General features: G+C 37.9%; 5 protein-coding genes across 5 annotated transcripts; 1 reads left to right on the top strand and 4 right to left on the bottom strand.

Annotated features, from left to right (window-relative positions):
* Nucleotides 1-32,629: 32,629 nt before the first annotated feature.
* LOC104119833 (uncharacterized) lies at nucleotides 32,630-36,160 on the bottom strand. The gene is made up of 4 exons (XM_009631426.4): nucleotides 35,555-36,160; nucleotides 34,924-35,180; nucleotides 33,759-34,204; nucleotides 32,630-33,044 (listed from the first exon to the last, which is right to left on the bottom strand). Exons 1-4 carry the CDS (start codon nucleotides 35,668-35,670, stop codon nucleotides 32,775-32,777), a joined length of 1,089 nt encoding a protein of 362 aa, XP_009629721.1. The 5' UTR covers nucleotides 35,671-36,160; the 3' UTR covers nucleotides 32,630-32,774.
* Nucleotides 36,161-44,291: 8,131 nt separating this feature from the next.
* LOC104091371 (uricase-2 isozyme 1) lies at nucleotides 44,292-50,407 on the bottom strand. Its single transcript, XM_009596698.4, has 8 exons — nucleotides 50,017-50,407; nucleotides 49,295-49,387; nucleotides 48,858-48,933; nucleotides 47,281-47,390; nucleotides 46,503-46,594; nucleotides 46,172-46,345; nucleotides 45,931-46,024; nucleotides 44,292-44,695 (listed from the first exon to the last, which is right to left on the bottom strand). Exons 1-8 carry the CDS (start codon nucleotides 50,215-50,217, stop codon nucleotides 44,612-44,614), a joined length of 924 nt encoding a protein of 307 aa, XP_009594993.1. The 5' UTR covers nucleotides 50,218-50,407; the 3' UTR covers nucleotides 44,292-44,611.
* A 3,196-nt stretch (nucleotides 50,408-53,603) lies between these two features.
* On the top strand, nucleotides 53,604-55,671 carry LOC104091370 (uncharacterized). Its single transcript, XM_070175254.1, has one exon. The coding sequence runs from the start codon at nucleotides 53,693-53,695 to the stop codon at nucleotides 55,205-55,207; it is 1,515 nt and encodes a 504-aa protein (XP_070031355.1). The 5' UTR covers nucleotides 53,604-53,692; the 3' UTR covers nucleotides 55,208-55,671.
* A 5,761-nt stretch (nucleotides 55,672-61,432) lies between these two features.
* Nucleotides 61,433-66,791, bottom strand: LOC104087961 (inositol oxygenase 2-like). Its single transcript, XM_009592558.4, has 11 exons — nucleotides 66,650-66,791; nucleotides 66,121-66,256; nucleotides 65,941-66,022; nucleotides 65,642-65,846; nucleotides 65,138-65,197; nucleotides 64,986-65,038; nucleotides 64,744-64,866; nucleotides 64,583-64,652; nucleotides 64,123-64,201; nucleotides 61,673-61,754; nucleotides 61,433-61,600 (listed from the first exon to the last, which is right to left on the bottom strand). The coding sequence occupies exons 1-11, from the start codon at nucleotides 66,678-66,680 to the stop codon at nucleotides 61,574-61,576; spliced, it is 948 nt and encodes a 315-aa protein (XP_009590853.1). The 5' UTR covers nucleotides 66,681-66,791; the 3' UTR covers nucleotides 61,433-61,573.
* A 2,237-nt stretch (nucleotides 66,792-69,028) lies between these two features.
* Nucleotides 69,029-92,156, bottom strand: LOC104098364 (nudix hydrolase 26, chloroplastic). The gene is made up of 7 exons (XM_070175255.1): nucleotides 91,795-92,156; nucleotides 91,631-91,681; nucleotides 79,951-80,043; nucleotides 79,719-79,813; nucleotides 78,548-78,662; nucleotides 78,352-78,453; nucleotides 69,029-69,403 (listed from the first exon to the last, which is right to left on the bottom strand). Exons 1-6 carry the CDS (start codon nucleotides 92,044-92,046, stop codon nucleotides 78,388-78,390), a joined length of 672 nt encoding a protein of 223 aa, XP_070031356.1. The 5' UTR covers nucleotides 92,047-92,156; the 3' UTR covers nucleotides 69,029-69,403; nucleotides 78,352-78,387.
* Nucleotides 92,157-123,060: the final 30,904 nt, after the last annotated feature.

A 123,060-nucleotide genomic window follows, 5' to 3' on the forward strand; every position in this document is an offset into this window, starting at 1 on the left:
GAGAGACACCCTACTCTTTAGTCTATGGGACTGATGCGATAATACCAGTCGAAGTCGGAGATTCCTCCAAGTCGCGCTCTTTTTCCCTCACTTGAGTTTTGTCCCAATTGGGTTTTCTCGAGGAGGTTTTTAATGAGGCGACAAGGGGGATACTTCCAAGTCGAAATACGAACGGAAAGAGACACCAGACAGTTAGTTCATTTCCCAACCTCTCAACACGTCTCCAGGTCACCCAATGAAGGGACTAGATAGACTGGGACTGGAATGCTAGCCCGAAAAACACAAATGTATGAAGTCCGCCCATGTTTTCTCCAGAACAACATCCCTCAATATCTACTCGGCCCGTGTCCACAATTAAGTAACTCGCATTCGACCTCGTTCGAATCAACTCACATTCCACCTCGTTCGAATCAACTCACATTCAACCTCGCTCGAATTAACTCACATTCGACCTCGTTCGAATCAACTCACATTCGACCTCACTCGAATTAACTCACATTCGACCTCACTAGAATTAACTCACATTTGACCTCGTTCGAATCAACTCACATTCTACCTCGCTCGAATCAACTCACATTCGACCTCGTTCGAATCAACTCACATTCGACCTCGCTTGAACCAACTCAATACAGATTACATTCGACCTCGTTCGAATTAACACCTACTAATCCTGACCATGACCAAAACCAAATTTTTATGGTTAAAATGACAAAACAAAAAAAAGAAGCGTGCAGGCCCAAACAAAAAGAAAAGAATTATATACGAAACAGCAAAAACGACATTTCTTACTTCAAATATATTCCTTACAAAGGCTAAAACAGATACCAGCAAAAGTATGTACAAGAACTACAAGCAAAAGAAAGAAAAGCAACTACGCGCTACCTAACTCAGCAGCACCATCTCCACCCGTCTCTCCACCATCGTCGTTGTCGCCGGGATACTCATCTTCATACGAGGCATCCTTCTCATCCCTTCCACGTCTTCCTCAGCATCACCAGCTTGTGGTGTAGCGGGGTCATAGCCACAAGCAAACCGAGCTTCACGTGCCTTAGCACGTGCATTCTCTAAGTCGACTTTCGAAATAGCCCCCGTCCCCGTAAGATCCATGAATATATCCAGCTGGGCCTCGGTGTGAATCCATTCCTCATACAGATCTCGAGGAACATTGGGAAAACAGTACGGGATGAGGACGGCTGTGCCAATAACTGTTCCTTTTCGGCCTCAAGGGCAACAACTCAATCACTAAGGTCTGCAACCTCTTTTTCTAACTCCCCAATCCGCTCATCGAGCCTCTCCTCTCTGAGCCTAGCCGTCTCCATGGCGCAATCCCGTTCAGAATGAATAACACGGATCGTATCCTCTAAAGTTGCAGCTTTACGCGCAACTGATAACTGGACTGACTCCGCCTTCTCCAAATTTGCTACCTTCTCGGCGATCTCGCCACTCAAACGACCGCTTGAAGTTGACACTCCTCCAGCTCGGCACGAAGTGAGACCACTTGGGCCTGAAGGTCGGCGCATTGGGCCTCAACCCCCTTACTCACCTCGAGCTCCTCCTCTTTGTCCTTCAACGCCCCCTCGAGCTCACTAAATTTTCCGATGACCTTCACCAATTCGTCATCCTTCTCCTTTAGCTCGTTTTGGAGGTCCCGGAAGTTGCTACTACCACCAAGTCGCCGACAAAACTCACGGTGCTTATCATGATATTTGCAATATTTCTGCTCCATCTTTTGGAAGATAGCCTTACGCCTCTCCTCTCAACGGGAACATTTTATTTCCAAGATAACAGTCTGAAAAGAAAGCCAAAGCGGGTAAGAACAAAGTCAAAATCAACATAAAAAGAAAAAAAAAAGACGAATATGGAAACAGAATACCAAACATACCATAAGAGCAAGGTCGTCTATGGTCTTCGACTAAGTGGAATCCTTTAGCTTCTCGAGGGTCTTACCCTCCATGTCGGAACATAGTAGACCAAGATAAGGGACCACGTCCTCTGTGTCAACTAATAGATCCCAGTCCAAAAGGATCGCAATAGTCCGCGTGCTCCCTTCCAACCTCACCTCAAGCCGGGTGAGTACTTCCCCCATCATCCTAACCTCCTCGGCATCCATATCGGAGGAAGGGTCCTCAGTAGGTAACGAGGTTGATGTCTCACCCCCTTGTAAGGCTTTAGGGACTCATGCCGATGACCCTTCAAAACCCGTTCTGACCTCAAGGAACAACATACATCCCTCGGCCCTCGACGGTGGCGGGATCGTAGATAGTAGATCGACATCAACTCCGAGATCTATGGTCTCCATTTCTCTGATGACAAAGCCATCCATCACCGAACTTCCCACGCGGACACTTTCCCCGCCGATACCGACGGATCGCCTTTTGCGGGGAAGCAGATTATCATTAGTTGGCGATGATCCTTCCTCATCGTCCTCATCAACTAGATGACGTAGAGGGGAAATGGAAACACCGGCTACAATAGTCGATGACCAAGCAGGTCTCACCATAGCAATGGGAACATAGACGGCCTTCCTCTTACGGAATGCCGGAGCAGGAGCTTTCCGTCTCTTCGAAGACCCTCGGCCTGCAAAAGTGATTAGAACGACGACTCTCAAAGTCATGACGAGCACGCGACCACAAGGTCAGGACGACATATGTAAAAAGTCACTATATGGACGGACAAACTCACCGGTCGCTGAAAGCGTGGGCCCGAACTTCTGGAAAAAGCCCGGCCACCCACGAATCCCCACTGTGTGTGGCTAACCCATTCATGAATATCTGTAACCAAATGAGGGGGCTCGGTCTCAACTGAAGGAGAAAAAGACATAACGGTTAGACTACGACCAAAATGAGTAAAATGAGCACTTAGTGAAAATACTTACGGGCGTAATTCTACGCCTCAGGAAATCCATTTGCGTTCGCCACCACGTCCTCAGTTTTGACGTAGAAGTAATTAAACCAGAATCGATGATTTGCTTTATCGTTCATCTTTACCAACAAGCTTTTATCTCCACGGTGACGAAGGTGCAACATCGTCTCTCTATGGAAACTCGGCGCAAAGAGGTGCATCAGGTAGTAAAGAGCGACCTCGCGGCCAGCCAACTCCGCGTATTTCGTCGGCATAAGGATGAGCTTGTAGATATAAGGAGAAAGTTGAGTCGTGCAGACATCGAACTAGCGGTCGAATTCCTCTGCCAATGGGAGAATGGGAAAAGAGTAGCCCACGTAGAATGGATATGCGTTGAATGGGGAATATCCAGGGCGATGAATCTGCATCATATTACGTCTAGCCGGGACCAGATCGATGTGGACTGGAATTTTGAACTTCGTCCTGAAATTATCAAAGGCATCCGCATCCATCTCAGACTCTACGACCTCAGGGTCATCTATCTTAGACTCCATAGCGTTCTCGCTATGGAGAATTATTTCCTCCACCGTAGGAAAGCTTTCATCTTCTGCAGCAATGTCAGCCCCACCGTCATGGGGAGGCATGCACAATTCCAAAGGAACAGGGTCAAGTATCCTCCCAGAACTGGAAAACACATTAACTATTTTGGTTTATGAATAGAGGGGATGTAAACGCAGAAGAGTCGAGTAGCAGGAACTACCGAAATTAGTGAAGGCATGAGTATGAAGTAAGGTCAAGAAAGCAGAGATTCTAATTGAGGAAGAAGAAGATATGAAAATTCGATTTTTAAAATGTAAAGAATGAATCGAAAGACCGAGTATCCCCATTTATAAGAGTTAGGGCATCAATATCGAGGAAGCAAACAACAGTTGCCCAGCTCAAAAATCAAAATGGTAGAGGCACAGGAAATGATACAAGGTATCGGAAAAATGCGTAATAATGACGTATAATGACATGACGTCACTCTGAAACGACGTGATCCTAGGTTATGGCTCACGGAAGGCCACGTTTCCTTCCCATCCGAAGCGCTACAACTCGACCTGCTCGCATAAAACTTCTCAACCCTAACTGACAGAGTCCGCTCATCAAGGTCACCCAGGGTCGACATTAATAAGCGGAGGGACTAACTGTATGGGTCAAAATCTACGTTAGTAAGATTTAGCATGAAGCGGTATCGTGGAAAGCGATATGGTCGAGGTCGATTAGTAGATAACGGGGTTCGTAGCCGAGTAGTCAATAACGGCCGAGGTCAAGTATCGAGGGCAGTGCTAACGACTAGTTTTTGTAATAGAATATTCTATTGAATATTCTTAGTGTCTGTACTTTTAGGGTTGACTGGGGAATGTTCCATATAAATAGAAAAAGAGATAGAGGGATATGGATAGGTAATATTCTCTGATAAGAACACTCTTTGAAAAAGCAGACTTTCTCTCTAGATAAAAGACAATCACTACCTTTCTAAAGAGATTCGATTGCCTGCTATTCCACACTTTTTTCCATTAGATTCGAGAAGGGTCCCAACATCCTAGTATTTGTCTATCATTCATCATTATCACAAAGAAGAATCATCCACCTCATTCAATAATAAGTTTTCTTATTTACTTTAATGCCATTTATCGTTATTTATTATTTGATATTCCCCCATCATTAATGATCTTGAAATATTAAGTTTACATCACATTTAATCTTCTCTCAACACTGTTCTTGCGTTATTTGTGTCAATCGATTATAGATCTGAAGTTATTATCATTAACTAGATTTAGCCCTTCGTCATACAAAATTAATTAGTTAAATCAAACGTCTTCATTTTTTGGTCAAACGAGTTAAAATCAACAGATTGACCTAAGATGACTTCAATTTTCTTTGAAGTAAGCCAATTCAGTCTTTTTGCGGGCGTCAATCTTGATCCCTTGTGCACAGGAAAATCAACAGCAATTTCAGCAGCTAGCTCCACACCAGTTGGCCCCCCTCCAACTATTAATATCGAGTTAGCAGCCTTTATCTGTGAATAATTTTTTTTTTTAAAAAAAGCGGAGTTAAGCAACAGTTAATTTGTATTACTCAATATTAATACATAATGTGACACATATATGCATGTTGGTATTGACTGGTTTTCTCAGTTTTAGTCCAAGCACCAGTTTGAGTATGACCAGTGCCAACAACAAGATAATCATACGAAATTCGGCTGCCTTGGACTGTCAAAACATCAGTTTCAGTGATGTCAACTGCAGCTGATGTAATGATTTTTGCAATCACTGATCTTTTAGCAAATGAAGGTTCAGCCATAGACCTTAATTAAGCTTGCCCATGTGATCTCAAAGTATTCTTTCCTGTTCATATTTCATGTATCGAGTTAAGTTTGCACATTGGAACAATTGAAAATGAAAGACAAATAGTTTAACTTCTATATACTATCGAATAATTTAATTGCACCAAACACATTCCCATTGTTCAATGAAGTTAAGCATCATGTTCATGTAAGCATTCTTTAACTTGTTCCATATATAACTTCAATGGTGAAAGAATCTTCAACTTCAACTATGGAATTGCTTTAATCCTCCATTTTCTTTTGCTATTTCCATTTGCTTTACCAAACCTAGTACTGACCTTCATGTTCTTACTAATGGAGTTTTTTAAATGAATAAGACTGAAGTCCTATAATTAGTAATGTTCACAACAAGCCAGTAACTGGAGAAGTACTATAAGTTTACTTAATATCGTAGTCTTTCATAATTTAGTTGGTATTTAATGAAGATTCCGGAACCAAAATGTGGTTCTTTTAGACTCAAACAACCGAAATATGTGAAAAAAAAGATGGTAATCAAAACATGTATAACGCCCTTTTAAAGGGCGCTATACCTTAACGACCGTTTGCCCGTTAAGGTATAGCGCCCTTTAAAAGGGCGTTATACGTGGACGGGAGGTATAACGCCGTTTATTAAGGCGCTATACATATTTTGTGGGCCCACCAATAGTTCTTCTGGGCTTAACTGACATAATAATAATTCAAATGGGTATAGCGTCCTTATTTAAAGCACTATACGTAAAACAAAATGTACCCTCAGACTGGTTTTTGCCCTATTTAAGAAGGTTAAGAATTTTCTAAAAATTCATTCATACATATTCTCAAGTCTTCTGAAATATTTATTCGTTAAGTTGTTTTGCATTTTGTCATAATGTCTGAAGAGCGAAAAGTAAGGGTTTTATTATATTAGGGAGGTGAGGTTGTGGTGGCGAATAACTCAATAACCTATAATTTATCTCCATAGTGTCATGTTAAGTTGCCACTTACAATGGAGTACGATACATTGGTATCGTTGTTATGTAAAAAAAATGAGTGTGAGTAAACATTCAGTGAACCTTAAAGTAACCAGAAGATATCCGTATTTTGTCACTCCGCAAGGGGTTTCTTGTTACATCAAGGACGATGAAACTCTGAGAGATTTTTTGAGGACTCCAGATGAATACCGGGAATTTCTTGTGATAAAAATGTTGGAAATGTACGTCAAGGTTGAAGACGTTCGCAATAATGAGGTTGCGCAAAGCAGGGATATCCCTCAGTCATTGGGTGGTTATTTTGGAGCAGTTTTAGCCTAACAGGTTCCGGCTGAAAGAGTTTGGCCTGATCTAAACTTCTCTCCACGGGCGAATGAGGAGCGAGGAAATAATTTCTCTCCTAATTTACATAATCCACAAGACGAGTGGTAAACTTCAATTTTTCTTTGTGTTACGATATTTATTTTTGTTGTATTGAATTTGTATTAACACTCATATATTTCACAGGGGGTACCAGCCAGATATGAATTTTACAAGTTATATACCAACACCCAGTTGGAATATGCCTAGTTCTGGTGTGTAGGATCATGGTGATCCATCCGGAAGTCATCACCAACAGGATAATATCCATCATGGGATGTCAACACATTACGATTTGTAAGTGAACTGATATAGCTATATGTAAAGTATTTATCAATTTGAGTAACTCATTATTTTGTTGGTTGTGCAGTGAAAACGAGCATCCTGAAGGTCTTGTCCTTACTCAATTGCCCGAAGACAACATATTTAATCGGGATGTAGCAGATGCACAGAGTTAGGAAGAGAATAGTGATTATGATAACAATGCCGATGAGTCTGGAGATGACACACCCTTCCCTGATGAGGGTGATGAGGAGGAGGAAGAGAATGCTGGACCTGATTTGACCAAGAGTGTACGAGTCCCACGTGTCGTTTCATTCAAGGGAGATTCCCTACCTTGATCATTTTTCAAGTATGCCGGATGTGGATGCCTTCACAAGGGATATTGACAAAATTCAGACAATAATGTGGGATGAATCTAGAGCAACGGTGCTGTCAAAGGGCATGCTTTTTCCCGATAAAACGCGCCTAACCAGGGCGGTGCTAATGTACAGCGTAAAAGAGTGTCATGAGATCACGGTACGCGAGTCATCTCCAGATGTATACAAGGTAGTCTATCGTAGATGGTTTACGGGTTATAATTGGATGCTGCGTGAGAGGAAGAAGAAAATAAATATGTGGGTTGTGGGTAAATACAGTGGCACCCACAATTGTGAAATGGACACATTCAGTGGGAATCATTTTAACTTGAATGTTGACTTGATTTCTCTTGTCTTGATTCCATACATTGAAGCATCCATAAGGTACAAGATCAAAGAGCGTATAACTTCCGTCCACCAGGAATATGGGTGCATCATTACCAAAAGAAAGGCATTTTTCGGGCACAAACGTGCGTTTGAAATTGTTTATGGTAACTAGGATAAGTTCTTTGCATATCAACCCAGGTACATGGCTGCATTGCAACGCTTTAACCCCGGGACTGTTGTTGAATGGAAGCTTGAGCGGAGTCCGGGAATACCAGAACATACAAATATGTGTTCTGGGCATTTAAACCAGCAATTGATGGCTTTCTGCATTGCCGGCCGGTAATATCCATAGACGACACTCATGTCTATGGAAAGTATGATATTAAGTTGTTGATCGTCGTTGCAGTAGATGATAATGGAAGTATATTTCCCTTAGTTTTTGCTATTTGTGCAAATGAAAGCCAAGAGACATGGACACTATTTTTGAACCACTTGAAAGAGCACGTTATCAAACAGTGTTCAGGTATTTGTCTAATATCTTATCGGCATGGTGGTATTTTAAGTTTTGTACAGAATTTGCATGCACGTCAGGAACCGTATGCCTACCACCGTTACTGTGTGAGGCACCTAAAGGCCAATTTCCAGAAGGCATATCCCAACAAGGATTTGCATGATTTAATGTGGATGGCTGCAACAGATCACTAAGAGTGTAAATTCAGGAGGCGCATGGAATCTATCAGGCATGAAGACGAGGGAGCCTATCGTTGGTTGATACGACATGAGCTTGACAAGTGGACTTTGCATGCTGATGGTGGCAAAAGATGGGGAATTCTGACTACAAATGTGTCAGAGTCTTTCAACGGGTTATTGAAGTCTGCACGGGGATTGTCTGTCACTTTCATGGTGCGGATGTCATTCAAGCAGATGGCGGAGAGGTTTGTTGCAAGGGTTAGAGGTGCATCATCATTGATGGAAATGGGTGTTGAATTTATGCCAATACCAATGAAAACATTTGAGAAATGCAGGAAGCGAGTACATTGGCATTCATTTTTACAGTATTACAATGAGCGAAATATTTTTGAAGTTTGCACCGCTATCCATCACAACCAGGGGAATAATACACACACCGTAAATAAAGCCAGAAGGTTATGCCCTTGTGAAAAATGGTTCATCTACCACATGTCGTGCTCACATGCCATCAAGTGCTTTCAGCATACAGGCTTAGGGGCAACCAACTACGTTGATAAAGAATATAGTATTGTTGCATACTAAACACCTATAGTGGGCAGTTGCAACCAGTGGGTGCTGAGCATTATTGGCCGTCAGAATTATTTAAAATGGTGTGTAACAAGGACTATGTACGTCAATGACAGGTGCAAGCAACAAAACGTGTATACGGAAGAAAATGGATGTTGGTGATACCGCTTATGCGCGCAAATGTGACATATGCTCGCAAACAGGACACGATCATCGTAAATGTCCTTCAGCTGGTTTGGGTGGCGGTGGTAATCCATATCCTGGTGGAAGCTCATCTAATGTGCCCAACTATCAAGGATACACGTAGTGTTTTATTTCTGTAATGTGGTTGTGATAAGTGTATGTACTTGTTTATCTTGCAGAATGTATGAAATACAATTATGTTTCCATTGCTGTTATTGATATTTAACATTAATACTTCAGTACAACAATCTAACATAAACTCATTTAAAAAAAATAATTGTCTTATCGACCTTAAAAAGCTGCTCGCCTGCAAAAGCTATCTTCTGAAAAAATTGTTTTGTACCCGAAAGAATCTTTAACACGCAAAATATAGCGCGGTAAAATACTACGTTATATGAGTTGTCTTGCTTATAAATAACTAGCGCATTTTAGTTATTATCTGCGCTTAACAAAAACACATAGCAAAACTTTCCATAAATTTTTTATTTTTCTTGCATTAACAAATTGTGAGCACCTAATTTTTTACTATATTTGAATTTTTATCACCTTCTATTATGTAAATATTTTCAGAATTTAGTTCAAGAACCTTTTAAGGTTGAACTGTTTAAATCTTGGATCCTCTGAACACAAGACAAAGAAACGTTTGTCTGTACACCTTATGCATTATTAAGTAAATATTGAAGTTCCTACGTTCTATTGTTTTTTTCCATCTAGTTCATAATAATAGAGAAAACAAGCACCAATTACTTAGCTCTTATTTTCACCCAGTTCACATTTGTAGAGAAAATAAACGCCTCTTGATTTCTGGGGCGGATGAAGAGTATCTGTATTATCGGTTCATTCGAACCCAATAACTTTAGCTTAAATTATGTATGTATACTAGCTACGTACTTATTGGACGTACTTGAAAATTATGATCAGGAGATTTCCCAAAATGGAGTTGCCAATCTTTCTGTCAATAGATGATTCAGATTTATCCTGTAAATACAGCATGCTATCTTTCTGTCATATTGATAATTACTTACCATGAATTTATTGTAAGCATGTTCTTACTAAGTGCACATTAAAGAATTCGGAATCAAAATGTGATTCTTTTGGACTCAAAGAACCAAAATATGTGGAAAAAAATATAGTGACCAAAAAAAAAATATATATATATATATATATAACGCCCTTTTAAAGGGCGCTACACTTTAACGGTCGTTTGCCCGTTAAGGTATAACGCCCTTTTAAAAGGCGCTATAGTTGAACTTGAAAAGAGCGAGAAAGTATATCGTCTTTTATTAAAACGCTATACTATAGCATCTTAATAAAATGCGCTATACCCACATAAAAACCTGTCCCCTTCCCTTCCCCACCAAACCAAAAACTCCCCACCCCCCCAAAACAAAAAACAAAAAAACAGCGTCCCTCCCCCCCCCCCCCCATTTTCAACGAAAAAAAGCTCGAGTGGAGACAACCGGTCCCACATCCTTGCTAAGGCGTATTCTAGTAGTGGGTTGATCGTTTCGGCTCCAAATCTTCAACTTTTCAAAAACCTTAAATCAAGGTATTCCGATTTAGTTTTTGTTAAAACTCGTATAAAAAATGCATATTAGTTATTTTTAATGTGCTCTTTGTTATTTTGTGATTGTTTTGCGATTTAACTTATTTGTTGTTTTTTATCCGGATTATAGTATTAGTGTGCTAAAAAAACTTAGTAAAATAGAGAAATTGTTATTAGTTGTTAAAAAAAATATTAATTAGTTACTGTTTACTGTGGTATATGTATTTTCGTGATTGTTTTTTTATTAAAAAATTTTGTTGTTGTTATCCGCTTTAGATTATTTATTTGCTAAAAGACTAGTAAAATAGATAAATTATTAGTTTAGTTCCCTGTAGTGGTATCTTGTAGCCTAATGTAGTGCTCGTATTTGTACTGTAGTGCCCTTTAGCGTAGTATCCTTGTAGTTATTGAAATTAATCATTTAAAATAACAGACATATTGAGTGATAAATCGAGAAAATTTTCTCATCATGAACACAAGAATTCATGATACCTTGGTGCTAGTGGGTCTCAAATATCGAGCCCGGAACCCATATGTAAATATTTAATAATTAAAATCTTATATAATTATAAAAATTAATTATATAATTTTATTATAGTCAAAAATAAATGAGTAACAAACAAACATATAAAATAATTAAACTAATATGTAAAATAATAAAACTAACATATACAATTTTAAACTAACATATAAATAATAAACTAACATATAAATAATAAAACTAACATTTAAAACAACAGGCCTATTGAGTGATAAATCGAAAAACAATTTCTCTTCATGAACACAAGAATTCATGATACCTTGGTGCTACTGGGTCTCAAATATCGAGCTCGGAACCCATATGTGAATATTTAATAATTAAATCTTGTATAATTATGAAAATTAATTATATAATTTTATTATAGTAAAAAATAAGTGAGTAATAAACAAACATATAAAATAATAAAATTAATATGTAAAATAATAAAACTAACATATACAATTTTAAACTAACATATAAATAATAAACTAACATATAAATAATAAAACTAACATTTAAAATAACAAGCCTATTGAGTGATAAATCGGAAAAACAATTTCATCATGAACACAAGAATTCACGATACCTTGGTGCTACTGGGCCTCAAATATTGAGCCCGGAACTCATATGTGAATATTTAATAATTAAATCTTGTATAATTATAAAAATTAATTATATAATTTTATTATAGTAAAAAATAAGTGAATCATAAATAAAAATATATAATAATAAAACTAATATATAAAATAATAAAACTAATATATTAAAGTAAAATAATGTAATTAATATTGGTCAATTTACAATAGCCGACATGGAGGTTCCGCCTTTGCATCCCGGACCTGCCATGCTAGAGCTATTGTTGCTACATGGCGAGCATAGGTCGTCCTACATGTGTGAGGGACAGTAACTGGCCCAGACGTTCCGCGCCAGGAGAGTAGACGATATGTGAAACTTTCTTAGGGCCCACCCTCTCCATCCCCGTATAGTCAGACGCCTCCAGGATACAGATTTTTATAGGATTGTGGAGATCGTCCAGTTGCAGTTGGATTGGTCGTTGATCACGGCCATGATAGAGTGGTGGCGACCGGAGACGCACACATTCCATTTGTCAATTGGCGAGGCCACTATCACGCTTCAGGGCGTGGAGGTCCTGTATGGGCTGCCCGTTGATGGACATCCTGTTGCTTTGCAGAATGCCATTAGAGAGTATACAGGTTTGCAGTACCTGGAGATGCTGCAGCGGCTCACCGTTTTTCAGTCACCGGATGAGACTGCATTGATTGGGGCTAGTCGTCTGCAGTTGACGCCCGTCCAATAGCATTTGGAGGCGATGCACGCTGACATCAGAGATGATACACCGGAGCTTCATATTCACCGGTACACGAGGTTGCTGTTGTTGCTTATGTTTGGAGGGGTTTTGTTCTCGAACACTTCGGGGAACCTAGTTAGCTTGAGATTTATTCATCATCTTGAGCGGCTAGATGATTTACATCATTACAACATGGGTGTTGCTGTTCTCGGTTACTTGTACAGGCAGATATGCCGGGCGAGCATGGGCACCCAGCTAGACGTTGCAGGATTTTTGCCGCTGTTGGAGGTGAAAAAATAGTTGAATACTCTCTTCATTATAACATACCTAATAAAAATATACCTTAAATTTTACATCCACGTTGTATATTAGGTTTGGGCCTGGGAGAGGTTCCTGCAGTTGCAGCCACCTCTACCGCCCTTAGCTCCGGATGCACCACCTCCGTTTCTCCCTTTAGCTGGGAGGTGGGTTGATAGGTGAGGATATGGACGGGAGTAGGAGGCTCGACATAATCTCCCCTATTGTAGGGATTTGTTGGATTTGCTGGAGGGCGCACAGGTATATGTATACCTAAGTTTACTTGGCCTGGCTTTATATGTGTTGCGTATACTCACGTTTCCTGTTTTTACTTAATAGTTCATTTGGAGGCCATACAACGACGAGCTAAAAGCTGGTTTGCCCGATTATTGCTCGACCGACCGAATTATGTGGAGCTCTTCCATCCCGTTGATGTGTCTCGATATTGTCGAGCATCATGCCACCAAGCGGGTACTTCGCCAGTTTGGTCGCCCACAACTTGTACCGCTACCGCCCGCTTGGCATATGACACATTACCAACGGGATGATCGCTCCATGGTTGACTAGACATATGTGGCATGGCTAGAGGTGCAGATCGATATTTGGGACCAGCGGCATGACCTAATTCCGCCACCCCCTCCACCTGACCGTACGGATGGTGAGCATGAGTATATGGGCTGGTACCGCAGCGTTACCCGACTTTTCGTCGGGAATCCCGTTTATCGCGCTGGCAGTCGGTAAGTTCCATACGCCGGGAGGCACGAGGCACTGGTATGTTATTTGGTATACTTACTTATAACATTAACCTAGCATTCCGTAATTTATATTTTACATGTTGTGCATGCTATTGGCGTACATCTGTTCCACCAGTTGGGACTGCAGATGCAGCAGCATATCGGCGAAGGAACAGCCGCTTTGCACGAGTATGGCCGGCAGTTTACCGATCTGGCTTCCCGGACATTGAGGCGAGCCTGAGATGATGAGCGCTTAGGATACGAGGCTGAGTATGTGGCGCCAGAGCAGTAGCATCGTGGGCCACTAGTGGAGCCGGAACGTGGTCGACGTGGCAGGCGTGCCCAGAGAGGTAGGGATGTCCCACGAGGTAAGGGTGTCCCACGAAGTCGTGATGGTCGGTGAGGAGGTGGTCCCTATCAAGGGGGTGTTGAGGCAACTGTTGAGGATGTTGGAGTTGATCAGCCGGGTGACCTCCATGAGCTAGACCACTCTCACAGCAACCTGCCGTCATTCAACCTTCAGCTTCAGCTCACTCCAGGGACTTCCCAGGTGACCCCGTCAGCTCCATTGTTGATCGCGGGAACGACCATTACGCGAGAGGATTGGGATCAGTATTTTCCTAATCTTCCAGGCCCATCGACTGTTGCTGATGATCGGCCGACATGAGATGTGGATAGTGGGCACCGGCTGAGTTATGGCTCATCATCGAGGGATGCTGGGGATCTTTCACAGGCGCAGGTATGTTTGTATTACTATTAAATTTAAATTTGTTTTTATCTCATTGATTAGCCATAAATATCTTTATGTTTTTTTATTAAGGCTTCATCCTCACCCGTCACGGATGCCACTTTATGCGATATTGAACTGGCTGCGACGGATGATTATATTCAGGAGCCCGACGAGACCATGGTAAGACAATTTAAATTTTTGTGACTTAACACGTACATTACTAATATATATTTTATATACTAAAATATCTTATTATTTTGTAGGTTACTGCTGGACCAACGACCCCTTCTACCGAGCTTGCCAGCCCTACTGACGATCATGCTACAGCGCATCCTCCGATAAAGAGGCGACGTGATGAGGATGATCCTGATAGCGTAGCCGGGCGGGATGGGATGCGCCTTAGGCCAACGACTGCATTAAAGCATACATGATGTGGGACACATTGATTATTTTTGTATTTTATGTACATATGACATTTAGAAAATAATAGTAATAATTTTTATTGTTTACATTATATGGGCATTATATTTTTATTTCTCCGGTTCTTCGTTATTTTAATACTACAACACAAACACAAACACAAACATAGCAACTTAATATAATTTAAATTCAGTACAACTAATGAAAATACATGACACGGAAAACATAAAGATAAAATACTACACTCAACACATACATGTGTTTATTTAGTCACTACCGCCTATTATTCTCTACTCCAACCACTTAAATTTATCTTTCATTTTATTTTATTTTTCTTCCGCCTCTTTTAGTTTCTCCTGCAATGCCGCAATTTCTCGTTGCATTTCAGAGATCTGGCGTTGGTATTCACCGTTCATATTCCAAAGATACTGCAAACATGATTTGTAGTATTCCTGGTTAATGGGTTCATCATACCATTCCTCAAACATACAATGATTTTCGTCATTGCGTCCAAACAATTGTTGACACATCCAGTATTTGCGCCCAACATTACCATCGGACCAACATGCCTTCAAAATCGCACGTTTGCCATAATAGCATCTTGGTTGGTCATTGCGTCCAAACATTTGTGTGAGCACCTAATTTTTGACTATATTTAAATTTTTATCACCTTCTACTATGTAAATATTTTTAGAATTTAATATATATATATATATATATATATATATATATATATATATATATAGAGAGAGAGAGAGAGAGAGAGAGAGAAAATTATTAATAATTTAAATTTTAAATTATTACTATTAGTATTATCTTTATTATTATTTTTATCTTTATTTTTAAATAAAATGAATTAAAAACCAAAAATAAATAAAAAATATATTTTTTTAAAAAAAAAAAAACAAATTTCGGATGGGAATTAAAAAATAGTAAAAGTAGAAATATAAAATTAAAAAGTAAAAGTAGGTAGAAATTGTTTAATAAAAAAAGTAAAAGAAAGTGGAAAATTAAAAAAATAAAAGTAAAAGAATGTTGAAATTTAAAAAAATAAAAAGTAAAATAAAGTTGGAATTAAAAAATAAAAGTAAGGGTATCTGATTTTTTGTTTTTTTTAAAAGTAAAAGTAAGTGGGAAATAAAAAAAGAAATTTAAAATAAGTGGGAAATAAAAAAAGAAAAGTAAAAAAGTGGGATTTTAAATATATTAAAAGTAAAAAAAAGTGAGAAATTAAAAATAAAAGTAAAGGAAAGTGGGGAATTATTTTTTGAAAAAGATAAGAAAAATGGGAAGTGAAAATTCTTTTTAATTAAAAAAAAACTGAAAATTTCGAATTTTTTTTCTATAAATAGAAGAGAAATGTGATGAAAAAAAAAGAGAGAGAGAGAGAAAGAAAAAATAGGGAGGAAGGAATTGAGAAAATTTTATTTTTTTTCTTCTAGGATAAGGAAATTCCTACTCGTTTCATTCTTTCTTCGGCTTTCTTTCGAAAAATCCAGCAGCTTCACCAGCCCTTGACCACTTTTGAGCCATCATTAACCCCCCTAAAAAAAAGCTCCAAAAATAGCCACTAAATCGTTAGTTTTGCAAGATCGATTGAGGTTACAAGTTAAGATTTGCCGCTCTAGTTTTCCGTGGTCCGAAGGGTCCAGTTGAGAGCTATCTGATCATTGGGTGGTTGTAATTTAAATCCACAATCATCAATACAAAGGTTCACTTCACTTTCTATTTTGTTTTTTTTTTCTCATTAATGTTTTGGGCCACTCTGTTTTTATTTAACTTTGAGTATGATATGATCGAATTCGCATCTGAGTGTGCTAAGATTAATTTGTTCTCATGTTGAGTATTTGTTAAGATTAATTTATTGTCCTTTTTAGTAGTTTATATGGTTAATTTTATTGATGAATATGTATTAATTCGTACTTTTCTTGTTTATTCAATGAAGTAATGGCTTTCCATTTTAGCATGCTTTAGTTTCATTTTGATCTCATATCTTAGTGACTAAATTGGTCCTGCCTGTATCTATCTTTTCCTGCCATAAATTTAGTCTAATTTCAAATATTGGTTAGCAATAAAATTATAAGAGATTAGGTTGGGCCATGATTGGTGTAAGACTTTAATTGAACTTTCCTAGCATATTTATGGGCTAATTGTTGCACATGACCAAAAACAAATAAACATTCACAAGCTAGCCAACTTTTTCCATAATTAATTTACTTCATTTCCTCCATAACAATATACATACCTCATGACCTTACAATAATGTCAAAATTAGTAATTGAATAATATTCGAACACCGTAGCTTGATTTAAGTGCGATTAATAATAAATCATCGTGACTATGGGTACGGTTCATGTGGCATAGTCATAATACGTAAACCCCAATTCAAGTGCGTGTTTCACGCGACTTGACCATAACTTCAAATAATAATAAAAATAAATATGTTGTAAATCGCGGGTGCGTTTCACGTGACGCGGTTTGTAATGTGTACCAAAACGACAAGTGTGCGACATCGCGACTTGTTCAAATAAATTCCATAAGTATTAAAAGCAGTTAAAAGGAATAAAAATGCTCATATAGGTTTAAAACATGTATTAAATCAGATAATTACGCCAAGTATTAATAGTTGAGCGACCGTGCTAAAACCACAGAACTCGGGAGTGCCTCACACCTTCTCTCGGGTTAACAGAATTCCTTACCCGGTCTTCTGTGTTCGCAGACCATAAATAAGAGTCAAATTTCCTCGATTTGGGATTCTAAAATAAACCGGTGACTTGGGACACCATAAATTATTCCAAGAGGCGACTCTGAATAAATAAATAATCTCATTTCGAATAATATCACTTAAATTAGAAAAACTACCATATCCCTTATCTCCTCGGGAAAAAGGAGGTGTGACAGCTTCCGCATTATTAGAACTGAAAAGGAAAAGAAAAGAAAAATAGCAAAATTAGGATAAAGAAAAAGGAAACATCCATTGATGATGAAATATTGATTTCATTGAATTGAATTGAAGATAAGAGGGTTTACATCGAAATCAAAAGACAATAAAATAAAAACATTCGAGTTACACCCTGACATAACTCGTAATGTAGAAAAGATGGCAAGACTGGACTACCGGGATTCCCGCCTAACAGGGAATGGGGTAGCTTTCCAATTCTGAAGCTTGGCATTTGGCCCCATGTATAACACCTCGGCAGTGCTCGTTCCTTCCCCCGGCTGGACCATGTGGGACTCATACAACATTCGTTTCATGGCTTCACAAATGTCCTCAATCTTTTTAGCCGTGAAGGTCTCTTCTTCTTCTTCTTCTTCTTCTACTACATATTTGGGATCAATAAATGACTTGGTGAGATGCGGAACGGGATGAGGTAGGACCCACCTATTTTTCTTGCGCTCATCAGCCCATTTTCTATCAGCCTCTGTAGCTCGGAAACCTACGCCGAAGAACTTCTCATTGATGGTTGACGTAACGGGCTCTATGATGCCTTGTAGACATACCCCGAGCCCCTTTCCGGGCTTGTACCCATGTTTAATCATTTCAGTGGTGACAATGACCGAGGCATTAGATAAGCAAGGTTGAGGGAACGGGGCCCCTTCTTCGCATTAATTAGCGATCACAATTTCGAAGGCTTGGTAGACAATGTGCTCACTTCCTTCTCTAGCTTCGAGACATGGGACTGAAGGGTCCCTGTAAATGGACTGTTCATCCTCCCCGTGGACAATAATTTCTTGATTTTTATGTTCAAATTTGACCATTTGATGAAGAGTGGAGGGCACAGCTCCTGCAGTGTGAATCCATGGTCTTCCTAGGAGAAAATTATATGAAGTATCCATGTCCAGAACCTGGAAAGTTACCTCGAAATCCACAGGTCCAATGGTCAAAATCAAATGAATTTCCCCTATTGTGTCTCGTTTGACACCATCAAAAGCGCGCACACATACATTGTTTGGTCGGATTCTTTATGTTCCAATTTTCATCCTCTGGAGCGTTGAGAGAGGGCAAATGTCGACCCCAGACCCACCATCTAGCATGACTCTCTTCATATAATAACCTTCGCATTTGACAGTCAAGTGAAGGGCTTTGTTGTGGGTGGATCCCTCTTGGGGAAAATCATCACGGCTGAAGGAAATCCTATTAACTTCAAAGAATTGTTCAGCCATTCTTTCCAGTTGTTCAACTGAATTTTCAACCGGGACATATGCCTCGTTCAATGTTTTCAAGAGTACCTTCTGATGTTCATTTGAGCTAGTAAAAAGAGATAAAAGTGAAACCTGGGAAGGAGTCTTCCTGAGCTGGTCAATTATTGCATATTCTGAAGTTTTCATTTTTCGGAAAAACTCTTTTGCTTCCTCAGAACTCAGAGGCTTCTTAGGCGGAAACCGTTTATCCTTGCTCAGTTTTAACATATTTTGCTCTTCTCGGTTGTGGTACTTCCTAGGTTGGTTCATTTTGTTCACCTCTCCCATAATCTCTTTCTCTTTGTAAGTAACCACTATTTTGCTATAATTCCAGTGGACTGCAGTGGGGTCTCTCATAAGGCTCTGTGGTGCGCGGCTAATAACCACGGGCTTATTCAGCCTTGGTGAAATTATCGGCCCCCGCGCCACATAAGTCCCTTTTGGCACATACAACTTTGGCACATTTAGCGTTACTTTCCTCTGCTCAAATCTTTTGGGAGTGTTTAACATGAGTTGTTCTTTCCTTGGGGCCCTAGGAACATAGAGAATTGCGTCCTTAGCTAGTGCTGCCCCAGTATTTGTTTCTGTAACTTGAGGAGTTAGAGTGATTTTCTTCTCATTTCTGGCTTGTTTCAACGCCGCTTTAGGTCTTGCCTCTGAATCGACAATGACGATGATAGCTTTCAAAGCTGGATCAAACTCTTTATCATCACAAATTATTCCAATGACCGGCCCGTTGTTGTGAGTTTGTAATGGATTGTTAGTCACATTGGGGACTTCCTCGTCCCTCAGCACCACTCATTTTTGTTCTATCAAATTCTCAACGGCTCTCTTGAGAGTCCAACAATCCTCCGTATCATGACCCTCTGCCCCTGAATGATAGGCACACCTAGTACCAGGCCGGTATGATGGAGATTCAGGATTTTGCCGGTTTGGAGGCACAAGTTGCAATAGACCCATCTGGACTAATTTTGGAAACAAGCTAGAGTAGGACTCACCAATAGGGGTGAAGTCGTTTCTCCTAGGATGCTCACGGGGGCGTGTATTATGTTGGTAATTATTTTGTGGGGGACGGGGTTATATGGATCTTGGTAAGGATGGTTATTTCTGGAAGGTGGAGCTCGGTTTTGGTTGTAGTATTGTTGTGGTCGTGCATAAGGTTGGACATTCATCACCGCATAGGGAGGCGGTGCCACGACATATGCTGCATCTTGATGGGGGTAATAGTGTTATGGGGTTCTGGAAGGCATGTAAGAATGATCGCGGGATCGATGGGGGCCTCTCAAACCTGAAGTCATCAAGGCTCCTTTTTCCCTCTTCTTTCGATTTGCTAAACCTCCCGAGCCGTTTTGGATGGCTTGGGAGGTGGCTCTCAAAGCAGATTGACTTATGATTCGGCCAGTTTTCAAGCCATTTTCTACCATTTCTCCGATTTTTATGGCCTCTGCAAAAGGTTTGCCTATTGCAGACATCATGTTTTAAAAGTAATCGGCCTCTTGGGCCTGCAAGAAAACATTTACCATTTCTGCCTCATCCATAGGCGGTTTCACTCTGGATGCTTGCTCACGCCACTTGATAGCATATTCACGGAAGCTTTCCATGGTTTTCTTCTTGAAATTGGCCAGAGAATTCCTATCTGGAGCTATATCAATATTGTATTGAAATTGCCTGACAAAATCTCGGGCCAAGTCATCCCATATATGCCAATGGGAGATGTGCTAATTTATGTACCATTCTGACGCAATTCCCGTCAAGCTCTCCCCGAAATAGGCCATCAAAAGTTCTTCTTTTCCACCTGCCCCTCTCAGCTGATAGCAATATCTTTTCAAATGAGCGATCGGGTCTCCGTGCCCGTCGTATTTTTTGAATTTTGGCGTTTTAAAACCAACGGGCAAATGAACATGAGGAAACATACACAGATCGGAGTAGGAGACACTCTTTTGGCCACTCAGGCCTTGCATGTTCTTCAGACCTTTTTCGAGGCTTTTCATCTTCCGAACCATCTCTTCTTGCTCGGGGTTTCTCATAGCTCTTTCATGTTCCATAGGAGACTCAAACTGCAGGTGTTGAGGGTAAGAGTTTGGGGTAACATGAGCGTTGTCTAGCTGAAATTGTGGGACTTGAAAAGTGAAAGCTGAAGGCTCGAAGCATGGCCTGGGAACTATTGGTTGTGCCGTAGTAGAGACTGGTGGTGCGGTGAATAATGTAGAAGGTACCCCTGAAAACGGTGCCTGGGGGCAAACCTCAAAAGGCATACCGGTGAAATTGGCTGATATAGTGGGGTACCCAAACGGGATGAATGGGTTTGTTACGGGGATGGGGACATTAGAGATTCCACTCGTCCTGGGAAGCAGTTCAGGAAATTTGGGGATTATACTGGGCGGTTCTTTGCCATTAGACCAAGCGTCCCATATTTCTAACATGCGGACGCGCATCCTCCTATTTTCCTCAGTGACTGCGGACTCTGACTGTGGAATAGCCGATACAGGACTATCCTCAGGCTCAATAATTGGTAGATGACTTTCAGAGGCCATAGGAACACTGCCTTTAGATCTCATGAAGTAAGGATGGGAAGCCAGATTGCCACAAAACCAACCACCTAAACAGGACCTTTAATATTTGCACACACAACAGCCTGGTTAGTTTGAGATATTGAACAAATAAGGAATCGCATATTGGGGATGTAATGCACTTAAACAATTAAATATTTCTCAATGTCTTTGCAACAGCTGTATGTTTTATCTCGGCTTTACTATCTTTTTTCTCAAATTTTGAATCCTTATTTCTTTTTCCTTCCCTTATTGTTGTTTTTGCTCTTTTATTTTCAATCTTTTTTCTTTCTTGTTCACTCAATTTTCCTTCTTTCTCTCTCTTTTTCTTTATTTTTCACTCAGATTGTCTATAGCTACGATCGAATCCGATGGGGATTGCCTACGTATCATGACGCCACATGAATCAGATCATTACGTAGTTCAGGAAATAAATGCAGAATAAAAGAAAAGAAAATTTTGGTTTTTGGTTTTTTTTTTTCAAAATTTCATTAAATAATATCTTTTTGGGTTTTTCTATTACAAAGATTTTGGAAATACTGATGATTAAACATACATACTCAAAACAAAAAAAAACAGACTCGAAAAGGTAAAAAATACAGACTCAAAGCCAAAAATAATAAATAAATAAAAAATCAGGAATACATAAGAGCCTCTAATACTACTCCGGGGCCCCGTGGTACATCAGTCGATCTCGACGTGGGCCTGCGTGTAATCTCTTCTTGAAGGTACTCTAAATCATCCATCACATGACGGACAAAAGTCATCACAGAAGTAAAGAACATGGACCTGGTCATATCTTCGCATTCATGGCACTTCATTACGACGTAATCAGCGATTTCTTTAATCCTCATTCTAATGACACCCTTTTCTTGGAGCAAGCGTCCAATTTGCTGAGACCGGGCCTCAAATACTTGTGTGGCCGTATGGTTTTGGTTTTGCAATTGTTGTATGGCTTCTTCCAATCGGGGAATCGATGTATAGCAATGCTCTCTTTCAACTTTGAAATCCTTTGTCTATTGGACCATTTTATTTTCGAGATTAGTCAGCTTTTCCCTTAAGATCGTGACCCCTATATCATACTTTTGCTTTAAATGCTGAACACACCTTGCCCGTTCTTCTGCATTATTCGTCAATTTTGCCCGAGCTTTTGCCAATTCATCCTCGGCCTTTGTCAAATCAAACCCATAATCATGAACTTTCCGTCTCAGATTGCTTATGAGTCTTTCATTTTTTTCGCTTTTTACCGGGTTTTCAGCAACTATTTTCATTTTCTGAATCTGAGCTCGGAGGGCTTCATTTTCTCGGGCCAACCTTTTCTTTTCTCCTTCATCCTCAGCAGCCTGCAAACTACTGTTAAATTTGAGGTTTTTGATTTGATCCTCTAGCTTGCTTATGGTGGTCCGATATTCCTTTTCTTTAGCTAACCAAACCCACTGTTCTCGCGCTCCATCGGTGAATTGTTGGACATGGGGTCTTTTGGCGGGCTGTTCTGTCTCTTGATCTACTCGAACTCTCTTACCATACCAGGCTATGTAGTTAGATTCTACTTCACCCGAGGAACAATCCCGTACTTGAGTCTGTGGCTCTAGAAACCTACATTGGTGCCAAATCTGGCGAACCTTTTCTTCTGGGAATGCGGCTTTTGGGCATAGTTCAATAACCTGTGGACTCAAATCTTCATCATAAGGGACTGTTTGGTATCTTCCTAATTGGCGTAGGACTCGATGTGGAGAATATGGCTGAATACTCCGAAGTCCCATCAATAAAAAAAAGCACACTCCGGCAGACATGTAAATAATCTCGTTGACCGTGAGCCAACTGAAAGTCCACTCAATTTGGTTTGCGGTCAAAAAACCCAAATACGCGAACCAAGCCTCAGTACCCTCCGGTAACTCATGACCGTTTACCCGGTTTTTGTATTCTTCAATGCAATCGATTCCGGTCAGACCGTAGTTCATGTACCTCGGGCGATGGCAAAGATGTTCCACTAGCCACATTTGCAAAAGCACGTTGCAACCCTCAAAGAACTTTGTCCCAGCTCGACAGGCAGTTAGAGCTCGATAGATTTCTGCGAGAATCATCGGTATAAGAGTGTCGTTGGCCTTTTTCACCATAAAGTCTGCCATTACTGCAAGTCCTAGCTTATGTCTGTCACTCCTTGGGCATATCAGAGTGCCTAAAAAGGCAACTACGAAGGCTAAACCTTTGTGTGCTTCCCGTTTGTTTTTATTTCCCTGATGACTCAAACCATTGTCCAGAGCCTCAAATCCTCGGGGATCCCCATACCGGTTGTATAAGAAGTGGAATGTGCAAAATCCTTTGGCCAAATTTCCATCTTTAACCTGACAGCTAATGCTCAGAAGGTCCAAAAACTTATAAGGAGTTACAGGTCTTGGTGCTACTGGATATTGGTGCTTGAGATTCCCGTCAAGACCAACATAACCTGCCATCTCTTATAGCAAAGGGGTCAACTCAAAATCAGAGAAGTGGAAAACATTGTGCGTCGGGTCCCAAAACGGTATCAAAGCTTTAATTATATCAACCCTTGGTTAAATTTTCAGAAGCCCGGTGAGCCCACCTAAAACCTTTGTCACATAAAGCTTGCTGACCTCCCCCAGGTCATTCCACCACATGTGGAGTCCCAGTGGAATCTCATCTACGACTCAAAAAGGTACATTCTCAACGGTGCTCATTCTGCACACAAATTGAGGACAAAAATCAAAACCGACACATTTTCCAAAAACATAAAGTGGTTAATTTTAAAAATCCAAATCAGTAAATTTTGTAACATTTTTTTTTTGGCAAATACGGCCCTTTCAGCACTTGAGGAAAGTTTTTAGGGTTGTTTCTGCCAACTGAGGTTGGTTATAGGAGAAAAGACTGACTTGGGTTTACATTGTGGCTATTCTTGTGAAAACAGATTTTCGGCGTTCCAGGAGAATGTTTTAAGGCTATTTTGACAAGAACGACCCCGGGTGATGATCATGTTTCAAAAGGTTCTTATTTTGGTCAGTTTTGAAAAAATATAGTCGGACCTGATAGGGGTTGTCTACGTATCTCACATCCGGTGAGAATCAGACCCGCGTAGTTCGGTAGGTTTGGAGCAATAGGAAAACACGACTTATTTTGAAAATACCTGGATTTTCAAAATCGGGTAAAAGTTTTTTTTTTTTTACCTCACTCTTTGTTTTTTCTTGGTTCCATTTCCCTATTCTAGAAGCAGGTCAGCATGCAAGCCGAAATAAACATATGCACAAATAGCACATAAAATGCATCAAGATGGTCCAATATATTGGGTACACCTGTCCTAGACGGACCCAACCCCTATGTTGAGTCCCCAAAGTCAAATGCACGTGATGCAAATAAACGTTCCTACTAGGGATCCGGCATAAGGCTATGTTATTCTAGGTTTAGATCCTAGGTGTGTTGTTCTAGACCTGGCTTACCCGAGCAGACAACTCGAGCCGGGGGGGGGGGAGGGGGGCAGCGTACCGGGAATACAGAAGCTTCACCGGCTTTGCAACTTGTCTGAACCTCGTTCTAAAATTAGGGTATGACTCTAATAGAAAAGAAGCCACGCGAAGCGCACGCTTCCCAAAAGATTTAGAAGACTCAGAGAGAAGAGGGTTTCGTAACAGTTTATATACAGTTCAAGCAATATCAAAGCGGTAAAAAGCGGCATTTAGCACATTAGGCTCAAACACGTAAAAATCAGATAATAAATAAAAGCCAAGTATAACAGCTATTCTAAGCTCGAATTCTGAACCCTGAACCAGAGATTCTGGGTTCTTATTCCCCAGCAGAGTCGCTAGAGCTGTCACACCTCCTTTTTCCCGAGGGGATAAGGGATATGAGAGTTTTTCCAATTTAAGTGACATTATTCGAAATGAGATTATTTATTTATTCAGAGTCGCCACTTGGAATAATTTATGGTGTCCCAAGTCACCGGTTTATTTTAGAATCCCAAATCGAGGACATTTGACTCTAATTTATGGTCTGCGAACACAAAAAATCGGGTAAGGAATTCTGTTAACCCAAGAGAAGGTGTGAGGCACTCCCGAGTTTCGTGGTTTTAGCACGGTCGCTCAACTATTAATACTTGGCGTAATTATCTGATTTAATACATGTTTTAAACCTATATGTTCATTTTTATTCCTTTTAACCGCTTTTAATACTTATGAAATTTATTTGAACAAGTCGCGATGTCGCACACTTGTCGTTTTGGTACACATTACAAACCGCGCCACGTGAAACGCACCCGCGATTTACAACATATTTATTTTTATTATTATTTGAAGTTATGGTCAAGTCGCATGAAACACGCACTTGAATTGGGGTTTACGTATCATGACTATGCCACATGAACTGTACTCATAGTCACGATGATTTATTATTAATCGCACTTAAATCAAGCTACGGTGTTCGAATATTATTCAATTACTAATTTTGACATTATTGTAAGGTCATGAGGTATGTATATTGTTATGGAGGAAATGAAGTAAATTAATTATGAAAAAAGTTGGCTAGCTTGTGAATGTTTATTTGTTTTTGGTCATGTGCAACAATTAGCCCATAAATACGCTAGGAAGTTCAATTAAAGTCTTACACCAATCATGGCCCAACCTAATCTCTTATAATTTTATTGCTAACCAATATTTGAAATTAGACTAAATTTATGGCAGGAAAAGATAGATACAGGCAGGACCAATTTAGTCACTAAGATATGAGATCAAAATGAAACTAAAGCATGCTAAAATGGAAAGCCATTACTTCATTGAATAAACAAGAAAAGTACGAATTAATACATATTCATCAATAAAATTAACCATATGAACTACTAAAAAGGACAATAAATTAATCTTAACAAATACTCAACATGAGAACAAATTAATCTTAGCACACTCAGATGCGAACTCGATCATATCATACTCAAAGTTAAATAAAAACAGAGTGGCCCAAAACATTAATGAGAAAAAAAAAACAAAATAGAAAGTGAAGTGAACCTTTGTATTGATGATTGTGGATTTAAATTACAACCACCCAATGATCAGATAGCTCTCAACTGGACCCTTCGGACCACGGAAAACTAGAGCGGCAAATCTCAACTTGTAACCTCAATCGATCTTGCAAAACTAACGATTTAGTGGCTATTTTTGGAGCGTTTTTTTTTAGGGGGGTTAATGATGGCTCAAAAGTGGTCAAGGGCTGGTGGTTTTGAGGTGGTGAAGCTGCTGGATTTCTCAATTCCTTCCTCCCTATTTTTCCTTTCTCTCTCTCTTTTTTTTCATCACATTTCTCTTCTATTTATAGAAAAAAAATTCGAAATTTTTAGATTTATTTTTTATTTATTTTTTAATTAAAAAGAATTTCCACTTCCCATTTTTCTTATCTTTTAAAAAAAATAATTTCCCACTTTCCTTTACTTTTATTTTTTAATTTCTAACTTTTTTTTAGTTTTAATATATTTAAAATCCCACTTTTTTACTTTACTTTTTTTATTTCCCACTTATTTTACTTTTCTTTTTTTATTTCCCACTTACTTTTACTTTTTACAAAAAAAAAATCAGATACACTTACTTTTATTTTTTAATTCCAACTTTATTTTACTTTTTATTTTTTAAAATTTTCACATTCTTTTACTTTTATTTTTTAAATTTTCCACTTTCTTTTACTTTTTTTTATTAAACAATTTCTACCTACTTTTACTTTTACTTTTTAATTTTATATTTTTACTTTTTCTATTTTTTAATTCCCATCCGAAATTTATTTTTAAAAAAAATAAAAAATAAAAAATTATTTATTTTTGGTTTTATATATATATATATATATATATATATATATTATAAGTGTAACAAAGCTAAAAATAATATAAATATTAAATTATGAAAATATTTACATAGTAGAAGGTGATAAAAATTCAAATATAGTCAAAAATTAGGTGCTCACACAAATGTTTGGACGCAATGACCAACCAAGATGCTATTGTGGCAAACGTGCGATTTTGAAGGCATGTTGGTGTGATGGTAATGTTGGGCGCAAATACTAGATGTGTCAACAATTGTTTGGTCGCAATGACGAAAATCATTGTATGTTTGAGAAATGGTATGATGAACCCATTAACCAGGAATACTACAAATCATGTTTGCAGTATCTTTGGAATATGAACGGTGAATACCAACGCCAGATCTCTGAAATGCAACGAGAAATTGCGGCATTACAGGAGAAACTAAAAGAGGCGGAAGAAAAAAAAATAAAATGAAAGATAAATTTAAGTGGTTGGAGTAGAGAATAATAGGCGGTAGTGACTAAATAAACACATGTATGTGTTGAGTGTAGTATTTTATCTTTATGTTTTCCGTGTCATGTATTTTCATTAGTTGTACTGAATTTAAATTATGTTAAGTTGCTATGTTTGTGTTTGTGTTTGTGTTGTAGTATTAAAATAACGAAGAATCGGAGAAATAAAAATATAATGCCCATATAATGTAAACAATAAAAATTATTGCTATTATTTTCTAAATGTCATATGTACATAAAATACGAAAATAATCAATGTGTCCCACATCATGTATGCTTTAATGCAGTTGTTGGCCTGAGGTGCATCCCATCCCGCCCGACTACGCTATCAGGATCATCCTCATCACGTCGCCTCTTTATCGGAGGATGCGCTGCAGCATGATCGTCAGTAGGGCTGGCAAGCTCGGTAGAAGGGGTCGTCGGTCCATCAGTAACCTACAAAATAATAAGATATTTTAGTATATGAAATATATATTAGTAATGTACGGGTTAAGTCACAAAAATTTAAATTGTCTTACCATGGTCTCGTCGGGCTCCTGAATATAATCATCCGTCGCAACCAGTTCAATATCGCACAAAGTGGCCTCTGTGACGGGTGAGGATAAAGCCTTAATAAAAAAACATAAAGATATTTATGGCTAATCAATGAGATAAAAACAAATTTAAATTCAATAGTAATACAAACATACCTACGCCTGTGAAAGATCCCCAGCATCCCTCGATGATGAGCCATAACTCAGCCGGTGCCCACTATCCACATTTCATGTCGGCCGATCATCAGCAACGGTCGATGGGCCTGGAAGATCAGGAAAATACTGATCCCAATCCTCTCGCGTAATGGTCGTGCTCGCGATCAACAATGGAGCTGACGGGGTCGCCTGCGAAGTCCCTGGAGTGAGCTAAAGCTGAAGGTTGAATGACGGCATGCTGCTGTGAGAGTGGTCTAGCTCATGGAGGTCACCCGGCTAATCAACTCCAACATCCTCAATAGGTGCCTCAACACCCCCTTGCTGGGGACCACCTCCTCGCCGACCCTCACGACTTCGTGGGACACCCTTACCTCGTGGGACATCCCTACCTCTCTAGGCATGCCTGCCACGTCGACCACGTTCCGACTCCACTAGTGGCCCACGATGGTACTTCTCTGGCGCCACATACTCAGCCTCGTATCCTAAGCGCTCATCATCTCAGGCTCGCCTCAATGTCCGGGAAGCCAGATCGGTAACCTGCTGGCCATACTCGTGCAAAGCGGCTACTCCCTCGCCGGTATGGTGTTGTATCTGCAGTCCCAACTGGTGGAACAGATGTACGCCAATAGCATGCACAACATGTAAAATATAAATTACGGAACGCTAGGTTAATGTTATAAGTAAGTATACCAAATAACATACCAGTGCCTCGTGCCTCCCGGCGTATGGAACTTACCGACCGCCAGCGCGATAAACGGGATTCCCGACGAAAAGTCGGGTAACGCTAGGGTACCAGCCCATATACTCATGCTCACCATCCGTACGGTCAGGTGGAGGGGGTGGCAGAATCAGGTCATGCCGCTGGTCCGAAATATCGATCTGCACCTCTAGCCATGCCACATATGTCCAGTCAACCATGGAACGATCATCCCGCTGGTAATGTGTCATATGCCAAGCGGGCGGTAGCGGTACAAGTTGTGGGCGACCAAAACGCCCGACACATCTGCCTGTACAAGTAACTGAGAACAGCAGCACCCCTGCTGTAATGATGTAAATCATCTAGCCGCCCAAGATGATGAAAAAATCTCAAGCTAACTAGGTTCCCCGAAGTGTTCGAGAACAAAACCCCTCCAAACATAAGCAACAGCAGCAACCTCGTGTACCGGTGAATATGAAGCTCCGGTGTATCATCTCTTATGTCAGCGTGCATCGCCTCCAAATGCTGCTGGACGGGCGTCAACTGCAGACGACTGGCCATAATCAATGTAGTCTCATCCGGTGACTGGAAAACGGTGAGCCGTTGCAGCATCTCCAGGTACTGCAAACCTGTATACTCTCTAATGGCATTTTACAAAGCAACAGGATGTCCATCAACGTGCAGCCCATACAGGACCTCCACGCCCTGAAGCGTGATAGTGGCCTCGCCAATTGACAAATGGAATGTGTGTGTCTCCGATCGCCACCGCTCTATCAGGGTCGTGATCAACGACCAATCCAACTGCAACTGGACGATCTCCACAATCCTATAAAAACCCGTATCCTGGAGGCGTCTGACTATACGGGAATGGAGAGGGTGGGCCCTAAGAAAGTTCCACATATCGTCTACTCTCATGGCGCGGAACGTCTGGGCCAGTAATTGTCCCTCACATATGTAGGACGACCTATGCTCGCCATGTAGCAACAATAGCTCTAGCATGGCAGGTCCGGGATGCAAAGGCGGAACCTCCATGTCGGCTACTGTAAATTGACCAATATTAATTATATTATTTTACTTTAATATATTAGTTTTATTATTTTATATGTTAGTTTTATTATGATATAATTTTATTTATGATTCACTTAGTTTTTACTATAATAAAATTATATAATTAATTTTTATAATTATACAAGATTTAATTATTAAATATTCACATATGGGTTCCGGGCTCAATATTTGAGGCCCAGTAGCACCAAGGTATCCTGAATTCTTGTGTTCATGATGAAAAAAAATTCCGATTTATCACTCAATAGGCTTGTTATTTTAAATGTTAGTTTTATTATTTATATGTTAGTTTATTATTTATATGTTAGTTTAAAATTGTATATGTTAGTTTTATTATTTTACATATTAGTTTTATTATTTTATATGTTTGTTTGTTACTCACTTATTTTTTACTATAATAAAATTATATAATTAATTTTCATAATTATACAAGATTTAATTATTAAATATTCACATATGGGTTCCGGGCTCGATATTTGAGACCCAGTAGCACCAAGGTATCATGAATTCTTGTGTTCATGATGAGAAAATATTTCCGATTTATCACTCAATAGGCTTGTTGTTTTAAAATGTTAGTTTTATTATTTATATGTTAGTTTTATTATTTATATGTTAATTTAAAATTGTATATGTTAGTTTTATTATTTTACATATTAGTTTAATTATTTTATATGTTTGTTTGTTACTCACTTATTTTTTACTATAATAAAATTATATAATTAATTTTTATAATTATATAAGATTTAATTATTAAATATTCACATATGGGTTCCGAGCTCGATATTTGAGACCCAGTAGCACCAAGGTATCATGAATTCTTGTGTTCATGATGAGAAAATTTTCTCGATTTATCACTCAATATGTCTGTTATTTTAAATGATTAATTTCAATAACTACAAGGATACTACGCTAAAGGGCACTACATTTTACTACGCTAAAGGGCAATATAGTACAAATACGAGCACTACATTAGGCCACAAGATACCACTACAGGGAACTAAACTAACAGTTTATCTATTTTACTAATCTTTTAGCAAATAAATAATCTAAAGCGGATAACAATAATAAATTAATTTAATAAAAAAACAATCACGAAAATACATATAACACAGTAAAAAGTAACTAATTAATTTTTTTTAACAACTAATAATAATTTCTCTATTTTACTAAGTTTTTTAGCACACTAATACTATAATCCGGATAAAAAATAACAAATAAGTTAAATCGCAAAACAATCACAAAATAACATATAGCACATTAAAAATAACTAATATGCATTTTTTATATGAGTTTTAACAAAAACTAAGTCGGAATACCTCGATTTAAGGTTTTTGGAAAGTTGAAGATTTGGAGCCGAAACGAGCAACCCACTACTAGAATATGCCTTAGCAAGGATGTGGGACCGGTGGGCTCCGCTCGAGCTTTTTTTCCCTTAAAAATGGGGGGGGGGAAGTTTCTGGTTTGGTGGGGAAGGGAAGGGGACGGGTTTTTATGTGAGTATAGCGCCTTTTATTAAGATGTTATAGTATAGCGTCTTAATAAAAGGCGCTATACCTTCCCGCTCTTTTCAAGTTCAACTATAACGCCTTTTAAAAGGGCGTTATACCTTAACGGGCAAACGGCCGTTAAAGTGTAGCGCCCTTTAAAAGGGCGTTATATATATATTTTGGTCACTATATTTTTTTTCCACACATTTTGGTTCTTTGAGTCCAAAAGAACCACATTTTGGTTCCGGACTCTTTAATGTACACTTAGTAAGAACATGCTTACAATAAATTCATGGTAAGTAGTTATCAATATGACAGAAAGATATCATGCTGTATTTACAGGATAAATCTGAATCCTCTATTGACAGAAAGATTGGCAACTCCATTTTGGGAAATCTCCTGATCATAATTTTCAAGTACGTCCAATAAGAACGTAGCTAGTATACATACATAATTTAAGCTAAAGCTATTGGGTTCGAATGAACCGATAATACAGATACTCTTCATCCGCCCCAGAAATCAAGAGGCGTTTATTTTCTCTACAAATGTGAACTGGGTGAAAATAAGAGCTAAGTAATTGGTGCTTGTTTTCTCTATTATTATGAACTAGATGGAAAAAAACAATAGAACGTAGGAACTTCAATATTTACTTAATAATGCATAAGGTGCACAGACAAACGTTTCTTTGTCTTGTGTTCAGAGGATCCAAGATTTAAACAGTTCAACCTTAAAAGGTTCTTGGACTAAATTCATTGTATGGAATCATGCGTTCAAAAATTAATGTTTGATAAATTTTAGTGATTTTTCATATTTTTGTCTCGTGCCGAAAATACTAAATTCAGTTGAACTCATTATAAAAAATGCTGCATCCCCTTGACTGTGTTAGAACCTAGAAGTTCAAAAGAGTATGTGCCCACGAAGGTGGATCCAGGATTTGAACTTTATAGGTTCAGAATTTTATTGCATCGCATCTAATTTAATATATTTAATGAATTTTTAAATAAATATATAGGGTTTGAGCGGAAGTTATGAACCCATAGCTTCTATACTAGATACGCCCTTGTGTGCCAACCTGGAAAATGTAAAAATACTACTGAGTTTTTGTGTAGCATGTCAATTTTTGAAGCTACTGCTAAGGAAACTATGTTGCAGCACCAGGATGGAAAGAGAAGAACACTCTTGTATAAGGTTGAAAACCAAAATCAAACGAGATAAGACCAGTTAGAAGAACCATCTAACTTAACAAACAAACAAATATCAAACCATTTAACTTTTACAGCACACATATTTCCAGATATAGGAGACAACTAAACATCAGGCTGTAGACCAAGTCCCTTCCGCGTCTTTCCAACAAAGAGATCCCCAGATTTTATCATGCCTGGAACGCGTCCAGCAATTGACAAACAAGGAAATTGGGCCACTGCTTCTTTTCTCCCTAGAGAAACTATAGCTAATGCCTTAGTGGCTGGCTTATACACAGCCATTTTGTGATCATCTTCTACTCCCTTTATTGACAAGGTGATGTTCTTGGCAACTACCTTTGCATGTTCTTGAGCCAAATATCCTTGTTTAAGTTCCTGAATTTCACCATCACAATGTAAGGATGTCTTGCAGATAAAAATGCATCTTATGGCATAAGAGCTAATACGATCTGTTGGAGCTTTTATTGGTCTAATAGTTATCCAGTTGTATATATAATATTAGCCACGTCTAGTTACTAGCATGGGCTTTTCTATACGAGGAGAAGAAGGAAAAGTAACAATGAACAAATAGCTGCAGCTATATTAGCAAGCAGTTAAAGTTAATACTGAAATGCATCGGAGATGGCGATACTTCCATCATGTTTCCTAAAGTTGCGATTCAAGTACTTAAGTAGCATTAGCAGGTACCATAATAGATTTGACATCTTGTTAGCTCTATAAACACCATATACAAATATAGGTAAGTCGTGTTATGATGACAAAAGTGGACATACAACACTCTTTTTCTTTCTCTTTTTTTTCCTAAAATAAGGGAAAATGGAGATTCAGAATAGAAAGAGCTTACTAGTAATTCATCATTTATTACTGCTACAATCTCAGAAAAAGTAAATCGTTGAAGTTCTAGTGCCAGGCCTTGGCTATGATTATGAAGAAGGGGAATCGGGAACAGAGGATGCATAGACAGAAGTTCTTGAATAGTTGTTGAAGTATACTTTTTCATATTTATCATGGAGAGGGGCACTAACATCTAAAGCTTTACTGGGATGACACCAAGGTTTACAAAGATTATAGAAGGTTTGATCGACTTACCGGAATATCAGTGATGTCCCCAATAGCAAAGATATTGTTGTGACCCTTGATCCTCAAATTTGAATCAACCATTAGCCTTCCGCGACTGTCCAAACTATCCTTCAAGAAAGTTTCTTTTAGCCATGCTGAACCAAATGGTGTACCGATGCAAATAAAATGGCAATCAGCAACTATGGTTTCTCCACCCGATGTTTTGTAAACACCATCTGATGCAGAGTTTACATCGACAGATTGTCCCAAGATGACTTCAACTTTCTTTGAAGTAAGCCAATTCAGTGCCTTTTTGCTGGCGCTTTCTCCAACAAATTCTAACAATCGTGATCCCCTGTGCACCAGAGTCACCTTCTTAGCAGGAAAATCAGCAGCAATTTCAGCAGCCAGCTCCACACCTGTTGGCCCCCCTCCAACTATTAATATGGAGTCAGCAGCCTTTATCTTTTCATACTCTGTAAACCAAGAAATAAGAGTTAAACACAAGTTATATATACCATAAAACATGTGCAGTTTTAGCCTGCTCTACTGAACAATGGAAAGCTTGATTTGTATTACTCAACTCTTCCGTGATAATTCAGTCGTTCATAGGTAAGTATTCATCCTCCTTTCCGGAGCACTATCATTCTCTTTATTTTCTTTTCTTGATAACGTAATACTTTAGTGTTGTGGATTTAAGTCAAGTATACAAGTCGTATACTTGACTTTAAAAAAAAAAGTGGTATACAATATAACATCCAGCCAGCCGTGCTAACACAACGGAGCTAAGAATTTCTTTTAGCCTCTGTAGGCTGATAGGCTCCCAAACAGAAAAACGAAAATTGTGATTCACTTTTCTCTTTGTTCTTTTTTTTTCCCCATATGCCTTAGCCCCCTTCTCAAAGTTCTCTACTATTATATAGTTTTTGAAGTTATGCGAATCTGCTAATAACTTGTTGAAGATAAAATGCACATCTATAATATAGGTAAAATGTCAATCTAAAAGAACGGAATTGCGTATGTTCAAAACTATGATATGGTAAGCAAGACAACTTGTCGGTGAAGTGATGGCAATACATCACCATTTGAGTCTTCAATAACCTATCAGAAAACCCTCGATCTCCTTAAGGTTAGTGTCTTAAGATAAAACTAGTAACACAAAAAGTAACCACATTGAATGAGATTGAACCAATACCTGCTTGGTATTGACTGATCTTCTCAGTTTTCGTCGAAGCACCACCTTGTGTATGACCAGTGGCAACAACAGCATAGTCATACCGAATCCGGCTGCCTTGGGCTGTCAAAACATCAGTTTCTGTGATGTCAACTACAGCTGATGTAATGATTTTGGCATGAGGAAGGTATTCAGAGTGAGAAATCACTGATCTTTTAGCAAATGAAGGTTCAACCATAGACCTTAAGCTTGCCCATGTGATCTCAAAATACTCTTTCCTGCACTCATTTCATGCATTGAGTTAAATTAAACACAACAAATCAACAAGAAACAAATTCAAACAAGTAGTCATGATAAAAATAGGAAGGAGAGCCTTGGCGTAACTGATAAAGTTGATGTCACCTGGTCACGGGTTCGAACCGTGAAAACAGCCTCTTGCAAAAATGCAGGGTAAGACTGCGTAAAATATAACCTTGTGGTCCGGTCCTTCCCGGACCCGCATAACGGGAGCTTAGGGCTGTCCTTAGTCGTGATAAAAATCAAGAATTTTGAAGGAATCAACCACTAAACCACTAACAAAGCTAAAACCTTTGCAAATTCACATTGATTTACAAGCTATGAAAAATCAATAAAGAGTGATAGAAATGCTTACTCATCAATTAATGAAACATTAGCTTCATTTTGAAGGGTTTTAGCAACAAGGGAACCACCAATTCCACCTCCAATCACTACCACATTTGTCTTTTCTTCCCCTTCAGCCATGTTCATATCCAAATTCCAAAGAAAAATCACAACTTTATGAAATAAAATCAAGAAATAGTAGACCCAATTGCCCTTAATACAAATCAAAGCTGTACCCAAATTGTATTACTGAATAATTTGCAATTTAATTTTGTAGGGAGAACAGAACATCAAATACCCTCTTATATAAAAGAAAAATTGGGTGTGAAATAAAAGTGGGGAAACAAAAAAAAAAGGTACCTAGAAGGTCAAGAAATGCAGAAAGTCTAAAACCCGAGTTCTAGAACAAGAAAATGAAGAGGAAGATTCCTGGCTTTCCTCTTGTTAATTTGAAGAAGAATTAACGCCAAACAGAATTCTTTTTAATTTTTTAATGCTAGCTTGTAGGAAGGGAAAGGAAGAGGAAAAGGAGAAATTGTTCTCAATTCTCCGTTCCTTTTTTATATTGTAAAATATAAAACCGACAAGGTAGATGAAGAATTTAAAGAGTTCTTTGTTTCTCTCCTCTCTTTACTTTGTTCCAGGACTAGATTCAGACAGACCAATATAAATACTTTCGACTGAATGTGTTTCTCAATCACGCTGACACAGATGACACGTAAGATGCTGGCCTTTTATTATATGTGAGTGCCACTCTTTTTTTTTTAAGCTCTTTTTCTCAAATTAGTTGTCATATTCGCTTCTGGTCAAAATCATTGACTAATGTTCGAAATTAATTGAATAAGATTAATTTAATATTTTAAAACTAAAATTGTAATATTTAAAAATATACAAAAGTGTTTACCTGAATAATAGGATAGAGTTAAATTTGTATATGGTTCTAAGAATACGTGATATAATTTGATACAAATTGTAGAGTGAAATGTAAATATATCTATTCTTGACAAATGGAATGAAATATAAGACAGAGAAAAGGAAAATGTTGGATGAACAAGGTAACGTGGTCCCACTTAAATGTGTTAACATCCCCTCTTATATTAGAGGAATCTTACTTTATCTATAAAATAAAATAAAATATAGTGGAGTACCCACGATAAATTGTATTTTTTTCGATTTCCGCAAAGATTCTCTCCCAAAGTACAGTTGCAATGGCTCTTGCCTGCGAGCTCGATACTGGCTTGAGCTCGGTATTGGATCGAGCCCTCAGCCTTGGTTCGAGCTCGATTCTAACTTGGGGTCTCGATATTCGGGATGAGTGTTGGTCGGTCTATGCATCTTCGATAATCTCTGCTTTGCCTCGTAGTTCGATTTGGATATGAGCTCGATAATGATACCGAGCTTGTCATTGATCGGTCTTAGATCTCGAAGCTCGACGCCCTTACTTCGGACCTCGACCGAGCTTGTCATGCAGATACCCTTTGATCGAAACATTATCGTCTCGACCAGTCCGTACGACTGACTCAATCGGTTTTGACCGTACACAGATAGTCCCCTCGTTTCTCGGAAAAGGATGTGGCGAGAAACGATATGATTTTCCAACAGCTCGATCAGATATATGTTGACGTTTACATCGATCCCGACCATGACATATGTGGTAGCTGTCTCATCGGTTCGATTTTACCAAGGCATTTGATGTGTGTCAGACGGTGGTTGGCCACCGCTGATATTGAACCATCATTACTTCAATCTATAAATAGCCTTTCCTTCCACCATTCATCACTTTTACGTCTTCAATCTTCCAAATTTTCTAAGTTCCTTTTCATCTTTTCTGAGTTTTCTGCTTGCAAACCTGTGAGTTTTACTGCAAACTCTTTCTTAAAACACCAAATACTCCCGTTCTTTGTTCACGGAATTTTAAATGGCAAAAACGTCTAAAATTGTTCCGTAAAAAAAGATCGTTTCTTCATCTCGACCTGCTGGTGGCGAGGATGTGGAAGAGCCCCGCCCTGAGAAATTCGTTCTGGTAGGGTGTTCAACTGTAGGTGATTTTAAAATTGAAAAAGCCTTCTCCGATACCAGGTCGGTGTAAGCCGATTTCGAGGTACCAATGCTCAATTACCAAAAAAGTTCTCGATAAAGTCATACAAGAATGTAACTGGGATAATAAACTCGTACTAATCCCATCACCTGATGAATCAATTACTACCTACGTCGAAGGGTTCTTAAGTGTTTACACTTATCCTTTCACGTTGGGACCTTTAGACCTGTCATTGTTTCCTTTTGTAAGAGGTACGATGTGACCCTCGGCCAAATCCACCCTTCCTTTTGGAGGATAGTGATTCTTCTTCGATTTTTCTCGAGCAAGGTTGAGGGGCGTATCTTCACCCTTGATCATCTTATGCGCCTTTACAGTCCCTGACTTTATCGAGGAGGGTTGATCAAGCTTGCTCGCCGAGCAACCAAAGCGCCATTCTCGAGCATAGACGAGACTCGGGATCGGGGTTGGATGAGCCGTTTTGTTCGAATCAAAACCTCGGACCTGATCCCTGCCGATGGCTTGCCATTTCCCTAGAAATGGAATATGAGCCGTGAGTAAACGTTTCTCTTTGCCCGTTTTGATTTTGTGATTGCCTTTTATTTTGTTGATCCATTTTTCTTTTCTTGTCACAGCCGTAGCTTGAATGCCGGAACTGATCCCGGATCTTAAACAATGAGTCAAAAGTCTGGTGTTGCAGAGACCGTACTCCAAGTATGCTTGGGTCGAATTATCAAAGGGTAGATGGGAGGCCCGCAGCCATAGTAAATCTTTTTGTCGATTTGTCTCTTCATCGGTTTGTATGGTAAATCTCTATTTTCCCTTTTGTAGTACTCGGGAAAGATGTATCCATGAGGCCCTCATCTGGTGGCGAAGAAGTTCCTGCCCTGAAGCAGGTAAAAGAAAGGAAGAGAAAAGACGTATCGGGATCCTCGAGCTCGAAAAAGAAGAAACCGGCTAAGAGATCTCGAAAGCCGAAAGGGGGCTCTAGTGTTATGTCTTCGGAAGTAGCCCGCCATTTAAGAGACGTGCCCGAAGAAGGAGAGGAGAATTTAGCCTGTGTACGGGCTAATGTTGTGATTCAACAGTCTTCCAATTTGGTGGAAGCAAATCAAGGAACCTTGGCCATAATCCCAGAACAAGAAGAAGCCGAGATCATCCCTTCTCAAGCTAAGATGATTGAAAGGGATACCGAGGGTGGATCTTCTCCGGCAGTAGAAGATATTTCAAGGGATGAGTTTGGGATAGTTGACATTGGCGGATTCCCTCACATTTCGGATGCCATGATTCGAGAGGCCGTCATGTTGGAGGATCGGTCCTATGAGGGTATTCAGGAGTCGGCTGATATCCATGGTTCTCTAGAGGGGCTCGAGTCAGGTGCCTCGGATGAGGTTACCGGTTTTGGTGGAATGTCGGTACCCAAAAAAGCGTCGTGGTCGGGTTCTACCGAGCCTTCATTGATTCATAAACTGGTGGACCAATTTCCGGCCCCGAGTATCGATCCAGATCGAAGGCGGAAGATAGTGCTCTCCGTACCTGCGGATACCCGAATTTTTTCTTCTCCTGTGGGGATTGCCAGTTACCTTCGGTCCTTGGTGACCGAAGAAGATCAATCAGTGATGAATGTTGTGGGGCCCGCCTGTCTCTTCAACGAGGCCCAACATGCTTTGAATCGGGTAACTCTGATGGTGTTTTTGCCGCTTCTTTTACACATAGAGTTGTAGGTAATTCTAATGTTTCTCATTTTGTTTGTAGGCTTCGGTGTTGCATCACGGGGCCTTTCTTCTAATCCGAGAGGAGCATGATGCCGAGGTTCGGAGCCTCACTAAGAAAAGTGACTCGTACAAGCTCCTTAGTGAAAAACTTTGAGCAGATTTGACAGCGGCTCGGGAAGAGCATGAGGAGATGGCTGAGCAGGTATTCTGAATGTTCCATGATAGTGAAGATGAAAAAGAGATAACCACTAACGATCCGATTCTGTAGGTTCGGCAGACGATCGAGCAGATTGGACAGCTTAACTCACAGGTAGATGCGCTACTGGACGAGGCAGAAGAATTTAAAAAGTGTACTGATATCCTTGTCTCGAAAAGGGAAGTTGTTCAAGCTCAGTTGGAGCTGTCTGAGGCCCAGCTTCGATCTGCGAAAGAAAATGCTTCGGGGCTAATCGAAAAGATGAAAGAGCTTCAACATCGGTTGGATTTGGCCACTTCAGATAAAGAAGATTTGGCTAAAGAACTTAAAGGGGCCAGATTGAGATGATCGAGGCCAATAAAAGAGCTGATGCCAAAGTGGCTCAGTTTAGGATCGATGTCGAGGTTAACCAAGCCAAGGCTGAGAGCATGGTCGAACATGCAAAATGGCAATCTCGTAGAGAAGCTCTCTAGGAGGTCAGAGCTCAAGGCTTCGATATTGGGGCCGAGATTGAAGTCGCCAGGGTGGAGGAGAACAAAGCTCGAAGGTTGGCCTTTCATGAGGAGGACTCCGATGACTCAGGGAAGTCTGAAGATGAGAACGATGCCGAGAATACGACCTTTGATGAAGATTGATTCATTTAGGGCCTTAGGTCGTTTGCTGCATTCTTTTGATACCGCTTTCGGTTTTTGTATAAAGAACTTCCTTTTGGGGTAAAATAGCCTTTCAAGCTAAATAGATAGATTGAATTTTAATCTCTATTGCCTTCGGGCCTTGTGGGTAGTCCCCTTTTCTTTATCAGGCTCGAACATCTTTCAGCCTTAGATAGTCAAGTGTTCGTTTGAATTCGAAGAAATGAGTAATCTGTGGGCTTAGTAGTCGAGTGAATAATTCGAACTCGATGTAATGTAGCCCGTAGGCATAATGGTCAAGTGAGTGCTTTCTCGAACTCAAAATAAAAGTAGCATGTAGGCTTAGTAGTCGAGTGAATGATTCGAACTCGATGTAATGTAGCCTGTAGGCATAATGGTCGAGTGAGTGCTTGATCGGACTCGAAATAAAATTAGCTCGTAGGCTTAGCGGTCGAGTAAATAATTCGAAATTGATGTAATGTAGCCCGTAAGCTTAGTAGTCGAGTGAATATTTCGAACTCGATGTAATGTATCCTATAGGCGTAATGGTCGAGTGAGTGCTTGATCGAACTCGAAATAAAAGTAACTCGTAGGCATAATGGTCGAGTGAGTGCTTGTTCGAACTCGAAATAAAAGTAGCCTGTAGGCTTAGCAGTCGAGTGAATGATTCGAACTCGATGTAATGTAGCCCGTAAGCTTAGTAGTCGAGTGAATAATTTGAACTCAATGTAATGTAGCCCGTAGGCTTAGTAGTCGAGTGAATAATTCGAACTCGATGTAATGTAGCCCGTAGGCGTAATGGTCGAGTGAGTGCTTGCTCGAACTCGAAATAAAAGTAGCCCGTAGGCTTAGCGGTCGAGTGAATGATTCAAACTCGATGTAATGTAGCCCTTAGGCGTAATGGTCGAGTGAGTGCTTGCTTGAACTCGAAATAAAAGTAGCCCGTAGGCTTAGCAGCCGAGTGAATGATTCGAACTCGATGTAATGTAGACCGTAGGCGTAATGATCGAGTGAGTGCTTGCTCGAACTCAAAATAAAAGTAGCATGTAGGCTTAGTAGTCGAGTGAATGATTCGAACTCGATGTAATGTAGCCCGTAGGCGTAATGGTCAAGTGAGTGCTTGCTCGAACTCGAAATAAAAGTAGCCCGTAGGCTTAGCGGTCGAGTGAATAATTCGAACTCGATGTAATGTAGCCCGTAGGCGTAATGGTCGAGTGAGTGCTTGCTCGAACTCGAAATAAAAGTAGTCTGTAGGCTTAGTGATCGAGTGAGTGCTTGCTCGAACTCGATCCTGTTTGCATAATAAATCTTGAATATAGGATATCGGTAAAGAAGAGGGATTTCTTTGCAAGCCATTATACATGTGTTCATGTCTTGCGTCAGGGTTCTGGCCAACTACATAAGCATGGTTCGTTTTGACCATTTGGCTCTTGCAACGTTTCCTGTCGAGACATTGTTTGTCATGAAATAACGAAGTAACTTCCTTTGCACCGAACTTGATAATCATCACAGATACGTTTAATGATAAAGCCCCCAGTATACGAGGTTGATTTTAAAGAGGCCTCGGATACTCAACAGTAGCATCGTTTTAGGCGTTATACGTTCCAATTGCTTAGTAGTTGATTGCCATTTTATCAGACCGGGTTTGGAGGATTTCCTTGGTAGTTCTTTTAGTAACGGACCTAGAAATCAACTGGTCATCTTCAACACTTATTTTGGATTGATATCGATTGTGCACATCGGTCCAAGTAATAGATGGGTACTCGATCAGATTTTGCTTCAGCCGTCGTGAAGCCATCGAGCTCCGCTCGTTTAGACCTTGAGTGAAAGCTTGAACATCCCAATCGTATGTGACTGGTGGTAGATCCATTCGTTCCATTTGAAAACGAGATACGAACTCCCTTAGCATCTCGTTATCCTTTTGTATTACCTTGAACAGGTCCGACTTTCTCGTCTCGACCTTTATGGCCCCGGCATGTACTTTTACGAAGCAATCTGCAAGCATAGCAAAAGAATCAATAGAGTTAGATGGTAAATTATTATACCATACCATTGCCCCCTTTGACAGGGTTTCACCGAATTTTTTCAATAATACAGATTCGATCTTATTATCTTCCAAATCATTGCCCTTGATGGCACACGTGTAAAAAGTGACGTGTTCATTGGGGTCGGTCGTTCCGTTATATTTGGGTATTTCAGGCATACAGAATTTTTTGGGGATTGGTTTTGGGGCCGGGCTCGAGGGAAAAGGTTTTTGCACGAATTTTTTGGAATCCAGCCCTTTTATCATTGGTGGATCCCCCGGGATCTGGTCGACCATAGAGTTATATGTTTCTACTTTTTTATCGTTGGCTTCGACTCGCTTTGTGAGTTCCTCGAGCAATTTAGCAATTTCGGGAGTAGTCCCCGATTCTTGCTAAATTGACTTCACTATGGCTGGCTCCGTTCTGTGGGTGATTTCTCGAGGAGGATTGGGCTCCGGTCTGCTTTGTAGCTGCGTTTGGCTTTGCAACTAAGCTATTGCTGTCTGTTGGGCTTGCAACATTTCGAAAATTATACGCAAGCTAACTCCATTTTCCTCGACGTTATGGGTATCTCGAGCTGCAGATCGAGTTCCACCATGAATGCTATTTTCGGGTTCAGCATGTAAATTCGCCTCAATGGCTACATGCGAATTGATATCTATCGGCACTCTGATTCGAGTTCTAATGGCGTTTACAAGTGGTTTTTTGGTACTGGGTATCAAGTTATTGTTTTCATCTTGAAGACCGGCTCCGTTGTCGATTGGTGAAGCCATTTGATTGATAGTTAGTCGTTGTTAATTCGAAATTCAAGATATTTTCGGAAACAAGTGTAGAACACAATGGCGTATATTTTCATATTCGTATCAAATAATCATTGTTATCCTTAGCCTCACGGTGGGGCGCTAAACTGTTTACCCAAAAAATCGGATAGAGATAATTTTTATATGGTTCTAAGGACACGTGATATAACTTGATACAAATTGTAGAGTAAAATGTAAATATCTCTATTCTTGGCAAATGGAATGAAATATAAGACAAAGAAAAGGAAAATATTGATGAACAAGGTAACGTAGTCCCCCTTAAATGTTTTAACATCCCCCTCTTATATTAGAGGCATCCTACTTTATCTATAATAATAAAAATATATAGTGGAGGACCCACGATGAATTATCTTTTCCTCGATTTCCGTCAAGATTCTCTCCTATAGTGCGATTGCAACGACTCTTGTCTGCGAGCTCGATACTGGCTTGAGCTCGGTATTGGATCGAGCCATCGGCCTTGGTTCGAGTTCGATTCTGACTTGGGGTCTCGATATTCGGGGTAAGTGTTGGTCAGTCTATGCATCTTCGATAATCTCTGCTTTGCCTCGTAGTTCGATTTGGATATGAGCTCGATAATGATACCGAACTTGTCATTGATCGGTCTTAGAGCTCGAACCTCGACGCCCTTACTTCGGACTTCGACCGAGCTTGTCATGCAGATACCCTTTGATCGAAACATTATCGTCTCGATCAGTCCGTACGACTGACTCAATCGGTTTTGACCGTACACAAAAAAGTATTATATCAAGTTATAATTTTTTTCCATGTTATATGATTAAAAAAAATACTTCCTCCTTCCCATTTTAACTATCGCTTTAGCTCAAAAAAATTTGTTTATTTTTTTCAACCATACTATTTAGTGGTAAGTTTTTTTAATACTATTTAATTTTCAAAAAACATTGAAAAAAACAACTTAGTAAATTAAACCTTATATTTATTATTTTCTAATTTCCCACCTCATAATTTCCTAATTTCCCCTCCCGCACGCCCGATGTAACAAAAGAAAATTAGAAAAAGAGAAATCTTAGTAGATTAGTTAATATGTAACAAAAAAAAAAATAATCTTAATATCTCAATTGGTTAACTACTACTATTTTACCTTGTTAGTGAGGATTTGATTCCCGTACTTCTTGTGAAAAAAGAATTAAAATATCATAATAAAACATTGCATCGACACAATTTGAATCATTTTGGTAAATAACCTTAATACGCTGAATTGTTCAAGTATAAAATACTTCTCCCTGGTACCAATTTTTTAGAGCAAAGTAGTGTTACATAATCATTTCCAAATTTTTAGAGCAAAGTAGTGTTACATAATCATAATGAAATGCATGACCAACACAACTTAAACAAGAGGTCGAATTATATTAACTAGTTTATCTATATCCAGGTGGGGAGGCTTCTCTTTTAGCCAAATTACCAATTACAATTTACAACATAAAGATAAATCATAAAGTCCAACAACTTGAGAAACAATTATCAAGTATTTATTTTACACGAAGATTCAGAAAATTACACACTCATATTTTACATGTGTACAGCAAATTAGAAGAATCAGAACCATGTAACATTGTTGCTTCTTTCCAGGTTCCCTTAAGTTGCTTTGAGGTGTAACAACTTAAATGTAAGAAATGAGCATCATTGGCACTTTTAATCAGCAGTATTTCACATCTTTGACCGAATACGATTAAGAGTCGCCTGAATTGTTCCATGCGGTTCATCCGTCGGCAAATAAACATCATTATCAAACTGAAAGGTCACCAACGGATTAAATATTAGCCACTGATTCAAGCTCAAAAGAACATGATCAGAGGTATATAGTTCCCAAGAAGATCAACTTATAATGGCATAACTTTATGACTGAATGAATGCAGTGCAGCAATAAAACTTGAAATTTTCAATCAACTGGATAATACATGATTAAAGATATGTAACTCGAGAATCATTTACGCGGGATCGAACTGTACCCACCACTTTAGCTTCTCTTCTTTCAAACTTTTCCAATACATGTTGATATTGTATCACCGCGATTTTGCATGATGCAGTAAGTTATTATTAAACTGAGAATGTGGATTGATAATACTCAGATGAGGAACGTGTGGGAATCACAAGTTACCCTATAGCCGTTAATTCCCAACCCCCAACCCCAACCCATCCCTTTGACAATGTTGGCAAACCACCGCTCTCTTCCTTCTGATTGGGCAAATCCGTGCAGGCCGCTCCTCACGGATTACAGTAGCATTTATCCAAAGCAGGTAAAGAGAACATCCACGTGTTGCTGAAATTTCTTCTTAGCCAGTATAGGCTACTCTAGCTTTTGTGCATCTATTAAGCATCACTGGTGTTGTTCAAATATCTACTTTGAATTTATGTTTAACATGAATAAAAATTGGACCTTATCACTAAGAATCTTCTATCCCAGCTCCACCAATTCTCTTACCATGATCGCTCCCCTTCCTGAGCCCAGCCGTAACTCCTCTACTCATTTACCCCATCAGCTTTGCCTTCCCCTGGCTCTTAGTCCCCCCACCTCCACCACCACCACCAACCCAGTCCATCTTGCCCTCTCCTAAAACAGCTCAGTTTCTCCATTGGTCTTCTTATCTTTCTTTTCTTCCCTTTGGCAAATTTTCTTTCCTTTTAGATTTATAGGTAGCCTGTATATATCATTCAAAGCTGCTTAAAGAATCAACACACGTGAATGACGCCATTTTGGTCGAATTATTCTCAAACTTGACAATGTTCGCTTCTGTTGCTACAGAGGGGAAGCTTAAAGTTTTTCCCAAACTAAGGTTTATTTGGTTTTGCTAAGCTAGAGAGGAGGTTTAAATAATTGAACCATCTTTTCTCATGGTAATCGGCTCAGTTTTGAACAAGATCTTGCCAGATAAATTTCACCTTACATGGTTAGAAAATAACTTGGCTGTCAAATTCACTGCATTTTAGCACACAGCAATCCAGCGAATGAGGGGAGAGAAACTTACCTTCACAATTACTGGATTATCTTTGCTTGACAAATTGACTGGCAAAAAATGGAGATTTGGCATCTTCAACTGAATGAATGAAATGTCGGGAAACCTGAAAGAATAATGCCAAAAAAACCATAAGGATGCATAGCAATTATGAAACTTGAAGAAGCAAATAGTGTCTTAGAGGTTTCATTTCTCTTGTATGTGTGCTAGCCTGCTAGGAAAGCATCTTATGAGTTGAATTCGAGAGAAAGACCTTCCAAGAACAGCCTTTGCCATTTCATAAAGTGTGGCTTGAACAGAAGGGCTGTATACTCCTCCCTTAGACGGGCCGAAGAATGTGTTAAGCAGGACCTCCTTCACATCCATGTATCTCTCTGTGAAATACAGAGGCTTCAAGGGAAGACTTGAGAGAGATTCAAAAGAGTACCTATATGAACCAATTTCAGGTTCACAACACAATCAACAATGGGCAGAAATGAAACATGGTACAACGATGAACAACTAACAAGGGCAAGACTATGATCTCATTCATGTCAGAAAGAGAACTTTAACACGTCATCTCTTTAAAAAAATGGATAATTTACCTCCAAGATGCAGTGACCTCTGTAGCCATCATTCTTTCCTGTGTTTCAGGCAACATAGTGTACTTGTCCCTAATGAATCCTTCAAAACCTGACTGTTTCAATGAGCTATTTGTTATGAAAATGGATAATGCACTTATACAACAACAACAACAAACCCAGTATAATCCCACGAGTGGGGTCTGGGGAGGGTAGTGTGTACCAGACCTTACCCCTACCTTTGAGGGTAGAGAGGTTGTTATAAAGCGCTTATCATGAATGAAATTTCGGAAGCCATTTGTTTAGGGTGGCGTATCAAGTGAGGTGTAATTCAAATTCTTAATCTCGTGTAAAGAAAAAGAATTTGTTCCTAATTCCCATAGGCAGAATTATAGTAGGTACTGAGGCTCTAATTTTAGAGTAAGAAAGAGTAAGGACTTCTGCAGGGCCAAATAGATCTTGTCTGACACACATGTAAACTGGCTATTTCATCATCATTTATAAGAGCACTACCCTTGCTGCCTTGCCCCTGATCCATAGCCCCTCAACTTCACTGCCACCGCCGAGGTGGGGGGAGTCAAAAAGAAAAAACAAACTAAAAAACTATTCCAAGGGAGAGTAACATATATCTTTCTTTCTTAGAGGAGGGTTGCGCATCTTAGTAGGACTACTATAAAAAGCTTTCAGTTAACTGCATAATCCTTTTATTTCTTCTTTTTTGAGGTAAGTAGAACTATAACTTTAACTGAAACAGCTTGAAGAGATAAGCGAGAAATTTAGGCAGATGTGTAACTGAGATTACCTTAGTTGTCTTTAGAACTGATAATCCCTCGATACCAGACGTCATGTGCAATGTTCCCGATTTATCGACCATTACTTCGGTAGTGTGTTTTTCAGAGCCAAGCTTAAAACCTAAGAAAGTTAGAAACGTAGAGCAACAGAATTAATCATAAGGAAAACAATTTTTTTTGATTAATCTCAGTGGATCACTACATCAGAGAGAAATTCAGATCGTATAAATGGAAAACAAAGCTAGGAGGTGCAACGAGAGATATTAAACAAAATTGACATCATGGCTTAAGGCACTTCGGCATCCTAACCTAGACATTTTCCCATGCAATCGACTAAAATCTTCTAAACACATTAAAAACTGGATCACCAATGACTGCTTCATACAATGAGGCCCCTTTTTGAGGTTCCAAATCCCTTTTCAAGGGATCTCATCCAGTGAAAAGTCAACTCCTTGATTAAATCATTTTCCTAGTCAATACAATCAAGAAGTGAGGGGTCCACAAATTGCAGCTCAAGTTTTTGGACTATGTACAGGGAAAATTGTAGCTCCACATAATTCATGATACAGGACCAACTTTAAGGCCTTTTATAGCTAAAAATTGATATGATCAGCTTAAAGGAAGCTGAACAGTTTTTTCAAGAAAGTAGCTTTAACCATGGAATAGCTCTTGGAAGCATTTCACGAAAGAAAAATTGGTCAGATAGAGCTCCATTCTCAGTCCAATATACAACAACCCAGTGAAATCCCACTAGCGGGGTCTGGGAAGGGTAGTGTGTACGCAGATCTTACCCCTAACCCGAGGGAGTAGAGAGGTTGTTTCCGATTTCTCAGTCCAATATGAACCTGCTAATTTTGTCAGATTAGTTGCGCAAAATAATTAGTTGATCATTTCAGGACAACTCTGTCCATTAGTTATTTTTTCCTTGCTGTCTTTTGATAGAAATTAACTGAAAGAAGTCTACTTCTGACAAAAGAGAAAGGAATAACATCATATTGAGCACATTCTAATTTGAACCAAAGGCGAGAAAATACTGATCTAGGAAAATTCATGTGCTGCCAAACAAGGATGACTATGTTAGACTATGTTAGATCAGGCTCGTTATTTGGATGCAAGATTGTCTCAGACTTGACTTTGAATTGCTCAGGCACATGAGCAATTTGGAATTCCAGTCTAATTTGTGGCTTATGAACTTGATCTAGTTTTATCAAATTTGATACCATATTGTTCAGTGAAGCTCAGATGTATTCGATGCTGGCTAAATTTATGATAGAGATGATAACATATGAAAACAATATATAGTGGACATCCCTAACAAAATATCTTATCATAAGCCACAAATCAGACTGGAATTCCAAATTGCTCATGTGCTGTTTAAGAAAATTAATGACTCTGCATGCACTCTAAGGAGATGAAACACAGTCAAGAAAAGGATGAAACCAGTCACACGGCAGAAGAGGAATACTCACTACAATTTCTGAGAATTAGCAGCACAGGGTAACTTAGATCTTCATTTTAACTTCTAAAGGGAGGGGGAAGTTCATTGGGTAAGTAAGTAACACTTTCCGTTGTAAATCAAAAGGTTTACCGTGTTCATGTTGTTGGCCCTTTATGCTAATGCGTTCCCATGGCTTTTCAACTATATCAACAATTGCAGCAGTGACCTACAAGAACAGAACAGGAAAAATAACTTAAGAAGATCTGTGTAAGGTGAGTGGTTCAGTCCTATAATTATATTAAGCAATATCATCTGCAAAGCACAAATCATCCCAAAGTCTGCATACAACAAAAGGCAACAAATATGCAATTGCTTATTCTTCTCTACAGAGCAATTGCCAGATGAGTGGACATAACATAAGATTGATCTGTAAGAAAAATGAGAAGTCTTTTGGAGCATTCTCTACACGTATAGCACAGTTTACAAAACATAGTACCCTTCCGACTATTACTAAATTCAGTGGCTAGAATAACCAAGTAGTCATGGCAGACAACTGACATCATTACATGATAATAGACAAATCGTACCTGCTGATAAAAAGAGGTGAAGTGCTTCGCAAGTATAATGGCAAAATCTTCAGCTGAAAGTTGCTCTGAACATTCCTTAGCTTTGGCATACACCTGTTTCAAGGTCCAATAATCGGAACTTAGAACCAAATGACAGGAAAATCCAGATTATAGGATATAACTACACAATATAATCAGCAGGGTCGGACGTAGAGCACGGATACCAGGTTCATCTGAACCCGGTACTTTTGGTACGGAGTAGAAATTTATGAGTAAATATTTACTAAAATTGCAACAAACAGTACATATAAACCCATAACTTTAAAATAATAATGGGTTCAATACTAGGAATTATAAAGGTTGAACCCATAAAGCTTAAATCCTGGATCCGCCTCTGATAATCAGCTTTAGTTTCCGAAATGTAAAAGCTGAATTTGAGAACTTCTAAAGCAGATTTAGACCTAATGCAGAGAAGAAAAGTGCCAAAAACTCGTGATCAGACAAATAGCTTAAATAATTATATCAATCCTAATGTCTCGTTCATAGCTCAGATCTCTTAGAAAACTATTACAAAAAGCAAAACTCGTCAATTTCATATCAAGTTATTAACACGAAAAATAATCAGTAGTACTATTTAAGTTCGTAGATGATGAAATTGAGCATCAGGTATACATGATCTAACAAAATTCTAAATACATGCATATAAATCAGCTGTTACACAAAGGAAAAAAAGGAGGAATTACAGTATTTTTCATGGTATCGGTGGCGACGATATCGGAATTATCACCGGCGACATAGGCAGGTAAACAATCGGAGAGGAGGCTAATGTTAACACTCCATTCAGCAAAGTGATGCTTCCCGTCGTGACTTTTCCAAACCCTGGCTACTCTCACTCTGGATTTTCCATGCCTCTGCTCCAGTTTCAGTCCACTCACTTCCGCCATTTCCGATCGATTTGTTTCTCTTTTCGTCCCTTTTCACAAATGCTCAGCTTCCTACTCACGGCTCTGTGCGCTGTATGTATGCATATACGTATTAATTAATGTATTGTCGACACGTGTCCATCGTATCTATCGTCGCACATGAAACCACATTGCTTTCCGGCCCCACTAACTATACCATGGGCGTTTTTTTTTAGTAGAAGTGTAGAACTTTAGAAATAAATACCCCTTCGATTCAATTTATATGACAGTAATTTAACTTTATATGACAGTAATTTAACTGAACATTATAAAAGAAAAATTCAAAATTTGTAATTTTAATAATAAACAACAATAAATTTAGTATAATCCTATAAAGTAGAATCTGAGAAGTTATACCTTACTCATATCTTGTAAAGGTAGAAAAACTATTTCCGATAAATTTTCAACTAAAAAAATAATGAAAAAAAAAAGAGTTGCAGCAAGCAGTAGAATAGCCGAAGCAAAAGAAATAAGAGGAAGTAAATGCAAACTATAAATAAGGAAGTACAAGAATAATGTTAGATATAACTAGTACGAAAAAAAATATGTTCAACTGCCTACTAACTTTGTACTCTAATTTTTGACCTCCACACCCTCATGTTAATATACAATAATATTTTTGTAATTATAGAATTTTTAAAAATTTGAGGTTTTAAATTTGATATATTATTTGTATGATTATTCAATCTTTATTAGTAGTAAATTAGGTGAATAAAATAAGTATATACTCCCTTCATCCCAAATTAATTATCCTGGTTTACTTCTCAAGAGTAAATTCATTAATTTCGAAGGAGAAAATCACACTTTCAATTATTCATTTGATCAAATCTCTAACCTCCATTATCTAATTTCGTGCATTATCATGGAACTTTTTAGTTTATCATATACCTAGAAGGAGAAAAAGCCCAAAATAATTCAGTATGTTTGGACTTTAACTCAAATAATTATATTTCTTTCACATGGAACACTAATAATTCACATTCTTTAATAAAGTGGTATATTTTTAGTCACAATATTTGATATAAAAAAAAATATTTCCTAGAAAATGAGTGGTTATCATTTATTTTTTCTTGTTTAGTTGGTGAGTGGCAAATTTTTTTCTAGTGTTTGTCTAGAGAATAAAAAAATATTTTTTAGAAATTTTTTATGCTACTTTTCTTACCTCCTCCCCCTTATCCCAAATTTCCATGTTTCCCGTGCTCCCCTTCCCTCTCCCCTCCTCCCCCCAACTCCAATTACTCAACGTTTTCAATACTCTATTTTTTTCAAGAATTTAATTATTCTTTTAAAATTTTACACAAAACCAATGGGACTAATGTGTTGCTTTACCTTTTCTCGCAAAAACAACGTTGAAATTTGTGTTACACAACAAAAAAAAAATACTCTTTTTTTGGTTGAAAAACAAAGTACTCTTTCTATAACATGAAAAAAGTACTCATTTTATTAAAATGAAAGGAAATACTTTTTGCTACATTATTTTGTTGAAAAAAAAGGAAATACTTTTTGCTACATTATTTTGCTGAAATGAAAGAAAATAATTTTTTCTACATCATAAAAAGAAGAAGAATTAACCCAAATAGCCGCCTACCTAACTGTTTAAACTAAAAATAGCCGGTAGATGTATAATATATGTATAATTTATGTATTATATGTATATAATTATGTATAATAAATGTATAATCTATGTATATGACTAGAAAATGTAAACAGTGAAGAAAAGTTTGAAGAAAAGGGTGTGGAAAGGTTGAAGCAAAGTTTTGAAAAATATTTTTTCTTCTTTTGACATGGAAAATATTTTCGTCCATGAGAAATATTTTCCAAAATATTTAAGCCAACCAAACATGAGAAAATTGAAAAATATTTTTTGAAAAATATTTTTTTTCATATCAAACATGGAGACTAAAAGTGTACCACTTTATTAAAGAATATGAACTATTAGTGCTCATGTGAAAGATATGACTAGTTTGTGTTAAAGTCCAAAGATACTGGACTATTTTGGACTTTTTCTCACCTAGAAGCGCACTGCCACCTTGATCCACTCTTGGTTGTCCGTTTCCTAGGGACAACTTAATACTAAAAAGGCAGAATACATCGACAAACCCTTAAAGTTGTCTATATTTTTCACTTAGACATTCCATCTTAAGTCTGTTCCATTTGAACACTTTAATCGGACATTAACTGTGTCATTTAGACACAATTTGATGTTGTGGCATAGTGTGTGTATTACACCATTTTTCAGAGCGTGAAAGATTTATTTTTCTTTCTAATTTTTTTTCTCTTTCTTTTTCCTCCAATTCTTTCACACACCATGATATGCTTTATTTTTTATTACCGGAATAAGTTTGCCGGACAAATTTCACATTCTTTCTTCTTCGTTTCTATCCTCTTTTCTCAACTCAAATTCAATTTGCAGGTTCGTGACTTCCACACAATTTTAACTATTCTCCTTTCAAATACGAGGTCAATATCTGCAATTTTTTTTTTGAACAACTTCTTCGGATCTGAAACACGTAAGTTCCGGCACCGACAAGCTTGATGGATTAGTGCTTTTACTTTGGGGCATCACTAAAATCTTCATTACAGACCCAATTCGAACGACATGGGTATCTCTGGAAGCTCTAGATTTGGCCATTGGAAACAAATTAAACCACTAATGTTTGTTGCTGGTGGATTCATTTTCAGCAATTTGGGATTAATCTTTCACGATAGGATATTGTTACTAGTTAATTTATAAATAGATGTATAACATATATATTTAAAAAAATAGTCTACTTTAGATGCAAGTATATTTGCATCTCCTCTGAATTGTAAAATTTCTACTGACCTCCCTTTTTGAAAGTACTATGAAAGCAAAGTTAGGAACACAGACAAGGTGATTTTGCCATCAACTACTCCTAAAATATACCACCGCACATAACGCCACTATCTTATTATTAATCGTTTGAAAATGATTTCCTAATAGAATTTTGTTATGAAATAAAAATAATTTAGTAAAACATGAATAAGAAATATTGTTATGAAATAAAAGCAATTTAGTAAAACATGAACAAGAAATGTTGTTATGAAATAAAAATAATTTAGTAAAATATGAACAAGAAATAAAAATAGAGAAGGATGAGATTTTCTTCTTCAATTGTGTGTATTTTACTATCCGAAGAAAAATATGTCATTGAATATGTCATTAAGCATTTAAGACGAAGATCATTCAGTAAGAGTAGACATCCATCGTAATTTAATTTTTCTAATAACAAATTCAAGATTAAAGTTTAGCTCAAAGATTAATCTACGTGATTTATTTTAATATTTTCATTTACTATTCCTTCAATTAAGTTGCCTAAAACGGATGTTATATTGGTATTTCGCGCATAATAATATCTTTAAATCCATCAAGTTGGAGAAGTCTCTGTAATCTTCAAACTAAATTAAGATCCAAATAAGAAAAGCCTCCATTCTGATTATGGATTCAGCCGAAACACCAGATTCCGGCCACCGCCTGCCGCCGCCACCTGACCGGACTCTTCCCTTCACCACAAAACTCAAACCCTTTTATCTGTTATCAACCTTGGTACTCCTTTTAGCAATTTCATTCAGTATTAGCAAAACAGATTACCACAAAAAACTCATCCTCAGATTAACCCTCTCACCACATACCAATTTCCTTAAAAAGCTCCTAACTTTACTTCACCCAACAACCTTAAACACCCAAAAACAAACCTCAAAAAACCCAATTCACACAACCCCATATTGTGTCCTGTGGATGGCTCCATTTCTTTCAGGGGGTGGGTACAGTTCAGAAGCTTGGTCTTACATTTTAGCTTTAAATGAACACTCACTGAAAAAAGATTCTATCTTTAAGTTGAAAATTGAACAACATGGGGATCTTGAAAATCTTGAATTTTGGGAGGGTTTACCTTTAGAAATGAGAAATTTAGCTATTGAGCTTCACCAAACAGAATGTAGGTTAAATGAGACTGTTGTGGTTTGTCATAGCGAACCTGGTGCTTGGTATCCTCCACTTTTTGATACAATTCCATGCCCACCAATAGGTTATAGTGGTCATTTTAAGGCTGTAATTGGTAGGACTATGTTTGAGACTGATAGAGTTAATGCTGAACATGTGAAAAGGTGCAATCTCTTGGATTTTGTTTGGGTTCCTACTGATTTTCATGTGAAAACTTTTACTCAAAGTGGGGTTGATCCATTGAAAATTGTCAAGATTGTTCAGCCTGTTGATCTTGAGTTTTTTTATCCATTAAAGTATGAGCCACTAGAACTTGTGTCAATAGGGAATTTAGTGATGGGGTCATCTTTAACTGGATTAAATTTGGGGAAGCAGTTTGTTTTCTTGAGTATTTTTAAGTGGGAGTATAGAAAAGGATGGGATGTTTTGTTGAGGTCTTATTTGACGGAGTTTTCTGGAGGTGATAATGTTGCTTTGTATCTGTTAACGAATCCGTATCATTCTGATGGAGATTTTAGAAACAAGATTGTTGAATATGTGGAGGATTCGGATTTGGAAGAACCGAAAGATGGTTGGGCTCGAGTATATGTAATCGATGAACACATAGCTCAGGTTGATATGCCTAGGCTATATAAGGCTGCTGATGCGTTTGTATTGCCGTCTAGAGGTGAAGGTTGGGGTAGGCCTATTGTGGAGGCAATGGCAATGGAATTGCCAGTGATTGCTACAAATTGGTCTGGGCCAATTGAATTCATGACAGAAGAGAATAGCTACCAGTTGCCTGTGGATAGAATGAGTGAAGTCAGAGAAGGGCCGTTTAAAGGGCATTTGTGGGCTGAACCTTGTGTCGATAAGCTGCAAATGCTAATGAGGCATGTAATGAGAAATCATGAGGAAGCTAAGGCCAAAGGTAGGCGGGCAAGGGATGATATGATGAGTGGGTTTTCTCCTGAGGTTGTCGCAGGGATCGTTAGTGACCATATAGAACGCATTATTGTTCGTGCACGATAATTGTTATGACCCTTTTTTGGATTGAGAAGAGGAGATTGTACTATTTATTGCAACGATATCAGCATTTCTAATCAATGCTACTCTAAGGATTGTTGTAGGAGATTGTACGATTTATTGCAACGATATCAGCATTTCTAATCAATGCTACTCCAAGGATTGTTGTCCTGGCGGATCTAGTGTCATAATTTGATGAACAATTTTCCTTGATAGACGGAGATGTGACATAGATCTGGAAGCTGATGAATCCAATTTTGGAGTGAAAAGAGGTTCTACAAGGTGACAATGCATCGGAAGGTGTCCTGAGAATCAATTAACTGGATGGCGTTATTGACACTCATATATGTTCTTAAATGGAGTTGCTGTTAGTTAAGTATGCATTTCTTAGCTAAAACCGGAATTGTGTTGGTAATCAAGTTATGTTCTTTGTGATGAATATCAACAACAAATGTCTATTTTAAAGCTTAGAGCTATATTGGCCTTATCATGCTGTGGGTTGTTGGTTTGAAGTAGTATGAGAGGAAACACATGTTACCAACTAATTTCTGTAAGTTATCGAAATGGAACGAGAAAACAAAAAAATAGCATTAAGGAGAAGCTCAATCACTTCTAACACCGGTGGACCGAGAGTATCAAGGGTGGAAGGAGGTAAGCAAAAAAACCTCAACACTGTCCAAATTTTAATTTAACTTTAGTCCAAAACTGGTATCAACTGAAAGAGCAGTTCAACTAAGTAAGACTAATGTAGCTTAATGTCACGGGCCCATTTCCTTACATTGGGTAGCGGCACCTGCTTCGCCCGTGCGGCGCCCGCGGACTCCCCATTCGTGCCGCGGGCCAGCCTTTCTATCCGTCCCAGGATTTCCCAAGCATGATCCTGTGCCTGTAGGTCGGGGCCTCGCCCCGACTTGTGCCGCCCGTAAGATGCCTAGGCCCTTGGCCCTAGACATGTCGTGGCGCTCCACCTTAGGATCACAAATCCTTGCGCGCCCTGGGGACTTGGCTTAGGACATGTCTTGTCCTTCGCCAAAGACTGAGCATCGCTCTCGCGTGCACAGCCCAATCCTCAAGCTTGACACTCGTCTAGTGCGTCCGCGACTAGCTTGTGCCACGCCCGAGTAAGGCAACCTTTAGTCCTTGGCCATTGTCATGCGCCTCTTTCGTGCCATGCCCATACATAGCCCTCTCGCAGCACGCTTTCATTCCGAAGTGGTGCAGTGTCGCCCACACCTGCACCTTTAGGCCAACAGACCCTTGCTTGCATGGCTGAACCAAAGCCATGCTCACAAGTCGACACATGATGCCCCTATGACAGGTGCGTCAAGTATCCAATCGGCGTGGAGGTCTCTTTCCAACACTCGGCAGCCCGCGGGGCTGGCCGTTCCACGATAGCAGCCTCCACTGCCTACTTGATGCCCAACGTAGGCCCTAAGGCGTTGCGCAGCCCATACGAGTTCCCAAACTCGCATGGATGCCTTTGACACTCCCTTGAGTCATCTAGGCAGGCCCTTGGGGTTCGCCCCCAAGGCAGCTCGTTCTATACGGCTTGGTGGCAGCACGTATGGGGGAGGCAGGTCGGAGCTTTTCATCACCTATACCCCCCTTATATATGCTTAAAATTAAAAAGCCCAAGTTGCCCGAGTAGACGTCTCTACGTCAGACCATCAGAAGGACCCTTTCTCACCAGTTCTTGGCCGAAATTACAACTCCAAAATCTGGGTTGTAACATCCTCCCACACTCATAATGTCATCGTCCCGATGACACATAATGGTTCAAGACATCCCGGAGTCTGCCCCCTCAGGTATGCCCATTCCAGCTCCCTTAGTCCGGTGGGTTGGACTTCCTCAAAGTCCTTTCTCAAAAAGGAGTCGTGCCCCATGCACTCCTCCTCCCAAGTATCTTCCAAGCGTGCCTCTGCACTTCACCTCCATTCGGTGTTCACTTGGAAAGTGCCTCCGCACTTGCACCCTCTGGTGTCTAACTTTGTGATTGACTCACACTAGTCAAATCACACCATGACCCTCACGGTCTTCATGTCCGTCTGAAGCTTTCCTTCACAGGTTAGCACCTCAATGTGCTATTTCGACGTCGCTCCCGTAGTATCCGCTTCCGTAGCCCTCAAGATGCCCTCACTGGCATGGCTCCCGTAGCCTTTCGCTCCCGTAGCATTATGACGCCTTCCTTGGCGCGGTCCAAGTAGCTCCATCGCTTACTTGACCTTCAAACGCCCCTGGCATAGCTCACGTAGCATTCTGCTCCCGTGGCTCTCTTTGCCCCCAACCTTGAAGATGTGTTCGCTCCCAGACTCATGACTTCGCCCTTATGCCTCTTGCATAGGCGGGATCCTCCCACACTCAATGTGGAGGATACATTTTAGCCCTGTCGTCTCACTTGGCATTCGGCCAACTCTTGAGACGACCCCTCGGTGAGTACTTCATTCCCAAAGTCATAGCGTCGCTGCCTTTCCGAACAAAGTTCTGTGTCTTCCGTCCGTCACTTCCTCAGCAAGTAGCCAATGCTCCCGGTAGTACTTCAATACTCGCCCTTTAGACAGGTACTCTCTTGGTCCTGCTAGCACGGCTTCCCGGTTCGGTGTGCACCGCACTTGGACACTCCCGGTCCCCGATGATTCGACATACCCCTTTCCAGAATGATGACCACGTCTAGACATGGGAACTCGTCCCATTCCGCTTGTTTTGCTATGCTTTCAAATTCTTTTCCTCACCTTGGCAATGCTCTCAGGCAATCCAAAGTCTTTTCCCGAAGGAAAGACACTCAGCTTGATGCGTTGCCCGCATCCTTGGCAAGATCTCCGCTAAGATCATGCCCCAGTTTATAGTCCATGGCCTACTCTTCGTAATATGGTTGCACGACCTGGCAAACATGGCATTCTCTTGGCCATCCGACTCATCGGCATATCACCTCATTCAGTAGCACCTTAGACTGACGAAAGACAATGGAATCACCCATTTCCTTCGTCGACCATTAGTATCTGGTTCTCAATCTTTGGTGGCATATGAACATCAATCTCTGCTTTGACGTGATCTCGGCACTGACATCCAAAATGCAGTAGCCATATCCACCCTTTGCTTTGACATTGTGCCATGGCAAAGTATGGCCTCAATCAACTAATACCATGTCGTATCAGAATGATTTTGTTTCTGTTCTGATAACAAGTCGTATTAGAGTGATTCTATTTCTGCTCTGATACCAAGTGTCACGGGCCCATTTCCTTACATTGGGTAGCGGCACCTGCTTCGCCCGTGCGGCGCCCGCGGACTCCCCATTCGTGCCGCGGGCCAGCCTTTCTATCCGTCCCAGGATTTCCCAAGCACGATCCTGTGCCTGTAGGTCGGGGCCTCGCCCCGACTTGTGCCGCCCGTAAGATGCCTAGGCCCTTGGCCCTAGACATGTCGTGGCGCTCCACCTTAGGATCACAAATCCTTGCGCGCCCTGGGGATTTGGCTTAGGACATGTCTTGTCCTTCGCCAAAGACTGAGCATCGCTCTCGCGTGCACAACCCAATCCTCAAGCTTGACACTCGTCTAGTGCGTCCGCGACTAGCTCGTGCCACGCCCGAGTAAGGCAACCTTTAGTCCTTGGCCATTGTCATGCGCCTCTTTCGTGCCATGCCCATACATAGCCCTCTCGCAGCACGCTTCCATTCCGAAGTGGTGCAGTGTCGCCCACACCTGCACCTTTAGGCCAACAGACCCTTGCTTGCATGGTTGAACCAAAGCCATGCTCACAAGTCGACACGTGATGCCCCTATGACAGGTGCGTCAAGTATCCAATCGGCGTGGAGGTCTCTTTCCAACACTCGGCAGCCCGCGGGGCTGGCCGTTCCACGATAGCAACCTCCACTGCCTACTTGATGCCCAACGCAGGCCCTAAGGCGTTGCGCAGCCCATACGAGTTCCCAAACTCGCATGGATGCCTTTGACACTCCCTTGAGTCATCTAGGCAGGCCCTTGGGGTTCGCCCCCAAGGCAGCTCGTTCTATACGGCTTGGTGGCAACACGTATGGGGGAGGTAGGTCGGAGCTTTTCATCACCTATACCCCCCTTATATATGCTTAAAATTAAAAAGCCCAAGTTGCCCGAGTAGACGTCTCTACGTCAGACCATCAGAAGGATCCTTTCTCACCAGTTCTTGGCCGAAATTACAACTCCAAAATCTGGGTTGTAACATTAATGCTTATAGTTTGCTTCATTCGCTACATCAACTTGTTCATTTAGTTTATGTGTCTTTATAAGGAGTTTACTGATAAAAAGAAAGTCTTTACGATGAGTTTGAATAGATAATGAGCAACCAATCTCGCGCTAGTTTGAGCTGGCGATACAAAATTACTTCTTATTTTCAAGCCAGTTAAGAATGCATTGCTCTGATTCAATGAGCTGCTATTTCTTTTGCTTCAGAGTTACTTCTATTACTCCAAAGGAGACTCTGTGTTTTTGCGTTTGTAGTGATTATTCAATATCTACGGTGCAGCGGGTGAGGCTGCTCATCCCTTAACTACAGGTCTTGAGTTCGAGCTCTGGGTATGGAAAAATCTTGTAAAAATAGCACGGGCTAGTCAGTTTTCGGACCGGTAATTCAAAAATAGCCAGCGTTTGCAAAGTCATTGAAAAATAGCTACTATTTTGCTGCAACACGGACCGGTCCGGCATAATATACTGGAGATTGGTGCACTTGTGTATGAACTTCTAGCATATTATGCTGGAACTCCAACACGCGGAAAGTTCCAGCATAATATACTGGAGATTGGAGCACATGTGTATGAACTTCCAACATATTATGCTGGACCGATATAATATACTGGAACTCCAGCATAATATATTGGAACTCCAGTATAATATGCTGGAGTTCTAGTATAATCCAATATAATACTGGAGTTCCAGTATATTAAACTGGAACTAATATACTGGAACTCCAGAATATTATGTTGGAATATTTTCCAGATTTTGAACAGTGTTTTCGTTCAGATTTATCTTTACATGAAAAGTGGCTAAATTTCGATTACTTTTGAAACTGTGGCTATTTTTCAATTACCACTTGTAAATCTGACTATTTTTGAATTTCTCCCAAAAATCTTTGGTAGGGATTGTTCCTCCCCGAATGGAGCCCTACGCGGTCCGAATCCGGATATATTCGGGATTCAATGCGGGTACCGGATGGAAAACAAAAAAAAATTATTCAATCTCTAAATAGAAGGAAATATTAAAACACAAAAAGAAGTAAACCAAATCATAATTATGGGACTTAATGACTGCAAAAGTTGTGTCAAATAAAAAAGTTGAGATAAAAATCTGTAAAAGTATATACCAAGATTCACTTTGAAGTAGGAATTCCCTTGCAAGATGTCAGAAAATCTACATCTGGTTTTTACCTCCTTTTAATTATTCTTGGCCTTATTCTCTTCTGACTTCTCAGGTATTCTAAAGTGTACACAACTCTTTAAAATGTCTATATAATGTGGATCCTAGTTGTACTATGATTCTTGGAACAGTTGTGTCAAAATGTTACTATTTCAGGGACATCTGTATATAGCTATTTCTTTTAAAGTCTACCAAATTATGATGATTTTATATTGGGGATCTTGCACTCTGTACTCATTTCCACCTAAGTTACTCGGATTCGGGTGCGGGCATCCGATATGGGTGCAGATTTAGAGGTCGGATCCTTCATAATTTAAATTTTAAGAGTCAGAGTACGGATATGAGTGCGAGGATTCGGCTAAAAATAGTTTAAATATCTAAAAGTAGTGTTATAAAATGTCTAAATTATGAGAAGTTATGTGAAAAACTTACAAGGTATTCCGAGAAGGAGAAAATATTGATCGAGAGGAGAACCTGTGAAAGAGATAAAAAGGAAAAGGACTAACATAGTAATTTTTATGTACAAGATATTTCATTTTCTTCAATTTCACCCTAGCTTTTATTTTGATTTCAAACAACCATTGTATTTGTCCCGAATTTCTCCGTCGATTTTGGTCAAAGTTCCCAAATACTGTTGACCAAAATCCGGTACTTATCTCACACCCACGTCCTGTTGACACGAGTGCGACACTAAAAGCGAAGAGTCCGAGAATTTAGATTTCCACAGCATTTTTCCAAAGAGGAGATTTAGTTTGTGTCACACAGCAGAATAATTAGAAGACTAAGCTATAAATTAGAGAAGACATATATTTTCAACAAAGAAACTTTCCATTTATGACAGTTTGTGATGACTCTCATACAAGGGAACACCCCCACCCAAGAAAAAGGTAAAAGAAAAAAGAAAAAAGAATGCACCAAATAAAACCCCAAAGCCAATTCCTAGAACTCGTTTGTTGTATCCACAAAAAGCTTTTCAATAGCTGCCCGATTTCACCACTTCAGCTTTGCTGGGAAATACTGCAATCAAAATGTTTTTTCAAGTATCAATAAAGTAGAAAGAGAAGATTATATGAAACGAAAAAAAATTACCTTCTCAATGAGGGAAATGTAGTAAGGTTTCACTTTCTCCACATCAATTAAAACTCTGCTCTTGCTATACAGATCATATTTGCTGTCAAATACCAACATCAAATATTCAGTCAAACATCATTCTCAACAGTTCATAAATCAGGAAAAGAAAATCTGAAGCAAGTAGAACTACATATTATATTCAACTAGTGAATTTGCCGCGCTCTGCGCAGTCATAAAATAAATAATTGAGATTTAAAAATTTCCTTTATGATTTTAATTCTATAAGTTGAATAGGTAGAACATATTTATATTTTTAACAGTTAGCTCAGTTTTACAAAAAATAATTTGAAGTCAACAAAAAGAATGATATTAAAACTACAATGATATATGCTTAATAACTTCATATATCGTAAAAAAAAAATTGTGGTAAAAAAAAAACAATAATTAGTAATAAAAACACATAGTATATGATTTAACTTTTTCGTCATTCATAATTAGTAAAATTGTGTTGTCATTAGCTATTTTTTTTCTTTTGTAAATTAAGTAATCTATAAACCACAATAGAAATTTCTATATTCATTGTGACATTACACTTCTCCATTGAAGTAGTAGATTTCTCCAACAAAAAATCTCTTTTACTTCTTCATTACTAAAAGGGAAAAAAGGAAATTATATTTTATTTACTTTATTCACTGTTTACATGCATGAGATGTGATTTGTCTCTATATATGGAGGATTTAAAGACATTTATGATAGAAGATATACGATCAAGGCAATCCTAGATTCCTAGTGTTCAACTTCACTCACTGTCTCTACATTTCAAGTAATGGTTGGAAATAGTTATTTTTGTTATCTTTTTTGTCCTGAAAACTTAACGCTTTTTCAGTCAAGGGCGATTTAACTACTTCTATTATTCTTAGATATTCTTTAAAAAGGAAGAGAAAAAACTTTTCAACAAAGTCATTTCTCTTATATCAGTTACCTACTCTAAATTAAACACGCTTGTCTGATCCTTAATCTTCACCAAGCGGGATTCTTCAAATAAGGGGAGATAAAAAGAACATAGCTAATTAGGAAAAAAAGAAAAGAAAATATATGCGTGTTCTTTGGCCATCGGAATATATATGTAAAATCTACACTCTACACCTTTTCCTTTTTGAAAATTTCTTATATTTACGATAAAGAAAAGAGAATAGAAAATAAACCCACAAAACAAAATAAGAAAAAGGGAAAAATTTAAAAGTTGAAAAAAAACGAAGAAGATAAAAATCGAAAAGTTTAAGATTAGGTAAAAATGGAAAAAGAAATGTACGTACTTTCTTCTTGTCTTTTTCCCTTTCATTTCTCGTTCTTTTCTTTTCCCCTTGGATTTATCGGCTCTTTCATTTATTTTCTTCTCTCTCCCCCTAATTAACATGCTAATTCCTCCATCCTTAAGAAAAATTTCCTCCAAATTTGCCTTTATAATAAAATAATAAATCTGTTGCACTATTCTATACAAATACACGCATTCATTCAATATACATCTCCATTTCCCTTCTTCTTCTTCTTCTTCTCTATTCTCGTCCTATTCATAATGAATGATGTTAACAAAAACTTCACCCTTCTCTGTGTCAAGTCTTTCATAATAATATATCTTGTATGATTCAAATGATTATCTTAAACTCAGTATCAATAAATGAGTTAGCAGGCTTTGCTCTGTCTCTTCCGTTAAAAGACACAACATCTTTTTACTCCATATATCAAAAGTCATGCCTCTTAATCCTCTTCTTTCTTTTTCTACTAAACTCACGCCTTCGACGATAGTATCTACTCCCTCCGTTTCCATTTTTTGTTTGATGATTTTACTGCCTATTTATGTTCCTTCTCGTTTTTCAAATTTGAAGTAAAACGGAGTTTGAACGGCATAAAATGCCCAAGTAATTAGCGATTGGTGCATAAGTTTAAAACTTTACACCGGTTGTAAAACTTAGGGAAGAGGTGAGAAGCCTGTAGGAAAAAGATCTTACCACTTAGAAATGTTATAGGTGTTAACAAAAAGTGAGATATAATTAAAAAAATGGGTAGAAGAAGATTTGGAGGCCGGGAAGAAAGGAATAAAGATAATCTATAATTAAAAGCAGTCATAAAAGTGAGTAAAGGTAGAAAGTAAATGCATATGTTTCAAGGAAGGAAATCGAAACAAAGGAGGAGGTTGGGAAAAAAAGGAGAAGTTTCAACAAAAAGTTGTAATGATACATAATAATGAGGAAAGAGAGGCGACGTAATAGGTGCAAAATAAGAAAATTAATGCATCGTTTCAGGAAATTAATCTTTTAGATTTATTAATTGAGTTTATTGTGTGAAAAGAGAAAAAAAATCCCTAAAATTCTAAGAAAATAGATAAATATATTCAATAAGAGATGACACTTTCTAAGGGCCCTGCTTTATATTTATATATAGATATAGATTGGAAAAACAAAGCTTACTTGAAAATATGAAGCCATTTCAGATTTTCATGATCGTCCTCATTCATCAAGTATTTATATGCCCCTGCCCTGTGCAGAGCTACATAACAAAGATTCATGATTAGTAATAAAGACGAAGACGACAACAACAGACCTAGTGGGGTCTGAGAAGAGTAGTGTATACGCAGACTTTACCCCTATTTTGTAAAGGTAGAGATGTTGTTTTCGATCTGAGTAGGGTAGTGTGTGTCCCCAAACCTTACCCCTACCTTATGAAGGTAGAGAGATTGTTTTCGATCTGAGTAGGGTAGTGTGTGTCCCCAAACCTTACCCCTACCTTATGAAGATAGAGAGATTGTTTTCGATCTGGAGATGATAGTATGTCCCCAGACTTTACCCTTACCTTATGAAGGTAAGAAGGATGTTACATAAAATATTTTTCAAGAACGAATAGGTTAAACAATTGTTTTTAAATACTTACGATAGAAGGAATGGTATCGGATGATAAACAATGCAGCTGAAGGCAAAGTAGTTTTGTTTTCCTTAGCAACCTACATAATTAAACATACGTAAATCACACATAGTTCTTCATTAATTTAATTAAGTTTAAATAATATTTTCTGGAAAAGAAAAATGCATTACCAAATACATGTAGTCATCATGTCCCCAAGACATAACCACATTATCAAGGCCACATCCTTCAGAATAAACTCCATTTTTTGTGTTGTAAGCTGGATTGTTGTAATCAGGATTTCCCTTAAATTGCTGTAGATTTGGCAATTGAGCAGTAAGAAAAAATGAAGCTCTAGGTGAAAATAATAATAAAAATAAATAAATAAAGACTCAAGAAAAAAATAGAAAAGAAAAAGGAAGAAGAAAACGACCTCATAAAGCACATTTGATTCATCAAAAGCACAACCAAGGGGGAATGTGTCACCTATCATAATAAATTGGTTAATAAATTTAATACATACCTGACAAATAAATGTGAAAAATATAGCAATATATTTTTGATTATGTGCAGTAATATTCTTACCAACAACAGCCCACTGAGGAAGCCCCCCAAAGCTTGGAAGCAGAAGAACTTTGCCAAGATCTACAATATTTTGGCAAGATAATGTCAGCATAAAATGCACATTAATTTGCTTAAATTAAATATTTTTTAATTTTTTTTTGGAAACAATGGGAAAAGGCAGCCCGATGCACTAAGCTCCAGCTATGTACCGGGGAAAGGTCGGACCACAAGAATTTATTGCACGCAATCTTACCCTGCATTCTGCAAAAGGATATTTCCACAGTTCGAACCCGTGACCTCCCGTCACATGGTAGCAACTTTACCAGTTACGCCAAAACTCCCCTTCGGAAACGGAAAGGGAAGATTGCAGAAGGGGGAGACAAAAGGGAGTAGTGAGAATTGAATCGCATCGTCTCTACTCTCCACTGATACCACTGGACTATAATCGTTATATAAGCGTATATCAATTTTTATTAAGATTAAAATCCTTTTTATTTCCTTAGGGTATAGTAAAGAGTCACAAACCATGAATAAGGGCAGTCAAATGCAACCAATCTTCATTAGGATAATCTTTCCTAATAGCTTCAGCAGTTTGCAACAAATGCTGAATTTGGGGTTCATCCAAATCAGGATCACTGTCATCCACAACTTCATTCAGAAGTTCACAACATTCCCAAATGCTCATCTCAACTCTATTCACTTTTTCATACTCTTCTCTCATCTTTTTCACCTGTTTTAATTCAATAAAAATTAAAAATTATATATGCATGAAACAAAAGTTGTTCCAAGTTGTTGTTTTTTTTTTGTATTTTTTGGATGCTTACAAAATCATATGTTTGGTTAATGTGGCTCTGTCGATAGAGTTCCTCCACGATCTTTTTCCGTTCAGTTTCTGCATTGTAATCCCTGCATCAATATTTTTTTAATGTTAGAATAAACATAGATATTTATTTTAATATTTGTATACATAAATTTTAATTTTTTGATTGATAAAACATTATTACCTGAATGAGTTGCCAAATGCATTGTTGCCAGGAACAACAAATCCATCGTTTGAAACATTCTTTGGCACAACAAATCCACCATCAAGTAACAATTCCTCAGCATCTGTAGTTACCTTCTTGTTCTCAACTTCTGCTCCTAATTAGAACAAGATCAAGAACAAAAAAAATGAAGATAGTTAATGTCTCGGATGATAATTCAACTTTCAGTTTATTGAATCAAAAAGTCATAAAATTGTTTTTTTAGCGAAAAAATAGTTCAATCGTGCTTATATATCATGGATAATAAAAAAATGTTGAAAATTTATGATTTCGGTTTCGAAAACACAAGTAGGTATAAGACATATCAAAAGGTGAGATTTTTTTCAAAACGAGTATGAGAAAAAAAAAGACATATCAAAAAGTCCAATACAAGTTATAAAGTAGTAACTGACATTCAGAAGGTAAAATCACAAAGATAACGACTCGATAAACAATTCAAAAAGTTAAATTAATACATAGAGAGAGAGAAAAGAAAAAGAAAATATAATACCATGCTCAGTTTGGGCAACGAGGAGAGTCATGTTTGACTTGTGAGAAAGAAAACACAAAGCAAATAAACAAAGAGAAATAATAAGCTGTGAATTGACTTTTGCTTGTTTAAAAACTTTGAGAAAAAGTTGTTTTTTATAGAGAAAAAAGAAAGCCCTTTTCTAGTAATAAAAAGACACTTGGAGTCGTGAACTAAAAAACATACAAAGAAAAGTGAGTCAGCTTTGCGTGGATAAAAAATAAAGATATACATTATTGAGTCATTGCCAACGTAAGTTTCTGTTTTTACCATTAAATATTTTCACAACTGTTCAAAACAAAAATAGAAGAAGTAAATCTTCACCTCCTAAAATTAATGGATGTGCAATAACTGTGGGAGTCTGGATTAAATTAGTTACTTATCCTGATTGTTGCCAAAAAAAATTAGCTAAGGTTTAATGTATAGTTCTATTTTGTTTGAAAACATGGGTAAGTTAATTCTATCTAGATTACATTCCGAAGTTAATGCTGATTCTATCTTATCTAAAAAAAATTGTTTCCAAATTATTTATCTAATCCTACAAATGCTTATTAACTGAACACTAGTATAAATATTCGCGTGGTGCGCGGATATTATTAAGAAATATTTAATCATATCAAAGTATGATCAAATTTGTTTGAGCACGTTAGATCATACGTTTTAACAAATCTTTAACTATCGTCTTATCTCAATGCTAGTCCTAAATAATAAAAATATTATGTAAATAAATTAAAACGAATCGTATACTTATCAGATAACTTTTGGATGAGAACTCAAATATTAAACTCCCTCCAGTTTATGTGGCGGTGTTTCACTCAATATGGAGTTTAAGAAATAAAAAAAAATATTTGAAATTTATGATTAAAAAAATCATAAATAAATTATGTGTGTAAAATCAATTCATTAAGCAATTCTAAAGATAAGTTATTTCTAAGTAAGTAAAGGTGACACGGTCTTACTTACCAAATGTTAGCTAAAAGTGTGTCTATTAAACTTTTTCATTTTCTGTTTGTTCTTTCTGAAGTCTTCCTCTTGATCATCTCTCTTTCTTTTGCATCAATTCTCCTATTAAGCCCCAACTGCTATATTTAGTCTATGTGATTACTGCCTAATTCAATATTAGAGGAATTTTCAGAAATCATTAGTGTTGGCTATTAACTTACTATAGCTATCATATACATAATTACTTTCTATAGCTATTATTCGGTTGTTACGGTAGTATATTCACATGTATTCGCGTTGTTGTATTCATGAATACAACAACAAAAAGCGCCTAAAATCAGGGCAGTCTAGTTGTACGCGCATGTATTTACATGTATTCGTGTCATGTATTCATGAATACAACAGTAAAAAGCGCTTAAAATCAGGACAGTCCAACTGTATGCGCATGTATTCACATGTATTCGCGCTGTTGTATTCATGAATACAACAGTGAAAAGCGCCTAAAATCAGGGCAGTCCAACTGTACGCGCATGTATTCGTGCTGCTGTATTCATGAATACAGTTGTACGCGCATATATTCACATGTATTCGCGCTATGTATTCATGAATACGGTAACAACAATCCCTTAAAAATAGTTATGTCCAGCTGTCTAAGAGAGAAAAAATATAAATAGCGTATTTCATGTCTCAATGATAATATATACCATAAAATACTTATTTTGCTATAAAATATAAAAGGTAACTATAGAAAGTAATATTTTAAAATAATTTTGGTTTATAATAAATAGGGTGTAAAGGTAAAATTTCCTTAATATTATGAGAAAAATAAAAGAACCTTAGAGCAATGTTAAAGTTATTTTTGTGTGACCTCTAAGTCACGGGTTTGAACCGTGAAAGCAGTCACTAACGTCTGCATTAGAATAAACTGTCAATATCATACTCCTTGAAATGCAGCGTTTCTCCGAACTCTGTGTGAATATGAGATGCTTTGTGCACCAGAATAGTCTTTCTTTTAAAACAAAAATATTACAGAAAAACCTCAAAACTTTTTGTGAAAAAGTGGTCAACCTTTGACCAATGATAAAAAAACGTGGGAATTAAGCCTACAGTGAAATGTTAATATATGCACGTACTAGACATGTGGCTTTCAGGGTGTATTACCAAATATTACAGAAAGCTTATATCAAACTTAAATACGTGAAAGCTTAATTGAGATATCTAAATGAAAATTCTGGACAAGTTTAAGAGGTCATCTACTGTATTCAGCCAAACAAAATTAAAGTAACAGACTTTTATATACAGGTATATTAGTATTCCATTATTTTAAAAAAGGGGGGGGGGGGGGGGAAAGAAGCTAATGCCACAAGTAAATTTAATTCTGGATCATTCGGACTTTGAATTCAAGATGCTAAGATCGAGTTCAGAAACTGTTCATGGCCCCATATGAATCTTTTAAAAAGGTGGTGTCTTGGCAAAATTAATTACCACAAGTAAATTTGATCCCCTCCTTCTTAAGTAAAAAAACAACATTTTTTCCTCGCTGGCACACACATAATAATTTGATTAACCTAATGCTCAGGTGCTAAAAAATGTAAAATCACATTCAACAAATTCAAAAGAGCAAAGTTGGGTTGTCTGTAAACCCAAGTATTCTATCTATGTGATTTTACGTTTTACACACTAACAAGTTTACAAAACCAGCTAATATCCAATTTGCGCAGCTTGCTTTCAGCCAAAACAAATACCCGTTGAACCTCCTGCGATTATTTTGGTAGCAGCAAAGGCAAACAAAACCTGTTGATGAGCATCACAGGAGAATGATCTTGGTCAAGTAATGTACTGTCTTTTCTTTCCAGAGAAAACATATGAAAGAATTACGAAACGTTTGGAGGGAGGGGGTTGACCGTTCACATTGTTATCTTTCAGTGTTTGGTTGATGAGTGAAAAATATTTTATAACGTGGTTAGTGAGAAAAATAATATCCTAATAATATTAAAAAAATAGTTTCCAATGCTCCAGCAGGCAGCACCTACTTGCTCACTGAACCTGATATATAGCTAAAATATGTATTGCATATTCACCAGATAACTCAAGTCACTCATGACAAGAAATGAGAGACAAATAAAGTGGAAAAAACAGCAATGAAATAGCAATTGAAACAAAAAGGATCAGCTGTGAACCAAAATCAGCTCATTACCGTTCACCGGCCCTTAATGCAAAAAAAATTGAAAGGTGAAAAAAGAAAAATTAACTACAAGAAGATAAAAAACATCACTGGTGTTTCTGAACTGTTCCTGAGCCGAAGGTCTATTGGAAACAACCTCTCTATCCTCACAAGGTAGGGGTAAGGTCTGCGTACACACTACCCTCCCCAAACCCCACGGTGTGGGATATTACTGGGTATGTTATTGTTGTTGTTGGTGGTGTTTCTGAACTGAACAACAGGACAACCTCCCTTGTCTCATTTAACATGGTAAAATTAGTATCTAGTAGGAACTCTCTCACAATATAAACAAGTTCGTAAAATTCTTTAAGGACATTCACAAGAAGTACGATGTTTGCACTTATTCTTCCTAAACGCAACATCTTGTAAATCCGGGTGTGTTTCCGGAAAGCTTTTATGTTAAAAACTGTGAAAAATATGAAATTTTGCTTTGAAAACCATTTGAGTTGACTTTGGTCAACGCTTTGAGTAAACGGACCCGGATTTGTGTTTTGACGGTCCCGGTAGGTCCGTATCGTGATTTGGGACTTGGGTGTATGCCCGGAATCGAATTCGGAAGTCCCTACCCCGAGATATCGGACTTTGTTGAAATTTGAAAGCTAAAGGCTTAATGAATTTGAAATGTTTGACCCATAGTTGACTTTTTGGATAACGGGTCCGTATTTTGATTCCGGAACCCGGTATAGGTTCAATACCATATTTATGACTTATCTGTGAAATCTGGTGAGAAACAGAGTTGGTTTGACGTGATTCGGACGTCCGGTTGTGAAAATAGAAATTTTAAAGTTTTCTTGAAAATTTCCTTTGATTTGGTGTCCGATTCGTAGTTCTAGGCGTTATTTTGGTGATTTGATCGCGTGAACGAGTTAGTATGATGTTTTAGGACTTGTGTGCATGTTTTGTTTGGAGCCCCGAGGGCTCGGGTGAGTTTCAGATAGGCTACAACGTGAATTTGGACTTAGAACATTGTTGGTGTGCTTCAGTTTTTGTTGCAGGCCTCAAATCTCGCAATTGCGAGATCAATCATCGCATTTGCGATCTACTCATCGCATATATGTAAAACGCTTATGATAAAGCGTAAACAAATGACAACAAAACGAATGCAATATTTGATATTGGAGATCCTAGCTGATGAGGTGAAGCAAGGAATAAATCAACTAATGTCTTTAACAAGCGCGTTTCAGATGCCACTAAGCAACAACTTGGAAATGAATGTTCACCTAACCATCAAGATAATATATCTTAAAACAGTTAGAAGCACATGGAATACAGTGCAAACTCTGCTAAACAAAAAAATAAAAGTTAATCTTAGATTGGAAAGATAACTTGAAGATGATTACTAATAGTTCTAGAGTCTATGCACTCCATATTCAGGTATAATGAAAACAAAAGACTTTGTTCTATTCATTTCTGACTTATCTTAATTACTTGAATTCAATTTCGATTAATACTATTATTATTGTTGTCATTGTATTATAGGCCAATCTTACTCATGAGAAGTCCATCAACAAAAAGATTGAAATGTTTGAAGAAATGTCTCTTGTGTGGGGGAGCAATCGAAAGAAGGGCGATTGTGCTAAGTCGTTTAATGATAAAGACTTAAACTGTAGTTCGGAGAAGAGAAACATTAATACCATTGAAGGACTATGCAACGGAAAAGATGTGTCATCAAATTCAAATGAAATTTCTCGAAGTTAAGGCAATATTTTTTTTTTGATAAGGTAAAATGTATTAATCAAAAGGGAGAGAACTCTCGTATACACGAAGTATACCAAAGACGTAGAGAATTTATATCAGAACATGATTCTCTACAAAAAAACACCCAATCTTCTATACAAGTAGGGGCTAAATGAGTGCACCAAAAAGCGATCAAAGATAAAAGACTATTCGTAAGATGTGAAAAAGGAGACTCAATCTCCTCAAAAGCTCTCTTATTTCTCTCCCCCCATACTACCCACATGAGAGCTAACGGGGCGAACTTCCACGCCTTCTGCTTTCTTCTTCTACGAAAACCGCCCCAACTATGTAACATTTCCTTTACAGAGCTTGGCATCACCCATTGAACACCAAAAAGATTCAGGATTGTCCTCCACAAAGCAGAGGACACAGGGCAATGCAACATAATGTGATCAACTTCTTCCCCTGAGCTTTTGCACATGTAGCACCAACTAACAAGTGTAATTTCCCTCTTTCGGAGATTTTCAGCAGTCAAGATCACTCCCCTTGCCGCTAGCCATGCAAAAAAACACACATTCGTGGGCGCCCTAGGAATCCAGATCGAGGAGTATGGAAAAGTGGTCTCCTCTCTCACCAACATACTCTGGTAAAAGGACTTTACTGTGAACAAACCATCGCCACGCAAGCCCCATCTCCAAGAGTCATAGGATGGTTGAAGCCTGTCTTGCCCGTACAGCAGTGCCAACAAAACTTGGAGCTCCGCAATCTTGCATGTTTCTCCTGAATGAGAGGTCCCATACTAACCCCCCCCCCCTTCATGTTCCTTGTGAATCTGTTGGACCATCAGTTCTTTCTGGTTTGAAACTCTGAAGACGTGGGGGAAGGAGAACCTGAGAGTAGCCTCTCCACACCACCTCTGATTCCAAAAGCTGATTCTCCTTCCATCTCCCACCCTGTAAGTGATGTTGCCACTGAATGCTTCCCAATTCTTCATGATGCTCCTCCATATGCCACACCCAAAAGGTGTTGTGATCGCCTTGGTCCTCCAACCCCCTCCCGTTGAGTCGTACTTTTCTACTATGACCTCCCTCCATAGAGCATGCTCTTCTACCCCGAATCTCCACAACCACTTTCCCATTAAGGCTCTGTTAAAAACCCTAAGATCTTTCACTCCAAGTCCACCCCACTTCTTTGGGGACGTGACTGTCTGCCAATTCACTAGATGAAACTTTCTAGTTCCATCCGCCGCATCCCACAGAAAGTTCCTTTGAAGTCGCTCTAGTTTTACTGTGATGCTCACCGGTGCTTGCAACAGTGATAAGTAATAGGTGGGCATACTCGATAAAGTGCTTTTGATAAGCACTTCCTTACCTCCTTTTGACAAATGCCTTTTCTGCCACCCTGCTAATCTTTTTTCAACACGTTCGATCACTGGATTCCAAACCGTAGTATCCTTATATGAAGCGCCCAAAGGGAGGCCTAGGTAAGTAGTGGGAAGGGAGCCCACCTTGCATCTGAGAACACCAGACAAGGCATCAATATTAGTAACCTCGCCTACCGGGAAAATCTCACACTTGCCGATGTTGATTTTGAGTCCTGATACTAACTGAAACCACTGCAAAACCTGCTTCAGGTAGGTCAACTGATTCATGTCGGCATCACAGAAAACCAGTGTGTCATCCGCAAAAAGCAAATGTGAGACTCTTCGAGCACTGAGCACCCCAATCGGAGCTGAGAATCCTCTCAAGAAACCTCTGCCCGCCGCACGATCCACCATTTTGCTCAGAGCATCCATCACTAGAATGAATAACATTGGTGATAGGGGGTCACCTTGCCTGAGACCCCTGGAGCTGCCAAAGAAACCACACGGGCTACCATTAACCAGGACAGAGAATCTAACTGAGGAAATGCAGAACTTTATCCATCTGCTCCATCTTTCCCCAAACCCTATCCGCATCATAATAAAGTCCATGAACTCCCAATTGACATGGTCGAAAGCCTTCTCAAGATCCAACTTGCATAGTAAGCCGGGTTCTCTATTTTTTCTTCTGGAGTCTACAAGTTCATTTGCCACCAAGGCAGCATCCAAAATCTGCCTACCTTGCACAAACGCATTCTGGGAGGACGAAGCAGTCATGTCAAGTACCTTCTTAAATCTGTTGGAAAGCACTTTAGAAATAATCTTGTAAATGCTCCCCACGAGACTAATAGGCCTATAGTCTCTGATACAAGATGCGCCTTCTTTCTTAGGCATAATAGTAATAAAGGAAGCATTGATACTTCTCTCGAAAACACCATTCGCATGGAAGTATTCAATGGCTTTCATCAACTCCCCCTTGATGGTGTCCCAGAAGAACTGAAAGAAAACCAAGGAGAAACCATCAGGCCCAGGGGACTTATCACCAGCACAACTCGACACAGCTTCGTGCACCTCCTCCTCCTCGAAAGCCCTTTCTAGCCACTCGCTGTCTCCATCCCCTATATGGTTGAACTCTATTCCCCCCAAAGTCGGCCTCCAACTAACTTCCTATTTATATAAGTTCTCATAAAACCCCGCTATCACCCCTTTTACCTCCTCCTCTCCCTCAATCCTCACCCCATCTACAACTAAGGACTCTATGAAGTTTCTCTTTCGATTTGCGACCGCCACCCTATGGAAAAACTTGGTATTCGAATCCCCCTCCTTTAACCAGAGCACCCTCGATTTTTGCCGCCAACTAGTCTCCTGACCTATTGCTAACTCGACTATTTCCCTCTTAACCTCACTCAATCTCTCTTTCTCAGATTCGTCTAGCTCCCCCGCCCCTTTCTCTCTTTCTAAATCCCCCAATTCATGCATAAGCTCCCTCATTTTAACCTCTACCCTCCCAAAAACCTCCTTATTCCACCTAATAATAACTCCCTTGAGCAATTTGAGTTTCTTCGAGAGACGGTATGAAGGTGACCTTGATACCCCGTAGTTTGTCCACCATTCTTTCACCTTGTCACCGAATCCTGACACTTTCAACCACATATTTTTGAATCGGAAGGGAGCACGCACCCCCCTCCTTCTGCATCCATCTAGCAAAATAGGCAAATGATCTGAAGTCAACCTGGATAAAGGAATCTGCAGCACATTCGGTACCAGCTCATCCCATGAGGGAGATATCAGGAATCTATCAAGTCTAGACCTTGAGTTGGAATCCTCCGCCCTGGCCCAAGTAAACCTTTCCCCTGACAGAGGAAGGTCAATGAGAAAGTGATCATTGATGAAGTCAGAAAACTCCTCTATGGCCCTCGAAATCACACTACACCCTAATCTTTCCTCCGGGAATCTAATAGTATTAAAGTCTCCCCCTAGAACCCATGGAATGTCCCATTTCCCCATAATATTGGCCAGTTCCTCCCAGAAAGACACCTTGGACCCTTCCCCTACCGGCCCGTACACTCCCCAAATCCCCACTCCGCCCCACTCACTCTATCTTTGACGAGAGCTGCCAAAGAGAAAACACCCTTCCTAATCTCCTTTACCTCCAAGCTTCTATCATGCCACATAAGTAGAATGCCTCCGGCAATTCCCGCTGCTGGGACCCAATCATATTTCACCCAACTACCTCCCCAGACACTTCTCACGATCGCATCTGACAAAACTTCCATTTTGGTCTCCTGAAAACAAACTAGGTTGGCACCCCACTCCCTAACTCTCACTTTGATGATGACCCTTTTGTTTGGGTCATTCATCCCCCTCACATTCCATGAAAGGATCTTAACTTCCATAAGCGACAAAGCCCTCATTTCCTCACCACCCCTAGTCGAGGTCCCTTTCTTTGTCACACACTCGCCCTCTTCTCTGATACACCACTACATCCCCTAAGTTATTTTGCTTAACACCTTTGCCCAACTCCCTTCCTGCACCATCGTAAAGAGATTGTTGCTCAATCTCCCTCAACAGTTCTAACACTCTATCTTCCTTCCCTTCAACAGAAACACCTAGAAACTTCCCAAAGTTTAATAGTTTATCCTCCATCCAGAAAGACATATCCCCTCCTCCGATCCTTGACGAACTTGGGCAGGTTCTTCTATATGTGCCTTTTCCTTGCTACTATCAGAGGAATACAAGACCATAGCATTGCTAGCACTAGGGGTTTTAACCTCCGAAAGGGTCTCACCATCTCTTTGAGGGTCAGCAACCTCTGAAATTAACACCCCACTGCTATAGGAATGTCCAGAACCATCAATAGTGTAGCATGGTGGAAGAGAGCATGGAACGCTTGGCGTCATATTAACTGAAAGTACTGGTCCGACACTAACATCAATTCGGGCATGCTCAACAATCACCCCAGAAGAAGAAGAAACTTTAAGTGTGGCCTCAGCACAACTAAGCCCAAGAGCAGGTGAGGGGTTGATGGAACCGGGTCCATCAGAAGCGATGGGCCGTGGATTGACAGCACCATCATTAGCCGGTTATGCCCCTGCAACAGCGGCCATGTGAAGCACCATGGCCAGAGGAAGGAGGAACGACTGTTCCCATATGCTTAGGAGCCTTGTCATGCGCAGCTTGAAATAAACTGGGGCCCTTAGGATCAATTCTAATGGAGTTGGGGAAAGTAGCTGGGCCCATGTGAGGAGGCCCAGGCCTATACTTGCTAAAGACTTTCCCGGCCCTATGATAAGTAGAAGAGGATCGTCCCATTCTGTTTTTCCAGCCCGCCTCACTGACCCATTCACGTCTTTTCCTCCTGTTATAATTTTGTCTTCCTCCCCCAATTTCAAACCTCCCGTCTCTTCTCGACCTAACGTCTGCTTTCGGCTTAATCCAGTGATCCGGTGAGCCTTCTCCTCCCCTCAGAGACTATTTTCCCCTCCCCTCCCTTCTATTTGACCTTCCCTTTTCTTCCGTCGCTATCACCGGCATAAAGATATGGCGAAATTCAGGGCTCAACCAAACACCCATCATGCTCCACCCATCTGTCTAGATTTAAACAGTTCTCATCGAACCACTTGTTTTCTCTGACAAGAATTTCTGAAGCTTGAGACTTGTCAACAAAACGAAAGAGATATTGGGTGTCCCCCAATAGCGATATTTTCAGCCCGTCCTTGACGTTCCATGCCTCTGCTGCCCAGTTCCTAACAGCCTCCGAAGAACCAACCCATTTGGAGAAAGACCCAATGAGACTAGATTTCAAGAAACCCTTGCGCCTGAGAGTGTGCTCCTCGGACAGCGAGAAGTGCAGCTCCTGTCCTACGTCGAGCTTTCGATGGCATCTTCCCCCAAGTTCTAGGGCTGGCCAAGAGACAGCTTTGATAAAAGACATGTTTTCCAGTTTTCTGGATTCTAAAGAGAAAAGGGAGCTTCTCTTTGTACAATCCATCATATTCTAAATGCGGCTGTCCCGGAAAAACTGGCCGGAAAAAACCTCAATAGTTGGAATAACAGTATTCACAGTGGGTGAAAACAGTATATAGGAAGGGAGTAAGGTTTTCTCGTACTGAACAAAGGAAACAAACGTCAGAATCTGGGATTTAAAGGCCGGAAAAAGAAAAAGACGTCGGAATTTGGTTCAACTTGTACGGGATGGCTCGGAAATGCCTAGAGAAGAGGCTGTCTGAAGAAAGTTTTTTTGAAAAGTCGCCGGAAAAGGCCACACGCGCCGGCGCGTGGCAGGAACTCGCCGGAAAGTCAGGCGAGTTGGTGGCGCGTGAGGACGCGTGAGAGCTCGGTTGCCGAGGGAATTTACTGGGGTTTGGTCGCGGGGAGCTTGGCTCTTGATGGATGTGGTGGAATTTTAGGAATAAGAAGAGATGGAAGAGGCTCGGCCATAGAAAGCACTGTTCAGGCATGCATTAGCAGACCTAGGGTTCAGGCACTGTTCAGACATTTTATTCCCCTCTATCCAAGGTCAGTCAAGTGCAGAGGACCTTAAGGCAATACTTAAAGGAAGTCGTTCTTCTAATGTGCATGATGAAGTCAGTAACATATAAATAAAGCTCGAGAAGTGGCGGCACATAAAATAAAATAGTTGATAGTCGAGCACATGTTACAAGGTTGCACAATAAAATTATGGTAATTGAAGGTTTCGAGGAAGAGTCCTAGCCATAGCTTCTGATTATTGGTGTAGGATAAAAAGTTGTCTAAGGGGCTTAAGGAAAAAGAAACATAATTCCGCAAGTCGTGGTTAGAAACATTTAAGCAACACTAAGATACATCAAATTTTGACTACGTATTTACACTAATTTTTCATGGCCCAAGTAAAAATGGTTGTGCCAGTTAGAAGAACACTGCTTGATGAGGTTGACAATAGTATTTTAGTTTCCACTGCTTGTGTTCTTGTTCAATTCACAACCTGTAATAATACTTCCATCTTGTAGTACATCAATTTTTCTACCTTTCGATTTTGTTGTTTTAAGAGTGATGAATAGTAATGGGTTGGTTGTGGTTTTGAGTAAGTGAGGCTATTTCGTTCATGCTTTTTCTTTTGGTTGCTAGTTCATTGCTGATCTTTTTTGTTTCAGTTCTTTCATCTTTCATCTTTCATCTCTAGGTACGAATGACTAAAGGCATCTGGTGAACATTTGCTATATCAAGTTTTGGTGGGGAAAGGGGTGGTGAGAGGAGCTATTTTTGTACTACTTAGGAAAAATATTTTTTCTCCTTACAACAAAACAATAAAAATTATTTTCTAGCCACCTACCAAACACTAAAAAATATTTCCGAGTCACCAAACAAACATTGGAAAACAGTTTTCTTGAAAATCATTTTCCGTGGAAAAGATTTTCCTTCATAGCGAACACACAATGTATAAGTTTGATTAGAGAATGGTAGCAAAACAGTGCATATCTAATGGGTTTTAGATAAACAGACCTCTTGAACTTCACCCTTCAGAAATGGTCAGTTTCCCTACAGGAAATATTGAGAAAAAACAGATAAAACTTCCTTGTAAACAGGCTTCTTGAAATCCACTGCCTGTAGAGAAGATTTTGGATAAAAGTCAAAATAGTAGGAGTTAGAGCCTTAATTTGTTTTAGGAGAAACTTCAATGGTCAAAAGGTCCACTTACAAATTCAACAACTTGCTCCGGTGACATCCATGACCATTCTCCAAACTCAGCCTTCTCTGTCCCATCGCCCAGAAGGTTGATTTCTTCATCCTTTCCAGTGAACTTAAATAGGAACCTAGAATTTTCCATATTGTATTTCAGTGCCGTTAATAATCAGGAAACACTGAGATCTATACGATTGTTTATCAAGGAACACGAGAAATAGAGTTTTATGATAACCTAAACGTCTAAGCAGAATAGCACTCACTAACATCTAGACAACAGATGTGTAACATGTATACACACCCTTAAATGACAGCATGCATACCCACTGCCACTTTATAGTTTGATCCATGTCTCATATATATTCTGCAATAAGACTTTAGATTTTTTTAATTTTTGGGTCTTGCTAATAACTGTCAGTATCTGGCCAAACAGAAAAAATGAACTCCATAAAGATCTGATTCTGGAAATATAGAGAATGTTAAGTTGGAGCCTCTGCTTTTTTCTTAAGCCTTAGTGGATAGGGTTACCCGGGACATGTGCCAGTGGAGGTAGCAGGTATGCAGTGAGCTAGTCGAAATGCGCACAAGCTGGTCTGAAGACCTTCATTATTATTTAAAAAGAAAGAGTTGGAGCTTCTGTTCAACTGAATCTTAAGGTGTACACCTGCATGCATAGGCCAAGCTTTGATAATCCAGGGGTTTTAGAAGTGCCCACAATTCTTGAGCTGTTTTGCTGTATTTCTTAAGAAAAATTCAATTCTCAAAGCTTTAGAAGTTCAGTGGACGAGCCTCACTGCAAAGGAGAAAGGATAGAACTGGAGAGGAAAACGCTATAAAGGAAAGGGAGAAAGGCACATAATTGCTACTTCGAGGCTGGCTCTTGACGATCAGGAACTAACATAGTCTATTCTTGGCTTGAATAAGCAAATTCCATGGAAAAAATCAAATTTAGTCTATGCACAGGAAAATAGCATAATAGATATAAACAGCAGCTCCACCTGGAACGTAATAGGCAGTCTAATTTTAATTTAAACAAGGTTTAGATGACTACTGAGCCGGTACATGACCCTAGCTATGGGTAAACAAACAGGAGCGATTTTTGTTTAGGACAAACAATAATAGGTATGGTTATTGCTAAAGTAAGAGTATATTTTTATGTATAAAGTTGCTGATTTAGATGTACCTACCACTTCTGTGCTTGACCTTTCCAATCAGATCCCCATTGATGCCTTAGCTTTTCCCTAACGTCTGGTGGGAAATCATACGTTAACCAGTGTGGAGCCTACATAGGATTTAGAACGTCATTAACCAGCGTAACAATACTCAAGAAAGGAGATTGCATCCAGTTAAGGAAAAAGACCAGTGAAATAAAACATAAAAGAAACATTAAGAGATGAGAGTACAATCTACTTTTCATACCTCAGCAACGATTTCTGCTGAAGTAACCCCAGTTTCCTCTCTTAATTCCCTAATGGCAGCATTTCTTGGATCTTCACTTTCATCAACTCCACCCTGATTCAAACAACCATATATGTGTCATTTTTCCTATTTATTACAAAAGACCAAGATTTCGACAAAAACACATGATTTCCTAACTTTTGAAGATTTCTTTCATTCTAATTATTTTGCAGTAAAGTAAACACAAAGTTTTGAAATCCTAAAAGACTAACATCTTAAAAGAATTTGCAAATATTGTCAAAAGAGAAAGGAAAATACATACGAAGTTTTGTAGGAATGCAAATTTGAAAGGCTCCAGATAATTGGATGTTGAGATATTACGAGCAGACATACATTTCACACTCATACGGAACAAAACCATATTCTGAATACACGTCAATGGCATTTCATTACAGAATTGGATATTGCAATACAAATTTGTAGTTTTTGATTAGAAAGAGGGTTAATAATCTTCTCTAGTCTTTATAGCTGAATTGTTAATAATTCTGAAACTATAATTGGGTAGTTTAAGATCACTTCATTTTGAACAAACTTCATTCGAATGAAGAAAAGGGACCTAACAAAAGGCCATTTGTGACAAAGGCATCAAGCCCGATTAGTATGATCTCTTCTCTTGTGCCTCAACGGATTTATTTTGATTCAAGTGACCACACTATTTTCTATCATGATCCATTTGGGAACATGTGTGCAAAACTACAATCACATTTAGAATGTGAAAACGCAAAAAACTGCAAACAAGTAGCACTTGGCCAAACATGACTTTTAGTTGTGGAACTCAACAAAATTTTCTAAACAACCATTTCTTAGCCGGTAATTTTGTTATTTTACGGATACATATATATATATATATATATATATATATATATATATAATACTAGAAATTTTAGATCCCGTTTGCACTTCTATTGCCAAGTGTATAGGATTCATGTTTACTGGAATATTTTAGCCACAAGCTGGAACCATATGGGAGATATAACCTATCAAACTCACAAGGCCTTATCAATTTCATTATCCGCATAGATCATTATGATATCCAAACTTTAGGTAAAATAATTACGAGACAACAAAAGCGTAGTCAGTATTTATAGCCAAAACTATTGTAGCTCACTGTTGTATTGAACACTGTAACCTAATCAATAAGGGAAGAGAAAGAACGATTCTTGGCTCTACTTGGACTTTGGGGATACCTATTAATACTTCCACTCAAGAAATGCTTCCTATCCATATGCCAGAAACCAAATATTAGATTATGGTACGAAGTCTGATATAAGTACTAACACTTAACAGTAGGGGCGGAGGGAGGGTGTTATCTACGGGTTCGGACGAATCCAGTAACTTTTTGCTTAGACTTTGTATTTGTACTAGAAAATCTATTAATATATATAAATACTTAATAGCGAACCCACTAACTAACGAGCTATGGGTTCGATAGTAAATTCTGAACTCATAAACTTAAAATCCTGGCTACGCCTCTGCTTAACGGTTAAGCAATAGCAAAGGTTTTGCGAGGATACTTGAAATTCATTTTTTTCCCTCCCAGATACCCAAATCCACTTAAGCTAATAAAATATCACTCATAGAAACATGTTCCTAGCCAGTTAGATGAATACTTAAAATCATTTCATCATGAAAATAAGTTTGATGCATTACCCTAAATTTTAGTACTATAAATGTCTAATCTTGCCAGCCCCCACCGCCCATCCATCCTCAAAAGAAAAAGAATATGATACTAACTCTTTTTCAGTTTATATGATACATTTTCATTATTAGTCTGCTTAAAAAAGAATAACACATTTCGATAGAGAGAAGGAAGAGATTTTCTTCTTCAAATGTGTGTATTTTCCTATCTATTATAGGCATGAAAATTGAAGAAAAATATGTCATTAAACATTTGAGATAAGATCATGGAGTAAGAGTAGACATCTACCATAATTTGATTTTTCTTATAACCCTCCCCCTTGGATGTCCATAGATAATGTGCCTCGTTAAAACCTTATTAGGAAAAACCCTCTGAAAAAAATCCTAGTGAAGGAAAACCCAGTGGGACAAAACCTTGTAAGGGAAAAAGAGCACAATGCGTATTAACTCCCCCTTATGAGAGCATCAATTCACATCCTTGAGCCTTCGCATCCCAATCTTGTACACTAGTTTCTTGAAGGTTGACGTCGGTAGAGATTTGGTGAACAAATCAGCCATATTATCACTTGAACGAATCTGTTGCACATTGATATCACCATTCTTTTGAAGATCATGTGTGAAAAATAACTTTGGTGAAATGTGCTTTGTCCTATCTCCTTTTATGAATCCTCCCTTCATTTGGGCTATGCATGTTGTATTGTCTTCATACAAAATTTTGGATAGTTTGTCACACTTCAAACCACATTTGTCTCTAATAAAATGTATTATAGACCTCAACCATACACATTCTCGACTTGCTTCATGAATAGCAATTATCTCAGCATGATTAGATGAAGTAGCCAAGATTGATTGCTTAGTCGATTGCCAAGATATGGCAGTGCCTCCACATGTAAACACATGGCCTGTTTGAGATCGATCCTTGTGTGGGTCAGATAAATACCCAGCATCGGCATAACCAACAAGATCGGGACTGCAATCATTGCCATAAAATAATCTCATATCGGCAGTTCCTTTTAGATACCGCAAAATGTGTTTGATTCCATTCCAATGTCTCCTTGTAGGAGCAGAGCTATATCTTGCTAAGACATTAACTGAAAAAGTTATGACAGGCCTTGTAGTGTTAGCAAGATACATTAGTGCACCAATTGCACTAAGATATGGTACTTCAGGACCAAGAATCTCTTCATTCCTTTCTTGAGGTCGGAACGGGTTCTTATTCACATCAAGTGATCGAACAATCATCGGAGTACTTAATGGATGTGCTCCATCCATGTAAAACCGTTTCAATACCTTTTCTATGTAGGCAGATTGATGAACAAAAGTCTTGTTTGCCAAATGTTCAAATTGCAAACCAAGACATAATTTTGTCTTTCCGAGATCTTTCGTCTCGAATTCTTTCTTTAAATAATCAATTGCCTTTTGGAGTTCTGTAGGAGTTCCAATAAGGTTTATGTCATCAACATATACAGCAAGTACAACAAACTCTGATGTTGTTTTCTTTATAAAAACACATGGACAAATGGCATCATTTATATAACCTTCCTTTAATAAATACGCATTAAGGCGATTATACCATATTTTGCTTTAGACCATACAAAGATCTTTGCAATTTGATTGAAAACATTTTCCGGGACTTTGAATTATGTGCGTCGGGCATTTTAAATCCCTCGAGAATTTTCATGTATATCTCATTATCAAGTGAGCCGTAAAGGTAGGTTGTAACCACATCCATTAAATGCATGTCAAGCTTTTCATGGACAGCAAAACTAATAAGACATAACAGGAGAATACGTCTCTTCATAATCGATATCAGGCCTTTGTGAAAATCCTTGTGCAACAAGGCGTGCCTTATATCTTTGTACCTTATTTTTTCTCATTTCTTTTACGTACAAAGACCCATTTATAGCCAACAGACTTAACACCATTAGGTGTTTGGACTACAGACCCAAAAACTTCACGTTTCGCAAGTGAAGTTAATTCTGCCTGGATAGCGTCTTTCCATTTTGGCCAATCATTTCTCTGTCTACATTCATCGACAGATTTTGATTCAAGATCCACATCTTGTTGCATTATTTCAACAGCGACATTATAAGCAAAAGCGTTATCAATAACAATATTATTTCGGTTCCATCTTTTTCCCGTTGAGATATTCGAGGATTTTTATCCTTAGAACCGATTGGTCTACCACGTTTCAAGCGTGATTTTAACTCATTTGCTTTAATTGATTGTCCTACCGGGATATCAACTTGAATTGGAGCATTAGCAGCTGGAATATGTGACTTAGTCATCCTTGGTAGGTCAGTGAATGCATCTGGCAGTTGATTTGTTCGAGGATCTAAATGAGATAGTGATAATACATTCCAATCTATTTCTTTTCTCAGTTGCTTATTTTCTCCCTCTAATGTAAGGTATACTGATTCATCAAAATGACAATCAGAAAATCTTGCCGTAAATAAATCTCCAGATATTTCATAATAGAAGGAGATTCATACCCAACATATATCCCCAACCTTCTTTGGGGACTCATCTTTGTGCGTTGTGGTGGAGCAATTGGAACATATACCGCACAACCAAAGATTCTAAGATAGGAAATATTTGGCTCCTGACCAAAAGCCAATTGTAATGGGGAGACTTTATGATAACTTGTCGGCCTTATCCGCACAAGTGTTGCTGCATGCAAAATAGCATTACCCCATACTGAAATGGGGAGTTTTGTTCTCATAAGCATTGGTCTAGCAATTAATTGGAGGCGTTTAATCAATGATTCCGCTAGACCATTTTGTGTATGAACATGAGCAACCGGACGCTCAATTGTTATCCCAGTTGATATACAATAATCAGTAAAGGCCTGAGATGTAAAACTCATCAGCATTATCAAAACGAATTGTCTTAATTGTATAATATGGAAATTGTGCTCTTAGTTTTATTATTTGAACCAACAATCTCGCAAATACCATATTGCGAGTTGATGATAAGCACACATGTGGACCATCTTGTAGATGCATCTACCAAAACCATATAATATCTTAATGGTCCACATGGAGGGTGAATGGGCCCACATATATCACCCTGTATACGTTCCAGAAATGTAGGGGATTCCATCCTAACTTTAATAATTAATTTGCCTTGAGAACATGCAACACAAGAGAATTCCTTAAATTAAAGAATCTTTTGGTTCTTCATTGAATGTCCATGTGAATTCTCAGTTATTTTACGCATCATAGTAGAACCGGGATAACCCAACCGGTCATGCCAAATAATAAAATTATCTTGATTAGTAAATTTTTCATTTACTAGGGCATGTGTTTCAATCCTGCTAATATAAGCCGGAGGAAAGAGCGGGTAACATTTCAAGCACATATTTCTTACCCGACTTTATTGTAGTAGTATAAAGATATTCAATCTTTTCATTATTTGTAATCTCAATGTGATATCCATTTTGGCGAATATTTTTGAAACTTAGTAAGTTTCTTTGAGACTTACTACAATATAATGCTTCATTAATAGCCAAATTTGTTCCTCCGGGTAGTAATAAATTTGCTCTTCTTGAGCCTTCAATTAATTTTGTACTGCCAGATATTGTATTAACATTGGCTTCTTTCATCACCAAATAAGAGAAATATCTCGTATCTCTTAAAATAGTATGTGTTGTAGCACTATCCAAAAGACATATATCATCTTTATTGATCTTGGATCTAACTGAAGACTAGGGAATTTTCATATTCTTCATAAATAAACAAAAAGTACATCATAAGAAATACGAAAGACTATAAATAAAAGAAACATTAAAAATTACACGAGGAATGTAGAAACTAGCATATATGATGCTTTAGGAAAGTACACTAAGAAGAACAAACTACATAAATAAAGACATAATATAAATAACAACTTTTCTTAAAGATTTATTCCCCAGTAAGATAATCACTTCTTCATTCAATATCCTCAAAGAAGTCTCCAGCTTCTAAATGAATAATATTTGTAAGGCCTCCAAAATCGTCATCTTTATATGCAAGATTTGCCTCAGCATATCATATTTGTTTGAGGGACCTGCTTTATCATCATTATTTTGAAAAGTCAAGTGTGCCTCCACATTGTTATCTTTTCTTTTATTGGATGCTTGATAAAGTTTGACAAAATGGTCAGGTGTACGACAAACACGTGCCCAATGACCTTTCATACCACACCTGTGGCAAATATTAACTCTGCCTTTTAAAGGATTATTTTGAGGATTCTTATTGTTCTCTTATTTATTTCCGCCATGATGACGATAATTATTTCGTCCTTCTCCATGTCCACGACCATGATAATGATTTTGTCTTCTTTCAGACTTTTGAGTAGCTGCTACCATATTCACTTCGGAAAATGCTGCAGATCCAGTGGGACATGCTTCATGATTTTTCATTAAAAGGTATTATGTTGCTCAGCCACCAGGAGGCATGAGATTAATTAAGAATATTTCTTTAAACCTTTTTCACGGTATTGTTGCTGCAATACCATATTTGAGGCATGAAAAGTAGAAAGAGTCTTTTCCAGTAAATCCTCATCATTCACAATTTCCCCACATAATTTAAGTTGGGAAGTTATCTTGAATACAGCAGAATTATATTCACTTACAGTTTTAAAATCTTGTAACCGTAAGTGAATTCATTCATATCGAGCTCTTGTCAATATCGTTGCCTTAAGATGGTCATATCGTTCCTTCAAACTGCTCCATAATTCGAATGGATCTTTTAGGGTTAAGTACTCAGTCTTTAACCCTTCATCGAGATGATGACGAAGGAAAATCATAGCCTTTGCTTTTTCTTGGCTTGATGTTTCATTCCCTTGTATAATAGTATTTTCAAGAGCTTTTGCAGCAAGTTGAATTTCAGCATCAAGGACCCATGATAAATAATTCTTTCCGGAGATGTCAAGTGCCACAAATTCAAGCTTAGATAAATTCGACATAATGAAAACTATTCTATCATGGCACTTGACAAATGAAAAGATAAAATCTTATATCCAAACGACTTCTGGCAATGGCTTTCTCTGATAGGGGCTTGCTTCTTTAAGCTCCGCCCAACCTATACAAGGTGTTGCTCGCTTTCTCTCAGCCACTAGTGGCTTATGTAGTGGTCGGACCCAAAAGGCTTTTGCCGTGATATTACTTCCCCCTATTCGACGATTTACTCTTCGTGGACTTGCTTGAATCGTCCGGAAAAAAAGGGAAAGTGCAAAGACCGCTAATGCAGCTAGGGGAGTTTCGGTTGTTAGGACAATGGGGACGATAGAGAGTCCTCTAGCCCGGTCCCGTCCTTGCGTCCCTCGACATACTAAGGAAAACGGTTGATCCAACTACAGAACAAATACAGACGATAACATCAAAAATAGCAAAACCCATTTTTGCCTCATCTAAGGCCAAGGGGGAAATAAAGTTATCAAACATAGCATCGGAAAGGGTCGTCTTTCGCCCGATGTTAAAGAACTATTCGTCAAGTGCCATGATAGAATAGTTTTCATTATGTCGAATTTATCAAAGCTTGAATTTGTGGCACTTGACATCTCCGGAAAGAATTATTTATCATGGGTCCTTGATGCTGAAATTCACCTTGCTGCAAAAGCTCTTGAAAATACTATTATACAAGGGAATGAAACATCAAGCCAAGATAAAGCAAAGGCTATGATTTTCCTTCGTTATCATCTCGATGAAGGGTTAAAGACTGAATACTTAACCCTAAAAGATCCATTTGAATTATGGAGCAGTTTGAAGGAACGATATAACCATCTTAAGGCAACGATATTGCCAAGAGCTCGATATGAATGGATTCACTTACGGTTACAAGATTTTAGAATTGTAAGTGAATATAATTCTGTTGTATTCAAGACAACTTCCCAACTTAAATTATGTGGGGAAATTGTGAATGATGAGGATTTATTGGAAAAGACTCTTTCTACTTTTCATGCCTCAAATATGGTATTGCAGCAACAATACCGTGAAAAAGGTTTAAAGAAATATTCTTAATTAATCTCATGCATCCTGGTGGCTGAGCAACATAATACCCTTTTGATGAAAAATCATGAAGTACGTCCCACTGGATCTGCACCATTTTTCGAAGTGAATATGGTTGCAGCTACTCAAAAGTCTGAAAGAAGACAATTATTATCATGGTCGTGGACATGGAAAGGGACGAAATAATTATCGTCATCATAGTGGAAATAAACAAGAGAACAATAAGGATCCTCAAAATAATCCTTTAAAAGGCAGAGTTAATATTTGCCACAGGTGTGGTATGAAAGGTCATTGGGCACGTGTTTATCGTACACCTGGCCATTTTGTCAAACTTTATCAAGCATCCAATAAAAGAAAAGATAACAATGTGGAGGCACACTTTACTTTTCAAAATAATGATGATAAAGCAGGTCCCTCAAACAAATATGATATGCTGAGGCAAATCTTGCATATAAAGATGATGATTTTGGAGGCCTTACAAATATTACTCATTTAGAAGCTGGAGACTTCTTTGAGGATATTGACTGAAGAAGTGATTATCTTACTCGGGAATAAAGCTTTAAGAAAAGTTGTTATTTTATATTATGTCTTTATTTATGTAGTTTGTTCTTCTTAGTGTACTTTCCTAAAGCATCATATATGCTAGTTTCTACATTCCTCGTGTAATTTCTAATGTTTCTTTTATTTATAGTCTTTCGTATTTCTTATAATGTACTTTTTGTTTATTTATGAAGAATATGGAAATTCCTCAGTCTTCAGTTAGATCCAAGATCAATAAAGATGATATATGTCTTTTGGATAGTGCTACAACACATACTCCCTCTGTTTCAATTTATATGAACTCATTTCCTTTTTAGTCCGTGCCAAAAAGAATGACCTCTTTCCCTATTTGGAAACAATTTACCTTTATGCAATAATTTATAGCCACACAAAATATATGTGTCTCATTTTACACCACAAGTTCAAAAGTTTTTTCTCTTTTCTTAAATTCCGTGCCCAGTCAAATGGGTTCACATAAATTGAAACGGAGGGAGTACTATTTTAAGAGATACGAGATGTTTCTCTTATTTGGTGATGAAAGAAGCCAATGTTAATACAATATCTGGCAGTACAAAATTAATTGAAGGCTCAGGAAGAGCAAATTTATTACTACCCGGAGAAACAAATTTGGCTATTAATGAAGCATTATATTGTAGTAAGTCTCAAAGAAACTTACTAAATTTCAAAGATATTCGCCAAAATGGATATCACATTGAGACTACAAATAATGAAAAGATTGAATATCTTTATACTACTACAATAAAGTCGGGTAAGAAATATGTGCTTGAAATGTTATCCGCTCTTTCCTCCGGCTTATATTACACAAGTATTAGCAGGATTAAAACACATGCCCTAGTAAATGAGAAATTTACTAATCAAGATAATTTTATTATTTGGCATGACCGGTTGGGTCATCCTGGTTCTACTATGATGCGTAAAATAATTGAGAATTCACATGGACATTCAATGAATAACCAAAAGATTCTTCAATTTAAGGAATTCTCTTGTGTTGCATGTTCTCAAGGCAAATTAATTATTAAACCATCAATTATTAAAGTTAGGATGGAATCCCCTACATTTCTGGAATGTATACAGGGTGATATATGTGGGCCCATTCACCCTCCATGTGACCATTCAGATATTATATGGTTTTGGTAGATGCATCTACAAGATGGTCACATGTGTGCTTATTAGCAACTCGCAATATGGCATTTGCGAGATTGTTGGCTCAAATAATAAAACTAAGAGCACAATTTCCATATTATACAATTAAGACAATTCGTCTTGATAATGCTGATTAGTTTACATCTCAGGCCTTTACTGATTATTGTATATCAACTGGGATAACAATTGAGCATCCGGTTGCTCATGTTCATACACAAAATGGTCTAGCGGAATCATTGATCAAACGCCTCCAATTAATTGCTAGACCAATGCTTAGGAAAACAAAACTCCCCATTTCAGTATGGGGTCATGCTATTTTGCATGCAGCAATACTTGTGCGGATAAGGCCCACAAGTTATCATAAAGTCTCCCCATTGCAATTGGCTTTTTGTCAGGAGCCAAATATTTCCTATCTTAAAATCTTTGGTTGTGCAGTATATGTTCCAATTGCTCCACCACAACGCACAAAGATGAGCCCCTAAAGAAGGTTGGGGATATATGTTGGGTATGAATCTCCTTCTATTATGAGATATCTGGAGATTTATTTACGGCAAGATTTTCTGATTGTCATTTTGATGAATCAGTATATCTTACATTAGAGGGAGAAAATAAGCAACTGAGAAAAGAGATAGATTGGAATGTATTATCACTATCTCATTTAGATCCTCGAACAAATCAATGTGAACAAGAGGTTCAAAAGATAATTCATTTGCAAATCAACTGCCAGATGCATTCACTGACCTACCAATGGTGACTAAGTCACATATTCCAGCTGTTAATGCTCCAATTCGAGTTGATATCCCGATAAGACAATCAATTAAAGCAAATGAGTTTAAACCACGCTTGAAACGTGGTAGACCAATCGGTTCTAAGGATAAAAATCCTCGAAAAAGAAAAGGAGCAAATGATCAAAGTGATCATAATACGGAGGTAGTGGCCCAAGAACAGCACAGAGACATAACAAATGATAAGACCTCGAGGGAGGTTCAGGTATGTGAAAATGATGAGAATGGAGAGATCTCAATAGTTATGTCTCAAAGGGAAAAAGATGGAACCGAAATAATATTGTTATTGATAACATTTTTGCTTATAATGTCGTTGTTGAAATAATGCAACAAGATGAGGATCTTGTTGGTTATGCCGATGCTGGGCATTTATCTGACACACACAAGGCTCGATCTCAAACAGGATATGTGTTTACATGTGGAGGCACTGCCATATCTTGGCGATCGACTAAGTAATCAATCGTGGCTCATTCATCTAATCATGCTAAGATAATTGTTATTCATGAAGCAAGTCGAGAATGTGTATGGTTGAGGTCTATAATACATTTTATTAGAGACAAATGTGGTTTAAAGTGTGACAAACTACCCACAATTTTGTATGAAGACAATGCAGCATGCATAGCCCAAATGAAGGGAGGATTCATAAAAGGAGATAGAACAAAACACATTTCACCAAAGTTATTTTTCACACATGATCTTCAAAAGAATGGTGATATCAATGTGCAACAGATTCGTTCAAGTGATAATATGGCTGATTTGTTCACCAAATCTCTACCGACGTCAACCTTCAAGAAACTAGTGTACAAGATTGGGATGCGAAAGTTCAAGGATGTGAATTGATGCTCTCATCAAGGGGAGTTAATACGTGTTGTACTCTTTTTCCCTTACAAGGTTTTGTCCCACTGGGTTTTCCTTGAAGGTTTTTAACAAGGCAACCAAAAGGCGTATTTATAAACATGTGTACTCTTTTTCCTTCACTAGGATTTTTTTTAGAGGATTTTTTCTAATAAGGTTTTAACGAGGCACATTATCTATGGACATCCAAGGGGATTGTTATAAGAAAAATTAAGTTATGGTGGATGTCTACTCTTCCTCCATGATCTTCATCTCAAATGCTTAATGACATATTTTTCTTTACTTTTCATGCCTATATAAAAGCCTAGGAAAATACACACAATTGAAAGAAGAAAATATCTTTCTTCTCTCTATCTCTATTTCTTGTTCATATTTTACTAAATTATTTTTATTCCATAACACTTTTTAGTTTATATGATACATTTTCATTATTAGTCTACTTCAAAAATAATAACACATTTCTATATTTGAAAACAATTTAAATTTAAACTTTTTATTCTACTCATTCCACGAGAAACTTTTATAGTTGTCCAAATGTTATGACGACAAAGCTTCTGCCTTTAAGCTTTTAAGACTACAACTTTTTAAAATCTTTTTTTTTTTCTTAAATTCTGTGGCGAGATTAAAACGAAAAAATGAAGCAAACCCAAATGAGAACTACACAATATACCTGCGGCATTTGCCAAGCACTAGGTATATCTAGCCTCGAAGCAGCAAAAACCTGCAACGTTTAGATTAAAACATAAAAAAAAAATAGCTAAATCAAAGACAAAAACAAATAAAAAAACATATATCGATTACTCTATAGAATAAATGTAAACAGAAAAGAAAGACCTTTCTATTAGAAGGGTTCACTAGACAAATGCCCACGTTTCTTCTGTAACCTTCAGGTGGGTTCTCCATTGATGATTGTGGCTGTAATGGTACCGAAGCAAAAGAAGCTGTTTTGCGTCTAAAGCGAAGGAGTGGCAAAGTGGTAATTTGATGGGATTTTGGAGGGCAGTATGGGGAAGGAATTGAGGTATTGAGCTGCAGTGGAAGACGAGTAAGTGAAAGATTACAGACGAAGGATCGACATAAAGCCATTGAAAAATTATTTGATCTGTCTTATATTTGCCCTCCATTTACCGTTTTATCCATGAGAGCTTGGCAGAGTTAATTTCATCTATTTATGTTGTATCATTTGTCCATCTTTACTCTTACTGTTTTGGAGCCATAATTTAGGTGTGTCATGTGGGTCGGGCCCGGTCTTAAGTGGGCTTTACGGGCTCGGTCTTAAGTGGTCTGGTCCTAAGTGGTCCGGTCCTAGGCGGGCCGATCCTAAGCGGTCTCGGGCTTCGCAGGCTTCTTGTTGGAATCGGTTCGGGACCGGGACCACGAACTAGCGATCTCGTGTTAAGTGGGACGGTCTCGGGCCTAAGCTGGCCCAAACGGTCCTAAGCGGGCCCAACGGAAACTTTCTATTTTTAAAATTATTTTTATACAAGTTAGAGAAAACAAAATGGTAATAAAAATATCTAAGGCAATTCCTAGTAAATTATATTATAGAATTGTCACCTAAATTTTTTAATTTAAATTTAAAGACAAAAATATTGTAAAGAGATATTCAAAGCAATGCGTTATAATATATATATTATATTATACTATATATACACCTTAAGATTTATACATTAATATTCGATTTATATACTATATATACATCTTAAGATATATATATATATATATTTATATACTATCGAATATGGCTTAAGATATCTCTCTCTCTCTCTCTCTCTATATATATATATATATATATATATATATATACTATACTATATATACATCTTACTATATTAAGATGTATATATAGTATATCGTAAGATGTATACTATCGAATATGACTTATATACTATGTATATAGTAAGATGTATATATATATATATATATATATACTATATATACATCTTACTATATTAAGATGTATATATAGTATATCGTAAGATGTATACTATCGAATATGGCTTATATACTATGTATATATATATATATATATATATATATATGAGAGAGAGAGAGAGAGAGAGAGAGAGAGTATAGTATATACTATATTATACTATATGTATAGCTTAAGGTATATAAAAAGACAAAAATATTATAGAGAGATATTCAAAGCAATGCGTTATATTTTTATTATAGCATTAAAAAATCATGGCAATATCTTTCTTAGTCTTCCTCCCCCATATGGAATGAACACAACAAGGTGCTAATACCACCATTGAGAAGAAAAAGAAATTAATCAAGATGTGCCAAAATACAAGTTACATATTAATTTACATAGTATCTCTTACAAATTTCATAAATTCTTCAAGGTCCGGAGGAATTTCCGTTAGTGGTGGCGGAAATGAAGCTTGGTCATCACCGCTTCCAGGAGAAGCATCATCCTCTTCAAGTTCAGCTAACATTTCTTCATAAGCTTCGTCTACCTCTGGCTGTGATTCAGCAAGTCCAAAATTTCTTCTTTCCGAACGGATCCAATCTCTGAAAAGTACTGATTTTTTCAAGCTCTCCCTCATAGACGCTCTATAATCACCGAGTTGAAGTCTTGCTTGACTGAAAGCGCTCTCTGATGCCACTGTTGAAGCTTGAATAGTTAAATGTCTCGGGCCATCCTTGAAAGAATCGAAAAGTGGTTTTCTTTGTCCTTCTACCATTCCAAAATATTAAAGGAGCCGTCGGGATTCACTTCCTCAATTCCCTGTGATAAATAAACTTCAAGCTCATTTAGTTGTGAAAAATCACTAGTACTAGAACCTTGAGAATCCCTGAACCCTGTCCAAGCACTAAGTGCTCTTACTCTCGCAGTTCTTTTAGATGATTGAGAACTAGAAGAAGAAGGAGTTGGAACATTTGGTCTAGCATGATCTAATGCAACTTGATAAGCATTATAAATAGTTTGAACATTTATTTTAATTGAGGCTATTGTGTCCGCAAGTGTAGACAACTCCTCATCTTTAAGTGTTAAACCATTATAAACAGTTTCATACCAAAATTGAGGACCTCCTAATTTCATAGTAGGATTTAACAATGCAGCAACACCATAAATAGGGGGAATAGGGAAAAAAAATTTAATTTTTTTTCACATGGAATCAATAGCAAGTTGATAAATTTCCCCACCCTCTGAAAAATGATCAAATAAATTTGCAAGTTCTGCAATATAAACTAAACTGTTAGAAATAGTAGAATAATATTGCCCAGAAAATTCATTTGTAGCAATATAAAATTTTTCTAAAAAATCTACAAGCATTTTAACATTAGCCCAATCCGCATTTGTAAGGTGCTCATCATCATCACTTACATGAGCATTAAACGTTGAGTTTATGGGGTTTCTATATTCATATGCAATAACTAAACTTTCATACATGTAATTCCATCTAGTTGGACAAGGTTTAGGAACCTTTCTTTCTCTTAGGCCAAATTCATCGCATCTTTTAAAATATTCTCTAAGTCTACTTCTACGGTTTGAATAAAAAAGCCAATTAAAAACCATTTTAACCTTTTCAGTTTCAACATTTAAAATTCGCATACCATCACCCACAATTAAATGGTAAATATGACAAATACATCTAACATGAAAACGTTACTAAATGCAGGATTTAGTGTAGTGGTAAGCAAGGCTACAACATTTGTGTTACTAGGAGAATTATCCATTGAAACTGATATTATTTTTATCACTAATGCAAAAATATCTACAAATATCCGTAATCGTGCTAGAAATAAACTGTCATGTGTGACGTGAATTAATTATTCTATAAGCAATAATACGCTTTTGTATTATCCAATCATCATCAATCCAATGACTGGTAACAGTAAGGTAATCACAGTCATTACCACTTCTACCAATATCAGTTGTAATAGCAACACGACAATTTATACGAGTAAATAAATAGCGCAAATATTGTTCATATTCATGTTTATATTTATAAATATCACTCTTTACGGTTGTGCGAGAAAAACCTTTATAAGTAGGATTATAAACTTTTCTAATATACTGCACAAAGTGAGGGTTAGAAGGAAAACTATAGGGTAAGCACATAACAGTAACCATTTTTTCCAATTCTTAACAATTTTTTTTTGGATCATAATATAAAATATCACCGGTAACAGTGTTAATTCCCGGTTGAAATTGATTTGACCCGGTACTAAGGTCAGCCATACTAGGTGCACTTGTCCCCTCGGCCAAAACTTTCATAGGAAAATATCTAGCTTTATCTTGAGGTATAGCAATATGTGTCTAGTCAAACTCCCCCCCCCCCGACTTCCAACATATTTAAAAACTAACTCTTTGCCACAAGTTTTACACTTAGCCCTATTTTTTTCTCTTAGTTGAGTAAAAAATGACCAAACAAGAGATGTTTCTGCCCGTTTAGAAGTTTGTCTAGAAAAAGTAGGGGCAGTAACATGAGGGTTAGACGGGGGATTATTTGGATTATTATTAGTTGGTTTAACTTCATGAGCAGGACTAGTGGGTGTATCGTCATCCGGTTGCGTTTAATCAAAATCTATTTCTTCATCATCATTTTCATCAATAGTTGGATTACCATAAAGAGCATTCATATATTCATGGTTTAATTGTTCACCGGGTACAATATTATGGCAAAATTGACTCTCGATAAATTGTAATAAACTATTATCGCTATCAAGAATAGCAGGTGTAGGACTGGTAACAGGTTTCGGCCGAGGAGCCGGGTGAAGTGGAGGAGGAACAGATTGGCCACTAGATTTACCACTCTTGGATTTTTCCTTATTTTTACTAAAAAATTTTTTAGGGAATAAGCCATCTTAATTAATCAAGCAAAGTAAATAAAACAAACAAAATTATAATATTAAAACTTAAGAGTTGGAACGAGTTTACCGAATTGACGAATAACTTGTTGAAAAATAATTATCGTTGAAGACTTGAATACTTCAATTTACCAACTTCACAATTTTGCACAAATTGTAACAATTAAGTAAGCAATTATAGAAGAATATTAGAGAGAGATTGAGAGAGATTGATGATTTTGTGAGAAAAATAAAAGAATGAGGAGGTATTTATAGTTGAAAATAGGGAAAAAGTGTAATTATAAAATTTTTGGGGTTAAAACAAAATTTGGGGGTTAAATAGCTATTTTGAAAATAGCCAACGGCTATTTTGGCAGACCAAACGACTAGTTTTTAAATGGCCAAACGGTCAAATTTTTTTTTTCAAAAAAATTATCCGTTGGGCCCGTTTAGAACCGTTTAGGACCGCTTGAACCGGCCCACTTCTGAGCCGGTCCTAAACGGTCCCGGTCTCGTGGGTCTCCCCTATGAGACCGACCCACTACCCGTCCCACCACCCCACGGTCCCGGTCCTATCCGGTTAGGACCGTTTAGGACCACCGCCCATGTGGGATCGCGGTCCTGGGCCGGTCCCGGTCCTAACTAGCCCACTAGCCACCATAGATAAACAAAAGACTAACTTTATCTCTAACTATTAAATTAGTGTATATATCTTCTATAATTATTTGAAATTGTCGTTAAAACAATTGAAAAAGTCCAATTATATGACTGAACAATTAAAATAGGTCCAAATGTACCCCTCTATGGCTTTCACAGTACCAAACAATGGGAGGGGTATATTTGAGACGAAAGATAATGGTACGAGCTCATATAAGACAAAGGTAAATGCAATACATGTTAAGAGTACATTTGAACATTTTCTCATGTTACTCCTTATTTTGAGCTATCCCTCGATTTGGAAATGAAATACCAAAACTAAATGAAATATATTCTTTTTATAAGTATGTCTAGAAGTGTTGAAGACTGAAGCTGCACTATATGGAAGTTAGGGATTGAATTGTACATAAAAGAACTTGTAACATAAATTAGGAAGTTAGTTATTTACCTACCCTACGTCAGAGAAAGGTCACTGTATAGGGTAATTGCTCGTGTATATATTTTGATGATCAACACATTTTGTAAGTATGAGAATAATACACACTATCTCTCCTCTCAAGATCATCTAATTCTCTCTTCTTTTCTTCTTCATCCATGCATTCTATCTCGGCATTCTTTTTGTATCTCTGTTTTTCTAAAGTTCACATTGTGAACCTACATCAGTTCATGGTATCAGAGTAGTCAAGCCATAAAGCTTGAAGATTGATTCAATTCAACCCAAAATTTCTTGAAAAGAAAGTTTGTTCAAATCAAAGAAACAAGGATGAGTATCAATGGAGACCAAGAAGGCACTATAAATGCTGCTATGATAATGGTAGGCTAGAATCACGTATTTTAGTCATAGTTTACACTCTAATTACTGTATTTTACTTGTGTTTGAGATTAAAAGATGGTAATTTGCACTTATTACGTGTTTTATGCCTTGTAGGAAATGATTTTAAGTTAAGAGCATAATTGGGAGCTAAATTAAATAAGTTGGAGCTTTGAAATCTGAGTAAAAGCTCAAGAAATTAAACCGAGTTCGAATTCAGGGACCAAGGACCGAGTATGCATGTGAAAAATAGAAGAAAAATATTTGAGGCATGGAATTACAATATCACATAGTGCCTGCCCTAACGTTGTGACAAGCAGACTTCATAATCTGACATCAAAGAAAGGCCACCAATACGTTAAATTGTGAAAATATTTGGATGTTCAACAATGGTCCACCAAAAGAATGATAATTAATATACCTCACATTATTCTTAGTTTAGAGAGGAATTCTAACGAGACAGAAGCAAGACAGTAGATGCAATGATATTGCGACGCATTGTGCGTCGCATCATGCGATGCAATAAGAAAAAACGGCACCTGAGAAACTTTCAAGGATTCTGAAAAATATCCATTAAAGCGACGCATGGTGCGTTGCCCAGTGCGGCGCGTCAGTGTAACTTTTCTACTGCCCGTCAGAACTTGCTCTTTGAACTTCCCCACTACTACCCTGCATGAGGCAGCGCAAGGCGGAAGGCGCCTGTGTAATTTTTACATAGTATTTCTCCTACTTTAGTTTGGAAGGGATAGTTTCGTCCAGGCCCACTCCTACATAGTATAAATACACCAAAAGGCGTTTTTAAGGGACTTTTGACCTTGGAGGCTTTGGGAGAGCATTGGAGGCTATAAGACACGGGATTCCATCACCTTTCCATCAATTCAATATGGGAGTTTAGATTGTAACGTTAGATTGATGCTTTCTTATTCTTTAACTCTTTTTGTGATGACTTCCTCCATAATTATTGAGTAGTTTGCCTTAGGTTTTGATGTGATTTGGTGACTTGGTTATTGTTTATGGATTTGATTACTGCTTAATTATTTGAATTTATTGGAAGAGCTTTAACTCTAGTTGTGATTTTATTCATTATCGTTTTTAATCAGAAGAGTAGCATAATATTGAATATTCTTGCAACACATGCCTTAATTTATTTTGGTACTTTTTAAATGTAATCGAAAGAGCTTTGTGATCTACCTCTTAAATTAAGATTGATAAATATTCGAGAGAAGTTTCTCTTGGACCATTCTTACCAATAAATTCTTTCAAGTTTCACCGCACTTCACATTAGTTTATTTGAAAGATTTAGATTTAATCGAGAGAGGTTTCTGAATTGGAAGCATAAGCTACTCACCTATTGAATTCGTGAGAATCGATAGAACCTCAAGAGTGAAATATAACAGTATCATATCCAGAATCAAAACCTTGCACCTCTCACGTCAAAACCCTTGTTCCTCACATTGATAAGAAACAACGCTTGCTAATCTCTGGTTTGTTGAAGTTAATTTTCAATTGCTTTATTTTAGTAGTTAATCGCAGTTTAACCATTACAAATCAAGTTTTGATCATCTTGAATAGCGTTACGCTAGAAATTACTTGAGAATTATTTAAATCCAATCGTTGTGGAGACGATCATTAAACTATACTATCTTTGGCTAGCGAACATTAATTTTGTGTTGTGTTTTGTGCTCGTCAAATTTTGGTGTAGTTGTCGGGGATTGGCAATCAATAGTGTTCAAAATAATTTTTGGTGCTAATTTAGGAATTAACTTTTTTTTAGCTAACTTGAAGAATTATTCCTAGTATTGAACTCTAATTGCTGCTGTTGAAGATGGAGCACAACCAGCCTAAGAAAACAGTTGAAGAGTTAGAAGTTGAATATTATCACAAGCCTGTTATTTGATCTAAATGTAGTGTAAATCATCTATAGGTTGACTGTCAAGTAGGTAAGTATTCCTCTTATGATTCCTCTTTTGAAGAGTCCTACTCTATTTCTAGATCGTACATGTATGAGGTTTCATATGGGCATAATTTTTAACTATGGATGGAACGAATACCCTTATTATGACTGGAATGAAAGCAAAGTGAAACAACCACCTCAAAAGGAGAATGGTAGTTTAGAAGAGCTTATGTATAAGTTTGTGAATAATGTTGAAGAAATATTTATACAAAATGATGAAGTCATTAAGAGCCTAACACGCAAATGAGTAAACTAGTAAATATACTTTCAGAAAGCTCAGTGCATTGTAATGGTGAATATATGGAGGAGATACCATGTGAGAATGAGCCTACCCAAGAGGATGAGCATCCATAGAGAGAGCTGACTACTCTGCAAGAGGAATCTGATTCAACTGAGATGATTGAAATAAGGCTTTGGTTGATTGTGAAGCAATAAAAGAAGAGTTCAAACCCCCATCCATCTTCCCAAGTTTACAATCTTTAGTAGAAGAGAATGAGAAACAAATAGTCTTGGACATACCACATGAATATTCACATGACCTTTCTTCTTGGTTTTCTTATTCTAACATTGATCATCTGGATTTTATTTTTGGGGATTTACAAGAATATGTATGGATTGATCTTGTGCAAGAATGTAGAAACAAGTTGAGGATGATCCTACAAGAACAATTCACCACTCAAAATGAGGCCAAGAAAGAAACAAAAGAGCGGGGCTTGCAGATATCCTTAGATGAATCTGGCATGATGAGCTACATAAAGAATCCCAAGGAGTAAAAACGAGGAATGGATTCAGAATTAGGGATGGAGTTCATAAGTTCTCGAAAGCGGAAAAAATTTAGGGAAGTTTCTTTTACCTCTTGCTTTTTATTTGTGTGTCACGGGGACATGACACAATTTAAAGTGCAGGGTGGGGAATGTAAATATGTATATATGTGTTTGTAATTGTTTCTTTTGATTTTTTTTTTTTACCTTTCCCGGCGATGAATTTCCTCGACTGTCTTCTTGAGGGATCAAAGTAGAAAAAAAATATTTTGTTTTTTTTCTAGGTAGTGTAATATTTCCCCTTGATTTTTTTTTGTATCGCGGTTCTTTTCCAAGGGTTTTTCTTGAACCGAGTGTAGTTAGTTTTTCTTTTATTAGAAAATTTAAAGTCTTGTGCTATGATAATAAATGGAGATGACTTTTCTTGACGTTGTTGTGCCTTTGAGAGTAGTGAATGCCTTAGTTGTGATGTCTAGATTCAGTTCTTGACTCATGGATAGGTACCTTAAATTATTTTATTGTAACTCTGCTTGACTGCTTTGACTAGAGAGTCGGGATAGATCCGATCCTAAGTGAGTTATGTGCCAGTGTGTGTATTAGGTTTTGTGATATTCTGTGCATGTCGGTTGATGCCTAAAACTTGACCTGTGTGTTTGCAAAGCGAAATAGTAGTCTTGTTCAGTCTAAGAAGTGATATATGTATTTCTTTGTTGAGCCGGATATATGTTTTACCCACATAATGAATGTGTATCTTAGTTAACCCATTTGAGCTTGTAATCCTATTTCTTTGGCAACCACACTATAAACTTGACCCCTTTGTTTGAATTGTCTATCTGTTTGAACCTTTTACCTCTCGGGCACTTGAGTTTGTTATGAGTTTGTAAAAGCTAAGTGAGGTATGGTCGGGTTTTGAGTGGAACTATTGAAAAGTAGAAAGGTGCATTGTTTGAAAATTTTTAAGAGCCACATGTAAGGAATTGGAAGGAAAACAAAGGGAGTGTGTATATGGTAGAAAAGAGAAAAATTGATCCCTTGCTAGTGGTAGTTCTTGTCTTTTTGTGCTTAAAGATATGGGGAGCTTAATGTTGTGGATGTTGGGGTTTGATTCAACATAAGTGTGGGGTTTGAATTATTAATGTATATGTATTAAAGTGTTTAGGGAGGTGTAGTCACTATATCCAAATCTATCCTACCCGTCGCGCAGCCTACATTACAACCAAATTAAGTCATATTTAATCCTTGACTGAATAAGCTCAATCAATGGAGTATTACACTACGGGCAAGCCTATGGTACGTCTTCTGTGGCATATGAATCTTAATTCTGAGAATGAGTGAATTCTTTCTATTTTGAGTTATTAATTGTTCTTGAAATTTATCGTGTGCGGAACTACTCTCTATTATTTGTGTGAGGGCACATGATTTGCGAAGGAAAGGTAAGTCTTTGACCTCTGTGTTAGAGTAAGTGAACATGTTATGAAAAATGTGTGGTGCTCGTGAGTCAAGTCTTGATGCTAGGATGTTGTGATAGGGTGTTTAGTTTGTTTTAAATATTCTTGGCATGATGCGTTAGGGAAGTTGTCTGATAAGAAGGTCGTTTCTATGTGAAGTGCAGTTTGATTGCTTGAGGACGGGCAATGGTTTAAATGTGGGGTGTTGATGGTAGGCTAGAATCACGTGTTTTAGTCATAGTTTACACTATAATTACTGCATTATACTTGTGTTTGAGCTTAAAAGATAGTGATTTGTACTTATTACGTGTTTTATGCATTGCAGGAAATGATTTCGAGTTAAGAGTATAATTAGGAGCTAAATTAAATAAGTTGGAGCTTTGAAGTCTAAGTAAAAGCCCAAGAAATTAAACCGAGATCGAATTCAGGGATCAAGGATCGAGTACGCATGTGAAAAATAGAAGAAAAATACTTGAGGCATGGAATTGCCATATCACATAGTGCCTACCCTAACGTTGTGACAAGCAAACTTCATAATCTGACATCAAAGAAAGGCTACCAATACATTAAATTGTGAAAATATTTGGATGTTCAAGAATGATCCACCAAAAGAAGTAATTATTGATATACATCACCTTTATTCTTATAATATAGTGGAATTCTAGCGAGAAAGAAGCAAGACAATAGATGTAATGTTATTGCGATGCATTGTGCGTCGCATGGTGCGACGCATCAAGAGGAAACGACAACTGAGAAATGTTTAGGGATTCTGAAAATATCCATTAATGTGACGCATGGTACATCACCCTGTGTGGCAGCGGTAGTTCCTGCTGCTCGTCAGAACTTGCTCTTTGAACTTCTCCACTAATGCCCCGCATGGGGCAACGCAAGGCGCGGTGCGCCTGTATAAGTTTTACAAAGTATTTCTCCTACTTCGACTTGAAAAATGATAGTTTTGTCCGGGACCACTCCTACATAGTATAAATACACCAAAAAGATATTTTTGAAGGGACTTTTGACCTTGGAAGCTCTGGGAGAGCATTGGAGGCTACAAGACACGAGACTTCATCATCTTTCCATCAATTCAATATGGGAGTTTAGATTGCAACGTTAGATTGATGCTTTCTTATTCTTTAACTCTTTTTGTGATGACTTTCTCCATAATTATGGAGTAGTTTACCTTAAGGTTTTGACGTGATTTGGTGATGTGGTTTGTTTATAGATTTGATTACTGCTTAATTGCTTGAATTTATTGAAAGAGCTTTAACTCCAGTTGTGATTTTATTCATTATCTTGTTTAATCGGAAGAGTAGCATAATATTGAATATTGTTTCAACACATGCCTTAATTTATTTTGGTACTTTTTAAAGTAATCGAAAGAGCTTTGTGATCTACCTCTTAAATTAAGATTGAGAAATTTTCGAGAGAAGTTTCTCTTAGACCATTCTTACCAATAGATTCTTGCAAGTTTTACCGCACATCACATTAGTTTATTTGAAAGATTTAGATTTAATCGAGAGAGGAGTGTGAATCAGAAGCATAAGCTAATCACCTATTGAATTCGTGAGAATCGTTAGAACCCAAGAGTGAAATATAACAGTATCATATCCAAAATCAAAACCTTGCACCTATCACGTCAAAACTCGTGTTCTTCATATTGATAAGAAACCGACCTTGCTAATCTCTGGTTTGTTGAAGTCAATCGTCAATTGCTTTACTTTAGTAGTTAATCGTAGTTTATAACCATTACAAATAAAGTTTTGATCATCCTAAATAGTGTTAAGCTAGAAATTACTTGAGCATTATTTAAATCCAATCCCTGTGGAGACGATCATTAAACTATACTATCTTTGGCTAGCGTGCATTAATTTTATGTTGTATTTTGCGCTCGTCATGTGTCTGGTGGAGGAAGTAGTCAAGCTTCTCTTGGAATCGACTATAGTCATCCTCTATTTCTTCATCCATTAGATGTTAGTGGTATTAATATTATCACAATTCAACTTACAGGTATCGAAAACTACTCTATATGGAATCTATCAATTAGGCTTTCTTTGTTAGGAAGAAACAAGCTAGGACTTGTTGATGGTTCTTGTAAAAAAGAGGATTTTCCCTAAGCTATGGGGAACCACATGGAAAAGGGTTAATGTTATAGTCCTTTCTTAGATAATGAGCTCAGTAGCAAAAGGACTTCTAGGAGGCATTATGTATGCTACTAATGGACAAACTCTTTGGGAATAGTTACATGAACGATTTAACAAAATTGATGGTTCAAGAACCTTCAATGTTCATAAAGAAATTGCTACTTTAACTCAAGGAACTGCTTTTGTGTTTAGTTATTTTTCAAAAATTGAAAGATCTATGGGAATAATTTGAGGCATTAGTTCCTGTACCTAGTTGTAAGTGTGAAAAATCCAAAGATTTTAGATTGCATCTACAGAAGCTGAAGTTGTTTAAGTTTTTAATGGGGCTTAATGATTCATATGCCCAAGCTAGAAGTCAAATCATGGTCATGAGCCCTGTGCCTTCTGTAAACCAAGCCTACTCTATGGTTATAAGTGATGAAAGCCAAAAATCAGTTAAGAATGTGACTGTATTCTTAGGTGCTAATCCTACAGTTATGCCAGAAAACTATGAGGTTGCTATATTCACCAGAAATGGTCATGGTAATCAGAATTACAAGTTTAAGAAGAACTACAATTTAGAATGTGAAGTGTGCAAACTCAAGGGAGATACTAAAGAGACATGCTATATGGTGGTCAGATACCCTCCTAAATTTAAGAAAAGGAAGTTTGGGCAACCAACTGCTTATAATGTGCAGATGGATAGTTGCACTTCTCAGACCAATCAGAGTGGTGGCTACAGTGAGTTTACACAAGCTAGCTTTCAACCAGCTAAACCAAGAGTGGACTACTTTGATGTGCAACAGAAGTCAGACTCTTTCAATGGACATAATGCCAACATTGTTCCTACTTTGTTCCCCAAAGAACAATATAATCAACTCCTTCAAATGATTAACAAAGAAGAAGCAACTTCAACCTACTCAGCTAATACAACAGGTAAGCATAATAATTGTATTGCTAACAAGTGCCTTCAGGAATGGATCATTGACACAGGTGCAACCAACCATATGGTGTCAAGTTTGGGCTATTTAAATAATGATACTGTGATCAGGTTTGAAAATACCTAAAAAGGTGTTTCTATCTAATGGTGATGTGTCTCTAGTCACACATGCGGGAACAAGTAAACTATTTAACAATGATACTATCACAAATGTATTTCATCTACCATAGTTTAAGTATAATCTTTTATCTGTGTCAAAACTGACTAAAGAGCTAAAATGGATGGTTGCTTTCTTCCCTAAATTTTTGTTTTTCGGGATCTCTTGAGGGGGAAGGTGAAAGGAGTTGGTAGAGAAAATGATGGACTATATCTGTTTGTGATTGATGCAAAAGAAGAAAATAAAATTGCAGTTTTAACAGTTCAAGATCTAGACTACATAATCAACAATAAGGAAGCTGATATACAACTATGGCATAGTCGACTAGGACATGCTTCTATTTCTGTAATGAAGAAAATCCTACACGTTTCTCAAGAAGTTATAGCCAATATGTTAGCTAACTGCAAAGTCTGTCCATGTGCAAAACACACTAGACTTCCATTTCCTACCAACAATATTAGAGCTACCAACTATTTTGAATTAGTTCACATGGATGTTTGGGGACCCTACAAGTTTCTTACCTTTGATAGATATAGATACTTCTTGACTATAGTAGATGATTATTCAAGAATGACTTGGCTTTATATGTTTGCCTTAAAGTCTGATATGTGTGTGTTCTCATCCAATAGTTTGTTCAGCTTATTAAAACACAGTTTGATAGAGCTATTAAAGTCATCACAACAGATAATGGTTCAGAGTTTGTCAACTCTGTCTGTAGTGAATTTTTCAGCAAACTTGGAATCATTCATCAAAAAATATGTGTTTATACCCCCACAACATAATAGGGTTGCAGAAAGAAAGCATATACACATTTTGGAAATTACTAGAGCCATCAGATTCCAAGGCTCCATACCAATTAGATTGTGGGGAATGTTTGTGCAACTGTTCATATCATAAATAGAATGCCTAGCTTAATATTATAGCACATGTATCCATTTGAGAAATTGTACAGAAGAAAATCATCCATTCAACACCTGAGGGTCATATGATGCATCATATGTTATGCTAATTATGTGCAATAAACTGACAAAATGTTGTCTAGAACAAGAGTTGCAGTGCATATGGGATATGCAAAAAATCAGAAAGGATATATATTATATGATAATGAGAAAAATGAGTTCTTTGTCAATAGAGATGTAATATTCAAAGAGATTGTCTTCCCATTTCTTATCAGCACAAACAAACAACAAAATCCGTCCATTTTCATTGATACTACACAAAGTCAACCATATATTTACACAGAGCTCCATACTACAAAAGTTAGACAACACTTAAATAATGTTGTCCCTAACAGTCATCAAACTGAAGAACAGGAAATCACTACACAAAATGTTGAGCAAAATGTAGAGCCAGAAGCTGATATAGTTGATACACCTCCCTCACCAATTCTTGCACCTCATGAAGATCCCAAACAAATCCACACTCAAGATGATCAAATAGAGCAACTCCTTCAAAATCCTATAGAATCACAGGTTAATCAAAGAAGCTCAGAAAGATAAAGACAACCACCTATATGGATGAAAGACTTTGTATCACTTAACATTCACAAAGACACTCCATGTGCCATATCCAGTTACATAACTTCTGACAAACTAAATCCACCTAATCAAGCTTACATTGCCAAAATTTCAACTGTTATAGAACCAAAGAACTACTCAAAAGCCTTAAACGATCCAAGATGAGTAGATGCTATGGAAGATGAGATTGAAGCTTACGGAAAAATCATACATGGGAGATTACTTCACTACCAGCAGGCAAAACACCTATAGGGTGTAAACGGATCTATAAAGTAAAATACAAGTCTACGGGAGAAATTGAAAGATTCAAGGCACGACTAGTTGCCAAAGAATATAGTCAACAAGAGGGGATATATTATCATGAAACATTTTCCCCAATTGTAAAGATGAAGACAGTTAGAACAATCTTAACTCTTGTTGCACAGAAGAAATCGTTCATTTACCAAATGGATGTATATAATGTATTTCTACAAGGTGATCTTAATGATTTTATATATATATATATATATATATATATATATATATATATAGAGAGAGAGAGAGAGAGAGAGAGATAGAGAGACTTGCACAAGCCTTTAAAATGAAGGATCTAGGTGAATTGAAGCTCTTCCCGGGTATTGAGTTTGCAAGAACAACTCAAGGTATGTTGATGCATCAAAGAAAGTACACTTTGGAGCTTATTTACGAGTTAGGATTAAGTGATGCTAAGCCAACATCTTCACCTATGTACATCAATATCAAATTGACCACCAAAGAATATGATGATCATCTAGCAGGAACATGAACTAACACAACTTCTGATCCTCCTACTGATCAAAATGCCTACCAGAGATTGATTGGAAAACTGCTATATTTAACTATGTCCAGACCTGACATTTCATAGTGTTCAAACACTAAGTCAGTACTTATACCAGCCAAAGAAATCACACATGGAGACTGCTCTAAGGATTGTCAAATATGTAAAGAGGGAACCAGGAAAAGGTGTCTTACTGTCAAGTAGTAAATGTGTCACTGTAACGACCCGACCAGTCGTTTTGAGTATTTATATTACTTTAAACTATTTGAAGTCTTGAATAACTTCCTACAAGGTATTATGACTTGTGTGAATTGTCGGTTTGGTTTTAAGGTATTTCGGAGTTAACTTGGAAGAATGAATTTTCATATTGGAAGCTTAAGTTGAAATAGCTGATCGGATATTGACTTATATGTAAACGACCTTGAAATTTAATTCTGATAATTTCAATAGCTCCGTATGGTAATTTTAGACTTAGGAGCATATCCGAAATATTATTTGGAGGTCCGTAGTGAATTTGACTTGAAATGCCGAAAGTTAAATTTTTAGAAAGTTTGACCGGGGAGGGGGTAACTTTTTGATATCGAGGTCGGAATCCGAATATTGAAATTGTAGTAGCTTCATTATATCATTTATGACTTGTGTGCAAAATTTGAGGTCAATCGGACTTGATTCGATAGGTTTCGGCATCGAATGTAGAAGTTGGAAATTTCATAAGACTAAAGTTTCAAGTGAGTTCGCACAAGACCCAACTTCAAATGAGCATAACTTTCATTATACGAAGTGTTATATGGTGTATTACCTATTAAATGAAAGATCTTTGAGTCTAGTTTCTAACGCTTTAAACCATTTGTCATTTGAACATTCTTACAAGAGGTTATGATCAAATTACCAAAGACCGGAAAAATACGATTCTGCGACCAATTTTGCGATCGCAGAAGTAGTTATGCGACCGCAAAATGGTCGCAAACCTGTCCAGTGAAGCCAATTTTTAGGCATCGATTTTGCAGTGCATTGTGCGACCCACATACCCATTCTGCGGTCCATTATGCGACCACAGACCTGCTTTCGGAGGGTTAATTTTTTTATTTTCATAACCCGACCCCATTTTGATAAATAGGCTTTGGGGCTTATTTTGGGGCAATTATCTGATGATTTTAGAGAGAAGTGAGAGTTTTCTTGAGAGATGAAGAATATGAAGTGTCTTGTACATCAAATTCTTGTCCAAGCCTTGAAATCCAACGAGAAATCCCTCAAGTTCTTCATCAAAGAGGTAAGGTTCTAACCCCTAATCTTCAATTTCGAGTTTGGGTAGTGATTGATGATTAATAGTACGATTCTTGGGTATAAGAGTATTATTTTTACGTATCAATAAGGTTTATGGAAAGAGTCTTGAGTTCAAATGGGTAAAGATTGGGTTGAAAATGGTAGAAATCTTCAAAGACTTCAATTGAAGATTTGAGGGTCGAGTTGATGTAGGAATTTGGTGAAATTTGTATGGTTGGACTCGTGGTTGGATGGGCATTAATATTTTATAACTTTTGTCGGGTTACGAGATGTGAGCCCCACGAGCAATTTTTGAGTGTAATTTCGGATTTTGTGGAAAAATTAGTATTTTGATATGAAATAAATTCCTATAATTTGGGTTGACTGAATCAAATTAATTGTGACTAGATTCGAGCCGTTCGGAAGTTGTTACGGGCATAATGGAATTTCTGGAGCATTGTTTAGCTTGCTCGACATTGGATTCGGCTTGTTCGAGGTAAGTAACTCTTCTAATCTTGGAGTTGACGGTATGAACCTTGAATATATGTATTAGGTAAATTGTTGGGAGGTGACGCACATGCTAGGTGGCGGGCGTGCACTATAGAAATTGTGACATAATTGTTTCTGTGGGATTTTATAGTTAAATAATCTTGGCATTTTCCATGCAGTTTTATGAGTTAAAGAAATTGAGCTGAAAAAGTATAATAAAAATCACGTTGAGGTTATGTGCCAGTATTATTGGGACCCACATAGGTCATATTATTGTGAATTATTTATTTTAAATTAAAAATTTATACTCAGTCATATTCATGTCATTACACATCATATCTCAGTCTCTGTTGTTAATTATTGATGCATCATATCAATATTTTTGGGCTATTTTCATGACCTTGTGAGCCCATGAGAAAGAGACCGGAGAGATTGATGACTGAGTGAGGCTGAGGGCCTGATTGTGAGGATGATTGTGGGATCGGGCTACACACCACAGCAGGCCATGTTGGCTTTATATACTTTATTATTATGGGATCGGGTTGCACGCCGCAACAGGCCAGATTGGCTTATTATAGCACGTGAGTTGGCCGTGCGGATCCAGATATGATATTATAGCACGTGAGTTATCCGTGCATCACGTGAGTTGTCCTTGCTTATAGCGCTTGGGGTGTAAGAGCCCCTCATGAGTCTGTACACACCCCCAGTTAGCGCAGTTGACTATAAACAGGGATCGGGCTGCACGCCGCAACATGTATTGTATAGCGCTGAGTAATTGAGTGTGCTGAGCACAGTGAGAGAGAATGCGAGACAATGAGATTCAGTACTCTGAGAGTGTGAGTACATGAGTGCAATCTCTGAGATACATTGCGTTGACATGCACACATGACATATATGCATAGAGATGTGTTTTCCTCACGTTGTACGGTATCATATTATTCATGATTTCTCACACATACTGACGATGGGCATAGTGATGCATTTGTTTTACACTGGTTATCTGGGAAAGAAAATGAGATATTTTATTTATTATTGAAAGGATTTTGGAAATATTAATGTTCTCAAATTATTCATATTTTTGGCAACTTCGGCAATCGATTTGGGTTTTCACTGATGTATTTGAAAGGAAGAACTATTATTTTTGAAATCATCATTTGACTCAGCATTTTATCTCTGTGTTTCTTCTGGTATTATTTGTTTTATGTTGTTATGGACTGTTGTGGACTAGTGGTTTTGGACCCCGACCTTGGTAGAAGCTCGTCACTGCTTTCAACCTAAGGCTTAGGTTTGTTACTTACTCAGTACACGAGGTCGGTTGTACTAATACTACACTTCTGCACATTGCATGCAGATGTTGGTTGGTTGTTGTTGTTGTTGTTGTTGTTGTTGTTATTGTGAGTGATGGTTGAAGGATTTGAAGATATACCTGCGTTCATGTTGTAGCTGCCTCTTGTTCAAGGTAGCCTTAGATTTATAAAAGCTCTGTTTATGTATTATTCAAACATATTATGTATTTATTTCATTTCCGCTTTGTATACTCTATTCTTAGAAGCTCATGATTTGAACTACCAGTTCTTGGGGATTGTATAAGATCAAGATCTTTATTCACTTAAATTGCTTTAATAATTATTAGTGAAATTGGTTAGTTAGAAATTGGCTTACCTAACTAGATGGGTTAGGTGCCATCACGACTAGTTGGATTTTAGGTCGTGACAGTCACGACTCGAAATTCCCAACTTCGGACCGTGATGACGCCTAACATTTTACTTGCTAGGCAAGCGAACGTTAGAATAATATTACCCATTTTAAAACAATTTTTAAATTTATTAATAACAAAGAAACAAATACGGAAGTAAAGTCTGAAATATAGTGAATAATCCATAAAAAAACAACGATGTCTAAATACCATCCCAGAATTAATGTCACAAGTGCACGAGCTTCTAAAATAATACAAATAAAGGTCTTAATAAAATAAAGTTGTCTGGAAACAAACACACAACTAAAGTAAACTGGATGGGAACTTCAGAACTTCAAACGCCGTGCAATTATACGTCAAGTGTCCTCTAAGTAGCTGAAATCCGAACAAGTTTATGGTACGCAGCTGAGACCAACTCTGAAATCTACACAAGAAGTGCAGAGTGTAGTATCAGTACAACCGACCCATGCTGAGCCTAACCTTGATAAAGTAGTGACGAGGCTAAGGCGGGTCACTTACATTAACTTGTACGAAATATTAGTAACAACAACAAATAATAGAAATAACCAGGTAACTCATTTATAATAATTGAAGCCAACTCAGCAGTCATAACCAATTATCATTTCCATCAATTTCCGTTGTAGTGTGCAAAACGCTTTGACAATATATTCACATTCAATTATATTGCGGCGTGCAACCCGCTCCTCCAATATATTCATTTTAATCAAGTGTGTTGCGGCGTGCAACTCGATCCTCCAATATGGACTTTTAATAAGTATGTTGTGGCATGTAACCCAATCCTCCAATATGAACTTTTGAATAAGTTTGTTGCGGCGTGCAACCCGATCCTCCAATATATCCATTTCAATCAATACTGTTGCGGCGTGCAACCCGCTCCTCCAACATTTTCATTTACCAATTCTTATAGAAGAAATTTCCTCAATAAATGTAACAATTAATATAAAATTATAAGACAACAAGCATACAATAATTATAATTTAATTATGAAACAAACAATGACAAATAACAAATTATTATGGAAATCATGGATAAAGTAGGCAGTTTAATATTTAATATGCTAAATGTCAAATAACAATTAAGACACTTAAGTCAAATAGCATGTAACAATTAATGCATGAATTCAAGATTTAATATTTGACAAAGAATAGGAGAGAAACAATTATTATAGTAATTAATTCATGATTTAAAATGATTTATGATTTTTCAAGTAATTATGCAAACAATTAATTTGACGACGTATAGACACTCGTCACCTCGCATTTCACATAACAAATAATTTAAGGGTTCTATTCCCTCAAGACAAGGTTAACCACGACACTTACCTCGCTTTGCAAATTCCAATCAATTACTCGACCACAACCTTTCCTTTTAAATTTGTCTCCAAAACCTTCAAATCTATTCACAAATAATTCGATATACTCAATACGAATCATAGGAATTAATTCCATATGAATTTACTATTTTTTCGGATAAAAATCCGAAATTTATTTAAATATTCGATAGTGAGGCCCACATATCAAATCTTGGAAACAATCGCAAAATCTGAACACCCGTTCCGCTACGAGTTCAACCATATAAAAATTATCCAATTCCGATATCAAATGGACCTTCAAATCTTAAATTTTTGTTTTTCGAAGATATATAAAAATCTGATTTTTCATCCCTAAATTTACGGATTCATGATGTAAATGAGTATGGAATCATGAAATATAATCAATATAGGATAATGAACACTTACCCCAAGAATCATACTCTTAATCACTCATCATTACCCAAACTCGAAATTGAAGATTATGGGTTAGAACCTTACCCCTTTGATGAAGAACTTGAGGGATTTCTTGTTGAATTTCAAGACTTGAACAAGAATTCGATGAACAAAACACTTCATCTACTTCCTATCTTTAGAACACTCTCACTTCTCTCTAAAAACCTTAGATAATTGCTCCAAAATATATCCCAAAGCTTGTTTATCAAAATGGGGTCGGGTTATGAAAATAGGAAAATTAACCCTCCGAACCTAATTATGCGGTCGCACAATGGACTGCACAATTGGTGTGCGGGTCGCACAATGATCACACAAATCGGTGCCCAGAACTGGGCTGTTTTGGACCATTTTGCGACCGGTTTGCGGTCGCATAACCATTTGCGATCGCATAGTGGTGGCATAATTGGTCGCAGAATCGCATTCTCACAACCTTTGGCAATTTAATCACAACGTCTTGTAGGAATGTCCAAATGACGAACGGTTTGAAGCGTTGGAAACTAGAAACATAGACCTTGATTTTGATATGTAATACACCATATAAATATTCATATCATGATAGGTATACTCGTTTGAAGTTAGGTCTTGTGCGAACTCACTTGAAACCTTAGTCTATTATGAAATTTCCAACTTCTACATTTGATGCCGAAACCTATCGAATCAAGTCCGATTTACCTCAAATTTTGTACACAAGTAATAAATGACATAATGGAGCTATGAAAAATTTTGGAACTGGATTCCGACTCCGATATCAAAACGCCAACCCCGTGGTCAAATTTAGAAATCTTTAGCCTTTAAATTACTAGTTTCCGTTAAATGGTCATAACTTGAGCTAGGGACCTTCAAATTAAATTCTTGGCATACGCCTAAGCCCCAAATCACGATACGGACCTACAAGAACTGTCAAAATACTGATCTGGGTCCGTTTGCTCAAAATATTGACCAAAGTCAACTCAATTGAGTTTTAAGGCTCTAGTTCACATTTTAATCCATTTTTCACATAAAGACATTTCGAAAAATTTTAAGGACTTTGCACGGAAGTCGAGGAGTGACAAATAGTGCTTTTCAAGGTATTAGAACATTGAATTAATTATTATATTTAAAGATGATATTTTGGATCATCACATTCTCCACCTCTAAAACAAACGTTCGTCCTCGAACGAAGTTAGAAAAAGTACATGCATTGGGGAATAAGTGTGGATATTTACTCTGGAACATAGACAGACACATGGAACACCGAATGAACCACTGATAAACTAGGTGGTAATGCCAGCATGTAGGCTACTTCACCCACCCTTTCAAGAATTTCAAAGGGTCCGATATATCTAGGGCTCAACTTGTCCTTCTTTTCGAACCTCATTACACCTTTCATAGGTGAAACCCGGAGCAATATTCTTTTTCCAACCATGAATGCAATATCACGAACCTTATGGTCATCATAACTCTTTTGCCTAGACTGAGTTGTGAAGTCGATCCTGAATAATCTTGACCTTATCCAAGGAATCATGTACCAAATCAATACTTAACAACCGAGCCTCTCCTGGTTCAAACCATCCAACTGGAGTACGACACCATCTCCCGTATAATGCTTCATATGGAGCCATCTGAATACTCGACTAGTAGCTGTTATTTTAGGTAAACTCCGCAAGTGGCAAGAACTGATCCCAAGAACCTCCAAAGTCTATAACACAAGAGCGAAGCATATCTTCCAATATCTGAATAGTGCGTTCTGACTGTCCGTCTGTCTGTGGATGAAATGTTGTACTCAACTCAACTTGTGTGCCTAACTCATAATGTACAACCCTCTAGAAGTCCGAGGTGAACTGTGTACCTCGATCATAAATGATAGACATGGGTTCACCGTGAAGGCGGACAATCTCGCGGATGTAAATCTCCGCTAACCACTCTGAATAATAGGTAACTGCTACCAGAATGAAATGTGCCGACTTGGTCAACCTGTCCACAATGACCCATACTGCGTCGAACTTTCTCTGAGTTCGTGAGAGCCCAACAACAAAATCCATAGTGATACGCTCCCGCTTCCACTCAGGAATTTCTAACTTCTGAAGCAAACCACCAGGTATCTGATGCTCGTACTTAACTTCCTGACAATTCAGACACCGAGCTACATATGCAACTATACCCTTTTTCATTCTCCTCCACCAATAATGTTGTCGTAAATCTTGATACATTTTGGCGTCACCCGGATGAATAGAATACCGGGAAATGTGGGCCTCTTCAAGAATTAATTCATGAAGCCCATCCACCTTAGGAACACAAATACGACCTTGCATCCGCAGAACTCCATCATCTCCCACATCAATGTCATGACCCAAACCGATGGGCCGCGGTGGGCACCCGATACCCTACTCAACCGAGTACCAACATAACGTATCTTTCTTATTACATCATCATATACACGTGACATACGGGCCTAATAGGCCAACATGATCATTTATAAACTCAAAACATAGGACAACAAGGCCGTACAATATTTCATATACACGACATATGTCTACAAGCCTCTAAGAGTACATAAATATTATAAAGGTTGGGACAGAGCCCCGTCATACTAAACAATACACATCTAAATCATACTGACCAAACAAGCAACTCCGGAGCAAATGGAGTGCACCAATATCTTCTGCTAAGCTGATCGCCTACTTGGTGGACTCTCGACCTGTCTATCGAGACCTGCGGGCATAAAACGCAACGTCCCCAGGCAAAAGGGACGTCAGTACAAATAATTTACCGAGTATGTAAGGAATGAAAATCAGTAAATAATAGACATGAGAGAAACATGGAGTAAAAGACTCGACATGTACGTCTGCATAGCTTTGTGAATCATTTCATCTTTATAATGTCATGCATATGCATATAAATGTCATACCATGCATAGGTATATGTGTTCCTAACATCATCAAGCCTCTGAGGGCATCCCATCATATCATTTCGGCCACTGTGGGAAATTCATCAACGTATACCAGCTGATCAGGTGGTGGTGCGTGTATAACGCCATAACCTTTTCCCATATCCCATATACATATAATATACATATATACGCGTATATAACGCCATCTGGTCATGGGTCAATGTATATATATAAATGCATGAAATGCATAAGAATACGTTAATAATATTTTCTCGGAATGTCATAAAAATAATATGCCTTAAGAAATACGTTAATAAGATTTTCTCGGAATGTCATAAAAATAATATGCATGTCGGATAAATTTTATCAGATACGTATTTTTCTGAGACCCATGAACAGAAAATATAATAATAATAATTTACATGGGGAATCAAGAATATAGACACCCCTAATATTTTTATGAATAGAGTCGTTTATGGAAACTGTGCGTTTGCTCGTTTCTTTCAGTGTCATTTGGGTCATGCCAAAAAGAAAGAAGGGATAGCCTTAACATACCTGGAGTAGGCAAAAATTCGTATGATATTCTTGAGAAAGATTGTACCGTGCTCTCTTAGAATTGCAAATTCCGTTGTTATTACGCAGTGTAACTTTGTATGAGAATTTTGCCCAAAATCCGTTACCTTGCCTAATTCTAATTCACGTTGCTTTGTGAATTAGAAGTCTTAGAGATTTTCTTGGAATTTTAGAGCTTCCTCTGTAAGCTCTCTTAGCAAACTTATGTAATTCTTTCTTTGTTGAAACTCTTTCTCAAGGGATTTAGAATTTACGTTATGGAATGGAAAGCTTACTGAAAACTCTTCTTAAGAGATTGGAATTGACGTTACAAGAAATGAAAAGCTTGGCTGAAATTGTGCTTAAGAGACTAGAAAAATATTATTTAATTATGAATATTATCTTTAATATTTGGATGGGCCCCACATTCCAAGCTTGGTGTCACTTTTCTTGGTCAAAGTGTGACACATTTCCACCTTATTTAATTAGTCATTAGGTAGATAAAGAATGCTTGCCACGTTGGGGAGGGGTAAGTCTTATCCCAAACTTATTAATTAATTACCCACTAATTTTAATTAACTAAACAATCTTCCATTAATCAATAATTAATCAATTACCTCAAATTACTTAAAATACTACTCACTTTTAATACACTCTATGTACCCTACTATCATAGTCATGTGGCACCTTGTATGACACTAGTCCATAAATATCAGGTATTTTTAGCTCGGGCCGTATTTTATCCCAAAATGTCAAACTTCGACGAAATTCATTTCCTTTGATTTGCTTACCCTCTCACCTTCACGAATTTACTTATCCCTTGTTTGAAATAGCATAATGCTTATAACCTCAAAATAATCTCATTCCCGAGCTTACGTTGATTAACTTACGACAAAACTTCAACGTACGAAAATGCGGGACGTAGCATCTCATTCCCGATATTATATCGATTTACTTATGGCGTACTTCCACGTATGAAAACATGGGGTATAATAATCAACTTGCTTGGCACCACTGTGCCGCACCGTGTCGTTAAAGACAAGCAAATAAGGATCATCATGTTGTCGTCCTCTGATGCATTTATATAAAGAAGATCGAGCGACTGTGCAGGCTAGAACCTGATTGAATTCTGAAACATCTAACCTCACGAATTGATTGGCCAAAGTCTGAACATATACAACTAATGAGCTCTCACAAACCAGAATATACGCAAGGCTGCCCGTACTCACAACCTTTCTACTCAAAGCATCGGCCACCACATTGGCCTTTCCGGGTGATACAAAATAGTGATGTCATAGTCCTTCAAAAGCTCCAACCATCTTCTCTGCCTTAAGTGAGATCTTTTTGTTTGAATAGATACTGTAGACCACGCTGATCAGTAAATACATACACACGAGATATCGTAAAGGTAATGCATCGAAATCTTTAGCGCATGAACAATGGCTGCTAATTCTAAGTCATGAACATGATAATTCTTCTCGTGAACTTTCAACTGTCGCGACGCATATGCAATCACCTTGCCATCCTGCATCAATACTGCACCAAGCCTAACATGAGATGCATCACAATACACCGTATAAGATCCTGAACCTGTGGGTAATACTAACATTGGCGTCGTAGTCAAAGCAGTATTGAGCTTCTGAAAGCTCAACTCACACTCGTATGACCATCTAGATGGAGCATCCTTCTAGTTCAATATGGTCAATGGGTTTGCTATAGATGAAAACCCTTCCACGAACTGGTGATAATAACTTGCCAAACCCAGGAAACTCTAGATCTCCATAATTGAAGTAAGTCTGGGACAATTCTGAACAACCTCAATCTTCTTAGGATCCACTTTTATGTCTTCTGCCGATACAACATGCACCAAAAGGCAACTGAGTCTAACCAAAATTCATATTTTGAAAATTTGGCATATAACTAATTATTCTTCAAAGTCTAAAGCACACTCCAAAGATGCTTCTCATGCTCCTCTCGACTGCTGGAGTAAATCAAGATATCATCTATGAATACAACCACCAAAAGAATCTCAATAGGGTTTGAACTCGCGATTCATCAAATCCATAAGTGTTGCTGGGGTGTTGGTAAGACCAAATGATATTACTAGGAATTCGTAATGCCCATACCGAGTCCGAAAAGCTGTCTTAGGGACATCAGAAGCCTTAATCTTCGATTGATAGTAACCAGACCTTATAAGTATTTACCCGAATTAACGAGTCGCATTTAACGCCACCTGGGCGGGCACCTACCTCGTAGGTTAAAACTCAATAATTACAACACGAATTTGGCAAGTATGCACATAGAATTTCATACAAGAATTTTCAAATAAGCCTAAAAGGTATGACTCCCTATTATTGCTATAGTAAAAATCTAATTTCACAAGGGAGAACTTAAACACAAGAATTTTCCTAACAAAGATCTCGTCCTTATATAACTTCCACCGTAGCTCGTAGCCCGGTTTAAACATATTATTTTATATTAAAATGCGAGGATCTCGTCCTCAGCTTTGAATCACAAGTAATATGCACATCGTGCCAATCAAAAATTTCCATTTTCTCCTTTTAAATAATTTTGGTTACACAAAATCACAACACAAAATGAACCCCACACCGGTAGGGCATATAATTTACGATTTGTAATTAATTATCCGAAAATTACATCAAAACTTTTCAATATAAGTAATAGAAAGCCACCTTTAGCCTCACATCTCTTATTAGTGACCAATATGGATTGATAGGCGTAGTTATCTCCATATAATCTCCCAACATGAGTAAACACATAAGTAGATTATAGAATAACCAAGCTCACTCGTAAGTGGAGAACAATAGGAGGACTCATATCGATACTCAGAACCGAATCAAGTTAGGGAAATTATTCCTTTATATTAAATCGAGGTCGTACCTGTAACAACACCATCTGATGTAGCGACCTCCGCCGTATCATAAAATAAATATATGAACGGCTGGGCCTCCACCTCTAGGACGCCTTCTACCCGCCTGTCCTTCACCCCTAACTGGTCGTGTGAGTGGTGTAGTAACTGCAATGGGGCACGTAGTCTGAGTGCTTTGATGAAATATGTCTCTCCCAAGTCTGGGACAATTTTCTCATGATGTGCCTAGTATCACCGCAATCATAATAACCCATTTGCGGGTTTGGCTGCTCATATTGAGTCTGCGTCAGATAACTGAAATAACCATTGTAGGACACTTATGTCAGTGGTGCATTAAAAGAACTTACTGGAGCACCTCAAATAATTCGATGTGCGAACTAGGCTGGCCGACTGCCCGAGCCACCGCCATAATGATTTATACTCGTAGAGTAGAATCCACGGAATCCCCTAGAACCTCGAGACGTCTTGGTCTCCTTAGTTTCCTTTTTTTCCTCACCCCAAACACGTTCTAATATCTTGGCAATTTCTACCACTAGTGGAAATGAAGTATCAGTCTGTAGCTCCCGAGTCATATAAAATTTTACGATCATAATTGAGTCTTTTAATGAGTGTGTGGATTCGCTCTCTAGATGTATGAAGCAAAGTAGGAATATGATGGGCTAACTTATTAAACCTGATGGCATATTATGATGCTGTCATGGTGACTTGATGCAACCATTCAAACCCTATGCGCCACGCGTTACGAAGAGTCCGGGAAACAAACTTTTTCAACAGCGTTCTTAGAACTGAGCCAAGTGGGCGATGTTGCATTGGCTGGTCTTCCCTCTTTATAGGCTTGGCACAGACATCTGTGAAGAATTATCTCTCCCAAGGCCAATTTTCTTCTTTTGTTATGCTGACTCAGCACTGTTGAGCTGACTCATTTCTTATCATACTCTTCGAATCTTCTTTGGTGCAACCCTTACCCCTATTTATAAACAACGATCACAAATGTAGAGCTCCATACATGCAAATCTTGGCACGAACCACATAGTCCACAATCTCGTCAACCACTGTACTTCCTCCGAAGCACCCCAAAATCCGCAACCATGACGTCCATGTTGAGTAGACATTATGTAAATTTAAAGTTGTTTCTCTAACTCCTTTGATACTAAAGTATAAGATTATTAAGTAGGCAGACATACCGCAAGTCCCAACCTTATCCTCTACAAAATTTTAGGCCTTAAACATGTGTAAATTTTTGCGAACCTTTTAGTACCACATATATACATTTTAGGCCAAAACTGATATAACACATGACCCCGCAATCCATCCATTGATAGTGGACTCCCCCACTCGGTGCGAAGTCATAGTTCATCACGTCCGATGATCCACAATAATAACCTTCATAGCTCGTATAAATCAACCAGATGCCAAGGTCCGTTGCGCTTCCTACGCGATTCACTGGGTGATCTCTCAATACGTCCGCATCTTCAGTCGGAACCACACGTTGAGGCAATGATTGAGGATATGTGGCTCCCTCGTAGTCCATCTATGGCATCATGAACCGTCGACGCACAACTGATACCGAGTGCGCAATGTCATACATGAATGGATACAAAGGAATATGAGATATATTTTTCAAGCTAAATCAATGTCGCACTATAAGAAATGAAAGAAGTGGAATTATTCCAAAACTCTGTAGCCTCTGAAAAGATTAGTACATACGTCTCCGTACCGATCCTTCAGACTCTACTAAGCTTACTCGTGACTCGTAAGACCTATGTAACCTAGTGCTCTGATATCAACGGTCACGACCTGAAATTCCCACCTTCGGACCGTGATGGCGCCTAACATTTCACTTGCTAGGCAAGCCAACGTTAGAATAATATTATCCATTTTAAAACAATTTTTAAATTTATTAATAACAAAGACACAAATGCGGAAGTAAATTCTGAAACGTAGTGAATAATCCATAAAAAGAACGGTGTCTAAATACCATCCCAGAATTTGTGTCACAAGTGCACGAACTTCTAGAATAATACAAATAAAGGTCTGCATAAAATAAAGTTTTTTGAAAACAAACACACGGCTAAAGTAAAGTAGACAAGGACTTCATAACTGCAAACGTCATGCTGTTATACCTTAAGTCTTCTCTGAGTAGATGAAATCCGAGCAAGTCTATGGTACGCCGTTGGGACCAACTCCGAAATATGTACAAGAAGTGCAGAGTGTAGTATCAGTACAACCGACCCCATGTACTGGTAAGTGCTGAGCCTAACCTTGACGAAGCAGTGACGAGGCTAAGGCGGGTCACTTACATTAACTTGTACAAAATATTAGTAACAACAACAAATAATAGAAATAATCAGATAACTCATTTATAATAATTAAATCCAACTCAGCAGTCATAACCAATTATCATTTTCATCAATTTCCGTTGCAGCGTGCAACCCACTCTCACAATATATTCACATTCAATTCTATTGCGTCGTGCAACCCGCTCCTCTAATATATTCATTTTAATCAAGTCCGTTGCGGCGTGCAACCGGATCCTCTAATATTGACTTTTAATAAGTCTATGGCGGCGTGCAACCCGCTCCTCCAATATATTCATTTTAATCAAGTCTGTTGCGGTGTGCAACCCGATCCTCCAATATGGACTTTTAATAAGTCTGTTGCGGCGTGTAACCCGATTCTCCAATATGGACTTTTAATAGATCTGTTACGGCGTGCAACCTGATCCTCCAATATGGACTTTTAATAAGTCTGTTGCGGCGTGCAACCCAATCCTCCAATATGGACTTTTGATAAGTATGTTGCGGCGTGTAACCCGATCCTCCAATATGGACATTTAATAAGTCTATTGCGGCGTGCAACCCTATCCTCCAATATAGGCTTTTAATAAGTCTGCTGCGGCGTGCAATCCCATCCTCCAATATGGACTTTTAATAAGTATGTCGTGGCGTGCAACCCGATCCTCCAAAATAGACTTTTAAATAAGTTTGTTGCGGCGTACAACCCGATCCTCCAATATATCTATTTCAATCAATTCTGTTGCGACGTGCGACCCGCTCCTCCAACATTTTCATTTACCAATTCTTATAAAAGAAATTTCCCCAATAAATACAACAAATAATATAAAATTATAAGACAACAAGCATACAATAATTATGATTTAATTATGAAACAAACAATGACAAATAGCAAATTATTATGAAAATCAGGGAGAAAATAGGCAGTTTAATATTTAATATGTTAAATGTCAAATAACAATTAAGACACGTAAGTCAAATAGCATGTAACAATTAATGCAGAAATTCAAGAATTAATATTTGACAAAGAATATGAGAGAAACAATTATTATAATAATTAATTTATGATTTAAAATAATTTATGATTTTTCATGTAATTATGCAAACAATTAATTTGACAACGTATAGACACTCGTCACCTCGCCTATACGTCGTTCGCATGCATTTCACATAACAAATAGTCTAAGGGTTCTATTCCCTCAAATCAAGGTTAACCACGACACTTACCTCGCTTTGCAAATTCCAATCAATTACTCGACCACAACCTTTCCTTTTAATTTGTCTCCAAAAGCTTCAAATCTATTCGCAAATAATTCGATATACTCAATATGAATCATAGGAATTAATTCCATATGAATTTACTAATTTTTTTGGATAAAATCCGAAATTCATTTAAATATTTGATAGTGTGACCCACGTCTCAAATCCCGGAAAAACTCACAAAATCCGAACACCCGTTCCGCTACGAGTTCAACCATACAAAAATTATCCAATTCCGATATCAAATGGACCTTCAAATCTTAAATTGTCGTTTTTGGAAGATTTTATAAAAATCTGATTTCCCCCCCTAAATTCACGGATTCATGATGTAAATGAGTATGGAATTATGCAATATAATCAATATAGGATAAGGAACACTTACCCCAAGAATCATACTCTTAATCACCCATCATTACCGAAACTCGAAATTGAAGATTAGGGGTTAGAACCTTACCTCTTTGATGAAGAACTTGAGGGATTTCTTGTTGGATTTCAAGACTTGAACAAGGATTTGATGAACAAAATACTTCATCTACTTCCTATATCTAGAACACTCTCACTTTTCTCTAAAAAACCTTAGATAATTGCTCCAAAATAAACCCCAAAGCCTATTTATCAAAATGGGGTCGGGTTATGAAAATAGAAAAATTAACCCTTCGAACTCAGTTATGCGGTCGCACAATGGACCGCACAATTGGTGTGCGGGTTGAACAATGATCACACAAATCGGTGCCCAGAACTGGGCTGTTCTGGACCATTTTGCGGTCGCATAACCATTTTGCGATCGCATAATGGTCGCATAATTGGTCGTAGAATCGTATTCTGACAACCTTTGGTAATTTGATCACAACTTCTTGTAGGAATGTCCAAATGACAAATGGTTTGAAGCGTTTGAAACTAGAAACATAGACCTTTATTTTGATATGTAATAAACCATATAAATCTTCATATCAAGAGAGGTATACTTGTTTAAAGTTAGGTCTTGTGAGAACTATTATGAAATTTTCAACTTTTACATTCGATGTCGAAACCTATCGAAT

The sequence above is a fragment of the Nicotiana tomentosiformis genome, chromosome 5 (assembly GCF_000390325.3).
Source record: "Nicotiana tomentosiformis chromosome 5, ASM39032v3, whole genome shotgun sequence".
In the NCBI taxonomy this organism is placed as follows: Eukaryota; Viridiplantae; Streptophyta; class Magnoliopsida; order Solanales; family Solanaceae; genus Nicotiana; species Nicotiana tomentosiformis.

Excerpts from the sequence above, each read along its gene's own strand:
- LOC104091371 (XM_009596698.4), bottom strand. The coding sequence starts at position 50,217 with ATGGCGGAAGTGAGTGGACTGAAACTGGAGCAGAGGCATGGAAAATCC. Across the intron at positions 46,595-47,280 it reads CAGTTCTAAAGACAACTAAG|TCAGGTTTTGAAGGATTCAT; the intron begins GTAATCTCAGTT and ends TCATTGAAACAG. Across the intron at positions 46,346-46,502 it reads GAGGTCACTGCATCTTGGAG|GTACTCTTTTGAATCTCTCT; the intron begins GTAAATTATCCA and ends TGGTTCATATAG.
- LOC104091370 (XM_070175254.1), top strand. The coding sequence starts at position 53,693 with ATGGATTCAGCCGAAACACCAGATTCCGGCCACCGCCTGCCGCCGCCA.
- LOC104087961 (XM_009592558.4), bottom strand. The coding sequence starts at position 66,680 with ATGACTCTCCTCGTTGCCCAAACTGAGCATG. Across the intron at positions 65,847-65,940 it reads TTAACCAAACATATGATTTT|GTGAAAAAGATGAGAGAAGA; the intron begins GTAAGCATCCAA and ends GAATTAAAACAG. Across the intron at positions 64,867-64,985 it reads AATCAAATGTGCTTTATGAG|CAATTTAAGGGAAATCCTGA; the intron begins GTCGTTTTCTTC and ends CCAAATCTACAG.
- LOC104098364 (XM_070175255.1), bottom strand. The coding sequence starts at position 92,046 with ATGGCTTTATGTCGATCCTTCGTCTGTAATCTTTCACTTACTCGTCTT. Across the intron at positions 80,044-91,630 it reads GTGCTTGGCAAATGCCGCAG|GGTGGAGTTGATGAAAGTGA; the intron begins GTATATTGTGTA and ends TGTTTGAATCAG. Across the intron at positions 78,454-78,547 it reads CGGAGCAAGTTGTTGAATTT|GCAGTGGATTTCAAGAAGCC; the intron begins GTAAGTGGACCT and ends TCTTCTCTACAG.
- LOC104119833 (XM_009631426.4), bottom strand. The coding sequence starts at position 35,670 with ATGAACATGGCTGAAGGGGAAGAAAAGACAAATGTGGTAGTGATTGGA. Across the intron at positions 35,181-35,554 it reads AATGTTTCATTAATTGATGA|GAAAGAGTATTTTGAGATCA; the intron begins GTAAGCATTTCT and ends AAATGAGTGCAG. Across the intron at positions 33,045-33,758 it reads GGGACATCACTGATATTCCG|GAACTTAAACAAGGATATTT; the intron begins GTAAGTCGATCA and ends GGTGAAATTCAG.